This window comes from Phascolarctos cinereus, unplaced genomic scaffold, assembly GCF_003287225.1.
Source record: "Phascolarctos cinereus isolate Bilbo 61053 unplaced genomic scaffold, phaCin_HiC Scaffold_4;HRSCAF=312, whole genome shotgun sequence".
Classification (NCBI taxonomy): domain Eukaryota; kingdom Metazoa; phylum Chordata; class Mammalia; order Diprotodontia; family Phascolarctidae; genus Phascolarctos; species Phascolarctos cinereus.
Window position 1 is genome coordinate 720,898,991 of NW_027555847.1, and position 102,351 is coordinate 721,001,341.

Genomic DNA, 102,351 nt, shown 5'->3' on the forward strand with positions numbered 1-102,351 from the left:
TACCTCTACTTTGCCATTATCCTGTTTGTAATATCTGTCATCGTCATTTTAGCCGTCTCTCTCTTGACTAAGCCCATTCCAGATGTGCATGTAAGTATTCTCGCTTTTGCAGGCATCTGCCATTGATAGTTGCCCTCTTGTTTCTTGTTTTGCTTCTACTCTACAAAGATCTATGGAATCCACAAGAAACCCACAATTTTACTGTCAGATCCCCGAAGTTATTGATGAATAACCATAGCATCAGCTTCCTGATTGTGAAACTTCAGCTACACTTACAGTGTCAGTGGGTGTCCTGATTGGTCACGATCCTGGGCCAGCCCAGTTCTGCTTGATTTTTAAAAATAAGTTTTATTGATGTCTTTGGTTTTTATATCACCTAAATATCCCTCTTGTATCACTCCCTCTCCCCTCCCAGAAAGCCATTCAATATATCCAAGGAATTTTTAAGGAAAAAAAGAAAGAAGAAGGAGAGGAAAAAAATCTGCCAAACCAATCAACACTTTGGAAAATCTGACCACATGTGTACTGTTATGCTCCCTTACATCTTACATTCGTGTAAAGGTGTAGGGGATGTCTTCCCATCTCTCTTCTTTGGGGCCAGGCTTGTTCTTTGTGGTTTGGCAAACATTCATTTTTGTTCTATTGAGCTTTTAAAGGAATGGGCAGGCGTAGGGGATTAATGGCCTTCATCGTCGGAGGGAGTGCCTACATTATCAGTTCCCACGACTTCTGGAGAGTTGGAGCAGGGCCCTAAACACAGGCAGCCTGATTCTTCACCCTGGCTTAATTCAATTCAATTCAATAAATACTGATTAAATACATCAGTGCAAGGCACTGCACTAGGAACTAGGGATATAGAAACAAAAACTAAACAGTTCTTGTCCCTGAAGGGTTCACATTCTGCAGGTAATACACTATATGTACACAGCTCAGTAAATACAATTTCAGGAGATAGAAGACATTAAGAAAACACCTAGGCTTTCCAGAGCACCGTGAGGTTGGTGAGGCAGAGTCTCACATCAAACAATGCAGTTAATCAGGTCTCTGAAAAACCTTTCCACAGATTCAGCCCTTCACAAAAAATCGACTCCAACCCAAGACTACTCAAGTATGGTACCAAGCCTTGGAGCGGGTCAGTTAGGAGGTGTAGTGAATGGCGTTCTTGACTTGGTGTCCGACATTTCTTAACTACGTGACCCTGGGGAAATTATTTAACCTCTTTTAATCCTCAGTTTCTTCATCTGCAAAATGGTGATGATAATGATACCTACCTCCCAGAGTTGTTGTGAGGATCAAATGAGATAATATATGTAGAGCATTTTGTAAACCTTAAAGTACTATATAATTATTATTATTAATGTCATCTCCAGGATAAAGACATGCAGACACACTCTCTCTTGCCTGACTCCTTTCCCGCCAGTTAGCGTACCAGAGGAGAGCCATCATGGGCACTTCAGGAAAACTCTCTTTGAGGAAACCCAGCTAATGTGGCGGTGCCCTCCTCAAACCAGTAAGGCTGGCCCTGGTCTTACTTTTGCTGTACAAACAGTACGAATTTTTTTTAAAGGCACGGGAATTGGCTGGCCTATCTAGACGAACCTTCACTTTTGCAGTGTATCCGTCGCCACAACTTCCAAGTTGCCCTGGTTCTGCAGCCCCAGCTCTGCTGTCTTTCCCTCCAAACCCCCAGGCTTTGTAGTGCCTGAGCCAACTGTCTTCCCTAGCCATGGTGCTGACCCCTTGTGGAGCAACAGGGCTAACATAGTGAAACTGTGAGACAGCACTAGCTGAGAGGGCTGGCAGAGTCAGTGTCCTATGTTATTTCATATTCCCCAGAGGCTCCTGATTGATCACCTACACCATGTCCTTCAAAGCTTCTTCTCCACAAGAAAGAACCCCAAAATGATAACTGCTTAACTATGAGAGTTGTCCAAAAGGGGATGACTATGGTTAGTACTCAGAATAAGGGACATTTTATAGTACTTTACACTCATTTGAGGCTTACAGATACACTGTGAGATAAATGGCCCAGGAATTCTTTTTCCTATTTTACAGATGAACAGACCAAGCCTCAGAGAGATAAACTGACCTATCTTTAGTTATACAACTAGTTGGTTAATTAATATTGGAGGCAGGACTTGATCTCAGGTTTTTTCTGACTCCAAGTTCAGGACTTTTTCTTTGATATTACTTGGTTTCTCAATGAGTGACCAACAGATACATTCATGGAATGAGTGGAAAGTTCTACCTCTTCTTTTAATTGATAATAAAAAAGCCAAATAGACAAGCAAGGAAACATAATTAATTATACATATATGTGTGTATGTGTGTGTGTGTGTATGTGTATATGTGTGTGCACACACACACACACACATACATACATATACACATACATATATCTGTATATATTACCTGAAATCAAAACAACCCTGAACAGTGATTGGGCTTTATTTAACTTCATTCTGTTGTACGTTAATCTTTATAAAAGGAAGGTCATACACTCTAAGTTTAGTCTGCTAATACCAACAGCTAACATTTATATAGCAATTTAAGGTTTGCAAAGAACTATACAGACACATGTACACGTATGTATATACTTATAATCTCATTTGACAACCTTGGGAGAGAGATGATCATATTATCTATATTTTACAGATGAGGGAACTCAGGCTAAATTTTGTCGCTATTTGATATCGCCTTTGTTTACATAGTTATGGTCAGTTTGTATAGTATATACAGTAGATCTGCTTTCTTCATTTTGCATCACTTCCTACAACACTTCTGATATTTCCTTGAATTTGTTATATATGTTATTCATTGTGGAGCAATGCTGGTCCATTTTATTCACATAGCACGATTGACTCAGATATCCCCCAGTTGCTGGGGATATAGTTTGTGTCCAACTTTTTGCCATTACAAATAGTGCTGCTATGAGTATTTTTGTGCTGTTATTGCTCAGTTGTTTTCATTTGTGATACTGGAGTGCTCTGCCATTTCCTTCTCTAGCTCATTTTTACAGGTGAGGAACAACAGGGTTAAGTAACCTGCCCAGGATCTCACAGCTAGTAAGTGTCTGAGGCTGGATTTGAACTTGGGAAGATTGGTCTTTTTGATTTCAGGCCTGGTCCTCTATCCACTGCACCACCAAGCTTCCCTGAATACTTTTGTACAGATAAATAGTTCCTTCTTGTCATTAATTTCCTTGCGAGTAGAAATCTAGCAGTGGGATCACTGCACCAAAGTGTAAGAACAATATTGTAACTTTTTGGGTATAATTTCTTTTTTTCTTTTTTAATTGGACCTGTGATTCATTGGCCTAGGGAACTTTCAGTGAGGAAACTCCACTTACCGATGTAGATGGACACCTGCTTTGTAAATTACAGTCTTAGAGAGTTTTCTACAGTTCCTGAGAAGTTAAACAACTTTCCAGGGTTACCCTGGTAGTGTGTGTCTGAGACAGGACTTGAAACTGAGTCTTCCTGAGGTCATCTCTCTATCCATTGTGTCATGCTGCCTCCCTACATTGCTTTCTAAACATGGCTGGATCAATTCACAGTCAACAGTGAATCTGTGTGCCTGATTTCCCAGTTTAGCCAGCACTAAATTCCCCCCCTGGACCAAAGATCTCTCCTTCACTGGGATCTTATATATCCCTTATAAGAATCACAGGTAATCCAACCGCTATGCCCTCAGCTGTGTAGCCAGCAGTATTGTTTGTTTTCCTTTGCTAATCTGCTTCTGTTTTTCCTGCCCCCTCAGCTTTACCGCCTGTGTTGGAGTTTGAGGAACAGCAAGGAAGAGCGTATTGATCTGGATGCAAGTGATGAGAAGGAAGTCCCAGATGATCCCGAAGACAAGTTGGAAATAGGTGAGTCAGGACTCTAGTTCTTTTTATAGATCTCAAACTGTTTCTCCCTACAGTGATAGTAAGACCACATTTTCTGTGTGGTTCAGCCTGGATTGGAGTGTGGGGCCAGAATCACAGCAAGAGGTAGAATTAAAACCATTTTGCTAAAGCTATGCAGTCAGAGCCTTTCCCACTTCCCTTATAATTTGTTAGTTAAGAAGAGGGACCTGGATTCTAGCCCCCTTGACTGATGCATATTCTGCCTTTGACTTTCTGTATGTTCCTGCTAAAGTTATTTCTCATCTACTTGCCTCAGTTTTCTCCTCTGTAAAATGAGTTTGTATAATATAGTCTCTTAGTGTCTCAGAAAGAACCTTGGACTTGTAGTTGGAGGAGTGAACATGAACTTATTACTTTTGTGACTTCATCTCTCTGGACTTTAGCTTCCTCATCTGTAAAATTGGGGCAGCTAGGTGGCACAATGGATAGAGCACTGGCCCTGAAGTCAGGAGGACCTGAGTTCAAATCTGGCCTCAGACCAAACACTTGACACTTACTAGCTGTGTGACCCTGGGCAAGTCACTTAATCCCAACTGCAAAAAAAAAAAAATCAAACAATAGGGGCAGCTAGGTGGCGCAGTGGATAGAGGACCGGCCCTGGATTCAGGAGGACCTGAGTTCAAAATATCCGGCCTCAGACACATAACACTTACTAGCTGTGTGACCCTGGGCAAGTCACTTAACCCCAATTGCCTAACCAAAAAAAAAAAAAAGAGTCGTTCCTCATCTGTAAAATTAATTGGGGTGGGTGGGGGGGACACTAAATGATCTAAGGTTCCTTTCAATGCTGAAACCTATGAGCTTATAGTCATTCCCTCGTAAATTTCAGACAAAATCGGTTCTGAATGCCAGAGCATGCTCTGATGTATTCAGGAGCTGTCCACAGTTCTGAAACCAGGCATCTGGTTCTCCATAACAGGCTAGTGTATGTATGTATGTATAAGCCTTCAGCAATTCTTAGTAATAAAAGAGCCTTTCAGCTGCTCTGCTTGCTTACATGGCTACTGATAAACATCCTCAGAATGGAGGGGAGGGAAGAAAGTCACTGCGTTTAGGCCCCCTCTGATGAGTCACTAGATCACCCCTCAATCTGTGGGCCAGAAGCTCCAGAAGCTGCTGCCTCCCTGTGGTTGTGCCAGGACTGGGGCCAGACTGAGCATTTCTCTCACCATGTGAAAGACCTTTCCTACTGACCTTCTACATTGTCTTTGGTATTTGCGGGTTGAGAAGTCTGGAAAACTGCCACAGCTCACCTTGATTTAATACCGTGAGGATTGCTCCAGGTTCCCTGAGGCCTGGTCTTTGCCTGTGCAGCCTGTGTGGCTCACGCTGAACTGCGCTTCTCTCCCAACCCAGCACAATAGATCTTTCCAATCAACCTCCACTTTGTCTTTGCCTGGAAATTGGTTTCACTCTGTCTTTTTGTGGGTTCTGCTGCTTGAGAATTTGTTTAGAGCCATTTTTATGGGTATTTGGAGGGGTTTAGGGGAGAGGTCACTGCTTTTACTCCACCATCTTGACTTCATGTGTTCTTTACAATGGCCCCATGAGGTAGGCAGGAAAATGAATATATTACTAATTTTCCAGATGAGTAAAAGGAGGCTCGCTGAGAGGGAGAAGTTTGCCTAGTTTATTAGTGAGAGATTAGACCCTAGAAGTCTAGTCTCTTGATTCTGCTGCAGGACTGACTCAGTTCTGTGGGCATGAGTCACCTTCATCCTCTTTGGATAAGCAGAGTGTAGACAAGGAGGCCCAAAGGAGTGAATCTGATTCTTGAGGTAGCAAGACCAAGTCTGTTGATTGGGGACAAGTTCAGACCTAGAAACACCTTATTCTCTTAATGAGATATCATTGGATGATCAGACCCAAAGTTGAATAGTAAGTTATCACTGTTGCTGCACCTATAGATTAACTCTTTGTATCCTAGTGCATTTGTCAGGAACACCTGTCTGAATTATGATCAGGTGACTTGGAGATTGCATTTGCAGGGAATCCATCCACGTATGCATGCATTCACCCCTTCAACATGAATTTATTAAGTACATACCCTGTATCAGGCATCAGAAATTCGACAAAGACAAAAAAAAGCCAGTTCCTGCCATCAAGGAGTTTACATCCTATGGAGGAGAGGGACTAATAACAAAATAGCTAGCATTTATATAGTGCTTTAACACTTTACATATGCCATTTCATCCTCACAACAACCCTGTGAGATAGGTGTGTTATTATCCTTATTTTTTATACAAGGAAAACAGGCTGAGAGAGGTTAAGTGGCTTACTCAGGTTACACAGCTAACAATATAAATACAGTCTAATTTAAGGAGCCAGAAATGAGTGATTAGTATCACAAGTGAACGTACACATGTATTTTAGAAAGGGTTTTAAAAACTCAACTTTTTCTTGTTATAAATTCATCACCTGTAGTCCCCTGTAGACTATACTCCCCTAGACTGCTCCAGGAGACCACTGGTTTGGTTTCAGAACCATGGACAGCTTCCTGACCACCTTCAAACATTCTCCAGGATTTACAGCCAATTTTGCCAACGTTTCACAAAGTAATTGAAGGGGGCCTTTGGGACTCACTAGTTTGGGAGAATCTCTCCACACCCAGCCACCCTCATTTTCTCCATCTTGGAAGTAACTTTCAGAGCTTATACTCCATTATAATAGCCTTTGAGAGTCCAGGGTCACCCAGTGTACTACAGGAGAAATGTGGAGGAATAAAGAAGTCATCAGCAATAACTTCTATAGAAGAATTAGTAGCAGCAGAGGGCATAAAGGGCCAACCTTGGCATCAGGACAAATTACGTTCAAGCCTTTCCTCTGTCTCGTGCTAGTGATGTAACCCTTGGCAAGGTACTTAACATGTCAGTGTCCGGGGCAATTTTCTGAGACCCTAAGTTGCAGGACAGGTTGCAAATATTTATTGGTAGAGGGCATTAACTCACTGGGTGTTTATTACACAAATAAAATCATGCATCTGGAAACAAAGAGAAAAAGCCCTAACGCGAAATTCTTTATGGCTACAAATATCATGTCACATGAGTGCTTGAATTGGAGTCAAGAGAACTGGTTTCAAATGCTGTCTCTCCCTTTTATTTGCTGTGTCACTATGGGCAAGTTTCGCCTCAGTTCCCTCATTTGAAAAATGGAAACGATAGTATCTACTTCACTGGTTACTGTTAGCACAGAGCGAAAAAAACATGTAAAGCACATTAAAAGCCTTAAGTCTTGAAAGAAATATTGGCTCTCATTATTACCACTATTTTTCTCATTACAACAAATGTAACTATCATTACCCATATTGATGCCCAAGGATCCTGGCCCAAAGACTCAGGCTCTTTCCACTCTTCTTTGTTGAACTACTGACTGCTGGCAGGTTGGACACCTTGCTGAAAATATTCTAAATCATTTCCATTTCTGTAAACAAGTGTGAAGAAAGTCATCCTTGGGACAGCTGGTAACCCAAAACGAAGTTGTCCTCTTAATAGAAGACTGCCTATCTCTTTGCTATTTTCATGTTCCCCCACCTCCTCAGTTCCACAATTCTCTTGTGTTTTTTAGACACAGAAGCCCCTCAAGAGAATAAAAGCTGCTTCAGGAAGACCTATGACATATTCTGTGGACTGGAAGAGCAGAAGGGGCCCAAGCTGACCAAGGAGGAGGAGGCTGCCCTCAAGATGAAGATGACAGACACATCAGAGAAGCCCTTGTGGAGAACTATTGTCAACATCAATGGCATCATCCTCTTGTCTGTGGCCGTCTTCTGCCATGCTTACTTTGCATAGATTCAGCTGGCCCTCTGCTACAAACTAGGTTCCTGAAGGCTAGTCTCTCATCTTTTTTCCACCACTGGATTCCATGCTTCATTGTGATGGGAGAGGGGGAAACAGGAATACAGTCATAAATTAAAACTAAGAATATGAGTGTACATTTGTGTAATTAGAGCCTATAGAAATGAAAATAATTTTCTCATTGTTAAATTATATTTGAAGCAAAGTGCAGAAGGGTGTATATACAAAAGCCCCCTTAAAGCAAGGGGGCAAGGCCACATTAGCTTTCCTGGGGATTCAATCCAATGCAATTTAATGGAACCAACATTTATCAAGCATCTACCATTGTGCTAGGTGTGGGGAAGATGCGGATCAAGATGAAGCACTCTCTGAGGATGTGTAGACCTAGAGAGTGTGGTTCCCATGTTATCAGCGCATTCTGGCTTCATGTAGTTTTGTTGTGGAAACCCTGATTTGGAAGAATGAAGTCACTAGCATTGTTGTGGTCATTCTGGCTGTTGATTCCTTTTCTCCAGAGATCTACTCATGGCGTCCTATCCTTTAGCTCAGGCCCTAGGAATAGGAGAAAGCATGTGTTATAACTAGCAGAAGAGCTTGGATAGTTGGTGATCCTGAGACTCAGAATCGAGAGGCGTAGGTTGTCGTCCTGGTTCTATACTGACTTTCTAGGTTACCCTGAGTAAGTTCCTTCCCCCCTCTGAGCCTCAATTTCCCCATCTGTAAAATGAGAGCATTGGACTGGTTACTTTCCAAGGACAGTCCTAACAATTAGAGCTATCCCAACAGGGAATGGGCTACCTAGGGAATCGATGAGTCGCTCCTCCTTGGAGATATTCAAGCAAGGAAGAGACAGTCACTTATTAGCCGTATTATTATGGAGATCCCCTTCCCATGTGGATTGAACTAGGTGGCTGTTGAGGCCTCTTCCACCTCTCCAATTCTCTGATTCTTTGACTGGATGGTCTCTGAAGGTTCGTTCCATTTCTAACCCAAGATACAGTCTGGTACAAAGGAAAGAGCAGGACTTAGATCCCACCTCTGGCCCTGCCTGGCTATGTGACCCTCCTTTCTTTCTGTTTCCTTTTATTTGTCATGAAGCCACCTTTTTTGCTTGCCACATGTTCTGGAAGGAGTGTACATCTGTTGTCCACGAAATAAAATGTTTTTGACCATTTTTGAGCCTGGTTCACTGAGTGCATCAACAAAATGCGTAAGGGAACTGGAGACTTTATCACAGGAATCCCTTTTAAGAGAAGAGTAAGTATGTTAAGTGTTGGAAAGAGAATCAGGAAGACCCTTGTTTGAATTCTGTCTCTGACACTTAGTAGGTGTGTGAACATAAGCAAATCATTTAACCTTAATAAATGTCAGTTCTCTTTTCTCCAAAATGGGTATAATAATACCCCTTATGCCTTTCTGTGGGTGAGAAGGTCAAAAATAGTATGTGTGAGTGAAAGTCAATTTCAACTGCAGGAGCTCCCCATATGTCAGGTGTATATTCTCATTTCATTATCCTGAAGCAGAATTCCCTTCGAGATCTCTTTCCCACAATATGAAGAAACAGAAGCATTTTGGCTCATCTTAGTATTCATCCCAAGTCACAGCTCATTCCTGGCTTAAGGACTGGGAGCAAGAGAAAAACAGAATCCCAGAGATCCTTAGGTATCTTCCTGGGATAATCTCTCAATAGACTATGAGCTCCTAAAATGATGGCTTCCAACTCAGCTCTTCTTATAGACCTAGTCTGGCTCAGCTTGAAGAATGATGAACTGGGGAGTTTACACAGTGGCTACATTGGTGGAAATGAGAAGGGAACAACACATTCTTCACAGTGACTGCCTCACCATAGGTGCCTAATAAATGGTTGATGTTGATTGATTCTTGGAATCCATTAGTCAGAAGGTAGAATAACATTCATCTGATTCATAAACATTTATCAAAATTCTAAATATTTTGGCATATTTCCCTGCAAATTTTAAAATATGAATTTCATATAATGAAGTATGTCTGTGTTTGGCAAATGAGAGCAGGAAAAGACTTATTGGACCACAGCACAGTGTGATCAGTAGTTTACAACCAATTGCTTGGTTATTCTGTGGATTTTCTTCTATTTAGCAATCAGTTTTTACCTCTGTATGTAGGAGAGGGGTGTTCCTTTCTACACCAGTACTTGCTTTACATTAGCAGGACAGGTGAGACCACACACGAGGTGGTGGTGGTGGTCGTTGTGGAGATGTATTTGCAACTATGGCTTCCTCTGTCTCTTTGCCAAGGTAGCAGCGCTGGGAGAACAACTTAGGGTGTAATGTCTGGATATGCCACCAGATGGTGCTCAGAGCTTTGGTTGTTTCAATTCCCTTCAGTTCAGTTTTCGTGCGTAAAGGAGACAGAATACTCTCAGTCCTGAGTTCTCCTTTTAGTCTTGTTACATGTACAGATGGGTCCTGCAGCCCTCAGTGCCTCATCTCAGATTTATCTACTCTAGTCTAAGGGTATGAAGATTCCCAATAGTCAATGGCTATTTTCATCACAATGGCTAAGCCCCTATCCCATTTTATAGTCTCATTTCTGTCCCAATTTCTGGTGGACCTAGAAGATTAGAGAGGGTTTCTTTCCAGTACTATTGTTCACAGTTCCCCCACTGGTATACTTCTTTCTGAAATTATTAGTTGCAAATGAATTTAATTTTCTATTAATTCTAGCATTATATTTGCTCATTCTTCATAGCTTTTAGAAAGGAATATTTACTAAGGTGATGTATTAGAAGCAGTTAGCACCAAACACCTGCCTTTGTTAATTCTGTGATAAACCCTCCCATCTGTACATAAGAAGTCCAAGCTCAAACTTAGAAAGTACATGTGGAAAAAAACGTAATTCACAACTCCTGGTTGCTAAAAACATTTTTTTCTCCCCTTTGTAGGAGTGTTCAAGAAATTTCCCTCAGTCACGGTGTAATTCCTTTTCTGTGCTCCTTTTGGAGCTGTGAATACATTTCTCTGCATCATATACAAGTGCTGTTGTTCAGGGAGGAAGGGGGATGATGTTAGGAAGCTGATAGGACATCCAAAATTCTCTGGATTCTTTGAATCTCTAACAAAGTGGGTAGAGAAAGAGATCTAAGCTGGGGCCAAAGCCAAGGCTTCTCCTTCCCTCACACCCCCTAAATGATCCCTCTTTGGTGTTTTACTGGAATGCCACAATTGCTCTAATCTCTGGAATAATGCAGTTCCTAAGACTTTTCAAATTTAAGCAAACGTGTTTGATTGAGTGATTGAGATTTATTCTCACCTGTTGAGGTGTCAGGGCATTGAATGAATGAGTGGGCTGTGGTTGCTAGATTGATTCACACAATTTATCCTACCTTTACAATATATTGGAGTAAGTTTGACTTAATGTAAAAAAGGTGTAAGATAAAAATGTAAATTAGAAATCCCAAGAAATTGACAATCCATTGCTCCCAGTGTGGTCTGAAATCTCAACTTTCCAGACAACTCACTGTTTCTGGGGAAAACAGTCAACATCTTCTCTTTTGAGTGCAGACATCTGGTCAGTCCTAGTAAGGTATCACATCCCAATTCCCCAGACATTCTCTGAGTTTTGCTGTTTTTCCTGACATGTTCAAAGACCATATAGTGAAAGGATAGCACCTTAAACATTTTGGTGTCAAAAATAAAGGGTATGTGGCAGTCTCTGCATGGATTTTACTGCTTTATCCACTTTAGTCATGGCAACACAAAATAGAACTTTATTGATTGAATATGGGAGGGAAGAGGGAAGAGTTGAGGATGACTCCTAGGTTGGAAACCTGGGTGACTGGGAGGGTGGTGGTACTTTCAACAGTAACAGGGAAGAGGTATGGCTTTGGGGGAAAGACAGTGAATTCTATTCTGGACATGTTGAATTTAAGGTATTGTTGGGATGGCTAAGCTGAGATGCTCAGGAAACAGTTGATGATGTGGAAGAGATGTGGGCTGGGTGCATTGATTTGGAAGCCATCTGCATAGATATGGATAGAGAGAGACAGACAGACAGAGAATCATGAAAGACCAAGACACACATAGAGTAAGAAACACAGACACGCAGATGCAAAAAGACACAGAGACACACAGACATACATACAAAGAGAGAAAGGGTCACAGCCAGAAGTTTAGCCAAGTCTGAGGTATAGAGACCTGGCATTCTTTAGGAGAAGAATGGGAATTATGATAATGGAGACTTTGAAGAGCCAGTCAAATAGGGAGGAAAAGGACCAGGAGAAAGAAATATTGCAGAAACCAAGGGAGGAAGGAAGTGGTCAACTGTGCCAAACATAAAGAGTTCAAAAAGGATGAGGGCTGAGGAAAGAGCATTGGATTTTACAATTGAGAAATTATTGGCAACTTGAGTGAGAACAATTCAGTGTAGTTGTGTGGTCAGAAACTGGAATGCAAGATGCTGAAAAGTCAGATGAGGAGATTGAGGCACAGAGTGCAGATGGATTTTTCTAGGAGTTCAGTTATAAAAGGGAGGAGTGGCAGTCCAAGTGGACAATAACTTGAAGAGATGGAAGGGTCAATGGAAGGTCTTTTTTTAAGAAAAGGATGAATAATTGTGTATATTTGTAGGCAATTGATAGGTAACCAGTGGTACAGAGAGAGTGAAAGCATACCATTGAAACCTTCAAGAAATTCAAATATACTTTAGAGAAAATCAAGAGGAGGCCAAAGACTTAGGGGTATGGAATTAAAAAAAAACCAACGCTACTGCCTATGCTTTGTTTTAAGGAACACCAAATTGTGCTCTACAAGGTAAGTAAAAAGCAAGGAATGGTGAAAATTTCCTAATGCGATTAACAAAACTCAGCATATTTCACAAACATGTTTATCTTTTTATACATCTACACTCTACAGATAACAAGGAAGTTTACATGAAATTAAACTATGAAAAACTATAAATTGAGACACATGATCTAGTTCTATTATAGGTCACTATTCTAGAGTATCATGCATGCTACCCACTATTTATGGAGATAATAAATCATGCTAAAATTATGTAGTACAGGCACCAAAAACCAAAGTAAATACTTACAATACCCAGCAGGTGGCAGCAGAGACTTCTCTAAGACAACATTTGTACTAGGCAGAGGGCTTCCTCAGGAGATAGAGAATTGTAGAATCTCTGTGTGGGAAGAGGTTTCAGAGGCTATGTAGTCCTACCTGCACTTGATCCAGAATCCTTTTTCTAACACACCTCCAGATGGTTATCTTGTTTTTCCTTGAAGATGAGAGAAGATGAAAGGAATGAACATTTATTAAGTGTCTACTATGTACCAGGTACTTGGCTAAAGGCTTTACAAATAGAGGTCTAGGGAGGGAAAGGCTTGCCACATTTAGTGGCAGCACATTTCATTCTGAGACACCGCCAATTGTTAGAAAGTTTTTCCTTATGAAGATCTTCAATCTATCTCTCTGTAATTCTCCCCACCCCCTGAGTGGAACCTCTGGAGCCAAGTAGAATGAAAATAATACATCTTCCACTTGTAAAACAAGGAGGTTACACTAGATGATTTCTGAAGTCACTTCCAACTCTAGATATTAGACCCCATAATCCCTCTCTAAACCTCAGTTTCCTCATATGTAAAAAGAGAGGTTGGGCTAGATGGTTTTTGAGGTCCATTCTAGATCTTTTTCTATGCATGACTCTATGACTCCATCACTTGATAAGCTTGGTCAATATTTCAATATTTAAAATTTAAAAATTGTCACATCATCCCCCAAGTCTTCTTTTCTATGAGCTAATATCCCCATTTCCACCACTGATACCTGGTTGTCCTACTGCAAACATCACCAGCTTATCAATGTCTTCCTAAAATCTGGGGCCCAAGATTGAGCATATCCCTAACTACCCAAAGTGGTCTGACCAGGGCAGAGTCCAATAGGACCACTGCCTCCTTGGTTCTGGACACTTTGATAACCAAAGGTAACCTAACCTCTCAGTTTTTTGGTTGTTTTATTGAACTACCTCTGCCTATTGGGCTTGTAGTCTATTAACTCTCCCTTTCCTGGGCTTCCCAACCCCTGCCCCCATCTTTTGTCTCCTGAAAACTCTTGTCTAACCGTGTCTCACTCATCTCCTACTTGTGAAATTGATTTTTTAAACAGATGCCTTTTCTCTACTGCTGGACTCCCTTTTAAATTGAATAGAGATAAAATTTTGTAAGATTTAACTTAATGTTCTAGTCTTTTGGAATAATTTTGTCTGCTGACACTATTGTTGAGTGTTGACACTCCCATCTTTGTGTAATCTGCACCAAAGTAATAGATAAAATCATTAAATAGTACAGGGAACAGAGATACTCTGACCTTCCAGTTCCTTAATCTACTCAGCACTCATGACCAACTTTATTCTTCCACATTTTATACAGAGATGACCACCTCCTTGATCTTGTCAACACCTACAAGTGTTCCATTTCATTGTTTAAGAATTCTGAAATTACTTATCAGATAGGGGTCAGACGTTATCAGGGGAACCACCATTAAGTGGGTGTGGGTCCCTGTCCCTGTCCCCTGATGAAATTACAAGATGTAAAAGTCAGGTAACAGTAAATATAAAGGGTGCTCCCCTTTAAGACTTGTGGATGTCAGATTTTCAACTTGTAAAAAACATGAATCTTTTAGAGTTTGAGTGTATTATTTTGCACCATGGAAAGGATGTGAGGGCCTGAATGGCATATCCTGAATGATCTCTTTCCAGATGGTAAAAAGTGTGAATCACTGAATAGCCTTGCCTCAGTCAAACTGAGATCTTTTAAAGACCTTAGCTTGAAAAGGTCAAAGTTCTACACTGCATCCTGGGTCATCTCCAGTTGTCCTGATATATCTGGCCACTGGACCCAGGTGTCTCTGGAGGTGAAAGTGAGGCTGGTGACTTTGCACAGCCCTCCCTCACTTAAGTCCAGTTCACTTGCATGTCATGGCATCACCTCCCTGATGTCATGGTCCTCTTTGAGAACAAAGGACAAAAAGCAGTAGCAAAATGTGTAAAACAGGGAATGGCTCATTAATAGGTTTTAAGAAAACATAAAAAATATTTATGCTCCATCACTCCATTTAGGAGTTTACCCAGCAATTTGGTGGAACTGTAAGAAACCTGGTCACTAACTGATGAAGGATCAGTCATACCTCTGCTGACCTTTAAAAAACTAGTTATCTAGCTGCACAGTCAATCACTAAAGGAATCATCTCTGGCAGTTGAAGGAGTAATCTCTTGAAGCTGAGAAGAGAGCCAGCTGAGGAGAAAGAGCCCAGCTCTTGTGAAAGAATTCCACTTTGCTATTTCCCTTGTGATGGGGAGGGAGGGAGGAAAAAGGAAGAGATTTCTATTTTCATGTGTAGTTGGGTTTTTTTGATTTGTTGCTTTTCTTAGTTTTTTTTTTTAGTTCACAGAATCACTGATTTTTGAGAGTGGGAAGGATTATCTAGTCCAACCCATACATGAACAGAATCATCACTATACCATATTTGACAAGTGATTGTCCAGTTTCTGCTTGAAACCCTTGAAAGAGGAGGAATCTACCACCTCTCTAGATATCTCAAATTACTAATTTGTTCTTTCTCTTTTTGTTGATGAAAGTATTTATAGAAATTAAATTTCCCCTAAGGACTGCTTTAGCTTCATCCCAAAAGTCTTGGTTGGTTGTCTCAATGTTGTAATTTGTTTTTGATGAAATTATTTGTCATTTTTACGATTTGCTCTTTGGCCAACACATTCTTTAAGATTGTATTATTTAGTCTCCATTTAAGTTGGAATCCTTTGTTCAAATTCTCCTTATTTCATTGAAATTTTTGTCAGTTTGTGATCAACCAAAGCCATGTTTAATAGTATTTGCACATTTTATGTTTAATAATATTCATGAATTTTTATACTCTAGCTTGTGGTGCCATTTAAATCTTGGAAATTGTATAATTCTTTTTATTCCCATTTAGTAATCAACAAGTTCTATCATATCTAACTTGTCTAAAATTCTATCCAGGCTCTTCTTTGGTCCACATCTTTTCATTCAATTTGTCTAGGTCTGAAAGGGCAGCATTGAAGTTCATAACCATTATAGTTTTATGGTCCATTTCTTCCAGTAGTTTGATTAGCTTTTGCTTTAAATATTTCATCTTATGTTGATGAACTATCATGGTGTGGAGGTGACTTTTGGTTCTGTTCTGGTGAATATAAACTCTGGAAGGTATTGCTATACTGGAAAAATTTAAGAGTATGGCCCTGGAAAGGGATTTGGTTTGTTTTACAAGGATCAGTCTGGATACCTATAGTAAGGACCATCACTAGTGAGCTAACATTTGATGATGACTTTTTTTCGATATGGCAATCCAAGGAATTTAGATGCCATGCCGTTCAGCAAATATATAAAGGAGTGAAATTATTTTTATCTATAGTACCTTTTAACATAATGTAGCCTCCCTTCTAATATCTTTTACCCATATTTATTTTTGTTGTTGCCTTATCTGAGGTGAGTGTTTGTTGTAAAAAAAAATGTTGGGTTCTGCTTTCAAGTAATTTCCATTTTATGAGGGAGTTTATACCATTCACATGGTTATGCTTATTAGTTATGTTTTTCATTCCATCATATTCTCTTATAATTTTTCCTCTCTGTCCATTGCACTGTCTTTAAAAAAGAAAAGAACATAATAAAAGAAGGGAAATGAAATCAACATTACTAATGTATAACTGCAGTGGTCTGATCTTATACCTCCTGCCCCTTGTGTCTTCACCTAGCTCAGGCCCAGATTACTGATTCTGACCTGTTCCTAAATCTCCTTTTAATGTTACTCCTTTGTTATTTCATGACCATAGCTAGAATTAGTTTTGCTTATTCTCTTCCTAATTCTCCCTTTCCTCTTAAACTTCTCCCTCCTCTCTCTTCATTCTTGTCTATTTTCTTGTTGAATTTAATGTATTTCTACTCAGAGCTCTTAGAGTGAGTGCATGTGTATGTATGTATGTATGTACGTGTATTCAACCCTCACTTAACTGGTTAACATAAGAATGAGGTTCATGTTTGTATATCCCTTGTCTGGCACACTCCAATTATGAGAACTAATAAGTTTCTCTCTCTTCTGCCTCCTTTGTTCCTTTCTTTCTCTCTCTTTTCTTTCTTATCCAAATCAATAAAATAGAACAAAACAACATTTAGGCCCCATGTTTGGTTTTTTGCTCCTTCCATGGCCATTATAGATAGTTAGGTCCTGAGGGGATGCTAGTATCTTCTTCCCCAATAGAATGTAATTATTTCATCATCACTTAACTGTCTCTCAGTTGCTTAAATACCTTTACATTTCTAGGTTTCTCTAGACTCCTGTTTTTGCATTTAAAAGCTTCTACCCAGCTCTGGTCTTTTTGTTAGAGATGTTTGAAAGTCCTTTACTTAATTAAAGGTTCATTTTTGCTCCTATAGCTTAGTTTTAGTTTTTCAGGTCAAGTTATTATTGGCTATATTGATTCTCTTGGACTTTGCTGTCATGATTTAGAATGATTGCTTTCTGACCTTGGACCTTCTCTTAACTCCTAGGATCTTCTCACCCTGGAATTTACCTCCACCATCATCACAAACTCCCTTTCTCAATGGTGAGTTGCTTTTGTAGTTTTCATTTTGAGGACAAGCCCATGCTTATTGCCCCCTCACTATGACTCTCCCAAACTTCAGCACCATACCCCTTCTCCTGAACTTTCTTCCCTGATCCTTAAACTTCCTTTCATGTGTTGTCCATTGGAATGTAAGCTTCTTGAGGACAGATACTGTCTTTTTTTTCTTCTGTTATATTCTCAGTACTTAGGATAGTTCCTGGAATAAGGGCTTAACAAATACTTGTTGTCCAGCTATAAACTTTCATCTTTTGCTTTTTGGAATACCATATTCCAACATTTTCTCTCATTCAAAATGGTTGCAGCATAGTCTTGTGTCATCCAAACTGGTTCCACAGCTCTGTAGACCATCAGTTTGGTAGGCAGTCTAATACCTCTTTTTTCTCACATTTTGCCTTCCCAAACTCAACTAGCTCTGGCAATGCATGTGTCAGCCTCATCATCTATATGGGAATCCTTGGAAAGCATACTGCCAAGGTAAGTGAACTTATCCACAGTATTCAAAATTTCTCCATTTGCTGTAACTGATGATTCAGTGGTTGATGGTATGGTGCAGGCTGATGGAGCACCTGTGTTTTCTTGGTGTTAATTGTTAGGTCCAAATTAGCACAAGCAGCAGAGAATAGATCATATATTGTTGTATCTCAGCCTCAGAGTCTGCACTGAGTGCACAATCATCTGCAAACAAAAAATCATGCGCCAACTCTCCCTCTACTTTAGTTTTGGCTTGTAGCTTTTTCAATTTGAAGAATTTACCATCAGTGTGGTAGCTTACCTTGGTGCTTTGTGTTTGTTGTCACTGAAGACATCTGACAATATTGTTGAAAACATCATACTAAAAAGCCTGGGAGCAAGCACACAGTGTTGCTTCACTCCACTGGTGTCTGGGAAAGCACAAGAGCATTGTCCAGTTTTCAGAACCCGGGCAAGCATGCTGTCAGGAAATTGACATATGATACTGATGAACTTATCAGGGCAACCAAATTTTGATAGAATTTTCCAGTAGTAGTAGTAGTAGTGGTAGTAGCAGTAGCAGCAGCAGCAGTCATTATCATAGTTGTGATAGTTGTAGTAGTCATAGCAACAGCAGCTAGCATTTATTTAGCCCTTTGAGGTTTGCAAAGCACTTTATAAATATTATTTTATTCTATTCTCACAACAGCTTTGGGAGGGAAGTTCCCTTATTATCTCCGTCTTCAAGATGAGGAAGCTGAGGTTGATTGAGATTAGTTAATTTGCCTTTGGCCACATGAAGATGAGGATAGGCTGGTAAATGTTTAACAACTTGCTCTCTGAAAAAAACAACTTGATCACGACACATTTTTCAGTTTGGTCTCCGTTCTTAACATTTCCGACATCATTTTCTCAAGCATAGACAATCCAGAAAACAATAAATCTAGCCCTGACTTGTAGTATTTGTAAATTTCTGAGATATAAATGCTCACACTGAACTTTTAACAGCCTGACCCCGACTTGGTGAGTGTGTGAGGCCGAATTTGAACTTTGGGCTTCTTGATTCAGATCCAACACTCTGTGCACCACCTCGCTGTCATTCATGAGCTTGCTGACGGATGGACTCAGATTCGGTAGATACAGAAGTGAATTAGATACTACCTCTGGCCTCCTGGACTTTAGAGTGCAATAAAAGATAGAAGGCATGTACCCAAATAAACACAAAACATATTAGAATATCAAAGGAGGTCAAAGCTCGAGCAGAGCAATCCCAGGGGATCACTTTCAGCAGAATCCAGGGGAGTTTCATGGAGAAGGTGAGATTAGAACTGAATCTTGAAGAATGGAGAGGACCTTTGCAGAACTCAGTGTATTGGACAAGGGGCAGAAAGTCTGATGGGTTAGGAAGTGTCTGAAGCCAGATGAGATTTCAGGACTTCTTGACTTCAGAGCCAGTAATGCCTAGCTGCCTCCCAATGTTGCCAGGGGTCCCTGAGTTTGGGGATTTCTTATAGACCCTCTCTCCCAGAGAATCCTCTGCCCCCACTTATGACACAGAATGTAAGAACCAGGAGGATTCTAAGAACAGAGAATTTCAGAACTAGGAGGATCCTTAGGACAGGGAATGTCAGACTTTGGAGGGCCCTTAGAATACAGAATGTCAAGACTGGGAGGGATCTTAGAACATGGAAGGTCAGAGCTGGGAGGGCCTGAAAACAGGAAATGTCGGAGCTAAAGGAGCTTGAGAAAAAAGAGTATCAGAACTGAGAGGGGCTTTAGAACAGGGAACGTCAGTAGTGGGAGGGCCCTTAGAACAAGGAATGTCATGGCTGGAAGAGGCCTTAGAATAGGGAATTTCAGAACTTGGACCATCCGTAGGACAGAGAATATCAGCTGGGAGGGGCAGTAGAAATGATCCATTCCAGCCTCTTTTCACCATTAAGTAAAGCGAAAACTACACTCAGAGTGGGAAGGGGACTTCGCCAAGGTCACACAAGTGGTTACTAGAGAGACTAGAACCAATGCCTTCTGAGCCCCAGATCAGTGCTCTTCCAACAGCATTGGCCACTGTGTCCCTGAGCTTGCAAAATTTAGAGGTTTCCCCTCCCCCCAAGCAATAGTGCTATGCAATTCATTCAGACTTTCCTTTGCTTGACTACATGGGGCTGAGGCAGGAAGTGAGGTGGGTTGCAGTCTCTCTTCACTGCCTAAGACTTTCAGAGAAGGTGGCTAGACTAACAACAGATGAGATGAGAAAGCTGGGAGCTGTGGTAAGGACAGGGGTGATAGGGAAGAGCAATCCTCCCTGTGGGAGACTCACCCCCAGGGCAGCTGACTAATGTGAATGCTCATCACCTTGGTCTCAGAAGTCAATCACAGGCTTAAAACATCTCAGAGCTGCAAAGGGTCTCCAGAGTGAATGAGACCACCCCATCCCTCTGTAGCATCTGGAAGAAACATTCAGCCCCACTTGGCTTGGGGAGCTCTATTAAGAGGGACCCGCCAGAAACCATGGGACAGCTCTGATTCTGCAGAGGTTCTCCTGACAGCCAGCCTAAATCTGCCTGGCCATAACCCAGCCACTGCTCAAGGAGTGTAATTCTTTCTAAAAAAATAATAATTTGTAGTTATAACTTTGGGAATGAAGGTGATGAAAACCAAAAGATATCACCAAAATTTAAATCCTGAAAAAGTAAAGCCACATGGAGTGGTAGCTTTTGTTTTCCCATCATCTTCATTCTCAAATATATCTCTCCCCTCCTCCTATTTAGTCATCCAGTCCTTGTTACGAGGACCAAAACAGAAAGAAAATGACAAAAGGCAGTGCTGTATAATCAATCACCACACCACGTGAGTAACAACCACCACAACAACTAGCATTCCTGTAGTGTTCTAAGGTTTGCAAAGTACTTTACACATATCCCATTTCACCTTCCCAACCCTGGGAAGTAGGTGCTATTATCCCTGTCTTAAAGATGGGGAAACTGAGGGTAAGAGAGGTCAAGTGACTTGCTCAAGGTCACACAGCTAGTAAATGTCTGACACAGGATTTGAACAGAGATCTCCCTGACTACAAGTCTAGTGCTCTATCCGCTATGTCACCTAGCTTTGTGGTCCTCTATCTCTGTAAAGAAGGGAAGGTGGTGAATCTTCTCATCTTTGGGGCAAAGCTTTGTCATTATAATTACATAATATCCACTTTCTTTATTCCTTCTTTCAATTTATATTTTTGCAGTGGTTGTAGGGGAGCTTGGTGGTGGGGCTGGAGTCAGGAAAAGTCATTTTTCAGTTGTGTCTGACTTTATGATGCCCTTTGGGATCTTCTTGGCAAAGATACTGGAGTGGTTCACATTTCCTTCTCCAGCTCATTTTATAGATGAGGAAACTGAGGCAAACAGGGTGAAGTGACTTGCCTGGGGGTATTACAGCTAGGAAGTGTCTGAGAACAGATTTGAACTCAGGAATATGAATCTTCCTGGCTCCAGGCCCTGCACTCCAGAATACTTTTTCTTCTAAATTTTGAAGCTCCTGCTTGAAGTAAGAAATTTGAGTCAGGAAGACCTGTTCAAATCTGGCTGATGATACTTCTTTCTTGGCCTCAGAGGGGAGAACCAGGAGTGATGGGAATGGGAGGAGAAATCACAAAGGGGCAAATATCAGCTTGAAGTAGAAACTTCCTAATAGTTGAAGCTCTTCCAGAGGGGACTGGGCTGTCTTGGGAAGTAATGGGCTTCCCCTCCTGGAGGTTTAGAAGAAAAGCTGGATGATCATTCCTCAGAGGCATTGTTCCAGCAAGAATAGTACTAAATGACTTCTGGTTGCCCCTTCTGACTCTGAGGTTCTATGTAGACTTGCTGGGTGTGTTCATTCAAGGGGGATCTCAGTGACCAACCCTCCAAGGTAGAGTTCCACAAAAGTCTGGCTTTAAACATGCCCAACAAGTGGTTATCCAGAATCTTTGTGAAGACCTCCAGGGATACAGACCCCACTGCCTCCCAAGGCAGCCCTTCACACTACAAGAAGCTCATCTTCTATGACTCACTTAATGTAACCTTCCCTCAACCAGTTTCCTGATGTGTACAGTGAGGGGGTTGGACTTTATAGGTCTCAAAGCTCTGTTCCAACCCCTCACCTATGATACTATGACAATCTTGTGTGGAGTGGAGAAGCAGGTCGTGGGAGTAGTGAAGGCTGGTGACTAGGCTGTCCAGGCCAAAATCACACAGTAGTGATCACACTAGTGTGATTACACAAGTGTTCCACTTTCAGGATGGACAATTCTGAAATTACTCTGTGTGAGACCATCACCTTTATAGGCATCAATCTCTTTATCCCTCACTCCTCCTATATCTATTCTTCATCCTCTCCATTATATCCAGGCCCTTTGACCATCACTCTTTGTCTGGCTTTCCTTTCCTCTCTTTCAATTCTTGCTATCATGGTTGGTCAGCCTGATACTCTCAAATCCCTTGCTCTCTTGTTGTGTCAATGTTCATGCCTCACCAAACCCCTACCATCTACCTCCTCTAGCCCTACACCCCACATGCTGAACAGAGCTGAAGAGAGCCATGTAACTGAGCCAGCTGGGTCCTCCACAATTCACATTCCCTAACCTCAACTGGACCCTCACATAACAAAGGATTCCTTTTACTCCTTCTTAGTTGAATCTCTATCTCACTCTCCACAGCCACTCTTGTCTTCTCTCCTTGATCCTCTCACACTTCCCCCTTTTTCCTACCCAGCCCTGTCAGTGGATGACATCATCTTATATATTATAAGAAAAAAGAGGCTCTATGAATTCCTTCTTCTCAACTGGTTCTCCTCTCACTCCATCTTCTTCCTTCACTCTAGTGTGATCCCTCATGACCTTTCTGCTTTACTATTGCAATAGTGTCTTACTGGGTCTCTCTGCTTTCAGTCTCTCCCCTCTCCAATCTGTTCATTCATATGGCTGCTGAATTGATACAGCTGAAGCACAGATCTGATCATGTCATTTTCTTGCTCAAGAAGCTTCTATGGCTCCTTAGCCTCTAGGATGAAATAAAAACTCTTCTAGTTGGCATTTAAAGCTCTTGACAATCTAGCTCCAGCTTCTCTTTCTGGGCTTATTCCACATTATTCCTAATTGTGCACTCTCCAGTTAAGTCAAATTGGTCCATTTGCTCTTCTCTGTTCACTATATTCCATTTCTTGTCTCCGTGATTTGCATAGCCTGTACCCCATACCTGAAATGCCCTTGCTGATTACCTCTGTCTCTTAGAATCCTTCTTTCAAGATTGATTTTGTTGTGTGTCTTCAGCTCTGTTATATTTTGGGTCTTGTTTGCTCCTTTCTACCTGGGCCATGCTGAAGACCAATCCAAGGACAGTGGGAGGCTTTTTCTTGGCTGGCAGGGACCTAGTGCAGTGGCCAGTGAGTATGCCCCACTCCATCACCTTGTTGTTTATTTGGACAGTGACTGCCTATACTCTCTCCCAAGCTTCAAACTCAGGAAGCCTGGAGCTCAGGTGAAGACCAGCTCATAGCTGAAAAGAAAGAGGAGAAAGGCTGGAGTTCCCTTTGGACCTCACCCAGAGCGTGACCCACTTTTCTTTATTGTACTTATTTAGAATGTAAGCGAGGTACAGGGGAAAGGAGCCTTGGGATCTTGCCCAGAGACCAGGAGAGAAATAAAGGTGGGGAAGGGGGATGTGCTTGAGAGAGAGGCTCAGCGAGGATTCCATTGGGTTCCATCCCCCTACTCTGCCCCTTCTTCAGTGTTATTTCTTGGTCCAGGATTTTTGGAGCTGAGATTCCAAGAGGTCTTAACATATTCAAGGTTAAACATGTAGCATCATAATAATAGCTAGCATTTATACAGCACTTTAATGTTTGCAAAGTGCTTACATTTAAAAATTAATTTATTAATTATTTTTATAAATATTATTGCATTTGATCCTCACAATAACCATGTTGTGTTTGCAGTATTTATTCATAGATGCCTCATTTACACATTTACTATCCAAGCTAAACAAATGCTTGTTTCCTTCCTTTTTCTCAGTCCTCATCCTTCTTGACTTCTCTGCAGTCTTTGGTATTATCTTCCCTCTAGGTTTTCAGGACCACACTCTCTCCTGGTTTTTCTCCCACATATCTGACTACTCCTTCTCAGTCTCTTTTGCTGAATTTTCATTGAGGTCATGACCCCTAACAATTGGTGTCCCTCAAGATTTTATCCTGGCCCCTCTTCTCTTTTCCCTCTATGCCATCTTCCTTTGTGATCTCATCAGCTTCCATGGGTTCAATGATCATCTCTATGCTGATGATTCTCAGATTTATAGATACAGTCTTAACCTCTCTCCTGAGCTACAGACACATTACTCATGACCATTCAGACATCCAGAACTAGATGTCCCGTAGCATTTCAAACTCATATGCCCCAAACAGAACGTATTGTCTCCTCTTCAACCTCTTCTCTAGTTCTCAAATTTCCCTATTGCTATCCAGAATTTCACCATTCTCCCAGTCCCCATGGCTCATAGGAGTTATCTTGAATTTTTTGCTATCTCCCCCTTCAACCTCCTCCCCCCATTCCAATCTGTTGTTAGGGCATGTCATCTTTGAAGCATCTGTTGAATACATCTCCTTCTCTCCTGTAACACTACCACCCCTCTGGTGCAAGCCCTCATCAGCTCATACCTGGACTATTGCAATAGGCTGCTGGTGGATCTGTCCCCCTCAAATTTTTTTCCCACTCCAATCCATCCTCTATTCAGCTACCAAAGTGATTTTCTTAAAGCTCAGGTCTGACCATGTCACTCCCCTGCTCTATAAACTACAGTGGCTCCCTATCACCTCCAGGATCAAATCCCAAATCCTCTGTTTAGTGTTCAAAGTGCTTCATAATCTGTTCCCTTCCTACCTTTCCAGTGTTTTTATACTTAACTCTTCAGCATATATTCTATAATCCAGACATACTGGTCTATTTGCTGTTCCTCATTGGTGACACACCATCTCTTGAACTGAGGGCACTAATCTGACTGTCTCTCATGACCACAATACTTTCCCTATTCATCTCCCTCCACCCCCAATCCATCCTTACTCCCCCATCTTTCCTCTGAAGCTGTCTTCCTGTAACTCCATGTGTATCTTCTATGTACATGAATTTTCCCATTTTGTCTCACGCATTGGACTAGGAACTCCTGAAGAGCAGGGACTGTCTTTTACCTTTCTTTGTATCTCCAATGGGCACTTAACAAGTGCTAGTTGACCAATTGATTGTTTAAATTTCTGGCCTCAGTTAAAAGATGGTGTTCAGAGGTGGAGTCAAGATGGCAGAGTACAGGGAACAACTCAGCTAAACTTTTCCAACATTCCACTCAAAACAACTTTAAATAACTTTAAAACAACACCTCAAATCAAATTTTGGAGTGGCAGAGCCAACAAAAGGTCAGAGTGAGATATTTTTCCAGCCTAAGATGACTTAAGAGGTCAGCAAGAGAGGGCTGTGACACCAAGGTGGAAAGTAGCCAAAAGCCCATGTGGAAGCAGGGCTATGGCAGCCCTTGGAGGTGGCCACAACACTGGTGGCGGCAGCAGCAGCAGCAGCAGCAGCAGCTGTGAGAGCTCTCAGACCAAAGACAGTAAGGAGGTTGGACAACTGGTCAGAAAGAGATTACAGGGGACCCTTTTCTGGCACTGTTGCAACTGGTGGTGAGTGGCAACTCTATTGTCCATATGCAGTTCTGGGTAGGAGTTACAGAGTAGAGAGGAGTGCTGGTGGTTGGTCACAAGGGAGCAGGAGCCCTGGTCACAGTTCTAGGGCCAAGAAAGGCATTAGTGATTTGTGGCTTCAGGGGAGCAGGGGCCTTTCCTGGGTACAGATCAGAGTGCAGACAAGGAGAGTAGTGACCATACATCTCCCAGGATCACTACACCTTGGAATCACCTAAAACTTGCAGATCCCCAGAACTAACTCTGAAAACAGCAGTGTGTGAAAAAGCTTGAAGTTTGCGTAGTATTTCCCAGAGGAACAGAGCCCAACTTTAACAGAAAGTTCAAAGTCAAGAGATAGGCTGAGAAAAAATGAACATGCTACAACAAGAAGAAAAGAACTCTACCATAAAAAGGTACCATGGTGACAGAGGAGACCAAGACACAAACTCAGAAGAAGATAACAACGTGAAAACAGCTACAAGTGAAGAAGCCCCAAAGAAAAATGCTAATTGAACCCAAACCCAGCAAGAATTCTTGGAAGAGTTAAAGTTTCAGGGGAAAAATGGTTATTTAAATGAAACTGAGGGCTTTTAAGTATTCCTGAGGAAAACATCACAGTTGAATAGGAAATTTGACATTCAAACAGAAGACTAGGGAAACATAAAAACATAAATGTGAAAGAAAAGACTCAATAAAGTTGACTTTATATATGGGAAGATGACACATGTAATTCTTAAGAACTTTATCATTATTAGGGCAGTTAGAAGGAGTCTACAAAGACAGAGGGTATGAGGGTGAATTGATTATGTTGGGATGATCTTTAAAAAAAGAAGAGGGGAGAAAGAGGGATGCACTGGGAGAAGGAAGAAGGGAGAGGTAGAACGGAGAAAAGTTTCTCATGTAAAAGAGGCTTGCAAGGAAGACCTTTTATAGTGAAGGGGGAAATGGGGGTGGGTGGGCAATGCTTGATTCTCATTCTTATCAGAATTGGTCCAAAGTGGAAGACTATAGAAACACACACACACACACACACACACACACACTCAGGCACATAAATCTATCTTACCCAATAGGGAAATAGGAAAGGGATAAAAGATATGGGGGGGAGAGGAAGATAAAAAAAAGGTGGGTGGATTAAGGGAGGCAGTAATCAGATAGAAAACAAACTTTAGAGGAGATGCAGGATAAAAAAAGAGAGAGAAGGATAGGCAGAAGAAAATAGAATGAAGGGAAATACATAGTAATCATAACTGTGAAGGTGAATGGGAGGAGTTCATTCATAAAATGGAAGCCAATAGCAGAATGGATTAGAAACCAGAGTCCAACAATATTTCTTACATATTGGAAACAAAAAGACGCACAGTTAAAATAAAGAGCTTGAGGAGAATCTGTTATGCTCCACCTTAAGTAAAAAAGGCAGGGGTAGCAATCATGATCTGAGACAAAGCAAAACCAAAATTAGACCTGATTGAAAGAGATAATCAGGGAAACTATTTTGCAGAAAGGTAGCATAAACAACGAAGCAGTATCAAAAATTTTACAGTAAATTTCTTTGCTGAAGGCATCATTTCTCAAACATATAGGGAACAGTTGTTGAGCTGCATCAAGGTCTCCATGACCCATTTGGGATTTTCTTGGCAAAGATACTGGAATGGTCTGCCATATCCTTCTCCAGCTAGGTGGTGCAGTGTATAGAGGCCACTTCTTTGTGAGTTCAAATCTAGTTCCCTCTTTGCCTCAGTTTCTTCATCTGTAAAATGAGCTGGAGAAGGAAATAGCAAACCTCTCAGGTTTCTTTGCTAAGAAAAACCAAATGGGTCAGGGAGACTTGGACGTGACTGAAATGACTGCACCGCAATGGTGAAAAAATGCTCTCCACCTCCAGAGAAAGAACTGATGAACTCTGAGCATAAATTGAAGTACAATTTTCTCACTTTTTTGGGCCTTTATTGTTTTTGTAATATGGCTGCTCACACTCACCTCTACCCTGTATCCTGCAACCATCCACACTGACCTCCTTGTTGTTCCTTAGACAGGACATGCTGTCTCTCTTTCTGTTTCTTTCTGTCTGTCTCTGTCTCTATCACTTTCTCCTTGGCCCTCTCTCCCTCTATTTCTCTCTCCCTCCCCCTCTGCCTTTCTCTCTCTCCCTCCCTCTCTCCACTCTCCTTCTCCCTCCTTTCCTTCCCTCCCTCCTTCCTTCTCTTTTTATCTCCCTACCTCTTTCCCTCCCTCTTTTTCTCTCCTTCTCTCTTCCTCCTTCCCTCCCTCCTTCCCTCTCTTTGACCCTGGCCTTTTCACTGAGTCTGCCCCCATCCCTAGAATTCTCTCCCTCCTTGTCTCCATCTCCTGGCTTCTTTCCAGACTTGGCTTAAATCCTACCTTTCACAGGAAGCCTTTCCTGGTCCCCTCCCACTACTAGTGCCCCCTCCCTCCTCATTAATTATCTTACAGTTAGAAAAGAGGCAGAGCTGGAATTTGAACCCAGGTCCTTGAGGTCCAAATTCAACATTCTTCCCACTGCCCTAACAGCCTCCTGGGTGCCATATTGATAAGCCTAGTGCTTCTTTCAAAGGGAAAGCCTAAGGGAATTTCTTTTTGGATTATCTGATGTTTGGGGTTGTCAAGTCCGAGCTCCTTCTCCTTTAGTTGATGACCTTTGGCTCTCAGATGTGTGCTGCATGTATGATTAACAAGCTATAATAAAACAATAATAACACTTTATATCTCATTTGATCTTCATAAAAACCCTGGTACTAGGTATGAGGTAGTACCTCAGAATTGTTTCAATTTGCATTTCTCCAATCAATGGTACATTAGAGTATGTTTTCATATGGCTATAGATAGCTTTGATTACTTCATCTGAAAACTGATCATTTATCAGTTGGGGAATGGCTCTTATTTTTATAAATTTGACTCAGTTCTCTATATGTTTAAGAAATGAGGCCATTATGAGAGAGACTTGCTTCAAAATTTTTTCACAGTTACTATTGCTAACTGTGTTTCCCTCCATCCTATTCCCCCCCCCCGTTTTTTTTACTATTCTCTCTCTCCAATAACTCTGTCCCTCTCCAAAAGTGTTTCATATCTGACTGCTCCCTCCCCCAATCTTCCCTCCTTTCTATCACCCTTCCCTCCCCACCAGCCCTTCTCTTATCACCTTCTGCTTCTACTTTTCTTTAGGGTAAGTAAGATAGATTTTTATACCCAACTGAGTGTGTATGTTATTCCCTCTTTGAGCCAATTCTGATGAAAGTAAGGTTCACTCACTCCACCTCACCTTCCCCTTCTTCCCCTCCACTGCAAAAGCTTTTTCTTGCCTCTTTTATGTGAGATAATTTACCCCATTCTACCACTTCCTTTCTCTTTCTCCCAGTACAATTCTCTCTCACCCATTAATTTTATTTCTTAGATATCATCCCTTTATATTCAACTCATACCTGTGCTGTCTATATATGCTCCTTCTAACTACCCTAATAATGAGAAAGGTCTTATAAGTTACAAATGTCATCTTCCCTTGTAGGAATGTAAACAGTTTAAACTTATTAAGTCCCTTATGATTTTCCTTTGCTGTTTACCTTTTAATGCTTCTCTTGAGTCTTGTACTTAAAAGTCAAACTTTTGGGGCAGTTAGGTGGCTCAGTGGATAGAGCATCAGTCCTGGAGTCAGGAGGACCTCAGTTCAAATATGGTCTCAGACACATAACCCTCACTAGCTGTGTGACCCTAGGCAAGTCACTTAACCCCAATTGCCTTACAAAAAAATTTTTTTAAAAAAGTCAAATTTTCTATTGAGCTCTGGTCTTCTCATCAAGAATACTTGAAAGTCCTCTATCTCATTTCCCTCACTGAAGGATTATACTCAGTTTTGCTGGGTAGGTGATTCTTGGTTGTAATCCTAGCTCATTGGCCCTCTGGAATATCATATTCCAAGCCCTCTGACCCTTTACTGTGGAAGCTACTAAATCTTGTGTGATCCTGACTGTGGGTCCACAATATTTGAACTGCTTCTTTCTGACTGCTTGCAATATTTTCTCCTTGACCTGAGAACTCTGGAATTTGGCTATAGTATTCATGGCAATTTTCATTTTGGGATCTCTTTTAGGAAGTGATTGGTGGATTTTTTTGATTTCTATTTTACCTTCTGGTTCTAGAATATCAGGGCAGTTTTCCTTGATAATTTCTTGAAAGACGAAGTCTAGGCTTTTAAAAAATTTTTAGCCATGCTTCCAGGTAGTCTAATAATTAAAAAAATTAATTTATATATCTTTAGTTTTCAATATTCACTTCCACAAGATTTTGAGTTCCAAAGTTTCTTCCCATCTCTCCCCTCCCCCCAACACAGTGTTCATCATGAATGCCCCTTCTCCCAATCTGCCCTCCTTTATATCACTCCACCCTTCTCTTATCCCTTTCCCCTTCTATTTTCCTGTAGGGAAGGATTGATTTCTATATGACATTGCCTGTATGTCTTATTTCCCAGTTGCATGTAAAAACAATTTTTAACATTTGTTTTTAAAATTTTGAGTTCCAAATTCTCTCCCTCCCTATCCATCCTCATTGAGAAGGAAAGCAATTCGATATAGGTTATGCATTTGAAGCCCTGCAAAACACTTCCATAATAGTCATGGTGTGAAAGACTAACTGTATTTCCCTCCATCCTATCCCACCCCCATTTATTCTATTCTCTCCTTTGACCCTGTCCATCCTCAAAAGTGTTTGCTTCTGATTACCCCCTCCACTGATCTGCCCTCCCTTCTATCATTCTCCTCTCTCTTATCCTTTCCCCCCCTATTTTCCTGTAGGGTAAGATAGATTTCCAAACCCAGTTAGTCCAACAATTTTGAAATTATCTCTCCTGGATCTATTTTCCAGATCAGTTGTTTTTCCAGTGAGATATTTCACATGATCTTCTATTTTTTTCTTTTGGTTTTGTTTTATTGTTTCTTGATTTCTCATAGAGTCATTAGCTTCCATTTGCTCCATTCTAATTTTCAAGGAATTATTTTCTTCAGTGAGCTTTTAGACCTCCTTTTCCATTTGGCCAATTCTGCTTTTTAGGGTATTCTCCTCCTCATTGGCTTTTTTGAATTCTTTTACCATTTGGCCTAGTACTTTTTTTAAGGTGTTATTTTCTTCAGTATTTTTTTTGTGTCTAATTTATCATGCTGTTGACTAGTTTTTCATGATTTTCATGCATCACTCTCATTCCTCTTCCCAAATTTTCTTCTACCTCTCTTACTTGGTTTTCAAAACCCTTTTTGAGCTCTTCCATAGCCTGAGACCAATTCATATTTTTCTTGGAGGCTTTGGATGTAGGAGCTTTGACTTTGTTGTTTTCTGAGTTTGTGTTTTGATCTTCTTTGTCACCATAGTAACTTTCAATAGTCAGAGTTTTTTCCGATTGTTTGCTCATTTCCCCAGCTCATTAGTTGACATTTAAGTCTTTGTTAAAGTACGGCTCTGCTTCCAGGGTGGAGGGCACACTGTCCCAAGTTTCAGGGGGTTTGTGCAGTTGTTTTCAGAGATACTTCTAGGGACCGTAAGTTTTCCAGTTCTTCCAAGGTGGTATGGTCTAAGGAGAAGTGTTTACTACTCTCCTGGCTTGTGCTTTGGTCTGTGAGAGACCACAAGCCCTCTTTTCTGCCCTGGAACTGTGAGGAGGGTCCCCCTCCACTGTGGTTGCAAGATCTGCTCTTCTAGTACTCCTCCTCACCCTGGGACTGCCACCCAGGACCTGGATCTGAGTATGGGCAAAGCTAGTGCTAACGAAAAGACCCCTGTAATCTCCTTCTGACCAGTTGTTTGACTCCCTTACCATGTGTGGGCTGGGAGCTTGAGAAGCAGCTGATTTAATCACTCCCAAGGCCTGCTACAGGTTTGCTGAGGCCAGGGCTGTGCTGGCACAGTCTGAGCTGAACTGCATTCCACTCTCACCCGGATGTGATGGATCATTCCTGCTGACCTTCTAAGTTGTCTTTGGTGTCTATGGGTCGAGAGGTCTGGAAACCATGACTGCTGCAAGTGATTCAGTCACCCAAGGCCTGTTCTGCCTATGCTCTTGTCTCACCCTGTGCAACAGATCTTTCCTGTCAACCTTCCAATTTGTCTTGGGCCGGAAGTTTGTTTCACTCTGTCTTTTTGTGAGTTCTGCTGCTCTAGAATTTGTTTAGAGTAATTTTTTTAAAGCTATTTGGAAGGGTTTGGGGGAGAGCTCAGGCAAGTCCCTGCCTTGACACTGCCATCTTGGCCCCACATCCAGAGTCCATATTTTGACCCAGGAAATCAAATATTCTTTCCACTAGGTTATTCTGTCCATTTTAACAGCTGTGGAAACTAAGACCCAGAGAGGGTCATCAACATGCCCTGGGCCCCTCAGGACCCCCAGGGTTGGCCTGGGCAGGAGTAGAGTGTCAGGAGTGGCCAGCATTTGTGGGCCTGAGATCCCTAAGGCCAGACTGGCATCCTCCCCTCCCTTCCCCAGGCCGCCCAGACTCCCCCTGCACCTGGCTTGATACCTGCCCTGCCCCTGCCTTGCCCTAACCCAGCCTCTGCCTTCCTTAGGATCCCAGGAACCTGGAACTCCACTCCTCTCAGATCCACCTCAAAATCCATGCCCCAGGAACATCTGCCGAAGAAAGACCTATTCACCACCCCCTAGACCCAGAAGGGCCTCCCTCTCCCACCTCTCCAGCCACTCCCCTGTCCTGCCCTCCCCTGACTCCTTTGCTCTGTCCAGACCAGGACTGATTATTAACCCAGAACCCCAACATGGGCACTACAAGAATGCGGGCAGTGGGCTGGGATGGCACAGAACAGTCTGTCTGTCAGTTGGGACAAGTCTGCCACCATGGACACCACTGTGAGCTCCAGCATTTCTGCCAGGACCCCCACGCCTCCCCTCCCATCGGATCTCATCAAGAATGCTGCAGACATCACAGTCATTGTCATTTACTTCGTGGTGGTTATGGCTGTGGGGCTGTGGGTATGTGGGGGACCCAGGGGCAGGGGAAGGGCAGGAGAACATGGACAGTGAGAGCTAAGGGGGTAACTGTAAGACCTAGGACAAGTCATTCACCCTTCTGAGCCCTTAAACTGAGGGCATAAGACTAGCTGAGTTAGCTTTCCAGTTATGCCATTCTCTGTTTCAGGGGCCCTTTGAGCTCTGACAGTCTGTTCTAAGTTTCCTCCCAGCTCTGACAGACATTCAGTGCTCCCTGTTCTAAGAACCCTCCCAATGTGGACATGCTATTTTCTAAAGGGTGGATCTGATCCTGTGTTTAAAGGTCTTTCTGGCTAGAGAGTCTATGATCCTATGACTTGGAGAGGACAGATGCATGGGAAAGAGGGGTGCAGGGAGGGAGCAGGGGAGCCAGGGAGGTGGAAAGCCCAGGCTGAGACAGTGCTCTGCTGTGGCAAGGAAGAGGGACTGGGGAGGCAGAGAGAAGGCAAGTGAGGGGGAGTTTCTGGGCTAGCAGAATAGTTCAGAAATTTGGGGAAGGAGAAGCAAGAGCTAGTTTGTGTGACTAAGAATCACTGAGGCAGCAGGGGATGGGAAGGTAGTGGAGGCAGGGGCTGAGTCTATAGCAGAGGGGACCCAAGGAGGCCAGGCTAATGATAAGCTAGGAACTGGGGGGTGAGAGAAGAGGGAAGGGACTTGGAGAAAGGGCCATCTATCGGAATGATGTGAGGTTCTGGGAATGGTGGTGGGGAAGCAGAAGGTAAGAGAGCTCAGTGAGGCAGAGAGGGGGCATAGGGTCCGCAAGAGGGCTGGAGAATTTACAGAAGGGTAGAAAGTAGAGTGTGAGGGTCTGGGCACCAGAACCAGGGAAGGCAGGAAAGGGGTTTGCCCAGTGGCTCAGGATCAGGTGCAGAGCTGGGAGGCCATGTTCCTCAAAAGCTAACAGGTGTTCCATGTTCAGGGACTGAAAGAAGCCAGCTTGGGCTGCCAGGCCTTCAGTGCCCTGTGGATCCCAGTGAGAATGGGCAGGATGCCTAGGGGTCTGAGGCTCCAGCAGGGTCTAGAAGTCAGTCGCCTGGCAGCCAGCCTTTCAGACACCAGTAACTCTTTCCGGTTAACTCTGGGAGGCTCAGAAGATGAGGGAAGTGAGAATTAACTCTTTAGGAACCACTGAGGACCTTTTCCCCAGGAGTCAGTGATAGTTCTGAATGAATTACTTAGGAATTGTCCAAATCAGACAGGGCTATGGCTCTAACCCATCTGGGACCCTAGGATCATCACAGTCTCATTGACTAATTGCAGAAGAGACCTTAGAAGTCACCAAGTCTAACCCCCCTCCATTTGCAGATGGGAAAACCAAGGCACAGGGAAGTCACACAATGTATCATCTGACTCCTGGCCTGCTTTCCTCTATCATGCTATCCCCTCATGCTTTGCTCCAGAGCAAACTGAGATGCAGAGCAGTGAGGTCACCTAGGGAGGTAGCAGCAGAGCCAGGAGCAGAGAACTCATGTCCCTTGGTTCCCAGCTCTGGGCTCTGGCTATTGGAGCCCACAGCACCAGGACATGGAGCTATCCCTATGCCAGGTTGGAGTCCAAAGCAGCTAGTCCATTGATGGGACTCGGTCTTCTGTCCCACCCCAGGGACCTTTGCCCCCAGCATCCACCGCTGATGGTGTTTTCCTGGGGTCAAGTCTTCCTGGATATACTCTGTTAATCTCTTGGCCTTTCCTCAGATCATCTGCTCTCTCCTGCCTCTGAGATGTTTACACATTTCCAATGTTCATGCCTCATTAATGGCCATTTAGTCCAATGCTGACCATTTCAGCTTTTATTCCCGCTCATAAACCTCATTTTCTATAGCCTGCCGTTTCACTTTATGGCCCCCATAGCCTTCAGTTCGCATTCTTTTTGCCTGGAGATCTTGAGAAGAACATCTCCTATGAGAGATGCTATCTGGCTGCCTCTCAGAGGAGGATCCTGGCCTCTCCCCTGTCCTCTGCCGGCCTGCAGCCCATAAGTCCTTCTTTCTGGGTTTTCTCTCACTTTGTCACATGGATAATGTCCCCTCAGTGCCTCAGTGTGTTCCCACACTGCCAGCATCTTCTTCCTTAGTCCTTTGTATTGCTTTGGATGAACCTCTCTTAGCTTTCCTACTGCTGATGTTTAGAGGTTTAGGGGTGCTGGGACCCCAAAATCATGACATGCAGGTCCTTCCCAAATGAATTCAGCCCAACCCTTCTTTCAGCCAAAGACAAGGTTTATTAAAGATCAGCCATATTGGTCAAACTTTTAAGGCATCTAAACATTTGTGACACTCGTAAAGATGAATGGGCATGAGAAAGTCTTGGCTCCAAAATGATGGCCAGGATGGATTTTATATAGGGAAAGACTATGGGAGAGATCTAGGAGTGGCCAAGTAGTTTGGAATTATTGGAGAAGGGTCTAGGGAGGATATAGATGAGAGTGACTGGGAGGTTGAATGGGATCTAGATAGGATCTAGGATGGGAAGTAGGCAGGGGCCATCTGGGCAGTAATAGACAATGGAAGGCTAGGCTCAATTAGGGTAACAAAGAATTGGGAGATTGGCTGTGGTGATAAGGAAAGGCCAGTTGATAGGACTATAGCTTCAGAAAACCACCAGCAAGTTAAAGGAAAGTTCAAGGAAGCATTTTTTGGGGAGCCCTTCTTGGACCTATACCCCATCACTGCCAGCATATTGTGTAGATTACAGAATGAGAGCTGGGAGTTACCTTCAAGGCCATCTTAGTCCTTCCTCCTCCCCCACAATTTTACAAGGAAGAAGCTCAGGACAGAGAGGCAGTATGGAGTATTAGGTAGAAGGCTGGTCAGGGAAGGTCTAGGTTAAAATCTTACCTCTGACAATTAATAGCTGAGTCACTCTTTGGGGTCACTATCCTTATGTGTAAAATGAGCTAAATGTACTACATGGCCTCTGGGTCCTTTTAACTTCTAAGTTCAGGCTCCTAGAGGAAGTGACTTATACAAAGTCACAGTGGTAGAGTGAGGTAAGTGGTCCAGATGGGAAGAGAACCCAGATTCCCTGGCTTCTAACCTAGTACAGCTTCCATTCCTTTTGAGGACATGAGTGTCCTAGAGTTAGTTATATGTTAGGAAAGGAAACATTTATAAAATGCTTACCATGTGCCTGGTATCTTGGTAAGCACTTTCTAAATCATTTCCCATTTTATCCTCATAACCACCCTTGGAGATAGGTACCATTATTATTTCCACTTTACAGTTGAAGAAACTGAGGCAGGCAGAGGTTTGGTGACTTGTCTAATGTCACACAGCTAGTGCCCAAGTTTGGATTTGAACTCAGGTTTTCCTGCCTCCAGGCCCAGCCTCCTATCCACTGAGCCACCCAGCCACCTCTCAGTTAGCATCACAGACAATAGGAGATGGCTAGGACCTCAGAGACCACTCTATTCCCTTCAACAAGCATTTTACAGGTGAAGGAAACTGAAGCCCAGGGAGATTTAGTGACATGCTTGCTCAAGGTCATCTAGGCACTAGGCCTCAGGGGTGACATTGATCATAGGGTGGAAAATTTAGAGCTGGGAGGGATCTCCGAAGTCATTGAGTCCAATCTCTCCATTTCACAGATGAGGAAAACTGAGGCCCAGGGAGGTTAGGGAAGGAATCCAAGGTTACCTAGGGAATAAGTAGCAGACCCAGGATTCAAAGCCTGGCCCCCAGATTTCAAATGTAGTGCTCTTTTGACTATGCATTAGGAAGATGGCAGTGGGAAGGAGGAATCAGAGGGCAGAGGGACTGAGGGCCAACTGGCTTGGAATTCACTTGGAAGCTTCATTGTGATCCAGATGCATGGGCTGGCTGACAATAAAGTAAACAGGGGCAGGGGTGGGGTGGCCCTGAGGAGGAGGCAGTAACAGGAGACAGCGAGATACTGCTGGGGGCGGGTCGTGAGAGATCTGAGAGTCTATGCATGAGGTGATAGGAAGCAGGAAGGCAAGCCAGAGGAGGCAGTCAGTCAGTGAACAAGCATTTATTGAGCACTTACTGTGTTCAAGGCACTGTGCTAAGCACTGGGGATAGGCCCTCAAGGACCTCCCTTACAAGGAGACAATCTGAGTATTAGATCTATAGAGTCCATGAAAGGTCAGCTCAAAGGGAAGGCACTAGCACTGGGAGCCTTGGAAAGGCCTCCTGCCCAAGTGCCATTGGAGATGAGACCCGAGGAAGTGAGGAGTGAGAGCATGCCAGGTATGGGGAACAGCCAATGCAGAGGCACAGAGGTGGGAGAGAAAGAACATGTAGTTGAACTCATGTTTATTAATTGTCTTCTATGTGTAATAGAATGCCAGGCCTGGAGTCAGGAAGACTCATCTTCCTGAGTTCAAATCTGGCCTCAGACACTAGCTGTGACCTGGGGTAAGTCACTTAACCCTATTTGCCTCATTTTCCTCATCTGTAAAATGAGCTGGAGAATGAAATGGTAAACTACTCCAGTTTCTTTTTCAAGAAAACCCCAAATGGGGTCCTGGAGCATTGAGCACTACTGAAAAATGACTGAACAATCTTTGTGCAATGCTTAATGTCTGTTCCCTACTGGTGGTAGAGTGGATCGATGTCTGAAGCTAGAGTTTAAGAGGACTGAGGATATGGAATTGGAGAGCTGGGAGGGGCCTTAGAACAGAGGATGGCAGAATTAAGAGGGGCCTTAGAGCAAGGAATGTCAGGGCTGGAGGGCCTTAGAATAGGGGATGTCAGGGCTGGGAGGGGCCTTAGAACAGGGAATGTCAGGGCACAGAAGCCAAGTTTCCCAGAAAAAAACCAAACTAACAAGGAAGTCCTTCTAATGCAGGGATCGCTTGGGCTAAGTCCTGAAGGGAAGCTGAATATGAGGCACCAGGGAAACTCTAGCTCTTTCCAAGTACCCATATCTTCTGGGAAGAAGGGCCTCTGTGCCAACACCAATCCCCATCCTGAACTCTCCCTACATAAAGGGTTTGCCTGGATAACATTCACCCCAGTGGTTCAAAAGTTGATTTAACTTGCCCCAGGTGGGCCTCATTTTCCAATAGAAAAGGTCTAAGAGTCCACAGGTGGAGGCCAGTCAGTCAGTCAATAAACATTTGTTAAACACCTACTGTGTTCTAAGCACAGCCAAGAGTCGGGGATATAAAGAAAGGCAAAACACACAGTCTAATAATGGAGACAACGTGCAAGCTCAATGTACACAGAAGGTATAGACAGGATAGATTGGGGACGATCAGTATGGACAAGGCACTAGAATTAAGAAGGACTGGAATAGGCTTCCTATAGCAGGTGACGTTTCCAAAGCTGTGGGGAGGGGCAAGGGCAGGGTAGTGTAGTGGGGAGAGAGTCTTGGATAACTCAGGAGACCTTAGTCCTTTCCTCCAGTTTTCTCCCTAACTAGCCAAATGTTCTTTGATCAATTCCATTCTCTGGATCTTGGTTTCATCTGAGAAATGGGGAGAGTAATCATCTTCCCACTACTCTCCCAGAGATTTTTGGGAAGACCAAGTGAAAGATAGATAAAAAGAAGTTTTGGAAAGTCTGAGATCTTGCCAATGTGTCCATGCTTCCAGATGGTAGACCATCCACACCTGTTCATCTTGTCTTGACTCTTACCCACTCACTCTCATAAATTAATCCCAGAGGGTTATTGGACAAGTAGATCTCAAATTTAGGGTGTCAGCAGCTTGATTCTCTACTCACTGCAGTCCCTGAAAAAACTGAAAGATCCCCCAGTACGACCAAAGGCCATCTTGTATCTTTGTTCCATGGTCTGCTGTGGCTGAACAATTCATTGCGTCCTGGTGATGAACCCGTTTGTGCTTGGCTTGGCTAGCTGCTGGACAGCAGACACAGTTGTCTATTGCCAGCCCTGTACCCAAAGTCTTTCTAGCTCGGTAGGACCTGTGGGGACCCATACACCATTGGTGTAGCCTTTAAAGGCCTGTGTTCATTGCCACATCACCATGGCGGATCAGAGTAGGATTTTGTGGAGTCGAGGTGGGGTGTGATATGGAATGAGAAGGTGGTCTGCTTTCTGTGGATCTCATGAGATTCTTCTGAATAGCTATTATACTTCTGATCTTATCCTTCTAGGCTATGCTGTCAACCAGTCGTGGGACTGTTGGAGGCTTCTTCCTGGCAGGCCGGAACATGGTGTGGGGGCCGGTGAGTGTTACCAGAGATGGTCCTTAGTTAAAATAGATGATCCTCTTTTGAGGACTGGGCTGTGTTTCAACTTGTTCAATTCTAAAGAATCTCTGTGTGGGGGTAGCTAGGTGGTGCAGTGGATAGAGCACTGGCCCTGGATTCAGGAGGACCTGAGTTCAAATCAGGACTCAGACACAACACTTACTAGCTGTGTGACCCTGGGCAAGCCACTTAACCCCATTGCCTAGCCAAAACAAAACAAAAAGAATTTCTGTGTGCATATATAAATATAAATTAATATACCATATAAGTAAATACTGTATCATATATATATACATATACATCTATATGTATATGTATGTGTGTATATAGATGGAGAGATAGATAGTCTGGATATTCATCAAAATGGGCCAACGTAAGTGGTACATTGATTCAATTCTCCAGGTAACTCAGTGCTCTAGCCCTGCTGTCCTCTGAAGCAGTGCAGAGGGTTTCCATTCTACACCATCTCCCATTTTCTTCTGCCCACTAGAAAGAGACTGAGGGCAGGGACCTGTGGAATTGGGTGGGGAGAGGTGACTAGGAGCAAGGAGCAAAAATGAGAGTTTGGCTTGCAATCATAGCATCTGAGATTGAGAGTTGGAAGGGACCTTATCACTCATCAGGTGCAATGCCTACATTTCACAGATGAGGAAACTGAGACCCAGGGATGCCATAGAATCATAGATCTAGCACTGACCTCAGAGGCTCTCTCTTCCACCCTCCTCATTTTACAACTAAGGCCCATAAAAAATCAAGGGACTCACTCAAGGTCACTCTGATTCCAGAGCCATTGGCTTCTTTTACTGAACCATATTGGAAATGTTCCTTAAAGAGGCTCAATATTAAAAAAAGGGAAGAATCCTGAAGCGAATCCTTCTATAGGATGACATCTGCATCTCTTGGAAGCAGTCCCTCCCTGATTTATTATTTTCTGGTATGAATTTTTATGGGTCCTGTTTTCTTAATCCTCTTTAAAACATGACTTGTGGTTAAACAGTGAAGGACATTCCAAGGTAAACCTTGTCCCAGGTGCCCAATTGGCACCTAGGGGAGGCAGAGTGTGTAAGAGGGCTGGTCCCTCTCTCCTGCTGCTCATTCATCCTTCAGAGGGTTCCCTGTGTTTCACACTCCCATTTCCTCCCAGAGGAGAAAATCTTCGTTAACCTTCGCTTCCTACAAGCAAATGATTTCCAGGGGAGGACAAAGTCAACCAGGGTTAACGTTGGAGTTTGTTTGTAGAAATGTGTAACTGAGTACACCCTCTTCACTGATCCCCTGAGTGAGGCACTGGCCTGGGGAATCAAAAAGAGGGGAACCATCAGAAACTTCATGGGAGTGAGGGATCATGGGAGTGTGGAGGTAGATCATCAAATTCAACCCCCTCATTTTATAGATGAGGAAACTGAGTCTTCCCAGGGAGTGGAAGTGACTTGCCCAAGGTCACACAGATAGCCTTTAAATTTCAGAGCAGAGATTCTAGCTGAGGTCTTCTGATTACAAATCTAAGACCCTTTCCCCTGTAACACAATGTCTCTCTAGCCAGGATATAAGTGAAAGGCAACATGCTGAGGTGAACAGAACTGTGTGCATATCGTGTCTCCCAATAGAATGGAAGCTCTTGAGGGCAGAGACAGTTTCACTTTTGCATTTGCATTGTCAGTGCTTGGCCCATATTAGGTGCTTAATAAATGTAATAAATGCTTGCTGATTGGAAGAAAGAAGGCTAGGCAGGCTAAGAGCTTGAGAGGATTAGGATATTAATTTCTTCTCTTCCACCAGTTCTGTTGGGAGCTAAGAAAGCAAGGCAGAGGTAGGTACCCTGGGGAATCAGCCAGAATGGGGTGGGAATCAGGGTCCTTAGGGACCCCCAATATGATGTTACACAGATCCAAAGGTCCAAGGCTTTTACCCAACAATGGCCAAATCCTTCCAGATTTCTTCCTGGCCTGAAGCCTGGGGCATTAGTGGTGAAGATATTGACACTGAAAGACTAAGGGGTGCTGGTGGGGGTGGGGTCCCAAGAGGATTCTCCATCTTGGAATTTTTCTGCTCAACAAAGAAGCCTGACATTATCTTTTCATGCCCCACTCAACACTTATTAGATTAAGGTAAACATGCTCTTCTCAGATCAGTTCTCTGCTTTTTTGAAGTTTCATGGAGGTTCAGATGAATACTTAGATACTCAAAGAGTTGTTAAGTTCAGTCTTTTTTCAGTCATATCTGACTCTTCATGACCCCATTTGAGGGTTTTTTGGCAAAGATACTGGAGTGGTTTGCCATTACTTTATTTCACTTAGAGCTAAAAGGACCCTTATAGATAATCTGATTCAAGAGAAGTCATTGAACAGAAAAAACAGCCCCAGAGAGTATAGATTTGCCCAATGACTAGAGCTGAAACTAGGGTGGTACAGTTAGGCATTGTCCCAAGGCACCAAAGTTTATTGTTGTTTAGTTGTTTTCAGTTGTGTTCAACTTTTTCTGACTCCTTTTGAGGTTTTCTTGGCAAAAATACTGGAGTGGTTTGCCATTTCCTTCTCCATCTCATTTTACAGATGTGGAAACTGAGACAAATAGGGTTAAGTGGTTTGCCCAGAGTCACACAGCTGGTAAGTGTCTGAGGCCACATTTGAACTCAAGTCTTGCTGATTCCAGGTTTGGTGATCTAGTCACTCTGCCACTTATTTATTATATCCCTTATTATTAGCAACAATAACAATATTGTGTCCAGCTATCTATCATTTATGTATTCATCCATCCATCCATCCATCCATCTATCTATCTATCTATCTATCTATCTATCTATCTATCTATCTATCTATCTATCTATCCATCTATCTATCTATCCATCCATCTGTGTATCTATGTATCTATTGATCCATCTATCTATCTATCTATCTATCTATCTATCTATCTATCTATCTATCTTTTATGCATCATAGTTGGCAGGGAGCTGCACTTGGAATCAGGAAGACTTGGGTTCCAAACCTGCCTCCATCACATATTGGTTGTGCACTCACTTCACCTCTCAAGGCCTCAGACAACTCTCTAAGACCAACGTCCAGAGAAAGCAGTGATCTGTCTGCATTGGTAGATTGAATCTCCATACCAACGGTTTCCTTACACCAATGAAATCATAGGTCTGGTCACCACCCTTCGCCCCAACACAGCAACCTCACTTTTGGTCTTTCAGATTTGCCAAGCACTTTCCTTACAGTTAGAGTGTTCATGCCCTACAATGTAAGGGGCAGAGATCATGCCTTGCATTGTTTTTGTGGTCCTCATAGTATCCTGTACATAGTTGAAGCTTGGTTAATATTTGTTGAAACCAGTTGGACTCCAGAGCCTCTCTGGGCATGGTGGAGAAAGTCCTTCTAGGTTGAATCTGGGGGTTTATTTGGTTTGGACCTTTTGAAAGTACCCAGGGCTTATTGGAATACTAGGGTACTTCTTGGACCTGGGGAATTCCCAGACCTGGTTGGTGGAGAGAGGTCTAGCCCAGCATGAACCACTGGAGAGGAGATCTGATTGACAGCCATAGGGGCCTTCTCTTCCCTGAGGACTGGGACCTGAAGCTAGCTAGCAAGGGTCAGTCAGTTGCTGGGGTCTGGGCTTGAGTGGCAGCTGGAGTTAGGAGGGTTAGACTAGGTTTCAAGGTCAGAATTAGATCTGGGTCTGGCCTGGAGAAGGGGGAAGGAAGAATCTGAGGAAGGTAGCATGGTATACGTGTAAAGTCTCCTGGACTTGTTGCCAGGGGACCTGAGTTCAAACTCACTTACTGTGTGACCCAGGGCCAGTCACTTGATCTTTGGGAACACATATATAAAATAAGCACAATAGTGCTGAGAAAAAAGCGCTGAATTTGGAGTCTGGACACTTGGTTTCAAACATCGGGGAGGAAATAAGCATTTTTATAACATCTACCATATGCCGGGCACTGTGCTAAGCACTGTTACAAATATCTCATTTGATTCTCACGACAACCCTTCCATGTAGGTGCTCTACTATCTACATTTTATGTTGGATAAAACGGAGGCAGACAGAGGTCGTTATTTGCTACCAGGGATCACGGAAGGCATTCTGGATGCCTGGATCCTGGATGGGACTTGATTTGACCTTCAAAGGCTGACTGTCCAATAAGAGGCAGCAGCCAGCTCTTGGGACCAGAAAGGTAGAATCCTAGAAACCTGGAAATTCAGGGCGTGAAGGAACTTTGTGAGCCCCAGCCTAACTGTCCTTGTTGCCCACTTGAGTCATTTACTACCTCTCTGATGTTGTAGGTAAAACCTCCCTGGGCGTCAATGTTTTCCTCTAGAAAACGAGGAGGTTGAACTAGAAGGACCCTTCCAACTTTGGACCTAGGAATCTGTACAATTCTAGTACTTCGAAAGGGTTGTGAATATCTAATGTCAGCTGAAAAGGGAAGCTCTCAGGATGTGTTGCTAGCCAGGGTCCTGAAGGGTTTATATAACTGATACGGGGGTTAAGGGTCTTAAAGTAATGATGCTTTTGAATTCTGGGCACTCCAGGGTGAAAGCCTAGGTAAGAGAGCTCCTAGGCTCCCCAAGACCTTCGTGCCATGCCTCAGACACAAACAGATCTTTAAATACCTGGCTGTATGGGAAAATTTCCTTGTTAAGTAGCACACAACTGTACAGGAGTTCCAGTGACACCCCCTACCCTGTCTGCTGCCTTGAACCAGAGGTATGGAATGGTTTTTAGAGATACTATGGTCTAGCAATAGTTCTGCAAGATCAAATTCCATCTCTTCTACTTACTTCTTATGTGGGACCTTGGACAATTCACTTACCCTCTCCTTGCCTCAGTTTCCTCCTGGGTAAGATGAGGAGGTTGGAATAGGTGCCCTTTAAGGTCCCTTCTAGCTCTAAAGCTACAAACACATTTTACAGAAGAGAAAACTGAGGCTCAGATGGAGGAAGTGACATATCCTTGGGCATACAGCTAGTTGGTGGGGACAGGAAATCTCAGAATCCTGGTGTCCTTGCTTCTAATCCAGCAATGATTCCCACCAGCCTGAGAAGCCTAAACTTTATTAAAGGAGTCATAGGGAGATATTAAGGGACTGATAGGTGGTACAGTGGATAGAATGCTGGCCCTGGAATCAGGAAGACTCATATCCCTGTGTTCAAATCCGGCTTCAGACTAGTTGTGTGACCCTGTTTGCCTTAGTTTCCTCATATGTAAAATGAGCTGGAGAAGGAAATGGTAAACCACTTCATTGCCAAGAAAACCCCAAATGGGGTCACAGAGAGTCAGACATGACTGAAAAATAACTGAGAAGGGGAGCTTTTGAGGGTAGTGGAGCAAGGAATGAGGTAATCAGAACTGGATGTAGAAAGACGGCCCTGGAAGTTTTTCCAAGTGGAGCAGTGGGCTGAATCCAACAAGATGAAACCTAATGAATATGCTGATTACCTTCAAATTATTTTGTGTCTATGCTGTTGGCATGTTGTTCCACCCCCCTCCCCCATTAGCCTCCTCCCCCCAGTGCTTAGTCCAGTGCTTGGAACACAACTGACCCTTAACAAATGCTTTCTGACTTGATTAATAGAGATGAATGTAAGGTCTTGCCCTTGGGCGCCAAAATCCAGTTTACAGGAACCAGAGGAGAGCGGTGTGGCAAGAGTCTGAGGCTTTAGTGGACAGTAGGTCCAGTCTGAGTCGGCAGGATGATGTAGCTGCCAGGAAAGTGAATTTGCTAGTGAGCTAACGAGGGGACAGTCCCATTGTCCTCTGCCCTAAATCTACCATGTTGGGAGGATCGTCTTTCACTCTGGGTGTTGCAGTTTAGGAAGCTGGTGAGAGGCCAGAGGAAAGTGACCAGGATTTACACAGGGTCTCTAGATCATAGCATAGGAGGTTCAATGAAAGGAATTGGGAATATTTAGCCCAGAGAAAAGAAGGCTCAGGGACACCATAACATCTGACTTAGGTATTTGAAAGGCGGTGATATGCAACCTTCTCTTTCTGAATCCAGAAAGCTGGACTAGAAGTAATTAGTGCAAGTTGCAAAGAGACATATTTAGGCTTGAAATCAGGTTCCAACTCCCAGAGCTATCCCAAAGTAGAGTGGACTAGCTGGGAAGTAGTGAGCTCCCCATCTTTGGAAGTCTTCTAGCTGAGGCGGCATGACCACTCACTGGGGGCATTGTAAAAGAAAATCCTTTCAGATGTGGGTTAGGTTAGGTGCCTCTAAGGTCCCTTCCAACTATGAAATACAATCAATTCGGAGTGGATTGGAGGAGAAGAGACATGGAGGCAAGGAGGTTCATTTCAGAGGCTATTGAAACAAGCTAGGCAAGTAAGAATGACTGTCTGATTTGGGGGTGGGGGGTGGGAGTGGGAATGCCCAGGGATGAATATGAAGGCCATAGTGAAGGAAAGGTCTCCAGGGCTTGGGGGGAGGAAAGGAAGAAGGGGGAATCAAGGGTGACTCCAGGGTTCTGAGCCAGAGCAAATCATAATCATGCTAGCTAGCAAACCTCTCGCTCCTATAGTGCTTTAAGGTTTGCCATTTTGTTTTTAATTAAAATTTTTGATAGTTTTTGTTTTTCAATCACCTTCATTTCCAAATACAAGTTGTACCAAAAGTCTTAGTGCAGTTTGAATTTATTAAAGATTTAAGGGAAATAGGAAGGAAAAAAACACTTGTATGGTCCCCACTATGTGCTAAGTGGTTTTTACAAATATTATCTCATTTGATCCTCGGACAGCCATGGGAGGTAGATGCTATTACTATTAGATTATTATTTACAGTTGAGGAAACTGAGGCATATAGAGGTGACTAGTCCAGGGTCACACAGTGTCTGAGGCTGGATTTGAACTCATGTCTTTCTGGCTCCAGGCCAACTTGAAGATTTAATATATTAAATATATCTCGTCTGCCTCTCCTTCCCAGAGAGATATTCCTTATACCAAAGAACGAAAGAGAAAAAAGAAATAAAGCAATTAAATGAAAATACCCAATGCACCAGCATAGTCTGACAATATGGTTCCACAAGCATAGTCCCCCACCTCTGCAAAAGAAGGAAGAGAGGCACATTTAGAGAAAAAAAGTCGCATATTTAGGGCCAGGCTCTAAGGCTTCCAAAGACCTTGATGTAGGTAGTGCACGCTGATCATCCCCATTTTAAAGATGAGTAAATTGAAGCTCCCATGGGTAATGTGATGAACTTCCAATTACATGGGTAGGAATTGCTCAAGACAGGATTTGAACCCAGGTTTCCTGTGATCTCTTTATTACTTCTCCTTATAAGAAAAGTGACAGAAACCACCACAGAATCACAAGACATGGGAGCTGGAAAGGAGCTCAGAGAGCATTAAAGGCAGATCCCTTACTTTATAGAAGAGGAAACAGCCCCAGAAAGGGGAAGTAACTTACCTAAGGGCATATAGCTAAGCAATCAACCAAGCCACATATATTTATTTAGTGTCTCCCCTGTGCCAGGCGCTGTCCTTGGTGCTGAGAGGGCAACAACAAAGAAGAAATAGGTCCTGCCCTCCGGGAAATTACATTTTAATGGGACAGGGGACACAACATAGATATATACAAAATGCACAGAGAACAGAAACAAGCCAGAAGAGGACTGAGCTAGAATTCAAACTCAAGTCTTCTCACTCTAGCTCTGAGCTCTTTCCATGACATCATATGAGAAGCTGGAGGGAGCCACCATCCCATGAACCTGGCTGAGCAAGCCCTGGTCAGATCCAGAGCTGTCACAATGCTCAGCTGGGGAGAAGGGAAAACTTCGAGGAATTTTCCCATCAGAGGTGGTTACAGTCCAGGGTGCCCATTGGACCCTAGAGCCAAAGCTGAGGGAGAGGGAATCACGAGAATTAGGGATTAACTGGGAGCAGTTAATCATTGCTGGTAATTGCACCCTTAATCATCTAGCATTAAGATTAATAATTCATCCAGAGGTAAAGGTGATAGTGGGAAGATAATAGTCAGATATAGTGCAATACTGTTATGGCCTATACCTCTGAACTATGGCCTCTGTAGGGACCAATCCTGACTAAAAGAATGACAGCTGAGTATCAAGCAATCAACAGTCATTTATTAAGCCCTTACTATGTGCCAGGCCCTGTGACAATAAATGAAGACAATGAAGGAACCCAGCCCTACTCAGAAGGATGTTACAATCTAACAGGGCAGACAAGCAGGACAGATGGAAGTGTATTCAGAATAGCTGTAAAGAGAGTAATTACAAGCACACACAACATAGTTGATGACAAGGTAGTTGGGAGAGAAGATACCAGCATTTGCGGGGATCATGAAAAGCTTCACAAAGAAGATAGCGCTTGAACTGAATCTTGAAGGAAGAGGGAGATTCTATGAGGTGGAGGTGAGGGGGGGAGTGCATTCCAGGGAGGGGACTTAGCCAGTGCAAAGCGTAGAGGAGGAGATGGGGTATTGTGCATAAGGAACAGAGAAAAAGCCATTTTGTTGGAATAATGGGTGTGAGCCAGGGAATGATGTCTAATGAGGCTGGAAAGGGAGGTTGGGGTCAGGTCATGAAGAACTCCAAAATCCAAACAGAAGAGTCACATTTGATCTGATTGAAGAGGAACATGGCCAGATCTATGATTAAGGAAGGAGGGGGAGATGAGATTGGGAGGCCATTTAGGAGGCTGTTACAGTAATCTTGATGATGACCTGGACTAAGGAGGTCAGCTGTGCGAGTAGAGAGAAGAGGTTGCATGCATTTGAGAGATGATTTTGTTGCTGAGTCGTTTCAGATTTTTCTGACTTTCCATGGCCCCATTTAGGGTTTTCTTCACAAAGAAGCTGGAGTGGTTTGGCTTTTATTCTCCAGCTCATTTGATAGATAAGGAAATTGAGGCAAACAGGGTAAAGTGACTCACCCAGAGTCACACAACTACGAAGCATTTGAGGCTGGATTTGAATTCAGGAAGATAATTCTTCCTGACTCCAGGCCCAGCGCTCTATGCACTGTACCATCTGGTAAAGAAATGTTACAGACATAAAAATGGCAAGATTGGGCAATAATTGTACATGCGGAATGAGGGAGAGTGAGGGTAATGCCAAAGTTAAACACCGAGGAGATTGGAAGAATGGTAGATTACCATGTACATAAGGTGTGGTGGCCAGAGAAGGAAGTTTTGGTTTGGGAGTTCCTGGGGAGCCATAGAGTTGTCTTGTGGTCACACCCTTTCCAGGAACAATAGTAATACCCATGGTAATTGGTTTCAGCCCAATGGAAATATGCAATACCAATACAAGTAATGAGACCAGTATTTGAATTCCATTGAAACTGCTCTCTAGCAATTTGGAACTATGCCCAAAGAGCTATAAAATTGTGCATACTCTTTCACCCAGCACTTCTAGGTCTGTGTCCCAAAGAGATCATACAAATGGGAAAAGGACCCACATGTACAGAAATATTTATAGCAGCTCTTTTTATGGTGGCAAAGAATTGAAAATTGAGAAGATGCCCATCAATTGGGGAATGGCTGAACAAGTTGTGGTATATGAATGTAATGCGATACTATTGTGCTATAAGAAATGATGAGCAAGCAGACTTGAAAGACTTACATGAATTAATGCTGAGTGAAGCGAGCAGAACCAGGAGAAAATTGTACACAGTAACAGCCACATTGTGTGATGACTAACTTGGATAGATTTATCTTTTCTTAGCAATGCGAGGATCTAAGACAATTCCAAAAGACTCATGATGCAAAATGCTATCCACAGTCAGAAAAAGAACGATGCAGTCTGAATGCATATGGAAGCAGACTATTTGCTCTCTCTTTTTTCTTTTTTGTTTCTTCTTTGTCGTGTGTAAGCAACATAAATTCTAAGAAGCTATTGGTGAACCAGAAAAACTTTTTATTAATGGCCTAACAAGGCTGGGTGAACCACGTGTGGGCGCACCTTATGTAAGGGAGAGCAAAGCTTTTCATTCGTTGGTCTGAATGTCAGTTCACTCCCTTGTTTCCCCATTGACTGAGTAATGCATGGTTTACAGCCTATCTGGAGCTTCTAATTGCACACGTGAGTCTCAGCCCCTAATTACATCTCCTATTCCCCCATTTCTTTGTCAACAGCCTACAGCTTCAATAACCCAGCAGCTACTCATCACCCCAATGAATGATATGCAGAAGCAACACTCCCAACCACATTTCCCACATCATGGTTCCTCCCATTGGTTCTGATTATTCTTTACAACATGACTAATGTGAAAATATGTTTAATATGAATATATATCAGATTGCACACTCTCTTGGGGTTGGAGGAGGGGATGGATGGGGAGAAAATTTGGAAGTTAAAATCTTATGGGGGCAGCTAGGTGGCACAGTGGTTAGAGCACCAGCCCTGGAGTCAGGAGGACCTGAATTCAAATCTGGCCTCAGACACATAACACTCACTAGCTGTGTGACTCTGGGCAAGTCACTTAACCCCAATTGCTCTCACCAAAAAAAAAATCTTATGAAAGTGAATGTTGTAAACTAAAAATAAATAAATTTAAAAAAACCCCTGCTCCCTACAAAGTTACTAATGACCGCTTAGTTGCCTAATCCAATGACCTTTGCTCAATCTTCATTCTCCTTGACCTCTCTGCAGCCTTTAACACTGTTGATCATCTTTTTCTTGAAACTCATATCTTTAAGGCTTTCAGGCACCACTCTCTCCTGGTTCTCCTCCTACCTCTCTTACTACCCTTTCTTTGTCTCCTTTGCTGGATCCTCATCCAGGTCATACCCATGAACTGTGAGTGTCTCTCAGGTTCTGTTGTGGGCACTCTTCCCTTTTCCCTCTACACTACTCCACTTGGTGATCTCATCATGGATTGAATTATAATCTGTATACTGGTGATTCTGAAATCTACCATTCTGGCTCTAAACCCTCTACTGACCTCCAATTTCACGTTTCCAACTGCCTTTCAGATGTCTTGAATATGGGAATATGTCCAGGAGACATCTCAAACTCAGCATAGCCTAAAGCAAATTCATTATCTTTCCCACCAAAATTTCTCCTCTTCCTTACTTCCCTGTTCCTGCCAGGGCAGTATCCTCCCACTAACCCCTCAGTCTGGAAAGCTAGGAGTCATTCTGAATTCTTCACTATCTCTCACCCCTCCCCACCATATCATATCCTTTGTCAAATCCTGTCCATTTTACCTTTGCAGCTTCTCTAGAATTGGCCCCCATCCTGTCCTCTGAGATGGCCCCCACCATGGTACAGGCCCTTGTCACCTCATGCCATAACTATTGCAATAGCTGCTGGGGTGGGAGCTGGTGCATTTGCTCTAAGTCTCTCCCCATTCCAATCCATTCTCCATTCAGTCACCAAAGTCACTAAAGCACAGGTTTGGGCATGTTATCCCATCATTCCCCCACCCCTGCTCTGCGCAAAAAACACCAGTGACTCCCTATTGTTTCCAGAATCAAATAAAAAATCCTTTCCTCGGCATTCAAAGCCCTTTGTTACCTAGCCCTCTTCTACCTTCCCAGTGTTCTCACTTCTTACTCGCCAGCACATACTCTTCAGTCCAGTGACACTGACTTCCTGGCTCTTCTACAAACCAGACCCTCCATTTCTTGGTTCTGACTGTCTCCCATGGCTGGAACACTCTCTGTCATCATCTCCAATTACTGGCTTCCCTGGATTCCTTCAAGTCCCAACTAAAATCCCATCTTTTTTCCCCCCAGAAATTCTTTTTAAAAATTAATTCATTTTGATTCATCAACAATCACTTCCATAACCTTTTGAGTTTTAAATTTTTCTCCCCCTCCCTCCCCACCTCCTTCCCCACGATGGCACACAATCTGATATAGGCTCTACATATACATTCCTATTAAACATATTTTCACATTAGTGATGTTGTAAGCAAGAATTAGAACCAATAGGAGGAACCACCAGAAAGAGGAAACAAAACACAATAGAAGAAAAAAAAATAGCAAATAGTATGCGTCGATCTGCATTCAAACTCCATAGTTCTTTCTTTCAATGTGGGTAGCATTTTCCATCATGAGGCCTTTGGAGATGTCTTAGATCTTTGTATTGCTGAGAAGGGTTAAGTCTATCAGTACTGGTCATCTCCCAACGTGGCTGTTACTGTGTACAATGTTCTCCTGGTTCTGCTCACTTCACTCAGCATCAGACCATACAAGTCTTTCCAGGTTTTTCTGAAGTCTGCCTGTTTATCGTTTCTTATAGCACAATAGTATTCCATTACATTCATATACCACAACTTGTTCGGCTACTCCCCAGTTGAGGGGCATCTTCTCAATTTCCAATTCTTTGCCACCACAAAAAGAGCTGCTATGAATATTCTTGTACATGTGGGTCCTTTTCCTGTTTGTATGGTTTCTTTGGGATACAGCCCTAGAAGTGCTATTGCTGGGTCAAAGGGTATGCACATTTTTATAGCCCTTTGGGTATAGTTCCAAATTGCTCTCCAAACTGGTTGGATCATTTCACAACTCCACCAACAATGCACTAGTGGTCCAATTTTCCCACATCTTTTCCAACATTTATTATTTTCTTGTTTTGTCATCTTGGCCAGTCTGATAGGTGTGATGTGGTACTTCAGGGTTGTTTTGATTTGCATTTCTCTAATCAATAGTGATTTAGAGCATTTTTTCATATGACTATAGATGGCTTTAATTTTTTCATCTGAGAACTGCCTGTTCATATCCTTTGACCATTTATCAATTGGGGAATGACCTGTGTTCTTATAAATGTGACTTAATTCTCTATATATTTTAGAAATGAGGCCCTTATCAGAGAGACTGGTTGTAAAAATTCTTTCCCAATTTTCTACTTTCCTTCTAATCTTGGTTGCATTGGCTTTGTTTGTGCGAAAGCTTCTCAATTTAATTTAATCAAAGGTAGCCATTTTGCATTTCATAATGTTCTTTATCTCCTGTTTGGTCATGAATTTTTCTGTTCTCCATAAATCTGATAGGCAAACTATTCCTTACTCTCCTGGTTTGTTTACAATATCAGCCTTTATATTTAAATCATGAACCCATTTTGACTTTATTTTGGAATCATGGTGTGAGATCTGGGTCTATGCCTAGTTTCTGCCATATTATTTTCCAGTTTTCCCAGCAGTTTTTGTCAAAGAGTGAGTTTTTATCCCAGAAGCTGGCGTCGCATCTTTACAGGAAGCCCTTCTCAACTCTTCTTACTTCTAGTGTTTTTTGTTATCCAGTACGTATTTGCTTGTTTGCACATATTTGTTTGTATGTTGTCTCTCTCATTAGATTGTAAGCTCCTTGTGGTCAGGGATTGTCCTTTTGCCTCTTTTTGAATCCCCAAAGCTTAGCGCAGTGCCTGGCACACAGTAGGTGCTTAATATTTATTGACTGATTAACCACTTGATGGGTCCTGAGTGTATTGATTTGATGATGGTTCTCAGAGGTGGGAAGGTGGGAGAGTATGTGGTGCTGATACATTTGGCAGGAAGGTAGCAGGAGTGAACCACATGGTCTGGGGAGTCAGGGAGCTCCCATGAAGTGGGTACCGTAATACTCCTTAGAGACTATCTCATCCAGCTCCCTAATTTTTCAGAAGAGGGAGGTGAGGCTCAGAGAGGGGAACGCAAGGTCCTACCATAAAGTTGTGGCAGAGTAGAACCTAGAACTTGGTGTGCTTGTGTTCTCCATGAACCATGCAACTTATCACTTAAAATCAAGACAGCTTTATTCTGTTCCCTGTTTCACACACATGCACCTTCTCTTCCCAACTAGACCATGAGTTCATTGGGGGCTTCTGCTGCAGCCTCCACAGCTTCAGCAAGCCTAGGGCTGGACACAGCGGGTGGTGCTAAGGAAGCACAGATTTTCTGATGGATTGTCTTCTGTCTGGCTCCTTCCTGCCCCTCCTGTCCCTGCCCTGTTCATAGCTCTCATCAGCATCATCTGAGAGTTCTCCTCATCCAGGTTAGCCCTGCTTTGGCCATGTCCTCACTCTCTTTCATGTCTCCTGATGGTGGCCAGAGCTCCAGTGAATGAATCTGTCATGAGATGATCTGCAAGTGTCCAGCATGAGGGATTCTGACCTTGACTTACCGTTTGCTTCCAGATTGGTGCCTCTCTCTTTGCCAGTAATATTGGCAGTGGCCAGATTGTGGGGTTGGCCGGAACTGGAGCAACATCAGGCATCGCCATAGGAGGCTTTGAATGGAATGTGAGTAAAAGACATGGAATGTTGGAGTAGGAGAGACAGCAAAATGTTGAAGCTTAGAGAGCCTTAGAACATGGATGCTAGAGCTGGGAAGGGTTTTAGAACAGGGAAGGGCAGGGCTGAGAGGACCCCTATAACAGAGAATGTCGGAGTTGGGAATGGAACTTATTTAGGCCAAGCTCCTCATTTTACAGAGGAGGAAATTAAGGCACAGAGAGAAGAAATGGCTCGGCATATGTCATGTAGCAAATTTGCGATATTAGCATGGTTCCTTCTATCTTCCTTTTGATGCCACAAACCCATCCTTTCAGCTCTTGTCAGTGGTGTGGGCCTTTTCTCATTAAACATTTGTCATTAGATTATCTTTGAAAAGCAAGGATGTAGCCTCATCTGGAGGTCAGAGGACTGTGGAAAGTTGTTGCTAGCCTTTGGTCTCTACTGAGAATGTGGAACCTTCTGAGTCCTTCTGCATTGCCCATCAAGTCCTGTCCCCATCAGGGACATTGAATAGGGAGCCCTCCAGCCTATTTGTTCTGTCCAAGACATTTTATCCCTACACTTCTTTATGGTCAAAGGGAAGGAGAGGCTGCGTGATATTGTACTGGATGCCAAAAGCCATCTCTGGGTCATCTGTTGACCCATCTTAGTTGAAACCCTCTGTGGTCATTGGATTTGCAGGTAATGCACAGGCCAAGATGGGAGACAAGTTGTGTCTGTTTTCTAAAGAATTCCTTCTTGGTTTCAGGCCCTGGTGCTTGTGGTTGTCCTGGGCTGGGTGTTTGTACCAATCTACATTAAGGCTGGGGTGAGTATTTGTACTCTACTACTTGGTTACCTACCTGCAAGTGTTGAAGGTATGCTGATAGAATCCAGGGAAACACGGTTGACTTTTCCCAGTGAGGTGGTAGAGAAAATTTAGCTTCTGGTCTTTGGCCCTGAGTTCCCAAGATATTGACTGGTCTAGAAACACAAGATTTCACTGATGGAGAGGACCTCAGAACCCATACAGTCCAATTTCTACCTGGATGAGAATTCCCTCATACCTAACAAATATTCATCTGGGGTCAGTGTGAGGGAAGCTACAAATTAGTGAGACAATGTCTGTGTGTGCATGAGAGAGGTGGTCTCCCCACAAGTGAGCTTGTGAATGCATGCAACCATTTAATATTTATGCATATATGTGGAAATGGGTGGGAGCGTGTGCCTACAACTGTGAATGTGTGTGAATGTGGAGGTGTTCACCTCCAATTGTGTTGATGTTTCAACTTGTGTAAGTGTGCACCTAACTGCTGATTTCAGAATTTTTGCCTGTGTCTGAGAGATTCTGGGCATGTGCTTGAAAGTATGAGTGTAAATGTGGGTGAGATGCCTGATAGAACTTTCCTATAAAAAACTTGACTGCTGTCCTTTCTCTTCTCTTAGGAAATGCTTAGTTGCTTCACCTGTTTGTTTTACTTTCTGGCTTGTCTCACCACCTGCCTTCTCCTTTCCTTGTGTTCTGCCCTTCAGGACCCTTCTTCCTTAATCTTTTTCTTCCTTCACATTGATCCCTCCATCTCCTTTCACATAGGTTGTTTTCTTTTGGCCTAGTCTCCAGTTCTCTCGAATTTCTCCTTCTCAAATTCAATCCCTGCTCTTCATCACAAGCCTAATCCCCTTCAGATCACAATTTCCTTTTTCTGCTTCTTCAGCATAAGCCTTTCTCTCTTCTGCTCTTCCCACAGAAGCTGGAAATGGTTATCGTGTGATTGTGGGAATATGTATATAAAACCCTTTGCTCTTCAGGATTCAGAGTGTACTCCCAATTATGCACCTGAAGAAACTTGTTTCTTTAGTATATTATCTTTATTATTTATATATAATGTATCATCTTTGTTCTCGATATGTAAATAGCCCACTGGGAATCCTCAGTCTCAGACAAAGAAGTCAGAACTAACTCTATCCCAGCCATGACTAAACTGGGGCCTGGGAACTCAGAATTAAGGATTGATGCCATCTTCAACAAGGGGGGGTTTCCTGTCTTTTAGACTTCTGTGCGATCTGTCTAGTACTGCTCTTATATCTTACATACATTGCAGGTGGTGACAATGCCGGAATACCTGAGGAAGCGATTTGGTGGGACACGCATACAAATCTATCTGTCTCTCCTTTCTTTGTTGCTTTACATTTTTACCAAAATCTCGGTGAGTTCCTCTCCCCTGACTACCCATTACAGTGAATGTCTTTGCTTTCAGCTAATTGTGTCCTCTGGCTGATGAGAATTAAGGTAAGCACACTGGTGGAGGCTCATGAGTTATACAATTTAGGAGTGCAGACCCACAGAGTTCTTTTGACCTGGTGATAGTCCGAGGATCATCTATGATACCACAACCTTGTGATATTTCCTCCTTCACTCTCCTTCTTTTCCTTCCCCTCCTTCCTATTCCCCTTCCTGAATAATTTCCATTTCTAGAACACAGAGAGATTTACAAAGTTCTTTCTCTATGACAACCCCTCAATGCAAGAATTGTTGTGCCTGTATTACTGTTGAGAAAACTGAGTTCCAGGTGTCATGACTTCCCCATGGTTACACAGGTAAATTTATTCCTTCAAGTGGACCATGGGCATCAGTTGCTCAGGGATAAGTGTGGGATCTGGGCCTTCAACCCAAGTGTCCTGACTCCCATTACACCATGTTCTTACCTCTCCTGTAGGGAAGGGAAAGAAGGAATTTTGTCCACTCCCATGAACTGGGACTCAGCAAGATAAAGATATAAAATTCTTCCTTACATGGAGACAAGTCAAGAGATAGAATTTTTCATTCATTAATTAATTAATTCATTCGCACACTTATTCATTCATTTGCTCCTTGGAATGGTGTAGGCTGAAAACATATTTGGAGACCAAAAGGGTTTCCACAAATGCATGGATGAAGGATCTGTTCTCCCTTAGAATTTCAACAGATCTGTGTTTTTGTGGGTGGGAGGGTTCTCTCCAGCGATGCAGAAACCAACCCCTCCCAGTGTCACAGTTCAGCAGGCCCTTGGAGATCATCTGGCCATGTAGTCCAAGCCTCTTATTTTTCTGATGAGAAAATAGAAGCCCAGAGCAATTGAATTGCTTGAAGCCTTCCAACCAGTAAACAAGGGAGGCAGGATTTGAATCCAGGTCCTTTGAGTTCCCTGTCTCCTGTTACTGATCCTGATGAAACAGGGAGCAAGACAGTATCAATTTGGGATGGGTCTGTGAAAGTAGTTGAGAGGTTTTTCTCTTGGGGATAGAGAATGAAATCTTCACATTACACCTTCTACTTCTGCTCTGGCCTCTGTACAAGTGCAAATCAATTCAATCTTATCGAATTGGATTCAATTAAATAAATATTTACCAAGTGCCTAAAGTGTGCACTCATCATAGGATCATACATCATTCAGTCAGTCAACAACATTTATCAAGGTCCTACTATGTGTCAGGCACTGTGCTAAGTACTGGGGATATAAAAAGAGCAAAAATCGGTCCATGATATCCAGGAGTTATAGCCTAATGGGAGAGACAACATGCATATATGGAAGTATGGAAATAAATAGAGAAGGAAAGGAGAGAAGCTAGATCTGGACTCAGAAGCCGAGGGTTCAGATTTCTGTGCTTGCTTATCTCTGTGGCTTTCGCCAGATCACTTCCCGTCTCCGGGGCTCAGTTTCCCCATCTGTGGAATGAAAGGGTTGGATACGATGGTTTCTCTTCCAGTGGGGACCTTCTACAAAGTAGTACGTGAATGGCACTGGTCCAACCTGCTTGTTGATGAATGTGTAGCAATCACTTTGTAGGAGGGGAGCTGGGCTCAGTCCTTCTCTGGAACCACCAAGTCCACAGTTCAGCTGGTGATGAGGGGCTGTGAGTCACAGTTGCCATGGCAGACCACTCTTTGCCCTCTGAGCCTGTGCTTGGGATAATAATATAAATGAACCTAAAAGTACTGGCCTTTCTCACCTCCCTCCCTCCAACTCCTTGCCTCTGGTTACTGATTAAGCTGGCCTCACCCTGAAGCACTTCAACTACCTGTAGGGTTAGCCCAGGCTTAGATGTTGGCAGAGGCTATCTGGAAGCACATGGGTTTATCCTTATGGTTTGACATGGACTGAGATGCTAATGGGGCCGGCCTCAATGTGGGGGGTGTAGGTGACTGCCCTCCCCATGAGATTTCACAGAAAGCCAATCTCTGAGTTGGGAGGACCCTTAGAGGCATCTAGTGCAGCCCATACTTAAAGAACAATCTCATCTGCCATACTCCCTGACAACTGGTCACCCAGCCCTTGCTACCTTCTGGGTCAGCCACTTAAAAAAAAATAGCATTTATGTATTTATTTATTTTTTGCCAATTATATGTAAAGACAATTCATAGCCTTCATTTTTACAGGATTTTGAGTTCCAAATTTTTCTCCCTCCCTCCCCTCCCTTCTTCCTAAAATGGCAGGCAATCTGATATAGGTTATCTGAATTGAGGGCAGTCACTTTTAGTCAGTTTTTATTGCTAGAAAGACTTTCTTGGTTTATTTTATTTATTTAATTTTTTTGTTCAGTCATTTTTTGGTCTTGTCTACTCTCTGTGACCCCATCCTTGTGAGAGATGTTAGAGTGGCTTTCCATTTCCTTTTCCAGCTCATTTTACAGGTGAGGAAACTGAGGCAAAGAAAGTGAAGTGACTTGACCAGGGTCACGCAACTAGTAAGTGTCTGAGGCCTGATTTGAATTCTGGAAGATAAGTCTTCCTGACTCCTGGCCCAGTACTCTGTGCACTATGGCGCCCCCTAGCTGCCCACCCTATCCTGGACATCCAGCCTGTAATGGTTTTTTTTCCTCCTCCCCTCATTGCTCTTGGTTTGGCCCTCTGGCCTCAAGTAGAACAAAGCTAGTCTCTCTTCCACAAGACAGGCCTTCAAGTGCTTGAAGGGAGCTACCATCCCCGCACTGCCACCCCCTTCTGAGTCTTTTTTTCCCCACACTAACCACCCTTGATTTCTTCACCCAATCCTCATGGCTTGACCTCGATGTCCTTCACTCTCTGCTTGCCCTCCTCTGCCTCCTCTTCAGAGGGTCCAGGAATCTTCCAATCTCCCTGCATGCCAACCACAAAAGCACACCCTCCCCAACTACTGCCCAGAGCCTGAAAGGTCATTGCCAGGGCCAGAGTTCTGGACAAGTTACTTCCCCTCTAGGGCCTCAGTTTCCCTTCTCTGTAACATGAAAAAGTTGGGCTTGATCTTTGGGACCCCCTTCTGTTCCTCAGTTCTTCTAAAAATTTTATTTTTATTGGCAGGATTTTTTTTACAGTGCTTTCATTTCCCAATATATCCCTTCTCCCACCCAGAGACCCATCCCTTATCAGAAAGAATAAAGAGAAAGAAAGGACATCAAGAAAACCAAGCAGCCAGGGGCAGCGAGGTGTCACAGTGGTTAGAGCACCAGCCCTGGAGTCAGGAGCACCTGAGTTCAAATCTGACCTCAGACCAAACACTTGACACTTAACTAGCTGTGTGACCCTGGGCGAGTCACTTAACCCCAACTGCCTAAAAAGGAAAAAAATATGAAAAAAAAAGAAAACCAAGCAGCCTATCAAGTGTGCCTGACACTGTATGCCCTGTTGTATGCCTCTAGTCCCCCACCTCTTCACAGAGGGGAGGGGGAGTCAGCTCTGAATTCTATGGCTCTGTGACTCTTGAGCAACAGCAGTGCTCCAGACACAAAGGGCTTCAAGATAGACAGAGAGCCTGGGAACTCAGAGACACAGGGTGTTAAACCCTGTATGGAGAGATGAAAACTGCCTTGTACAGATAGGGAAAATTCCAATGACGGGCCCCATGCAAACCACTGTTTCCATAGGCAGGAGGAGAGAAAGAGAACGATGAAAAGAAGGGAGAGGAGGAAGAGAGGGAGAGAGGGAAGGAGGAGGAGGAGGAGGAGGAGGAGGAGAAAGAAGAAGAAGAAGAAGGAGGAGGAGAGGAGGAGGAGGAGGAGGAGAAGGAGGAGGAGGAGGAGGAGGAGGGGAGAGAAGAGGAAGAAGAGAAAGAAGAAGAGGAAGAAGAAGGAAAAGAAAAAGAAGGGAGGAGGAAGAGGAAGAGGAGGAGGAGAAGAAGAAGAAGAGAAAGAAGAAGAGGAAGAAGAGGAAGAAAAAGAGGTAGAGGAGAGAGAGAGGAGAGGCAGAGAGAAGATGGAGAAGAAGAAGAAGAAGAAGATGAGAGATGAGAGGGGAGACGGGAGAGTGTTTGGATAGGAACAGAGACATAGAAAATGAGCAAATGATCAGGAAGACCCTGCCCAAAGGAGTGGAGAATTTGGGGGGCAGGGGCACAGAAAGAGAAGACCAATGTCCCCAAAGATGAATTTTGATGAGTTCTTAGGTTCCCAGCATTTCAGAGGCCACGTTAGGGAGAGTCATAGTTTTGGGCATGAGAGAAGGCCATAGTCCTACTGCCCTTTGCCCTGCTCAGACTCCATCTGGAGTGTTGCATTCAGTTCTGGGAGACACATTTTAGGCAGGATGTGGAGACGTGGTAGAGGATCCATAGTAGGGCAAGCAAGATGGTGGAGGCCTTGACAACAATGCACTGGGCTCATGGGATCATAGATTTCAAGGTGAAAGGCATTTTACGGGTCAGCCAATGCCTCAATGGGCTGTTTTGTTCCCCCACAGATTGGGGATGCTAAGCTCTGAGGAATCACCATCCACTGAGAGGCAGTTCAGAAGTCTTGCTTGGACCCTTGCAATGGGGCTGCTCACTAGCCTTTTTACATTTCACCTTGACTGAGTTCAGCCCTATCAGTGCCAAGTGGCTCCTGCTTTCTTGTGGGTTTTCCCTCTGTGGGTGACTCTTTAGCCCTACTAGTTAGTCTGATGCTGCTGCCTCTGCCCCTGTTACAATTGCTTAGGTAACCCATACCCCACTGCTTGTAGACCTGGGAAGGGCGAAGATGCCAGGTACCTTTTAAGACCTCACAAGGCCTTGTGCCAAAGGAAAGGAGGCACAGCAGGAGGCAGCCCCATCTCAGGCACTGTTTTGTCTGGGAGGCCGTGGACTCACAGGGCAGCCTAATGGAGAGAAGGGTATTCCCCCTACTGACTCTTGGAATTTAAAGAGTCGTCCTTACGCCTCAAGGTCAGAAAGAAGGAGAAACCTGAGAGTCAGGGATTGCATGTTTAGCCCACAGAAAGAGCAAGCAATTAAATGAATCAACATGGCTGATATAAGGAGGGCCTCCTTCCCATGCATCCCCAAGGAGGCATTTATAGCGATTGTTGATATTGATTGACAGAATGTAGGCTCCCTGAGAGCAGAGACTGTCCCCATTTTGTCTTTGTATTTCCAGTGCCTAGCACAAGCCTGGTATATGGCTGGTACTTCATAAATGCTGATGATTTATTGATCCCATGACCCCATGATATGTGCACAGATAAATGTGATAAGAAGTAGACAGCTAGATGATGCCATAGTGCCTACAGCACTGACCTGAGTCAGGAAGACTTATATTCCTGTGTTCAAATTTGGCCTCAGACACACCCTGGCTGTGTTACCCTGGGTAAGTCACTTCACCCTGTTTACCTCAGTTTCCTCATCTGTAAAATGTGCTGGAGAAGGAAATGGCAAACCACTCCAGTATCTTTGCCAAGAAATCCCCAGATGGGGTCATGAAGTGCTGGACATGACTGAAAATAACTGAACAACAAAAGGCACCAAGGAGAGAGTCTAACAAAGTTCTCTAGGACAATTTGGGGAGAGAGAGAGGGAGAGAGAGAGGGGGAGGGGGAGGGGGAGAGAGGAGGGAGAGAGGGAGAGAGGGAGAAGGAGAGGGAGAGAGAGAGGGAGAGGGAGAGAGAGAAGAGAGGGAGAAGAGAGAATGAAAGAAGAGAGAACTTTCTGCTGGGAAACCTCGAAGGTTTCCTGGAGGGAGTGGCAACTGAGCTAAGTCCTTGGTAGAAAATCAGGATTTCAAGGGAAGAAGGTGAACGAATGAATGCATGAATGAATGACCTTATCAGGTGCTTACTATATGCTAAGCACTGTGTTAAGTACTAGGTATATAAATCATAAGAGAGAGCTAGTCTTTATTTTCATAAAGAGAGCTTGGCTGAAGAGTTGATGGAAAAGCTGAGAAATCTCAAGTGTTCCTCAGCCAGACAGATGGCAAGGCCCAGGGCTTCTTGCTGATATAATGTCCTTCAGTGGAAATTCAGATCTCACCATGTGACTCCCCAGGACTCAACTCCAGAGGCTTCCAGTTGCCTCCAGGATGCAATGCAGACATCCCTCATCAGCTCCAGCCTAGCTTTACAGTCTCCCTCTTCCTCCTGCCCCAATTCTTCCGTCCAACCAGATTGGCCTCTCTCCACACTGTTGCAGCTGCCGTCCCCCACGTCTGTAATGCACTCCCTCCTTAGCTCTGCCTCATAGACTTCTTGACTTACTTTAATCTACAGTTCCCGTGCCATCTTCTACACGACACTTTTTCCATTTCCCCTAACTTCTGGTGCCCTCCCTCCCAAACCACCTTGTGTTTGCCTCCTTTGTATTCATTTATATTTAATCCCTTTCTGTCTATACTGCAAATACTTACATGTCTGCTTGTAGCCCCCATTGGCATTAAATCTCCCGGAGAGCAGGGATTGTTTCATTCTGGATACTCATATCCCCGTTGCTTGTTGTCAGTTGATTGGTAGGTGGGATTCCAGACATAGAGATGGGGAAGACGATAAGGTCTAGAGGACCCTAGGAGGCAGCAGCAGTCAGTCAACAAGCTTTTAAAGCACCTGCTATGTACCAGTGTTAAGTGCTAGGGATCCAAAAAAGCAAAAAATTGTCCCTGTTCTCAAAGAGCTCAGGAGACAATATGTAAATAAATACCTAGGAACATACAAGACATATACAGAATATATAAAGGCAAAGCCTGTTGGTCTCCATCTCATCAGAAGGAATAGAGTCAATGACTCTCATCTTACCCAAGCCTTGTGAGCAGTCAAGTAGAAGATGAGGAGGGAGGGCTCTCAAGGCCCAGAGGATGGCTCTCACCAATGCATGAACCTGGCACTGGAACAGTGAGGGCCCTGCCAGATTCCAGCCAAGGCAGGGTTCTCCTGGAGCATCCTGCCCCTTCCTCCCTGGCCACCACTCAGAAGCCTGGAGGGCTGGGATGCCAGAGGTGGAAAGGCCCTTAGCCATCATCTTTCTCCTCTCCCCTCAGTTGGCAGATGTGGAAACTGAGACCTAGAGAGAGAAGAGGCTTGGTCAAGGCCACACAGCTGACTGACTGTGGCAGGATAAGAATGCACTATGTGACTTTCCACAAGGAAGAGGCAGCTGGTGGGGCAGTGGATGGATCGCTGGACCAAGAGTTAAATTTCAACCTGAAGTAAAATCTGGCCTTGTACACATTAGCAGTATGATCCTGACTTGTCTACTATTTGCCTCAGTTTCCTCAACTGTAAAATTGGGAGCATAATATCACCTACCTACCAGGATTGTTGTGAAGATCAAATATTTATAAATAATGTGTATTATTAAAGAGATAATATTCATACAATGTATAATATTATTAAAGAGATAGTATTTGTAAATAAAATGTTTAGCACAGTGCCTGGAACATAGTAGGTATTTCAAATGCCTATTCCATTTCATCACACAAGTGCCTTCCTCTCTCTGGGTTTTACTTTCCTTATGTGGAAAGCAAGGGAGTTTGATTTGAATTGGACTGAACATTGAGCCAAAGAATGTAGAGAAGAGGAGGATGAGGAAGGGTAAAGTCTGGCATCTAAGCTACGATAAAGATATTTAATTTGAAGGAGAGAGGACTTAGGTGGACATGGAAAGCTGCTTTCAAGCATTTAAAGGGTTACCTCATGGAAGGAATAAACATCTTCTGGCCCCAGAGGGCAGAGCCAGGGCCATTGAAGGGATATTGCAAAGAAATGGATTTCAGCTTGTTATCAGGGAACACTTTTCAGCAATGATAGCTGTCCCATAGTAGAATGGGCTGGCTTAGAAGGTAGTGAGTTCCCTGTCACTGGAGGTCTTCAAGCATATGCTTCCCATGCTATAGATTCCAGTTTCAGACAAAAAATTTGACTAGATGACCCAAGGCAGTTTCTAGCTCTGGCAGGTGATAATTTAGTGAAGGCATATTTAATTATTACATCTTGGCTAAGAAGCAGGTGGTTGCAGTGTTGATTTTTTTTGGGAGGGGGTAGAGAAGAAATGACTTGAAATCTTAGGGGCTCTATAATCAAACATCGCAGTCCCACAGATGCTCTTGAGTGATTCCTGGCAACAGCTGGACTTCAGGAATGAGAGCCATCTTCTCAACAAGTACTTATGGAGGACCTACCACGTGCCAAGCAAGCACTGTGTTAGTGCTAAGGACAAAAAGGCAAAATGGAACAGTTCCTGCCTTCAGGATGCTTACCTTCTCTGGGGGTGTACAACTTGTATACTCCTACTTGTTCCCAAGTATAAGGACAAAAATGTGACTTAGATAAATGATTTCATTGGCCCAGAGAACTCCTGGATGAAGAAACTTTTTGCCAATACAAGTCAGTGCCTCCTCTGCAACTTATAATAGAATTGGCTAGAATTCTGAGAAGTTAAGTGATTTACCCAGGGTCACACAATCAGGGTGTCAGAGGCAGGACTCAAACCCAGGTTTTCCTTGCTGCTATACAACACTGTCTCTCATATATAAAATAGAGATAAAATAAATATGAGGTGATTACTTGGGATGTCAGGGGAGACACTGTCAGCCACCTGGAAAGTCCTCAGGTGGGAGGATATACCTGAACTTTCTCAACTCAATTGGAGGCAGTATAAGCGGAGAGTAAGGATGGGAGAGATGGTATGGAGTGGGAGTCAGCAAAGCTTGACAACAGACTGGAGGAAAATGGAGAAGGGAAATCTCGGGGGAATTCTGAGGTGGTGAGCATGGGTGCCTGGGAAAATGGTGGCTCCATCAACCTAAATGGGGACGTTTGGTGTTGGAATGATGCCAAAGTACCATGAGTTCTATCATGTACCCATTGACCATATGGCCTTTTCTCTTTTTCAGGCTGACATATTCTCAGGAGCTCTGTTCATTAAATTGGCTTTGGGGCTTGACCTGTACCTGGCCATCTTTATCCTTCTGGCCATCACAGGCCTTTATACCATCACAGGTGAGATATGGGGAGTAGGAGTAGTAGAAGCCTTGGAATCTGCTGTGTGTGGCCAGCTCTGGGCCAGGCCCTCTGGAGAGACACAGAGGAGTGGGAAGGGGAGGGCACTTTCTGCTCTCAAGGAGTGAGGGCTGGTTGGAAAGACAAAGTCTACATCCATAAAATTATTAGGACCTGATACAAGACAAGGTCTCAGCTGAATATCCTCAAGATGCCCAGGGGCCATGTTCACTATGGGCAGGTAGGGAGGAGGTAACTGGCCTGGGGCAGCTAGCATGAGATATCAAACCTGGATGGGACCAGCCGTGGCCCAGGAGATGAGAGGAATCAGCCAAGTTCACCCAGTGTCAGAAGCAGAATTAGAACCTGGTTCTTCTGACTCCAGCTCCATATACAAATGCCAGGTAGCAATTAGCAAAGATCACAGATAACAATTTATATAGCACTTCAAGGTTTCCAGAGAATTTTACAGTCCTTAGCTTTTTTTTATCTTCACAGCAACCTTGGGATGATTAATTATTAATTAGTGTTAGTAATAATCATATTAATCACATTAACATCTGAGACGTGGAGCTGTTGAAATGTTTGCAGCATGCTTGATATGTGGAATCTCTGTTGAGCCTCACAGGAACTTCACACGGGAGGTCTTATAGGTAGGGAAACTGAGGCTCAGAGAAATGAACTGGTTTGCTCAAGCTCATACAGCTAGCTAGCAAGGATCCCATGTGAGTTTAAAGTCCAAGCCCAGTGCTGTCTCCACGGTACCAGTCCTGGCTCTGTCACTTTCTTTATTTGTAACTAACCCTAACCCTCAGGCTGGGCAACGCTGAATCCCAAAACCCTTGTCAGCAGGCCAGTTAACAAGCATCTATTAAGGGTTTACTAGAGCTGGCAGCCAAGGATCCAAAGAAAGGCAAAAGCAGTGCTTGCCCTCAAGGAGCTCACAGTCTAAGGGGAGGGACAACACACAAAGAAAGAAGGGCATACATGATTTAGCCAGTATAAATGGGAGGGGAAGGCATGAGCAGTTAGGGGGAGCAGGGAAAGCCTGCAGAAAGTGGGATTGGAGCTGAGTCTTGAAGGAAACAAGGAGGTGGAGAGAGGAGGGAGGACATTTCAGGCAGCGGACACAGCCAGTGCAAAGGCACAAAGATGGGAGATAGAGTATTGTGTTTGAGGAATGTCATAAACCAATGTTGCTAGATCACCAAGAGTTTGAAAGGAGTGAGGTGTGAGACTGGAAAGGTAGGAAGGGGCCAGGTTGTGAAGAGGTTTCAATGTCAAACAGAGGATTTTATGTTTGATCTTGGAGACAACAGGGCATCTGGGTTTTACTGAGTAGGAGGGCATGGTCAGACTTTTGTTTTAGGAAAATCACTTTAGTGGCTGAATGGAGGATGGGTTAGAGTGGGGAGAGAGGCAGGCAGACCCACCTGCATCTACTGCAGTAGTGTAGGTATGGCATGGTAAGGGTTTGTGCCAGGGTGGGGGCAGTGTCAAAGGAGAAGGGGATAAATGTGAGAGATGTTGTGAATATAGAAATGACAAGATTTGACAACAGATGAGATATGGGGGAAGAATGAGGATGAGGAGTGAGGATGATGCTGAGGTTGTGAGCATTGGCGACTAGGAGAATGGATGTGCCCTTGACAGTAATGGGGAAGCTTGGATTTGGAGGAAAGAGAATGAGTTCAGTTTGGGACATGTTGAGTTTGAGATGACTGTGGGACATCCAGTTTGAGATATGTAATAGACAGTTGGTGACATGGAGCTCAGGAGAGAGACTAGAACTGGATTTGTAGATCTGGGAAGCATTTGCATAGAGATGATCATTGAGCCCGTGGGCACTGATGACCAAGGGAGATTATATAGTAGGCTAAGAGGATTGCCTGGAGCAGAGCCTTGGGGGTCCCCACTGTTGGTAGGAATGATCTGGGTGAAGATGCAGCAAAGGAGAGGGAGATGGAGCAGTCTCCCAGGTGGAAGGGACCTCAGTGGCCACTGAGTCCAATCTAGACTTGAATTTGATCTCCTCTATGACATCCAACCTTTGCTTAAAGAGTTTCTGTTGGGAGGAGGGGAAGGGAGATTCGCTAAATTCTAAGGCAACATGTGCAACATTTAGTCATACCCTGAGTTTCCTCATCTGGAAAATGAGAAGATTGAGTGGAAAGAATGCTGGATTTGGAGTCAGAGGAAATGAGCCCAAATCCTGACTTTGATTCTTACTAGTTGTGTGACCCTGGACAAGTCACTTGACCTTTCTGGCCCTCAGTTTCCTCACTTGTCAAATATGGGGTTGGGCCAGATGGCCTTAAGGTCCTTTTTTGGCACAAGAATATGATCCTGTATGAGCCCTTTGATTCCATGGAGCTACAAAGGTCCATGATTATCAGACTAATCATATCACTCTGCTGACACATGTGCTCCCTCTTGTGGTCAAGTAGGTAATGTTTGGTTTTGTAGTTATAGTGTGTTCGGCAGGGTGCCAGCAGGCAAGCATGTTGAGGTGAGGGAAGGGCCTTCTAGACTAGGTTCAGTTTCCTTGTTCGCTCCTCCCAGTGGTCTTGCAGCCTCTTCTAGGGAAAGAATAGGGCTCTTTCCCTACAGAAGCAGAAGCTGAGGGATACAGGTGATGGTTTAGAAGGAGAGTGAACTGATCAAAGACTTTGAAGTCATGTAGTCCAGCCCCCAAATTTTACAGAGGAGGAAACTGAGGTGGAAAGGAAGAGATTCACCCAAGGTCATACAGGTAATATCAGAGATGTGATGAGGAAGTGAGGCTTTGAGAGGATAAGTGAATTACCCAAGGTCACTAGGTGGCACATGGCATAATTAGAATTTGAATCTAGGTCCTCTGACTCCAGTCAGGGCTGTCTCCATTGTGCTATGTTGCTTCCAGGTTTTCCCATCAGCGTTTGTTCTGGTGCATTGTTTTTTATCTCTGTTTGGAGTTTTACATAGAGCAGTGTGGCTCTACTGCTTTCAGCTCTTCCCCCATCTTGGCTTTGCCTCCATTCACGTTGTTTCCAATAACAATAATATGTTTTGGGAGAGAGGTCTGGACCTGTGATTTAAAATGGTGTGGGGGACTCCTAATATGGATGGAAACTTCCTTCACCAAAGCAGATGCAGGTGAGACTGGTTTGTGCCTCACACCTTTAAAAAGTTGTCTTGGGCCCTGAGAGGTTAAGTGTTTCACCTACAGTCACACAGCTCATAATAGCAATGACAGCTAACATTTATATTGCCCTTGCTATGTTCCTGACACTGTGTTAAGTGCTTTGCAATTATTATCTCATTTTATCCTCACCACAACCCTGGGAGGGAGGTGGTATTATTATCCACAGTTTACATTAGGGGAAGCTGAGGCAAATAGTGGCTAAGTAATTTGTCCAGGATCACACAGGTAGTGTCTGAGACTGGATTTGAACTCAGGTCTTCCCAACTCCATACTGGGTGCTCTGTCTACTGCACCACCTAGTTGCCTAGCATGTGTCAGAGGTGAGACTTACAGACTACAGCTTCCTTTCTTTCTGTTATGCCACCATAATGATGACTGATTTATATGGCCCTTTAAGGTTTGACAAGTGTTTTCTATACATTATCTCATTTGTGAAATGCATGTAACACTAGCACCACTCCTCCCCCTGCCCAGGGTTGTTCTGAGGATCAAATGAGATACTATTTGTAAAGTGCCTGGTACAGTGCCTGGCACATAGTAAATCATTGTCATCATCATCACCATTACCATTACCATCCTCATCATTACCTGATTCTACTTATTTGTTCATTTCCATTGTCTCTAAACTTGTCCCAAATAGCTCAGGGGACACTGATTTGATCCTCACAACAATCCTATGACGTAGATGCTTTTATTCTCCCCATTTTGCAGACAAAGAGACTGAGGTGAAAAAAATGAAGTGGTCTGTCCAGGATCACACAGCTGGTGTTGATCTGATTCAAATCCAGGTTGCCCTGACTCCAAGCCCAGGGCTCTAGAACAAAGTCCTCTGATGAGGTCTAATTTTGTTTCCTTCTGCTTACCAGGGGGCCTGGCAGCTGTCATTTATACAGACACCTTACAGACTGCGATCATGGTGTTGGGGTGCTGTATCCTGACAGGGATTTGTAAGTGAAGCTAGAGAAGGTTAGGGTGGGGGAGGGAAATCCTGAAAACTCTGGCTATCTCTGAATTGGAATTTGAATGTGGGAACAGATGGGAGGTGGAGTAGGGCAGGGTGGGCTGTGGGACTAGTGATCTTGTGGATTTGATACCTGGGGAGGCTACTTGTCCCACAGGGACACAATGAGAGTGAGTTGGGGGAGAGGGCTGGTTCAGTGTTCCCTTCTCAGAAAAAAACAAGGAAACCCCAGAAGTACACATCCTTTTTAATGCCAAGAAGGAAGATGAGCTCATCTCTTATATATAAAACTGAGTGAATAATTAGTTATCTAGGAACAGAGGACACCTTTTCTCATGATTGAAGTTTGAGTCATCAGGGCTCAGGATGGGACTCATCCAGGGAGCAGCTTAGACGAGGGGTGGGGAATCTGTGGCCTAGAGGCCACATGTTTCCTTTTCATGTTTGGGTGCGGCCTTTTGACTGTATTCAAGTTTTACCAAACAAATCCTTTCATTAAGGAGATTTGTTCTGTGAAGTTTGGATTCAGTCAAGGGCCACACTTGAGGACCTAGAGGGCCACATGTGGCCTTGAGGCTGAAGGTTCCCCACCTCTGGCCTGGATTTGCCTGCTGTCAAAATCTCAGTTGGAAAGGCCTTCCCAAGTCATCTAGTCCAACTGGATCCTGACCAAGGTTCCCCCACCATAGAATAAATGGCCATCCAGGCTTTATTGGAAGAATTCCAACAAGGGAGAAACTCACCAGGATGGTCCGTCTATCTTTTTTTTTTTCCTTAATAATACTTTATTTTTTCCGATTACATGTAAAGATAATTTTCAACTTTCACTTTTACAAGATTTTGAGTTCTAATTTTTTTCCCTTCCTCCCCTCCTCCCTCCTCAAGATGGTATGCAATCTGATATAGGCTATACATGTACAATTATATTAAATATATTTCTACATTAGTCATGTTGTGAAAGAAGAATCATAACAAAAGGGAAAAGCTGTGAGAAAAAACAGAGAAAATAGTGTACTTTGATCTGCATTCAGAATCCACAGTTTTTTCTCTGGATGTGGATAGCATATACCATCTTGAGACTTTTGGAATTGTCTTAGAACACTGTATTGCTGAGAAGAGCTAAGTCTGTCAGAGTGGGTCATCGAACAGTGTTGCTGTTAACTGTGTACAATGTTCTCCTGGTTCTGCTCACTTCACTCAGCATCAGTTCATGTAAGTCTTTTCAGGTTTTTCCGAAATCCATCTGCTCATCATTTCTTATAAAACAATTGTGTTTCATTACATTCATACCACTTTTTTTTTAGCTATTCCCCAATTGATGGGCATCCCCCTCACTTTCCAATTCTTGGCCAGCACTAAAAGAGCGGCTACAAATATTTTTGTACATGTGAGTCCTTTCCCCTTTTTTTATGATTTCTTTGGGGTACAGACATAGTGGTGGTATTGCTGGATCAAAGGGTAATCATAGCTTTATAGCCCTTTGGGCATATTTCCAAATTGCTCTCCAGAATGATTGGACCAGTTCACAACTCCACCAACAGTGCATTAGTGTTCATATTTTGCCACATCTTCTCTAACATTTATCATTTTCTTTTTTTGGTCATATTAGCCAATCTGATAGGTGTGAGGTGGTAGCTCAGAGTTGTTTGAATTTGCATTTCTCTAATCAATAGTGATTTAGAGCATTTTTTCGTATGACTATAGATGACTTTCATTTCTTCATCTGAAAACTGCCTGTTCATATCCTTTGACCATTTGTCAATTGGGGAATGACTTGTATTCTTATAAATTTCCATTCCACTCTTGGACAGTGTTCTAAGTGTTAAAATGTTTTTCTTTAAATCAAGCCTAAATCTGCCTCCCCAACTTACACACGCTGCTCTTGGTTCTGCCTTGGGGCTCCGAGAAGAATAAGTTGAATCCTTCATTCCCCATGATAGCATCACATGTTGTATCCTGCCATGAATTTTATCTTCTGCAGTCTAAACATTGTCATTTCCTTCCACCTGGGCTCAGATGGCATGGTTCTCTAACCCTCTTCCCACTGTGGTTGCTCTCCTCTGGAGGCTTTCCCACTAACCAAGGTCTCTCCTAAATGTGGGCACCCAGAGCTAAGTACATACTCCAGTTGGGGACTGACCAGTCCCTGTCTTTCTTGCTGTAGCTTAAGTTACCTTGTTCCATGGGTGATATGCTTAAACATTTCAATTTGACTTGATTTTATATTCACCCTCAGGCAGTTTCTATGTTCTGAACATTTCTGTGTGTGTCTTTATGTATGTGTGTGTGTGTGTGTGTGTGTGTGTCTGCATGTGTGTGTTCATGTGCACCCAGTCCTAGAGGCAGGGAAAGGGTAAAGAAGTCAGTATGAGTCTGCTTCTGGAGTCCAGCAGGCTAGGGAAACTCCTTTCACTAAGACAGATTGCAGTGCTATCTATGATCCAGTCAATAAGACCTAAGGAATTCACTAGAAGTGAGGTTACTTGACTTGCCGAAGGCCACACAGCTAGTAAGGATTTGAGGTGGGTTTTGAACTCAGGTTTTCCTCACTGTCCTCTCTGCTATGCTGAGGAGGGGTATTTAAAAATGATAAATATCTTCATATGTCTATGGGGCTTTACAGTGAACAAACTGGCTTTTGTCAGATGCTCAATGAAACATTTATTGAATGAATGACTAATTTGATTTGGTTCTCACAGGAGGCCTAAGTTTTGGGCAGGGAAGGGATCATTAGGCCCCTCTTCCAGATGAGTCTTGCCTAGGATCACCCAGGGAGTTTGTGGTAGAGAGAGAGGCCTCCTGACCTTCATGTAGTCTGATGTTTCTCCTCTCCTCGCCAGAGACCTACAAAACTTTGAATGCCAGAGATGCAAGGGGACTTAAAAGGGAATTTAGTTGAATTCCCCCTCATTTTATGGATGGGGAAACTGATCCCCAGTGAGGGCATCAACTTGCCCATCCAGCACTGGAGCTCAGGTTTCCCATCACTTTGCCTATTAGCTGTGTTTCTGCCCAGGCTCCCTTTCCTCTTGGGTATTCCTTGGACACTAGTGGATTGCCATGGGTGGGGGCTGAGTGCTCAACAGCATCTGTGATGTTTTTATTTTAAAGCCTTTAATGAAGTCGGGGGTTATGATGCGTTCATGGAGAAGTACATGAAAGCCATTCCAAGCATAATTTCTGATGGGAACATCACTGCTGACCCTGAGTGCTACACTCCGAGGGCAGATTCTTTTCATCTGTTCCGTGATCCCATAACTGGGGACCTCCCATGGCCAGGACTTATCTTTGGCCTTGCCATCCTTGCCCTGTGGTACTGGTGCACGGATCAGGTAAGAGACTCCAATGAGTGAACGTGTGTGTGTGTGTGTGTGTGTGTGTGTGTGTGTATGTGGATGAGTGTGTGAACATCAGTGTATGTGCATGTGTACATGTGTGTGTCAGTGTATGTATGGGTGAATGTGTGCCTGTGTACATTTGCGGGTGAGTGTGAAGGTGTGTGAGCATGAGTGTGTGCATGTGTGTACACATGTGCACACATGTTCATTTTGTGAATGTATGACTGTGCATGTGTGTGCCTGTGCACATATGTGTGCATGAATGTGTGTGAGTATGAATGTGTATGTGCACGTGTCTGTGTGTGTGTGTATTTCCATGTTGCCCACCCAATGGGTCCATTGGGGATCTCTAAGCATGCTTGGCACTGCACCCTTTCCCAAGGGTCCTGCAATGGCCCTGATATACATGAGGGAAAGCCAGTGGTTCTGTCCTGCTTTCTTTCCATGGTGGACAATAGTAGGACCACAAGATTTAGGTCTGGAAGAGATATTGAGACCATAGAGTCCAGCCCCCTCCTTTTACAGATAAGGAAGTTGAGGTGAGCAGGGTGATACAATTTGACTAGGGTTACATAGCAAGTGGCTAAGGCAGAATTTGAACCCAGCTCTTCCTGACTCCAAGTCCAGTGCCCCACCCCCTTGAAGCCAGTTCTTCCTGACTCAGAGGCTGGCTCTTCATCATGTCTCTCACCATTGTCCTCATTCTACTAAAGTGGATATCCTGTTAGTCTTGTTTTTTTTTTAATAAAAAAGAAAATAATTCAATTTTTTACAGCATTCAGTTGCAGTGTTATTTCAATTGCTTATTAATTTTTATTGAAAATGTCAAGTTTGTAACAGGAAAACCACATCATGAAAAGAATAGAGACTCAGCTAAGGGGCAGCATGATATAATCTAGTAGTCCTCAAACTTCTTGGTCTCTGGACCCGATCGTAGTTTAAAAAATTTATTCAGCACCTTCCAGACCCTTTTTTAAAAAAAACTTGGGTTATATCTATTACCATTTACCATATTCAGAATTAAAACATCTTAGTATTATTATAAAAATAGTTTTGACCCCAAAGACCCCCCTGAAAAGGGTCTCAGGGATATCCAGGGGCTCCCAGACCACACATTGAGAACTACTGGTTTAATAAAGAGGATCCTGGGTTTGGAGTCAGGAAGACCACAGTTCAATCCTGCTTCAGACGTTCCTGACCTGGGTGACCCTGTGCAAGTCACTTCATGTCCCTGGGCCCCTGGACAATGAGGGAGTTCTGAGGCTCCTTCCAGCTCTGGAGCTAGATTCCTAAGGCCTCAGGGAACTGATCTGAGCAGCAATTAATCAACAGGCATTGTTTTATCTGAGGCAGGTCCCGGAGTTGGAAATAAACCAGTCCTGCCCTCAGGGCGGTTACATTCTGAGATAGATAGTATGCATCTATGTGGGTACCTGCATAACCTATACAGTTAGTCAGCAAGAATTTGCTAAGTGATGCCTACCTCGAATTCCTGTCCTGAGTTTCTTTCTCCCCACCCCAGACCTTCCTCCACTCAACTGTGAAGCTGATGTTCCTAAAGTACAGGTCTGAGCACGTCAGTAACCTTCTGTGTCTCCCCATGACCTCCAGGATCAAACGTGAGGTCCTCTGTTTGGCACTCAAGACCCTTCATAACCTGTCCTCTGCCCACAACTTTCTAGCCTTCATATGCCTCGCACTCCCCTTGTCCACGTACTCTTTGATCTTTAACAAGCCCCTCCATCTCCCAGCAGCAGGCATTTTTCCTGCCCATGCCCCCTGCCTTCCCCCTCATCTCCACCTCCTGCCTTCCCTGGCTTCCTTCCACTTCCTGCTAAAATCCCAACTTTTACAAGAGGCCTTTCTGTCTCTCTCTTAGGGCAATGCCTTCCCTTTGGGGATTCTTTCCCGTTTTCCCATTCTTATCTTCCTTGTTACTCACATGTTGTTTCAGTAACTCCTTGAGAACAAGATTTCTTTGTATCCTTAATGCTTAATGCTTATTGACTAGACTTGACCCCTATGGATATGTAACAGAGTTAGCCTGGTATAGTAAATAGCCAGTCTGACCTTGGGAAGGTCGACACTCAAATGCCAACACTGTCATGGACTGGGCACCTTTCAGGGTTCCAGGCAAGGGACAGAGCTGTGTTGGCAAAAGGGGGTTCCCTATGCCAATTCCTACTTTGTGCCAGGCACAGTGCTAGGAACCAGGGCTACAAAGACTAAGAAACTGAAACATGCCCTGCCTATAAGAAGCTTCCGTTCTTTTTAAAAAATTTTTCTTTTTAAAATTAGTTTATTCTAAATTATCAACAATCACTTCCATAAGCTTTTGTTTAGAATTTTTCTCCTCCTCCTTCCCCCTCCCTCCCCAAGATGGTGCACAATGTGATATAGGCTCTACATATACATTCCTATTAAACATGTTTTCACATTAGTCATGTTGTAAGGAAGAATTAGAACCAATAGGAGGAACCACCAGAAAGAGGAAACAAAACAAAACAGAAGGAAAAAAAGAGCAAATAGTATGCTTTGATCTGCATTCAAATTCCATAGTTCTTTCTCTGGATGTGGATATCATTTTCCATCATAAGACTTTTTGGGGATGTCTTAGACTCTTGCATTGCTGAGAAGGGCTAAGTCTATCAAAGTTAGTCATGGCACAAAATGGCTGTTTCTGTGTATGATGTTCTACTGGTTCTGCTTACTTCGCTCAGCATTGGTCCATACAAGTCTTTCCAGGTTTTTCTGAAGTCTGCCTGTTCATCATTTCTTATAGTACAATAGTATTCCATTACATTCATATATCACAATTTGTTCAGCCATTCCCGAATTGATAGGCATCCCCTCAGTTTCCAATTCTTGGCCACCACAAAAAGAGCTGCTATAAATATTTTTGCACATGTGCATCCTTTCCCCATTTTTATAACCTCTTTGGGATATAGCCCTAGAAGTAAGAAGCTTCTATTCTTAATGGGAGAGACACGTACAGATGTATGGATTCACAAGACAGGTACAAGATAGTTATCAGTGTTTGCTTCTGGGTCAAGTGGCCAGAAATGTAAGGGTGATGAGCAGCCATGGAGGGGATGAAAGAAGCACCTGGTGGGAATTCTTCTTTGTTCTGAGCTCAATCATTTTTTCTCTGCTGTTGAGAGACTGTCAGCCTACCTCCCTCTCAATTAAAGGTCTCAAGGGTTCCAGTTGTGGAGGTGGCAGGAGTGGTGGGGCTGGAGGTCCCTAGCCTGTGCCTTTCATTCTCTGGGTTTTCCTGGCAGGTCATTGTGCAGAGGTGCCTCTCAGGCAAGAACATGTCCCACGTGAAGGCTGGCTGCATAATGTGTGGTTATCTGAAGCTGCTGCCCATGTTTCTTATCGTGATGCCTGGCATGATCAGTCGGATTCTTTACACAGGTACCTACCTTCTGCTGCACCAGGCCCACCTGCATGGAATCCTGGCCCCTTCTTAGCAGCTTCTTCTATCCTCTTCTTTCTTGCCTTGGCTCCTGTGTGAGTCTGACCTAGTCCCAGACTTGGGCTTTCTTTGCCTTGTCAAGAACCTGGACTGTTTCTGTCCCTCCTTTCTAACTCATCATTTGTCAACTCCCCCTACTGGAAATGACCTACTTATAGGGGGATGTGACACATGCCCAAGATAAGTCAGATGCAGGGGAAGGGGTATTTGGTGGGGGCCCAGGGAGAAGGAAGCAAGCCAGAGCTCTCTGAGAAGTTCCAGGAGGGAGTGATCACTTGGAAGTGGGAGGGAAGGGGTCAAAGGAGTCTGTCTGCTCAGAGGGACTGGCATCTGTGGCAGGCATGGAATCCAATGCAGTCCAGCTTTAGCCAACAAACTAGTGGTTTTTGGAAATACTTATTGCTCTCTTTTGTTTTCATAGAAAATTGAATTTTCTATTATATCCCTTCTTCTGTGCCATAAAAGGACATGATAATTCATGTGAACCCAAGATCTTGAGATCACAAAGATTAATAGGTCTCTGTCCTCAAGGGGAGACTAGACTAGACCAATGAATCAACAAACATTTATTAATCACTTGTTGTGTGCCAGGCTTAGTTCTGGGTGCCAGGGATACAAGGACACAAATGAATCAGCCCTGTTCCTCAAGCCACTTACATTCTGCTGGGAGCCACAGAACATACACAGATGTGTATATGCAACATTGCACAGTTTTAGTAAGGAGTGAGTATTAACACCTGTGCAGAGGAGGAAACCAGAGGTGTGGAAACCAAGGATTTTGTGAAATGGAGGTGATGGCATTTTAGGAGTGGGAATACGCTGTGCAGAGTCACAGAGGTGGGACATGGGAAGGTTGTGTAGAGGAAATAAGCTAGCCAGCCAATTTGACAAGGACAGAGAGAGTGAATGAAGGGGAATACGATGAGATAGGATTAGGAAGACGGGTGGGAGCCAGATTGTGGAAGATTCTAAAGGAAGAGGCAGCACTTCAACAGATGGAAATGACAGGGGTGGGATGGACACTTCAGGGGATATAGAGGAGGAAAGGAGGGGAGACCCCCCCATTAGATCACAATCTCCTTGAGGCCAGGGACTTTGTAATTTTTCTTCCTTGCATCTCTAGTCCCTTGCATGTAGCAATGTTTGTTGAGTTGAGTTCCTGCATTGCAACTCTCAGGAGAAATGAGACAATTGTCCCCACAGCACAGAGGTGTAGGACACCTCCTCCAGTTCCACCTTCAAGCCTTCCCCTCCCTCTGCCCCTGCCCAGGAGCTCTATTTGCCCTCATCCAGGGTTTGGGATGGGGCTGGAGCAAGAGGACGTAGGAATATGGGTGGCTGGATCTTTGAGGAAATCTTGGGAGATTATGGGGGTCTGGGGATGCCAGGCAAAGAGTTTATTGGACATTGGACTGGAGAACCAAGGCTGGTTTCTGAGTAGGGGAGCTATCTGATGACAAGAGGCATCTGAGGAGGTCCCAATTTCAAGTCCTCACCTGCCACGCTCCTTCTTTTTCCAGATAAGGTGGCCTGTGTCATTCCCTCAGAGTGTGAACGCCATTGTGGGACCAAAGTGGGTTGTACCAACATTGCCTTCCCAACCCTGGTGGTGGAACTCATGCCAAATGGTGAGGACCCAGCTCGGCCAGCAAGTGGCAAGGGGATCTTGGAAAGGAAGGGACTGTCGGAGGGACGGAATCCGCAGGAATTTTTAATGGGGGTGTTTGCATTTTGTCAGGGCCACCAGGGTGAAGGATCTAGAGTCTGGACATCAAAGGGACATCAGAGACCATCTTGTTCTAGATCACAGATTTGGAGCCGGAGGGTCCATCACCAGTTATCTAGTCCCATTACCTCATTTTATAGATGAGGGAACAAGGACCAGAATCTGAGTGGCTTGCCTAAGGTCACATAGAGAGCAAGAAGACTCATGGGGTCAATGCTTCAGAGTTGGAAGGAGCCTCAATGACAGTCTGGTCCAATGCATACAGGGATGCCCAGTGTCAAAAGGTCATTCCACATCTGCTTGAATACCTCCAAGGAGGATGAGCTCACTACCTTGACAGGCAGCCCTGTCATTTTAGGGTAGCTCTCTTGGGTCTCATGTTTTTCCTGACATCAAACCTGAATTGGCTTCTATGCCACTTCCTGCCTCTGTTCCCTGGGGCCAAACACAAGAAATGTGACCCCTCCTCCACATGAAGCCCTTCAGATGCTTGTACACAACTTTCATATCTCCACCAGATTCTTTCCTTCTCCAGGCTAAACACTCCCAGTTCCTTCAACTGATCCTTCTTTAATAGGGTCTGAAGGCCCTTCCCCAGCCTAGCTTATTCATATCCTTTAACTGTGTCACCCAGAGCTGAACAGAATACTTCAGATGAGGTCTGACCAGGGTAGAGGACAGTGGGGCTGTCACCTCTCTGTTCCTGGAAACTTGGTCATTCTGAGTGAAAACAAGATCCCATTACTTTTTCCCTTTCCTTTTTTGGTTTCTGCATCACTCTGCTGATTCATACTGAGCTTGCAGTCCCCTAAGATCCTGAGATCTTCTTCAGACATATTGCTATTTAACCATGCCTCTCCCATCTTGTGCTTGTTTACACTCAAGGAAGGCTTAGGATAGGGAAAGGACTTAGTTAGGGTGATACAGGGAATTACTGACTCCACACACTGGGCTGGCACATTCTTCCTTGGCTTGTAAGGGAAGAGTGTGGAGTTTTCCCACATAGATCGAACTACAAAACCTTGGAGAAAACGTAATCCTACAACTAGAGGTAATCATTAACCACCTCAGAGACTGGGGCTGCCTGTTGATTAAGCTCCACAATTAAGAAAAAGGTTGAAGTGGCTGTTTGGATCCCAGCTGGGGCTGTGGTGACCTGCCTGTAGGACAGTGCTGCCCATTGGCTGAGGATGTGGGTGATGGTGTCTGAATGAGTACCTCGATGGCTACCAGAATGTTTTGGTATGAGGCAGTGGAGCAACAGTAGGCAGTAGGAAGAACACTGGTGTTGGAGTCAAGTCCTTACTTATCTATGTGACCTTGGGCGAGGTCCTTCCCATCTTTGGGCCTCAGTTTTCTTGTCTGTAAAATGTAGGGTCTTGGCCTTAGTGGTCTCTTCTATTATCCAATGAGGCTGATGTTGTCAGTGATGGGAGAGGGGAGGACCATGGGGGAGGGGAGAAGTACACCCCTGGTGGGCACCCTCTGAAGTTTCTTACCCTGGAGAAAAGTGCCTGGGCTAGGGTTACAACTACCTACAAGATCACATAGTGATAGAATGTCACAGCTAAGATTTAAAAACAAGATCTCTGATTCTAGATCCAAGGCTCTTTCCATGTAGTGTGGGTCAACCTAAATTGATGCAAGATATTAAACCTCCTCTTTCTCCTCTCCCCCAATCTCTCCTTCCCCACATCACAGTGAAAGAATAGTAACTAATAATCTCTCCTGCTGACCTCACAAAGCTTTCTCAAGTGCCCTGGGTCCCTTACATTGGCTGAAGCATCATGAGTGGCTATTCCACACTTGTGGGTGACTTGGATCTATAACCTGATTTTAACTTCATTACATCCTCCTAAGGTGGGCAGGGCAAGTTCTACCATCTCTATTTTTACAGATGAGGAAACTGAGGCCCTCAAAGGCATAGTGACTATTTGAGTGGCCCCAAAGTGAAAGAAGCTGCCTTGGGAGTCCATGCTGGAATGATTTCAAGTGAAGGTGGCCATTGTTGTGAGGCAGTGGGAAAGCCACAGAGCTGGGAGTAAGGAAGAGTGGTGGTGTGGTATAGAGATTAGAGCTCTGATCCCTGTATGATCTCTTAGACAAACCATTGCCCTTTCCATGTCACTTACACAGGGGCAGAGCCCTAGCTTTCCTCCAGGTCTCCTGGCTCCCAGTAGAGTTGTATTTCTGCCAAACCTGCTTGTGACCCGTTGGTTGAGGCATGATACAAAGATATCCTCTTCTAGTAGTACTACAAACATGACTGTTCATCAGAAAGCCTGTTGAGCAGCTACTGTGTTGAGGAATGCCATAAAGTATACAGGGGACTTGCCTTCAAGGTACTTGCAGTCTCATTGGGGGACAAGGGTCATATAGATAAATTTTCTCCCATTAGACTGTAAGCTCACTGAGGGAGATACTTTGCTGTATTCACTGTTCAGTACCAAGCACAAAGTCATAGAATCCTAGAACATAGACTGACAGAGTTGAGAGGGTCCTTATAACATGGAATGCCAAAGCTGGGTTTGTTCTTAGAGTAAGGAAGGGCTTTAGAACAGGGAATGTCAGAGCTGGGAGAGGCCTTAGAGCTGGGAGAGATCTCTAACAGATTGTTAGATCTCAGAGGGACCTTAGAACATAGGAAGTTGGATTTGGGAGGGAAATTAGATCATAAAATGTTGATTCTGGGAGAGACATCAGACCATGATACATTTAGAAGGGACTTTAGACATCAGATGGTCTGATGATACAAATGAAGAAACTGAGACCCAGACAGAAGAAGATGTTTTTCTCAAGAGCAGTCAGTCCACAATTTATTTATTTATTATTCAGTGAAGTAGTTGCTAAGAGAAGACCAGAAGCCAGATACCTTGGGCACTTGTGGTGGTGATGTAGTTGGAGAACAATGAAAGCTGGATTCTGTCATCTAAAGGCCCAGGAACTGCCCCAGGTCAGAGCACAAAGCTTACAAGGCCATATCTTTGGACAGCTACAGGAACAGCCATCAACATGGTGGGGTAGGGAGAAGAGAAAGAAGAGTGGGGAAAGTCATGGTGGAATGGAGGAATGTGATAAGCTGAACACTTGTGAGCTGTGTGACCAGCCTCTGCCCATGCTCCTCCCAGATCCAATCTCAGGAGCCTCCCTTGTGTTCTAGGTCTTCGTGGCCTTATGCTTTCTGTCATGCTGGCCTCCCTCATGAGCTCCCTCACCTCCATCTTCAATAGTGCCAGCACTCTGTTCACCATGGACATCTACACCAAAATCCGGAAGAAGGCATCTGAGAAGGAGCTTATGATAGCCGGAAGGTGAGACTGTCTGCTCCTCTTGCCTGAGTCACAAATCCAGCAGGTCATAGAGTGTCAGAGCCAGGGGGCCCATTAGAACCCATATTGTCTGAAATGAGAAGGACAGAGAATATCAGAAGTAGGAAGTACCTTAGAACCAAAGTTGTCTGAGATGGGAAGGACCTTAGAACAGAATGTCAGAGCTGGGAGGTGCCTTAGAACATGGAATGTCAGAACATGGAAGGCCTTTGGGACATAGGATGTCAGAACTTGGTTGGAGGGGAGGACCTTAGGACAAAATGTCAGAATTTTTGGAAGTGAGAGGGATTTCTGAACATAGAATGTTAGAGTTGGGAGATGGCTTAGAATATGAATTGTCAAAGCTGGCAAGGCCGTTAGAACAACACTAAGTCAGAACCTGGATGGACTTTAGAATGTGGGAGCTAGGAAGGACCTTAGAACATTGAATGTGTGAGCTGGAAGAGTCCTGAGAACACAGAATGTCAAAACACTGAGGAATTTCCATGCCTAAAATGGTAGAGTGAGGTGGAAGAAACTTTATTCCCAAAATGAAGTTATTATCTTTCCCACCAAACCCTCCCTATTTCCAAACTTCCTTATCACTCTAGAGGTCACCATCACCCTTTCCATCCCCCAGCCTCCCAACCTCGGAGTCATCTTGTACTCATCACTTTCTCTCATCCCCCATAACCATGCTGCTGCCAAGGCCTGTCCATTTCACCTTTGGGACATTGCTCAAATGAGCCCTCATCCCTCTTCTGACACTGTTCCCACTCTGTGCAGGCCCTCATCACCTCACACCTGGACTATTGCAATGGCTACTGGAAGGTCTGTTTGCTGCAAGTCTCTCCCCACCCTAGTACATCCTGTACTGGCCCCAAAGTCATTTTTCCCATCACACAGGTCTGACCAAGTTCCAACCCCGCCCCCCCCAACTCAATCAACTATAGTGACTCCGTATCACTCTAGGATCAAATACAAAAAAGCCCTTCCTATCCTGCCCCTCCTTCATTTCCAGTCTCCTTATACTTTCCCCATCCTACCCTACTCTTTGCTCCAGTGACACCCACCTCCTGGCTCTTCTTCCCCTTTCACTGGCCTCCCTCATGCCTGGAACACTCTCCCTCCTCATCTGCTTTCCTGGTTTACCTCAGGTGCCAGTTAAAACCCTACCATCTGTAGGAAGCCTTTGCCAACCCCTCCATTCTAGAGCCCTCCCTCTGTTGGTGATTTCCTGTTTGTCCTTCTATAGCTCATTGGTACATAGTTGTTTGCATGTTGTTGGATTTTGAGCTCCTCAAGGTCAAGGATTGTCTTTCTTTTTATCCCCAGTGACTGGCACATAGTAGGTGCTCAATACATATTTACTGATTGAAAGCAGAACATTGCAAGCCGGGGTGGAGAGGAACCTTAAAACTAGGTGTACCCTGATAGACCTACCACAGCTCCCTTCTCATATCTATGTCTCCCATCCTGGCCAGAGCTTGTGGGGAACATGAGTGTCCCTCTGTGGCTACTTTGTTCCCTCCTTGAACATTGCCCTTATCTGGAAATTTTGAAGTTATCCTTCTGGAGTTACATTCAACCTCAGGATTTAGGCCAGGTCATAGAATGCTAGAGATCTGTCATCCATCAGTCACTCCAACTCCATTTTACAGATGAGAAGACTGAGACCCAGAGAGTGAAGGCTTCCAGGTCACATGATAATTTAGGAGCAGATTCAGAGCTTTTGCCCAGGTTCATAGGACTCATTGAGTCTGGAGCCAAAAGGAACCTTCAAGAGCATGAGGTCATAGAATAACGATGTTATATCTAGAAGGGTCCTTGGAGGCCATCTAGTGCATTCCTCTCATTTTTCATATGAGGAAAGTGAAACACGAGAGTGGTTGTGACCTGCCCAGGACTTCACGCCTAGTAGGTGTCACAGCTAGGCCTTCACACGAGTCTTCAGATTCCATGTTTATTTCTACCACAACATGTCCAAATGCCTCTTCTATAAGTGGGGAAATGGAGACTCAGAGAGAAGAAATCACTTGCCCCAGATAGTAGTGATTCAAACCTATGTCCTCTGCCTCCAAATCTGGGGCTCTCAGTCTCAGACACTTGCAATCTGTGTGACCCTGGGTAAGTCACTTAACCTATGTTTTCCTCAGTTTCATCATCTGTAAAATGGGATTAATAATAGCATCTACCTCCCAGGGTTGTTGTGAGGATCAAATGAAATGATACTTGTAAAGCACTTAGCACATTGCCTGGCACGTAGAAATCACCACATACATATACTTACACATATATGTTCACTATTATTAGTGCACTGCCCTGCTGGTTTCATTCCTCCTAGCCCTGTACTTTCCCCACTGCTCTACAATGCCCCTTGATTCCATTTAATAGAATTCCAGGACTTCTGAGTTAAAAGGGAACTCAGAAGCCCTCTAGGCCAACCTAAGAATCCCTGTCCTGGTAAAACGTCCCCAGCAAATGATCATCCAGCCTTTGCCGGAAGACCTCCACTGACGGGGAAACCCCTTCATCCCGAGGCAGTCCATTCCTTTCATTGCTTTTCAAAAAAGTTGTATTGCTTTCTTCAAGTCCATTTGTGCCCTTCATCCCTCCCTGCCCCAAAGAATCATCTCCAAGAAATAAAAATAGAAGGAAAAAATTCAGAACAAAACATCTACCAGGACTGAAGGTGTATGCAATGTTCCACACTCATAATATCCCAGCCGCAAAGAAGTGAGAGAAGTGCATTTTGTCATTTCTTTCCCAGGACCAAACATGGTCATTCTAATCACTTAGCTGTCAGTTTCAGATTCTTCCCTCATGCCCCATGTCCATTGTTGTATTCGTTGTATAAATTACTGTCCTCCCTCTACTTACTTCACTCTGCATCAGTTCGTATCAGTTCTCTTATGCTTCATGCTTTTTCATATGCAGCATTTTTTATGGTACAGTAATATTCTATTCATTCATGTACTGAAATTTGATTAGTCATTCTCCAATCAATGGGCATAGCCTTTGTTTTGAGTTCTTTATTGTCACAGGAAGTTCCACTGAATATACCAGTGTCCATGGGACCTATCTTTCTGTCTTTGAACTCCTTGAAGTATATGCTTAATTGTGGGACCTCTGCCACTTCTACTTTCTGGGCCTCAGTTTATCTATCTGCAAAATGAGGGAGTTGTACCAGATAATATCAGTAGAGGTAGAAAAGCATGAAGTAAAGAACTCCCTCTGTGAAGGCTAATTGTTAATTAGTTAAAGATTCTGTGCTTTGACTGTACAGGCAAGCAATGACTGAACCTGAGCTCCTGCTAGAAAACGTGGTTATTGGGGAAAGTCAAACACATTTTCATTTACTATTGGCACAGATGATTTCCCCAGAGACAGAAGATTCCATTTAAAACAAGTGGTTAGCTTTGGGAATAGTCAGGAAAATGTGCTGCTAATTATTGGACTTGTTCATTATTCTTCACTGCTGCCAATATTGGGTACCTTTGTACCTTTGGCTACTTGTATGTGTTTTGATCAACCAATTAAGCGGATTAGGTCTCTTGACTTTCATGTGCTGGTTTCATTTGCAGGTTGTTCATCCTGGTTTTAATTGGCATCAGCATTGCCTGGGTCCCTGTTGTGCAGTCGGCTCAGAGTGGGCAGGTCTTTGACTATATCCAGTCGATCACCAGTTACCTGGGACCACCCATTGGTGCAGTTTTCCTGCTTGCTGTTTTCTGCAAGAGAGTCAATGAGCCGGTGTGTATAAGCTTTGGAGAGATGTCATTACACTCAGAAACTTAGGACCTCTTACCCTGAAGCTGAATCTCTCTCTATGCCAGTGGGCTCTGTTTGTCAAAGCTGTGACCTTCCCCAGAAGTCTTAGCTATAGGCAGCAGTGTGGGACTGAGAGGCAGGATTCTTAGAGATGTAAGTGAACCAATTAAAATCAGGGACTGGGCATCGTGTAAGGAAAGACTCACAGACCTGAGCTCCTGTCTTGGTTCTTTATTTTATTTTTTATTTATTTAATAGCTATTGTGATCTTGGCCAAAGTCCCTTCTCTCTTCACCTCAGTTTCCTCATCTGCAAAATCAGGGAGTTGAACAAGATTGTCCCTGAGGTCTCCTTCAGTTCTAAAATTCAATGATCTTATGAATCCTTTGTGTCCTCTCACCGAAATGCCCAATTGAGTGCCCTGCTCTCAGCTGGCACTCAACAAATACCTTAAAAGCAATTTTCATAACCCTTAGTGATCTTGTAAGAGCCAGTTTCAAACATCTATGAAGGTCCAATGGGGGAGGGTACCAGAATGATCTTAGTTGGGACTTAGAACAAAGAAGTGTTGAGTGAGCACCTGTTACCCCTCCATCCCCGTGTTGGCTGCTGGGAGAGATACAAGAGAAGTCTAAGGCATTGTTTTCACTTAGTCTCATGGAAATAAGACTTGAGGAGTCTTGTGGATACAGTCTTGAGGAGAAAGAGCACGTACACATAAAAAGCAGTATTCAACGTAATAACAAGAATAGGTCTTTAAGATAGCAAAAGCATTTTCTCCACAACATCATAACAAGGCAGTATAATTAGTGGAGTGTATAAAATGTAGGCCCTTGAGCTTAACTTTGATTCCTAACAAAATTCTAGTATGTATTATTATAAGGATGGTTAGTGAACATTGAGAAAATAAAGCAGTGGTCAGAAAGAGCAAGCATAGTCTCACCAAGAACAGGGAATGCTAAAGGCACCTATTTGCATTTTGACAAGGCTATAAACACAGGTTCCAGTGGAAAAAACAGAACAACTAGGCTTGAATCAGGAGAATGTTGTAGATGTGGTTTATCTAGGTTTTGGCAAAGCATCTGCCAAAATTCTTCTTCTTCTTCTTTTTTTTTGTGGAAAATATGGAGAGACATGGACTAGACAACATTATAATTAATAATTGTCAGACAAAGAGAGTAGTTATTAATAGTTCAATGTCTACTCAAAAGGAGCTCTCCTTTGGAGTGTCCCATGGATCCTGTATTATTAATTGGTTCACTTACAGTCTCTAAGAATCCTGCCTCTCAGTCCCGCACTGCTGCCTATAGCTAAGAGTTCTCGGGAAGGTCACAGCTTTGACAAACAGAGCCCACTGGCATAGAGAGAGATTCAACTTCAGGGTAAGAAGTCCTAATGCTCCTGTATTATAAAACATCTTTGTTAGTGATTGCATAAGTGATCAGATGGCTTGCTTAGCAGATGTGAGATGTGTGAGTGATATACAGTGGGAAGGAATAGATAACATGTTAGAGTCAGGATTTAAAAAGATTTTGACAGCTAGAGCACCTAGAACAGCTAGAACACTTAATAAGATGGAATTTCATAGGGACAAAATCAAAGCATGCAAAGGATTCAATACATCAATTCCCCCACATACAACTTAGGGTAGATATGGTTATTTAGACATTTGTCGGAAAAAAAAAACCATCTGGAGGTTTAATGTGCCACAGGCTCAATACAAGTCAGCATGTGATTTGGCAACTCCTAAGTTAATGCATTACTTAACAACATTAAAAAAGGCCTAGTGTCCAGGAATAAGGAAGTTACAGCTCCATTTTATCTTTTCCTGGTCAGGACATATCTGCTAAGTCCTGGAGACCATATTTTAGGAAGAACATGGATAAGATAAAGAGTATCTAGAGGGCAACCAGGATGTTAATAGTTCCCTAAATTACCCTGTATGACCATCAGTTGAAGGAAATGGGGGTGCATAGCTTGAAGAAGAAAAGAATCCGGGGAGATATTTGTTGTCGAGTCATTTTTCAGTCAGGTCTGACTTCATGACCCCATTTCACATTTTCTGGGCAAAGACACTGGAATGGTTTGCCATTTTCTTCTTCAGCTCATTTTACAGATGACGAACTGAGGCTGACAGGGTTAAGTGACAACTAGTAAGTATCTGAGGCCTGATTTGAACTCAGAAAGAGGCGTCTTCCTGACTCCATGCCCAACAATCTATCCACTGCACCACCTAGTTGCTCCAAGGGGGGACATAGTTCTTTTCAAATACTTGAGGGGATGTTGAATGTATAAGAGATTAGATTCATTGTGCATAGCCTCAGATGGCAAAACTAGGAACAGTGGATGGATGGATGCTCCATAGACCAGTTTAGGTTTGATGTAAGAAAAAAACTTTCTGCAAATCATACATATCAAAAAGTCACACGGGCTGCGTTGGGAGAGAGTGGAATACTCACCAGAGAGTTTCAAGAAAAGGCAGGACCAGAGGTGGGGAACCTGCAGCCTTGAGGCCACATGTAGCCTTCTAGATCCTTAGGTATGGCCTTTCGATTGTGTCCAAGAGTTACAGAAGAAATCCTTTTATTAAGGAGATTTATTTTGTGAAGTTTGGATTCAGTCAAAAGGCTGCACCTGAGGACCTAGAAAGCCACATGTAGCCTTGAAGCTGCAGGTTCCCTGCCCCTGGCTGGACCATCCCTCATCAGGGATATGTTAGGAGGGATTTTTACTCAGCTAGTTTCCTCCAGCTCTGAGATTTTGTGATGACAAATTATATATAAATGAGGTAACTAGAAAGTTAGGGAAATTGGGTAACTTATCTAGGGTCACCTGGCTAGTTAGTTTCAGAGTTAGCAGTTGAGACTAAGTCTTCTTCACCCAAGACCACCATCACACCTTGAAGTTCCCTCACAGAAGTGTAAGACATACTTTGTTTCTTTTCCCTCAAAGAATTTTCCAGTTCATTAAGGAGACAAGACTTAAATATAAATCACAAAGATGAAGTAGGTAATGTAGTGCCATTATTTCCATTTTAGAGATGAGGAAATCAGAGCCCAGAGAGGTTCCATGACTTGACTGAAGCCAGAATTCAAATCTCAATCTTTTGACTTCACATCTAGTGCTTTATCCATGACATCAAGTCACCTCCTTAACCTTAGAAACATGGCTGCCCAGGAAAAGTGCCTGCCTTCACAGTTAACATACCTTCTCTGTCCTTTTTTTGCAGGGTGCCTTTTGGGGGTTGATTATGGGACTCCTGATTGGACTGGCTCGAATGATTACAGAGTTTGCCTATGGAACGGGCAGCTGTACGGAGCCTAGCAACTGTCCCACGATAATCTGTGGTGTTCATTACCTCTACTTTGCCATTATCCTGTTTGTAATATCTGTCATCGTCATTTTAACCGTCTCTCTCTTGACTAAGCCCATTCCAGATGTGCATGTAAGTATTCTCGCTTTTGCAGGCATCTTCCATTGATAGTTGCCCTCTTGTTTCTTGTTTTGCTTCTACTCTACAAAGATCTATGGAATCCACAAGAAACCCACAATTTTACTGTCAGATCCCCGAAGTTATTGATGAATAACCATAGCATCAGCTTCCTGATTGTGAACCTTGAGCTACACTTACAGTGTCAGTGGGTGTCCTGATTGGTCATGATCCTGGGCCAGCCCAGTTCTGCTTGATTTTTATTTGTGATTTTTTTAGACAACTGGGGTTAAGTGACTTGTCCAGGGTCACACAGCTAGTGTCAAATGTTTGGTGTGAGGCCGGATCCAAACTCAGGGCCTCCTGACTTCAGGGCCAGTGCTTTTTAAAAAATTAATTTTATTTATATCTTTTGTTTTTATATCACATAAATATCCCTCTTGTATCACTTCCTCTCCTCTCCCAGAGAGCCATTCAATATATCCAAGGAATTTTTGAGGAAAAAAAGAAAGAGGAAGGAGAGGAAAAATATCTGCCAAACCAATCAACACTTTGGAAAATCTGAAAACATGTGTCCTGTTATGCTCCCTTATATCTTACATTTGTGTAAAGGTGTAGGGGATGTCTTCCCATCTCTCTTCTTTGGGGCCAGGCTTGTTCTTTGTAATTTGGCAACGTTCATTTTTGCTCTGTTCAGCTTTTAAAAGAATGGGCAGGCATGGGGGATTAATGGCCTTCATCGTTGGAGGGAGTACCTACATTATCAGTTCCCACAACTTCTGGAGAGTTGGAGCAGGGCCCTAAACACAGGCAGCCTGATTCTTCACCCTGGTTTAATTCAATTCAATTCAATAAATACTGATTAAATACATCAGTGCAAGGCAACTGCACTAGGAACTAGGGATATAGAAACAAAAACTAAACAGTTCTTGTCCCTAAAGGGTTCACATTCTGCAGTGGTTCTACCACATATGCACAGTTCAGTAAATACAAGGTGATTTCAGGAGATAGAAGACATTAAGAAAACACCCAGGCTCTCCAGAACACTGTGAGGTTAATGGGACAGAATCTCACGTCAAGCAATGCAGTCAGTCATGTCTCTGAAAAATCTCATCACAGATTCAGCCCTTCACAAGAAATTGACTCCAACCCCAGACTACTCAAGTATGGTATGAAGCACTGGAGCAGTTCATTTAGGAGGTGTAGTGAATAGAGTTCTTGACTTGGTGTCCGACATTTCATAAAAATATGACCCTGGGGAAATTATTTAAAAAACTGTTTAGTTTTTGTTTCTATATCCCTAGTTCCTAGTGCAGTGCCTTGCACTGATGTATTTAATCAGTATTTATTGAATTGAATTGAATTAAGCCAGGCTGAAGAATCAGGCTGAGTGTGTTTAGGGCTCTGCTCCAACTCTCCAGAAGTTTCTAGCCTCAGTTTCTTCATCTGCAAAATGGTGATGATCATGGCACCTATTTCCCAAGTTTGGGGGTATACCTCGTTCCCAACTTTTTGCTGTTACAAATAGTGCTGCTATGAATATTTTTAAGCAGATAAATAGTCCCCTCCTGTCATTAATTTCCTTGGTAATACAAATCTAGCAGTGGGATCACTGCATCAAAGTGTGAGAATCATTTGGTAACTTTTGGTTATAATTTCATTTCCCCCCTTTCAGTTGGACCTATGATTTCATTGGCCTAGGTAACTTTCAGTGAGGAAACTCCACTTACTGATGTAGATGGACACCTGCTTTGTAAATTACAGTCTTAGAGAGTTTTCTATAGTTCCTGAGAAGTTAAACAACTTTCCAGGGTTACCCTGGTAGTGTGTGTCTGAGACAGGACTTGAAACTGAGTCTTCCTGAGGTCATCTCTCTATCCATTGTGTCATGCTGCCTCCCTACATTGCTTTCTAAAAATGGCTGGATCAATTCACAGTCAAGGGTGATTCTGTGTGCCTGATTTCCCAGTCTAGCCAGCACTAAATCTCCACCCCTCCCCAAAAGCTCTCTCCTTCACTGGGATCTGATATATCTTTTATGGGAATCACAGGTAATCCAACCGCTATGCCCTCAGCTGTGTAGCCAGCAGTACTGTTTGTTTTCCTTTGCTAATCTGCTTCTGTTTTTCCTGCCCCCTCAGCTTTACCGCCTATGTTGGAGTTTGAGGAACAGCAAAGAAAAGCGTATTGATCTGGATGCAAGTGATGAGAAGGAAGTCCCAGATGATCCCGAAGACAAGTTGCAAACAGGTGAGTCAGGACTCTAGTTCTTTTTACAGACCTCAAATTATTTCTCCCTACAGCGATAGTAAGACTACTTGAACAAAATCCATTTCTTTCTGTGTCATTCAGTCTGGATTGGAGTGTGGGGCTGGAATCAGAGCAGAGGCAAAATCAAAAACTTTCCTTATTTTTTTTAGTTAAGAAGAGGGACCTGGATTATAGCCCCAGCTCTGCAATTGCCTTGCTGTACATTCCTGCTAAAATTGTTCCTCATCCATGGGCCTCAGTTGTCTCTTCTGTAAAATGAGTTTGTATAATATGGTCTCTTACCGTATCATAAAGAACCTTTTACTTGGAGTTGGAGGACTGGACTTGAACTCACTACTTTTGTGACTTCATCTCTTTGGGCCTCAACTTCCTCATCAGTAAAATTATTATGGAGGAGGGGGGAGACACTAGATGATCCTTAAAGTTCCTTTCATGCTGAAACCTATGAGCCTACAGTAATTTCCTTGAAAAATCCCGGCAAAATTGGCTATGAATGCCAGAGCTCTCTAGAATGCATTCAGGAGCTGTCCACGGTTCTGAAACAAGACATACGGTTCTCCAGAGCGGGCCAGTGTGTGTAGAAATGTTCAGCAATTCTGTCCTGGTGATAGACGAGTCCACTAAGTGCTCTACTTGCTTACATGGCTAATGACAAATCATCCTCAGAATGGAGGGGAGGAATGAAAATCGTTGGTGCATTTAGGCTCCCTCTGATGAGTCACTAGATCACCCCTCAATCTGTGGGCCAGAAGCACCAGAAGCTGCTGCCTTCCGGTGGTTGTGCCAGGACTGGGGCCAGACTGAGCATTTCTCTCACCATGTGAAAGACCTTTCCTACTGACCTTCTACATTGTCTTTGGTATTTGTGGGTTGAGAAGTCTGGAAAACTGCCACAGCTCACCTTGATTTAATACCGTGAGGATTGCTCCAGGTTCCCTGAGGCCTGGTCTTTGCCTGTGCAGCCTGTGTGGCTCACGCTGAACTGCGCTTCTCTCCCAACCCAGCACAATAGATCTTTCCAATCAACCTCCACTTTGTCTTTGCCTGGAAATTGGTTTCACTCTGTCTTTTTGTGGGTTCTGCTGCTTGAGAATTTGTTTAGAGCCATTTTTATGGGTATTTGGAGGGGTTTAGGGGAGAGGTCACTGCTTTTACTCCACCATCTTGACTTCATGTGTTCTTTACAATGGCCCCATGGGGTAGGCAGGAAAATGAGCATATTACTGATTTTCCAGATGAGAAAAAGGAGGCTCACTGAGAGGGAGAAGTTTGCCTAGTTTATTAGTGAGAGATTAGACCCTAGAAGTCTAGTCTCTTGATTCTGCTGCAGGACTGACTCAGTTCTGTGGGCATGAGTCACCTTCATCCTCTTTGGATAAGCAGAGTGTAGACAAGGAGGCCCAAAGGAGAGAATCTGATTCTTGAGGTAGCAAGACCAAGTCTGTTGATTGGGGACAAGTTCAGACCTAGAAACACCCTATTCTCTTAATGAGATATCATTGGATGATCAGACCCAAAGTTGAATAGTAAGTTATCACTGTTGCTGCACCTATAGATTAACTCTTTGTATCCTAGTGCATTTGTCAGGAACATCTGTCTGAATTATGATCAGGTGACTTGGAGATTGCATTTGCAGGGAATCCATCCATGTATGCATGCATTCACCCCTTCAACATGAATTTATTAAGTGCATACCCTGTATCAGGCATCAGAAATTCGACAAAGACAAAAAAAAGCCAGTTCCTGCCATCAAGGAGTTTACATCCTATGGAGGAGAGGGACTAATAACAAAATAGCTAGCATTTATATAGTGCTTTAACACTTTACATATGCCATTTCATCCTCACAACAACCCTGTGAGATAGGTGTGTTATTATTCTTATTTTTTATACAAGGAAAGAGGCTGAGAGAGGTTAAGTGGCTTACTCAGGGTTACACAACTAACAATATAAATACAGTCTAATTTAAGGAGCCAGAGAGGAATGATTAGTATCACAAGTGAACGTACACATGTATTTTAGAAAGGGTTTAAAAAAACAACAACTTTTTTCACCTGAGGCCCCTGTATAACCTATATGGCTCTGGGAGACCAGTGGTCTTGTTTCAGGACCACGGACAGCTTCTTGGACACTATGCATCCCGCAGAATTTATAGCCAATTTTGCCAACATTTCACAAAGTAATTGAAGGCATTCTAGGCACACAGGTTTTAGTGTTGAAGGGGGCCTTTGGGATCCTCTAGTTTGTAGAAATCTTTTCACACTCAGCCATCTTCATCTATTCCTGCTTGAAAGAAACTTTCAGAGCTAATGCTCCATTATGATAGCTTTTGAGAGCCCAAGGTCACCTCCAGATCTCAATATACTATAGGAGCAAGACATTAGTGGAGGAATAATGAAGTTATCAGAATTAAATTCTATAGGTGAATTAGTAGTACCACAGGGCATAAAGGGACCGCTTTGGCGTCAGAACAACCTACATTCAAGCCTTGCTTCTGTCTCATGCTAGTGATGTGACCCTTGACAAGGCGCTTAACATCTCAGTGCCCTGGGCAATTTTCTAAGACCCTAAATTGCAGAACAGGTTGCTAATATTCGTTGGTAGAGGGCATTAACTCACTGGGGGTTCGCTACACAAGTGAAATTATGCATCTGGAAACAAACAGAAAAAGCCCTAAAACATTTACAAAGTTCTTTATGGCTGCAAGTACCACAGCACATGAGTGCTTGAATTGGAGTCAAGAGAACTGGTTTCAAATGCTGTCTCTCCCTTTTATTTGCTGTGTCACTATGGGCAAGTTTCGCCTCAGTTCCCTCATTTGAAAAATGGAAACAATAGTATCTACTTCACTGGTTACTGTTAGCACAGAGTGAAAAAAACATGTAAAGCACATTAAAAGCCTTAAGTCTTGAAAGAAATATTGGCTCTCATTATTACCACTATTTTTCTCATTACAACAAATGTAACTATCATTACCCATACTGATGCCCAAGAATCCTGGCCCAAAGACTCAGGCTCTTTCCACTCTTCTTTGTTGAACTACTGACTGCTGGCAGGTTGGACACCTTGCTGAAAATATTCTAAATCATTTCCATTTCTGTAAACAAGTGTGAAGAAAGTCATCCTTGGGACAGCTGGTAACCCAAGAGGAAGTTGTCCTCTTAATAGCAGACTACCTATCTCTTCGCTATTTTTATGTTCCCCCACCTCCTCAGTCCCATAATTCTCTTGTGTTTTTTAGACACAGAAGCCCCTCAAGAGAATAAAAGCTGCTTCAGGAAGACCTATGACATATTCTGTGGACTGGAAGAGCAGAAGGGGCCCAAGCTGACCAAGGAGGAGGAGGCTGCCCTCAAGATGAAGATGACAGACACATCAGAGAAGACCTTGTGGAGAACCATTGTCAACATCAATGGCATCATCCTCTTGTCTGTGGCCGTCTTCTGCCATGCTTACTTTGCATAGATTCAGCTGGCCCTCTGCTACAAACTAGGTTCCTGAAGGCTAGTCTCTCATCTTTTTTCCACCACTGGATTCCATGCTTCATTGTGATGGGAGAGGGGGAAAGAGGAATACAGTCATAAATTAAAACTAAGAATATGAGTGTACATTTGTGTAATTAGAGCCTATACAAATGAAAATAATTTTCTCTTTGTTAAACTATGTTGGAAGCAAAGTGCAGAAGGGTGTATATACGAAAGCCCCCTTAAAGCAAGGGGGCAAGGCCACATTAGCTTTCCTGGGGATTCAATCCAATTCAATTTAATGGAACCAACATTTATCAAGCATCTACCATTGTGCTAGGTGTGGGGAAGATGAGGATCAAGATGAAGCACTCTCTGAGGATGTGTAGACCTAGAGAGTGTGGTTCCCATGATATCAGCGCATTCTGGCTTCATGTAGTTTTGTTGTGGAAACCCTGATTTGGAAGAATGAAGTCACTAGCATTGTTGTGGTCATTCTGGCTGTTGATTCCTTTTCTCCAGAGATCTCCTCATGGCATCCTATCCTTTAGCTTAGCCCTAGGAATAGGAGAACGCATGTGTTACAACTATCAGAAGAGCTTGGATAGTTGGTGATCCTGAGACTCAGAATCGAGAGGCGTAGGTTGTCGTCCTGGTTCTATACTGACTTTCTAGGTTGCCCTGAGTAAGTTCCTTCCCCCCCTCTGAGCCTCAATTTCCCCATCTGTAAAATGAGAGCATTGGACTGGTTACTTTCCAAGGACAGTCCTAACAATTAGAGCTATCCCAAAAGGGAATGGGCTACCTAGGGAACGGATGAGTTGCTCCTCCTTGGAGATATTCAAGCAAGGAAGAAACAGTCACTTATTAGCCGTATTATTATGGAGATCCCCTTCCCATGTGGATTGAACTAGGTGGCCGTTGAGGCCTCTTCCACCTCTCCAATTCTCTGATTCTTTGACTGGATGGTCTCTGAAGGTTCGTTCCATTTCTAACCCAAGATACAGTCTGGTACAAAGGAAAGAGCAGGACTTAGATCCCACCTCTGGCCCTGCCTGGCTATGTGACCCTCCTTTCTTTCTGTTTCCTTTTATTTGTCATGAAGCCACCTTTTTTGCTTGCCACATGTTCTGGAAGGAGTGTACATCTGTTGTCCATGAAATAAAATGTTTTTGACCATTTTTGAGCCTGGTTCACTGAGTGCATCAACAAAATGCGTAAGGGAACTGGAGACTTTATCACAGGAATCCCTTTTAAGAGAAGAGTAAGTATGTTAAGTGTTGGAAAGAGAATCAGGAAGACCCTTGTTTGAATTCTGTCCCTCACACTTAGTAGGTGTGTGAACATAAGCAAATCATTTAACCTTAATAAATGTCAGTTCTCTTTTCTCCAAAATGGGTATAATAATACCCCTTATGCTTTTCTGTGGGTGAGAAGGTCAAAAATAGTATGTGTGAGTGAAAGTCAATTTCAACTGCAGGAGCTCCCCAGATGCCAGGTGTGTATCCTCATTTCATTATCCTGAAGCAGAATTCCCTTCGAGATCTCTTTCCCACAATATGAAGAAACAGAAGCATTTTGGCTCATCTTAGTATTCATCCCAAGTCACAGCTCATTCCTGGCTTAAGGACTGGGAGCAAGAGAAAAACAGAATCCCAGAGATCCTTAGGTATCTTCCTGGGATAATCTCTCAATAGACTATGAGCTCCTAAAATGATGGCTTCCAACTCAGCTCTTCTTATAGACCTAGTCTGGCTCAGCTTGAAGAATGGTGAACTGGGGAGTTCACACAGTGGCTACATTGGTGGAAATGAGAAAGGAACAACACATTCTTCACAGTGACTGCCACACCATAGGTGCCTAATAAATGATTGATGTTGATTGATTCTTGGAATCCATTAGTCAGAAGGTAGAATAACATTCATCTGATTCATAAACATTTATCAAAATTCTAAATATTTTGGCATATTTCCCTGCAAATTTTAAAATACGAATTTCATATAATGAAGTATGTCTGTGTTTGGCAAATGAGACCAGGAAAAGACTTATTAGATCACTTCATAATTTTCACAGCATCGTGTGATCAGTATTTTACAACCAATTCCTTGGTTATTCTGTGGATTTTCTATTTAACACTCAGTTTTTACCTCTATATGCATGAGAGGGGTGTTCCCTTCTACAACAGTACTTCCTTTACATTAGCAGGAGAGGTAAGCCCATACATAAAGTGGTTGTGGTGGTCGTTGTGGAGATGTGTTTGCAACTATGGCTTCCTCTGCCTCTTTCCCAAGGTGGCAGGGTTGGAAAAGTAACTTAGGGCGTAATGTCTGCATATGCCACCAGATGGTGCTCAGAGCTTTGGTTGTTTCAATTCCCTTCAGTTCAGTTTTTACTTTTTATTTTTTTCCGCTTACAGTATTTTATTTTTTCCAGTTTTATGCAATGGTAGTTTTCAAAATTCAGTTTTACAAGTTTTTGAATTCCAATTTTTTTCTCCCTCCCTCCCCTCCCTCCTTCCCAAGGTGGCCTTCTCTCTGATATAGGCTACGATCATATTAAACATATTTCTACATTAGTCATATTGTGAAAGAAGAATTAGAAGAAAATGTAAAAATCACAAGAAAGAAAAAACAAAAAAGGAGAAAAAAGTATGCTTCAATTAGCATTCAGACTCCATAGCTCCTTCTCTGGATGTGGACAGCATTTTCCATCATGAGTACCTTGGTATTATCTTAGATTATTGAATTACTGAGAAAAGCTACATCTATCAGAGTTGGTCATCCCACAGTGTTGCTGTTACTGTGTACAATGATCTCCTGGTTGTGCTCACTTGACTCAGCATCAGTTCTTGTAAGTCTTTCCAGGTTTTTCTGAAATCTGCCTGCTCATCATTTCTTATAGAACAATAGTATTCCATAACATTCATATAGCACAGGTAGTTCAGCCATTTCACAATTGATGGGCATCCCCTCAATTTCCAATCCTTTGTTATCACAAAAAGAGCTGCTATAAATATTTTTGTAAATGTGGGTCCTTTTCCCTTTTTTATGATCTCTTTGGGATATAGCCCTAGAAGTGCTATTGCTGGGTCAAAGGGCATGCACATTTTTGTAGCCCTTTGGGCATAGTTCCAAATAGCTTTCAAGAACAGTTGGATCAGGGGCAGCTAGGTGGTGCAGTGGATAGAGCACTGGCCCTGGATTCAGGATGACCTGAATTCAAATTTAGCCTAAGACACTTAATACTAAATAGCTGTGTGACCCCGGGCAAATCACTTAATCCCATTGTCTAGCCAAAAAAAAAAAATTAAAAAAATTAAAAAAGGATGGTTGGATCAGTTCACAACTCCATCTGCAATGCATTGGTGTTCCAATTTTCCCACATCTTCTTCCACATTTATCAATCTCCTTTTTTTTTTGTCATATTAGCCAATCTGATAGGTTTCAGGTGGTACCTCAGAGTTGTTTTAATTTGCATTTCTCCAATCAGTAGTGATTTAGAGCATTTTTTCACATGAGTATAGATAGCTTTAATTTATTCATCAGAAAACTGCCTGTTCATATCCTTTGACCATTTATCAATTGGGGAATGACTTGCAATCTTATAAATTTGACTCAGTTCTCTATATATTTTAGAAATGAAGCCCTTATCAGAGACCCTGGCTGTAAAAATTATTTCTCAGCTTTCTGTTTCCCTCCTAATCTTGGTTGCCTTGGCTTCGTTTGTGCAAACCCTTTTTAATTTAATGTAATCAAAATTATCCATTTTGCATTTCATACTGTTCTTTATCTCTTGTTTGATCATAAATTCTTCCCTCCTCCATAGATATGACAAGTAAACTATTCCTTGCACTCTTAATTTGCTTATGGTGCCGCCCTTTATGTCTAAATCATGTACCCATTTTGGCCTTATCTTGTTATATATGATGTAAACTATTGGTCTATGCTTAGTTTCTGCCATAGTATTTTCCAGTTTCCCCAGCAGTTTTTGTCAAATAGTGAGTTCTTATCCCAGAAGCTGGAGTAATTGGGTTTATCAAACAATAGATTACTATAGGCATTGACTGCTACGTCTTGTGCACCTAACCTATTCCACAGATCCACCACTCTATTTCTTAGCCAGTATCAAGTAATTTAAATGATTGCTGTTTTATAATATAATTTTAGATTTGGTAGAGCTAGGCCACCTTCCCTTTCATTTCTTTTCATTAATTCCGTTGATATCCTTGACCTTTTGTTCTTCCAGATGAATTTTTTAAAAATCATTTTTCTAGTTCCATAAAATTATTTTTTGGTACTTTGATTGGGATGTCACTGAATAGGTAAATTAATTTAGGTAGAATTGTCATTTTTATTATATTAGCTTTGCCTGCACATGAGCAACTGATATGTTCCCGATTATTTGTATCTGACTTTATTTATGTGAAAGGTGTTTTGAAATCATGTTCATATAGTCCCTGGGTTTATCTTGTCATGTGGACTCGCAAATATTTTGTAAATGGAATTCATCTTTCTATCTTTCACTGTTGGATTTTGTTAGTAATATATAGCAATGCCAATGATTTAGGTGGGTTTATTTTATATCCTGCAAATTTCTAAAGTTGTTTATTATTTCAAGTAGTTTTTTAATTGATTTTCTAGGATTCTCTAATCATACCATCACATCAGCTGCAAAGAGTGATAACTTTGTCTCTTCATTGTTTACTCTAATTCCTTCAATTTATTTTTCTTCTCTTATTGCTAAAGCTAACAATTCTAGTACAATATTGAGTAACAGTGGTTTTAATGGACTTTCTTGTTTCACCCCTGATCTTACTGGGAATGCTTCTAGCTTATCCCCATTACAGATAATATGTGCTGCTGGTTTTAGATAGATGCTACTTAGCACTTTAAGGAAAACTCCACTTATTCTTATGCTCTCTAGTGGTTTTTTTTTGGTGAGGCTATTGGTGGTAAGTGACTTGCCCAGGGTCACACAGCTAATAAATGTCGAATGTGTGAGGCCAGATTTTGAGCTCAGGTCCTCCTGACTTCAAGGCCAGAGCTCTATTCACTGTGCCACCTAGCTGCCCCCTCTCTAGTGTTTTTAATAGCGATGGGTGATGTATTTTGTCAAAAGCTTTTTCTGAATCTATTGAGATAATAATATGATTTCTGTTAATTTTGTTTTTGATATGAGCAATTATGTTGAGAGTTTTGCAGCTCTGAATTTCTGCATCCCATCCGGTATTACCCTCATGATAAGTTGCTGTAATCTCTTTGCTAATATTTTATTTAAAATTTTTGCATCAATATTCATCAGGGAAATGGTCTACAGTTTTTTCCCCTCTGTTTTGGTTCTTCCTGGTTTAGGTATCAGCACTGTATTTGCATCATAAAAAGAATTTGTAGGACTCCTTTTTTGTTCATTTTCCCATGTAGTTTACATAGTATTGGAATTAATTGTTCTTTAGATGTTTTGCAGAATTCCCTTGTAAATCCACCTGGCTGTGGAGATTTTTTTCTTAGGGAGTTCAGTGATGGCTTGTTTAATTTCTTTTTCTAAATGGGGTTATTTTAGTATTCCATTCACTCTTCTGTTAATCTGGGCAATTTATATATTTTTTGTAAATATTCATTCATTTCACTTAGATTGTCAGATGTATTGGCATACAGTTGGGCAAGATAGCTCCTAATTGTTTTGATTTCCTCTTCATTGGTGGTGAATTCACCCTTTTCATTTTTGATGCTGGTAATTTTATTTTCTTCTTTCTTTTTTTAAATCAAATTAACCAAAGGTTTATCTATTTTATTTTCCCCATAAAATCAGCTATTAGTTTTATTTATTAGTTCAATAGTTTTCTTAATTTCAATTTTATTAATCTCTCCTTTGATTTTTGGAACTTCTAATTTGATATTTAATTGGGGATGTTTTTCAAAGATCTGTGCTTTTATTTTTTTAATTTAAAAATATTTTAAATCTTTTATTTTAGACTTAACTACTGAAACTTAAATACGTATTTTATTCATGTAAGCATTTAGATGGTTGCATCTCATAAGTTTTGGTACGTTTTCTCATTGCTGTTACTCTCTTGGATGAAGTTATTGATTTTTTCCTGTGATTTGTTGTTTGACATACTCATTTTTAAGGAACAGATCATTTAGTTTCCAATTAATTTTTAGTCTATCTTTCCATGGCCTTTTATTGCATGTAATTTTTATTGCATCATGATCTGAAAAGGATGCATTTAATATTTATGCCTTTCTGCATAGGATTGTGAGGTTTTTACGCCCTAGTACATGGTCAATTTTTTGTGTAGGTACCATGTACTGCTAAGGAATAGACATATTCCTTTGTATACCCATTCAATTCTCTCCATAGGTCAACCATATCTAACTTTTCTGAAATTCTATTCACCTCCTTAACTTTTTTCTTGTTTATTTTGTGATTAGATTTATCTAGTTCTGAGAGGGAGAGGTTGAGGTCCCCCATTAGTGTAGTTTTGCTGTCTATTTCTTCCTATAATTCACTTAACTTCTCTAAGAATTTGGATGCTATACCACTTGGTGCATATATGTTTAGTGTTGATATTACTTCTTTGTCTGTGATACCTTTTAGCAGAATATAGTTTCTGTCCTTATCTCTTCTAGTTAGATCTATTTTTGCTTTTGCTTTGTCTGAGATAAGGATTGCTACCCCTGCTTTTTAAAAAATTTTACTTCAGCTGAAGCATAATACATTTTGCTCCAGCCTTTTACCTTTTCTCTGTGTGTATCTCTCTGTTTCAAATGTATTTCTTGTAAACAACATTACAGTAGGATTATGGTTTTAATCCACTGTGCTATCCACTTCCATTTTATGGGGGAGTTCATCTCATTCACATTCACAGTTATGATTACTAACTGTATCTTTCTCTCCATCCTATTCCCCCACACCAATTTATACTTTTCTCTTCCTTTCACTCTTTCCCTCCTCATCAGTGTTTTGGTTCTGACCACCACCTCCCTCCATCTGCCCTCCCTTCATCAGCTCCCTCCCTTTTCTTTCCCCTTTCTCCTCCTACTTCCCTATAGAGTAAGATAGATTTCTATAACCAATTGAATGTGTATGTTACTCCCTCTTTGAGTCAAATCTGATGCTAGTAAGGTTCAGTCACTGCTTGCCCCTCTCCCTTCTTTCACTCTACTGTAATAGGTCTTTGCGCCTCTTCATGTGATGTAATCTACCCTTTTCTTCCACCTCCTGTCCTCTTTTCCCAGTACAATCCTTTTTTCACTCTTTAATTAATTTTTTATCATCACATCAAAGTCAATTTATACCCATACCCTCTGCCTACGTATACCCCTTCTAAATGTCATAATGAAGATACGCTTCTCAAGAGTTACAAATATCATCTTTCCATATAGGGATGCAAATAGTTTTACCTTATTGAGTAACATTCCTGTTTATCTTTGTATGCTTCTCTTGGGTCTTGCATTTGAAGATAGAATTTTCTGTTCAACTATAGCTTTTTCATCAGGAATGCTTAGAAGTCTCCTATTTCATTGAATATCCATCTTTCCCTCTGAAAGATTATGCTCAATTTTTCTGGGTAGCTGATCTTTGGTTGTAATCCAAGTTCCTTTGCCTTCTGGAATATGTTTCAAGTCCTCTGATCCTTTAATGTAGAAGCTGTCAAATCCTGCGTAATCCTAACTGTGCCTCCATGATATTTAAATTGTTTGTTTCTGGCTACTTGCAGTATTTTTCCTTGACTGGGTAATTTTGGAATTTTTCATAGTTGTAATAGTTATAGTTAGTCATAGCAACAGCAGTTAGCATTTATATAGCACTTTGAGGTTTGCAAAGCACTTTGTAGATATTTTATTCTATTCTCACAACAACTTTGGAAGGGAAGTTCCCTTATTATCTCCCTCTTGAAGATGAGGAAGCTGAGGTTGATTGAGATTAGTTAATTTGCCTTTGGTCACACGAAGATCAGGATAGACTGGTAAATGTTTAAAAATTGGCTTCCTGAAAAAAACTTGATCATGACACATTTTTAAGTTTGGTCTCCGTTCTTAACATTTCCTACATCATTTTCTTAAGCATAGACAATCCAGAAAACAATAAATCTAGCCCTGACTTGTAGTATTTGTAAATTTCTGAGATATAAATGCTCACACTGAACTTTTAACAGCCTGACCCCGACTTGGTGAGTGTGTGAGGCCGAATTTGAACTTTGGGCTTCTTGATTCAGTTCTAACACTCTGTGCACCACCTCTCTGTCATTCATGAGCTTGCTGACTGATGGACTCAGATTCGGTAGATACAGAAGTGAATTAGATACTACCTCTGGCCTCCTGGACTTTAGAGTGCAATAAAAGATAGAAGGCATGTACACAAATAAACACAAAACATATTAGAATATCAAAGGAGGTCAAAGCTCGAGCAGAGCAATCCCAGGGGATCACTTTCAGCAGAATCCAGGGGAGTTTCATGGAGAAGGTGAGATTAGAACTGAACTTTGAAGAATGGAGAGGATCTTTGCAGAGCTCAGAGTACCAGACAAAGGGCAGGATGTCTGATGGGCTAGGAAGTGTCTGAGGTCAGATGGGATTTTTAGGACATCTTGACTTCAGTGCCAGTGATGCCTAGCTGCCTCCCAACCAAGGCCACAGGGAGGTGGGCTGGAGGTCTACATGCAAAGAGAATGTTGCCAGGGGTCCCTGAGTTTAGGGATTTCTTATAGACTCTCTCTCCCAGAGAATCCTCTGCCCCCACTTATGACACAGAATGTAAGAACCAGGAGGATTCTAAGAACAGAGAATTTCAGAACTAGGAGGATCCTTAGGACAGGGAATGTCAGACTTTGGAGGGCCCTTAGAATACAGAATGTCAAGACTGGGAGGGATCTTAGAACATGGAAGGTCAGAGCTGGGAGGGCCTGAAAACAGGAAATGTCAGAGCTAAAGGAGCTTGAGAAAAAAGAATATCAGAACTGAGAGGGGCTTTAGAACAGGGAACATCAGTAGTGGGAGGGCCCTTAGAACAAGGAATGTCATGGCTGGAAGAGGCCTTAGAATAGGGAATTTCAGAACTTGGACCATCCGTAGGACAGAGAATATCAGCTGGGAGGGGCAGTAGAAATGATCCATTCCAGCCTCTTTTCACCATTAAGTAAAGCGAAAACTACACTCAGAGTGGGAAGGGGACTTCGCCAAGGTCACACAAGTGGTTACTAGAGAGACTAGAACCAATGCCTTCTGAGCCCCAGATCAGTGCTCTTCCAACAGCATTGGCCACTGTGTCCCTGAGCTTGCAAAATTTAGAGGTTTCCCCTCCCCCCAAGCAATAGTGCTATGCAATTCATTCAGACTTTCCTTTGCTTGACTACATGGGGCTGAGGCAGGAAGTGAGGTGGGTTGCAGTCTCTCTTCACTGCCTAAGACTTTCAGAGAAG

General features: G+C 43.1%; 2 protein-coding genes across 3 annotated transcripts in view; both read left to right on the forward strand.

The window, feature by feature from the left end:
- The window catches only part of SLC5A1 (solute carrier family 5 member 1), a 69,506-nt gene extending 60,631 nt beyond the window's left edge, over positions 1 to 8,875 (forward strand). For both annotated transcript variants that reach the window (XM_020996699.2, XM_020996698.2), the window contains 3 exons: positions 1 to 90; positions 3,760 to 3,868; positions 7,472 to 8,875. The exon at positions 1 to 90 is cut by the window's left edge and continues 126 nt beyond it. In XM_020996699.2, the coding sequence (XP_020852358.1) occupies positions 1 to 90; positions 3,760 to 3,868; positions 7,472 to 7,695 (423 nt within the window). In that variant the 3' untranslated portion in view covers positions 7,696 to 8,875. The remainder of the gene's footprint in view (positions 91 to 3,759; positions 3,869 to 7,471) is intronic.
- A 23,454-nt stretch (positions 8,876 to 32,329) lies between these two features.
- Positions 32,330 to 94,085, forward strand: LOC110215343 (sodium/glucose cotransporter 1-like). The gene is made up of 15 exons (XM_020996715.2): positions 32,330 to 32,464; positions 38,562 to 38,633; positions 52,729 to 52,833; positions 53,576 to 53,635; positions 54,909 to 55,013; positions 63,895 to 64,000; positions 68,051 to 68,131; positions 71,257 to 71,477; positions 74,765 to 74,900; positions 76,482 to 76,589; positions 79,848 to 79,998; positions 83,580 to 83,748; positions 86,996 to 87,211; positions 89,338 to 89,446; positions 92,708 to 94,085. The coding sequence occupies exons 1-15, from the start codon at positions 32,330 to 32,332 to the stop codon at positions 92,929 to 92,931; spliced, it is 1,998 nt and encodes a 665-aa protein (XP_020852374.1). The 3' UTR covers positions 92,932 to 94,085.
- The last annotated feature ends 8,266 nt before the right edge of the window (positions 94,086 to 102,351 follow it).

Excerpts from the sequence above, each read along its gene's own strand:
- LOC110215343 (XM_020996715.2), top strand. The coding sequence starts at position 32,330 with ATGGACACCACTGTGAGCTCCAGCATTTCTGCCAGGACCCCCACGCCT. Across the intron at positions 79,999-83,579 it reads GAGCTTATGATAGCCGGAAG|GTTGTTCATCCTGGTTTTAA; the intron begins GTGAGACTGTCT and ends TTTCATTTGCAG. Across the intron at positions 83,749-86,995 it reads GCAAGAGAGTCAATGAGCCG|GGTGCCTTTTGGGGGTTGAT; the intron begins GTGTGTATAAGC and ends CTTTTTTTGCAG.